Here is a 144,179-nt window from a genome sequence, read left to right on the forward strand (position 1 = left end):
TATTTCTTCTTTATACCTTTGTTTGTTGGACTTCCATGCAGCTCAATTTTCTGGAATTTCTGGTTGTCTCTAGTTTTGAGGTAGTTATATTCCTTCTTAGTTGTGGAGGGAGATGCAGCGTGTCTGTGTAGGCCTCCATCTTGGATGGAAGTCCTTCCTATTTTTTATTTTCTATTTTCTGTTATTAATATCTAGTTTCATTCTATTGTAGTGATAGAATTCACTCTATATATTTTTTATTTCTTTAAAAAATTTTGAGGTTCGTTTGAATACCTACAGTATAATATATCTTGGCATATGTTCTGAGGGCACTTGAAAAGAATGTATATTCTGTTTTTATTAGTGGAGTAATCTATACATGTTGATTAAATTTTGTTCGTTGATGGTATTATTGATTTTTTTTATATATTCTTGCTGATTTCTGTTGAGTTCAATCAACTGATGAGAGAAAGGGTGTTGAAATTTTCAATTGTAATTATGAATTTGTCTACTTTAAACTTTTTTTCTTGTTCCTTTATATATTCTGCAATTCTGTTCTTTGGTGTATACACGTTTAGGATTGCTTTCTCTTGATAGACTGACCTTTTTATTATTACATAATGTCCTTCCCTGTTTCTGGTCATTTTCTTTGTTCTGAAGTCTGCCTTCTGTAATGTTAACATAGCTTGCTGCTTTCCTTTTACTAATGCTTGCATGATATAACTTTTCTACCCTTTTATTACATTTTCAACCTGCTGGTATTATATTTGAAATGAGTTTATAGTATACAAGATATAGTTGGATGATGTTTTTTTAATACACCCTGCTCTTCCATTCTCTGCTTTTTTAAATTGATATATTTTGAACATTTTAAAAAATATTTTATTTATTTTTAGAGAGAGGGGAAGGATGGGAGAAAGAATGGGAGAGAAACACTCATATATCCCATATATATATCGTCGTCGTCGGCAGCCGTCCGTCTCGAGAGACGATGGTGTAGCTTCTCAAGAGTCTATCTGCACCGCCGAGAATGGTTGTGCAGTCCAACTCGGGAGTGACACGGTATCTGTCTCCTCCCGTGTTGAATCGACATCTTGTGATGATGCTGGAGTGTCCTCTCCAGTGAAGCTGAAGCTACAGAGCCTGGGCAGGGTGATATGGAGGGTCTGCTGTTGCCCATGCAGCAGATCCCCCCTCTCTTCGCAGCTGAAGGATCCAAGGGAAAGACGGAGTCAATACAGCTTGGCTTCAGGTGCTCTGCAGGAGTTGCCAGTGTTGACTACAACGTCAAACCGCCTTAGGGACTCCGGCTCCGGATTTTCTGTCGGGGTTTACTCCCTTAGCCTTTCCCCTGAAGAGGTATGCCGCAAGGCAGTGGAGGTTTTTTGGAGTCAGAGTTTTCCTTCTCTGATGTGTCCTGACTGGAAGATCGAACCAGCGACACTTAGCTCGCAGGCCGACGCTCAATCCACTGAGCCAAACCAGCCAGGGCCTCCCATATATATATATATATATATATATATAATGTCTTGACTTCCTCTTCATTCCTGAAGGATACTTTCACTGTGCATAAAGTCTGCATTATGGTTCTTGGCCATAGTGTGCCATACACTTCTGACCTCCATGGCTTCGAATGATAAATCTGCTTTAATAAAAATTGTTTTCTCTCCACAGGTAATGTATTTTTTTTCCTCTCTTTCTCTTTCCAAGATTTTCTCTTTAAGTTTTATAAGTTTGACTGTAATATATGGTACTGTGAATTTCCTTAGGTTTATACTGTTTAGAATTTGCTTAGCTTTTTGGAAGTTTTCAGGCATTATTTCTTTGAGTATTTTTTTACTTCTGCCCTTTTTTTCCTCTTTTCCAAAACTTCAATGGCACAGTTTTTAGATCCTTTGTTATATATGTGTATATATACATATATATATATATATATATATATATATATATATATATATATATTCCTGAGATTCTGTTAATTTTTTTCCATTCTGTTGTCTCTTAGTTGTTCTGACTGGGTAGTTTCTATTGTCCGCTGATTGTTTTTCCCTGTCCCCTTCAGTATATTGTTGAGCTTATCCACTGAGGTTTTTATGAGATACCATAGTCTTTAGTTCTAAGATATCCATTTGGTTTTGTGTCTTCTATTTCTTTGCTGAAACTTTCTGTATTTTCATTTTTTTTTTCAGGCATGTTTCTCATTGCTTGCTGAATCATTGTATGATGGCTACTTTTAATCTTGGTCAGATAATTCTAACATCTTTGTCATCTTAGTGTTTTCTTCTGTTGATTGTCTTCCCCCATTCAACCTGAGATCTTCTATGTTCTTGGCATGACATGTGAGTTTTGATGGAAACCTGGATATTTTGGACATTATATTATGGGAGACTGGATCTTATTTACATTTTGTGTTTTAACAGGCCTACTCTGACAAAGTCCAAGCAGGGAAATGGGGTGGATTATCATTACTGCCAGATGGTAGTGTCAGCCCAGGTTCTTGACTCAGCTTCTGTTGACACCTGAGCAGAGGGGCTCCTCATTACTGCCAGTTTGGGGTTGGAGTCCCAGCTTCTTGGTAGTATTTTGCTGATATCATACTGGCTGGGAGGGGCTGAAGTGCCTCATGACTGCTTCCTACACAGACTCCAGTGACACTGTGACAGGAGGGGTGGCCTAATTTCCATTGTGGTGAATATCCTGACTCTCCACTAGGCCTCCCTGACACCACCCTAGTGGAGAGGGCTACAGTTGCCTTGGTATTGCCTTGTGGGGACTCCACATAGTTTCCACTGATATTGCTGAGGGTGATGCTTCATGCTCTGTCAGCAGGGACGAAGGTTCTGCTGCCCTTCTCAGCCTCTCTGACACCACATTGGTGGGAAGTTTGGGATGAGGGTGGAAATGCAGGCTGCTGTGGATGGGGGCCACATGATCTTTTTCTGTGCATTTGGCTGAATTAGAGTGGTTATTGTCTAAAAGTTTTCTGCCTTGGTATGCTGCCTCTTTCCTCATCTTTTGTATAAAGAGGAGAAGTTTTGTTAGAGGCCTTTTTGTTTGCTCCCATTGCCATTTCAAGGTTTGTCTGCTTTTTCAGCTTCAAATCTGGGATATATGAGTGTATTAATTTGCTAGGGCTTCTGGAAAAAAGTATTACAAATTGGTTGGCTTAAATGGCAGACTCAAACTTTGAGGTGCCTTATATATCTAGCATAGTGTCTTCAATGAAATGAATGCATTTCTCCAAAACAAAGCTATATGTTTCATTATTTAATCCTGTATTTTTTAAATGCACATATTTTAATATTAAAACTAGTGACTGAACTATGTGTTTATTTTCCAAGCTCTGAAACTGTTTTTGACTCATGTATCTTTTTCTTTAAACCACTGTATTGTGATATGATTGACATAAAAAAGGTGGTACATATTTATATATATAACTTGATGAATTTGGAGATAAGTATACATTTGTGAAACTAGCACCACAATCTATGCCATAACACATCCATCACTTCCAAAAATTTTCTCCCTCTCTATCAGTTTTATTGATGGTTATTTCAGAGCTTCATGTGTGTTTATATATATGTGTATGTATGTGTGTATGTATATGTATATTTATTCTCTCAAAATTCTTAGGTGCAACTTTGTTAATCAAAAGCCTTTGGCTATAAACTAAACTTTGTATGTAGCAGACTTTATGCTTGAGGCTAAAGAGGTGTTTTAGTTTGGTTACTCATAATTGTGTGTATCAAAATCATTTGAGAATAAGTTATCAAATAATTTATCTCAGCCAAGAGATATAATTGACATTGAAAATGGTTTTAGCTTAAACAGTACCTACTTTTGGAAGATTTTTCTTCAGCTAATGAAAGTGAGAAATTTCAAAGTTGCAATATTCTTGTTTTCAAGAAATTATAACAGATGGGAAGAAGTTAGCTTGATTCTTTTCTGTTTTATCATTTTAATGTATAACATTTTCTGATGAAGAGAAGTCTGTTGTGCATACCTCAAGTACAACATAAAGTCTACTAATTGTGGGCCCTTTGACCTCATCTTACATAATAATTTTTCAGGCAGTTTGCCATAACTGATAAAAGACATATTGACCAAATAATTAAAAAGCCTAATTCATTATTTTGTGGGAAGCACACAGAGACAAATACATTTTTTTCTCTGATGGGTTCGTCCTGTTTGGGGAGCTGCCCTATCATTTCTATGTGAGTAAAAAATCTTTGGCAGACTGTACATCAGGTTCTTCTTATTCAGCAGAGGTCTGGGTGACCAGTCTTCAGCTGTCCATGTTAAAGCAAGTGTGGTTCATTCCAACCACTTAGGTCCTTGGGCATTTTGTCTCTTCCCTCCTTGGCAGGCAAGGGAGGAAAGGGTGTCTATTTAAATCGTTAAGTGTAGCCTATATCATTGGGTACCTTCCCAAGAGGATTTATCTGTGAACATCACACTGAGGTAGGGCAGCAATTCTTACTGGGGCTGTAAAGGAAGCAGAACCCTGGTCCATGGGCAGCATCCCTGCTCTCAGCAACTCGGACTCCAGGGAGGCACATGCTTTTGAGGGGCAAAAACAAAAACAAAACAAACAAACAAAAAAACAAACCTTGAATGGTTTGGGGCTTACAAAAGAAGGCTTTGTTTAGTGGTGACTCTTGGAGGGTGTGGGGGCTCACTTTCAGAAGCCCTATGTTTATTTAGAGGCAGTGTGGCCTAATGGAAGGAGCATGGACTTTGGAGCCCCACACTGTTTAATTTTCACATATCTGACCTTGAGCTAAATTATTCAGTCTTTTAGGTCTCAAAATAAATTGGGCCTAATTCTTACTTCGAAGGATTATTATAGATATAAATTGAATTTGAAAGTCACAAACCACTGAAACCTACTAAAGAAGAAATGGAGAATCTGAATAGGCTTATAACAAGGAAAGACATTGAATTAATAAATAAAATTTTGCCACAAAGAAAAGCCTAGGCCCAGACAGCTTCACTGGTGAATTCCACCAGACACTTGAAGAAATAATGCTAATTTTTTACCAACTCTCAGAAAATAGAGGAGTAGGGGAAAGTTTCTAGTTCATTCTATGAGGTGAGAATTAACCTTGCTATCAAAGCCAGACAAAGCATGACAAGAAAATTACAGACCACTATCCCTAATGAATATAGACACAAAAATGTTCAACAAAATATTAGTAAATCTATTGTGTCAGGTGGGTACTAGACTTATCGGGGGGATTACTTAATAAGTTATCTAAATGTCTAACTACTGTGCTGTATAGCTAAACCTAATATGATATTGAATGTCAACTGTAACTGAAAATAAAAATATTTTAAAGATAAAAAATATAGTGCAACTTTTATAAACAGCAAAAAAAGAAAAAGAGAAAAAAAAGAAAATAGTGAACTGAGTCCAGCAACATATAAAAAGGATTATACATCATGATCAAGTAGGATTTATTCCAAGAATGTAAGATCAGTTTATACTAAAAAATAAATTAATGTAATATACTATATTAATAAAGGATAAAAAGCCACATGATCATTTTAATAGATGAGATTTAAAAAAGCATTAGACAAAATCTAACATCCTATCATAAAAACTCTCATCAAACTAGGCATAATTATTGAGAACTTCCTCAATCTGATAAACAGCATCTACAGAAAACCTACAGCTAACATATTACTTAATGGTGAAAGACTGAAACCTTTCCCTTAAAAATCAGAAACATTGTAGCTGTCACTACTTCAATTTAACATTGTATTGGAGTTAACTAGTTCAATCAGGCAAGAAAAAGAAATAAAATAAACCCGGAATGGAAAGCAAGAAGTAAAAGCTGTCTTTATTTAATGACAACATGATCCTGTATGTAAAAATTTTAAGAAACACACACTACTAGAATAAATGAGCTCAATAAGGTCACAGAATAAAAGAACAATATACAAAAATCAATTGAATTTCTATTCATTAGCAATGAATAATACTATAATGAAATTAGGAAAACAATTTCATTCATAATAACATCAGATAGAATAAAATGCTTAGGAATAAATTTATCAAAAGAAATGCAAGACTTACATGTTGGAAACTGTACAGCATTTCTAAGAGCAACTAAAGAAGACCCAAATAAACAGGTACTTGACATTCACTGATTAATTGGAAGACTCAATATTATTAAGATGGTAATTTACCTCACATCTGGAGAGAATTACCATTTTAATTTCTATCAAATCCCAGCGGATGCTAAAACTTATGTGTAAACACAAAGGGCCCCCAAAAGCTAAAACAATTTTGTAAATTGGAGGATTTATACTTTATAATATCAAAACTTACTACAAAGCTACAGTAATTAAGACTCTGTGGTACTGGCATAAGGACAGACATACAGATTAATGGAACAGTATTAAGAGTTCAGAAATAAACCCTTATATTTATGGTCAGTTGATTTTTCAACAAAAGTACCAAAACAGTTCAATGGGAAAAGAATAGTCTTTTCAAGAAATGATGCTGTGACAATGGAATATCCATATGTAAAAAAATGATTCTAGGCCTTTATACCATACAAAAGGCTTAGCTCATTAACCTGATGTAAAACCTAAAACTCTGAAACTTTAAGAAGAAAATATAGGAGAAATTATTTGTGACCTTGATGAGTCAGGGAAAAATTTCTTACATATTATGCCAAAGGCATGATCCATAAAAGAAAAAAATGATGAATTGCACTACATCAAAATTAAAAATGTATGGCTTCAAAAGGGACCATTAAAAAATTGAAAAGATAAGCCACAGACTGGGATAAAATATATGCAAATCATATAACTGATAAAGGACTTATTTCAAAATGTATAAAGTATTCTTATAACTCAATAAGAAGAAAAATTATTATAAAATGGGCTAAATATTTGAATAGACATTTCACCAAAAAAGATATGTGAATGGTTAATAAGCACACAAAGAGATGCTCAACATGATTAGTCATTAGGGAAATGCAAATTAAAATTAAGATGAAATACCACTTCACACACACTGAAATGTTAAAATCAAAAGGATAGAAATAATAAGAATGGGAGAGGATATGGAGAAATTAGAATCCTTATACATTGCTGGTGGGAATGTAAATGGTATAGCTACTTAGGAATACAGTTTGACAGTTTCCTTTAAAAGTTAAACATAAATTTACTATGTAACTCAGAAATTCTACTCTTAGGAATCTACTAACAGAAACAAAAACATCCACACACAGACTTGAATGTGAATGTCTGTAACAACTTTATTCATAATAACTTCCACATTGGAAACAAAGGTCCATCAGCTGGTGAAATGGATAAATAAAATGTTATTTATTCATACAGCAGAATACTAGTCAGCAAGAAAAAAGAACAAAATATTTATACATGCTACAATATGAACCCAAAAACATACTAAATGGAAGAAGCCAGATACAAAACCCCACATATTATAGGAATCCATTTATATGAAACATCCAGATAAACCATAGAGACAGGAAGTAGTTTAGCAGCTACCTGGGGTGCTCATGGGAACGGGGAGTGACTGCAAATGGGCACTAGTGGTCTTTCTGGGTAATGGAAAGGTTCTAAAATTGAGCTGTGGCAATAGTTGCACAGCCTTGTAAATTTAGTAAAAATTATAGAATTATAACCTTGAAATGAGTGAATTTTATGGCATGTAAATATTTCTTGATAAAGTGTTAATGATTAAACATGTTTAATTTATAGTGGCTGGCACATGGTCCTCAGTAAGTGACAGTATTCTTTAAGGATGAGTTTCATCTTTTGAGCTCAGACCTGATGCCTCAGAGGGCAAGGGTGGCAAGGAGTGCTAACAGCTAGCACTTACTAAGTACTCACTGTGTTCCAGTCACCGTGCGGACCACTTTATGTACATTACCTCCTTCAGTCCTCACAACAGTTCTCTGACACAGGTAGTGTTATTTTCCCTGTTCTACAGATAAAGAAATGGAAGCTTTGTTAAGGTCATGGGGCCAAGGCATAGAGAACCTCTTGCCTCCAACTAATCTAACCTGTTCTCAGGCATTGAGAGCCTTTAAGAACTAAGAATTTTTAGCCAGGTCATAGGGCCAGCCAGGTGGCTCTGAGCATTTCTTCATTCTGTGCTTGGCCCTGCTGAATCTTTCCCCATTGAAAATCTTGATACGAGTATTAGAGATCAATCACCTGGCAGATCAGCTGTGTGTTGAGATTGTTGATCATCATAACAGTAATTATCTGCCTAGCTCAGACTCATGCTCACCCTGTTCTAAGACTGTGACCTCTCTTGCCCCATTTTGGAGGATGGTGATGTGTGCCACTTTTGAACACTGCCTGATTGGCTTCTGTGACTCGGGCCAAAGCCTTGCCTCTGCCATGGGAGGTCCCTGGAGGTTGGTCAGAAAAATGTCTCTCCAGGTGTTTCCTTCACCCAGAACTCAGTAGGCCCATGGTCCATTCATTTTTATCCTTGGGCCACAGTGCATCCTCACTGTAGGATGAAAGAGTTTGGAATGTTTCAGTGCTTAGGAGTTAGCGCCTGGTAATGCTCTAGTACATGGGGCTTGAGTTTCAGTTGCTAGTTGAGCTTGAAGTCCTTGGGTCCAAATTCTTATCACTCTTCTACTGCATTGCCCTAGTCCTGGAATTCTCATGGTTTCATTGGTTCTAACCATTAAGCACATGACTAATGTTCTATACTAGATTCCTATTAGACTCAAGTATGAGTGAAAAATCTCCCTCATACCCACCAGCATTCAGACAAATTCACAATTTGTGCACTTTTCTGCAGCCAACCATTTGATATATCCAGTATTTTGTCATTGTACCCTAAACTACCTCAAACTGCTTCTATTCTTTGCCTTTGCTAAAGGCATCCCCCATGTCTGGCTTCAATCTGCTCCTCAGTCACTACTTATCAAATAGCTTCCATGACCAGGACCTGGGCTGCGTGCACACAAAAGGCAATGAAGCCTGGGGATACTCCTCTCTTTTAGGGGATTTCAGACTGATTGGAGAGATAGGAGGCACATATATAAAGAGGAAATTCACATTAATTGAGATGATGAATGGGGAGGGCATAATTCCACAGCATTGTTAAAACTGCAATTGATTCTAAATTATCTAGGTAAACTTAATCATGGTTGAGGCATAGCAGGGACCTAGATGAACCCACCTCCAGGGCAGACTTCTATAAGCAGGCAGTGGAAGCTGCTTAGTTCTGACTGTTCTCCCAGAGTGGGAGCAGACAGTCAGGGGCTGGCTTGGGCTGAGTCTCAGAGCAGTTCTTTCGACAGATAATCAAGGCTTATCTATCATTTTGTTTTATTTGAACTTTGGGAGTTATCCGTGATTTTCCATCAGCCCTCCCTCCCCCAAATTTGCTTAATTGCCAGCCCAATTCATATGCTCCCGGATAATTGAGAAGTGAAAGTATATATTTAAGCCATTATGAGGTAAAAGTTAACTCAAAGCCCACTTCCTCCTTGAACTGACTTTCAGTGTTCAATGGCCTGACTGGGCTTTCTCCTGCTTCCCTCCTTCTACTCCTTCCATCATGTTTTAGCTAAATCATGTGCTAAATTGGCTTTTGTAGCATGGAGGTCATCGCCATTGACGTGGTTTCTGTAGGAAAATGTATTCTGTGCTAATGACAGAGCAAATACACTTCTCCTTCAGTCCCACCCACAACAACATCAGGGGCAACTGCTGCATGAAATCCCTTTGGTCCGTGGAGGGGAGGGGAGTGAGCAAGTGGACCTTAATCCTCTTCTCCTTTCAACATTCAACCAGAGCTACTTAATTTTTATCTTAAAAAAAAAAAAAGATTTTATTTATTTTATTTTTAGAGAGAGGGGGAGGGAGGGAGAAAGAGAGGGAGAGAAACATCAATGTATGGTTGCCTCTCACATGTCCCCAACTGAGGACCTGGCCCACAACCCAGGCATGTGCCCTGACTGGGAATTGAACCAGCGACCCTTTGGTTTGCAGGCCGGCACTCAATTCCCTGAGCCACACCAGCCAGGGCTGCTTAATTTTTATCTTGATCGCATGTTGGGCTTCAGAATATGATTTCTTTTGAATACCAAATCCTGTTGTTAAGCAAAACATTACTGCAAATCACTGAAATACGAAAGCTGGTATTAAGTGGTACCTCATAATCTAAGAGAAGTTTGCTTATGAACTTGAAATAACGATCTGGACGGGCAAATTTACTGTTAGTCCTGGACAGCCTCCCTGTGGATGCTTTCCTGACTCTGCTAAGTTCTAGGAACATTTTGTTTAGATCTTTATTTCACCACCCAACTTTCAATCCTGTCTTAATCTTGAAGAGAATGAAGTGGTATTCAGATTTGGGGAATTATAAAGTTATGTATGTATTTAAAATTTTGTACAAAGGTTTTAAACTTTGTTTATGGAATATCCTTTCCATAAACATACTCTTTCTTTCTATCTTCTTAAAGTAACACTGAAAATTATTTTATTTTCTTTGTGTCCAGGGGAGAAATTATTAAATAATTTAAAAGCATTGTGACTTTTATTATTTTCCTCTTGTGGGGTTTTTGGGGGCACTAAAGGCTTTGTGCTCCTCTGATGTTTTTGCCCTGAAACAGCTTCTGTAGATACGGTCCTGTTTGCCATCTGCTTGCTTCTCACAGCTGGAGCCAGGAATCAGAAGCCAGGCATTTCTGCCTCCCTTGCTTACCATGATTCTAGGAAGTTTCTTAACAGCTTGATTTCCAGGAATAAGAACACCAGCCTTGCTGACTTCACAGGCTTATTTTGAATTGAAATGAAGAATAATGCTACTTGAAGGCTTTTGGCAGAGATCTAGAGCTATACAAATCCACATGATTGAGGCACCTAAAGTGAACAAGAGGCCTCTGCATTTTTCACATGAAAATGATACCTGTCATCTAAAGACATCTTGACTTACTTTTTAGAATGTTGAGGTTTAATTTCTTTCAAGAGAAAAAGAAACTATAAAGACTATGGAACTTACCTTGAATAACTGTATAGGAATTTTTCATAATCTTTTTATAAATGTCATTTTTAAAGAAAGAATAATGGACTATCATGCATGTATATTTGTAACTTGAATTTTATTGTTTACTACCATGCTATTACTGTTCCATGCAGATATGGCATTTAAGTCTTAAGTCCAGAGAATTTTGCATTCTTTTATTAAAAAACAGAGGCATTACAAAGGAGAAATTAACAACAGCAGTCTTTTGTATTTTCTTTATCTTGTTCATGTCCATAAAGTAATTAGTATTAACAGGAAAGCATTAGTATTTTGCACATATATTTTAAGTGTGTAAACAGCACATTCCATTGTGTTAAAACAGAGAGACATTACAAAGATGAATACAGAAGCAGTAAAGCTAGATTTTTTTCCTAAAAGGGGTTTTAGAATGTTTACATAGCTCAAAATACTGAATATTTTTCATTTAAAAAAATCCTTGAGTTTTCAAACTAGTACAACTGAGACGTGCGTGAGTCATTAATATTTGGAATACAGTGCTCCCCTTTCCCTCATTTTGTGTTGTTATAGAGGAAATGGGTTTTCAGTATACATGATTCAAGTGGGAAAAAACTGCATATTTAATTCCAAAATATTCATAGACTGAAAAAAAGCTCTTTTGGAGTAGTGATGTTTATGTTATAGTATCTATATCCAAACAACTTATTATGTTAATGCAGAAATACAAACAGCTTTATCAAACAAAATATTATTTTCTAGCTGCCTTACAGAAATGATTTACTCAAGAAAACAGAACAAAGTTTCTCAGTTTCATTAATCAGCTTTGTAATTATTTTGCCAGAGTTTTTTTCTTGGGATGAGAGAAACAAATAAAAAAAGTTTAAAAAGCTCATATGTGTCTATTTTGTTTTAGCTTGGTGTATTTATTAAGAGTAAATTCTGTGTGTCTTTGCAGTTCATCAATGTGGGTATTGAGAAGTTTCTCAAGTTCTTTCGCTCGCCTTTCTTCCTCCAGAAGGAAATGCTGTGCAGCCAGGGAAGCCGGGAAGGACATGTCTGGGGGAGACTAAGCAAAGAAAGGGAAGTTAGGTGAGGAGCATAAAGTCTTTTTAAATCTTCATGTTTCCAGGCATTCATTTTTATTTTTAAAAAATAATGTATTTATTTATTTGTTTATTTATTTATTTATTTTTAGAGAGAGGGGAAAGGAGAAAAAGAGGGAGAGAAACATCACTGTGTGGTTGCCTCTCACTTGCGCCCCCAACTGGGGACCTGACATGCAACCTAGTAAAGTACCCTGACTGGGAACCGAACCAGTGACACTTGGCTCACAGGTCGATGCTCAATCCACTGAGCCACAGCAGCCAGGGCTTCCAGGTATTCTTCATCCCTGACATATTGTCAAACATTGGAACCCTTAAGGACATATCTTAAACTGAATTCCCTCTACTACTGAAAATCAGTCTAATGAAATCCTCAAGGAACTAAAACAACACAGCTCCATTTCATTAAAAAGCTCTAGAAATGACTATTCCAGTGTCCAACTGCAAATGCAGGCACAACGTAATTACCATGAAACCTACCTAAAACATACTCCACCAATTTGCAAAGCCAATGATTTTCATATGAAAATAGGCAACTCTAAAATGCTGAAGTAAAGATTATAGTAGAATGGGGCAAATAATGTTTATACAGAAAAAAAAAAAGATTGGCTTTAAAAGGGGGCTAATTGCTACTTGAGTTAGTTGGGTGAGGAGGGCTGGTAGAACGATCTATCTCAGGGGCAAGAGTGGCTTCTAAGGGAGGAGGACCATGTGCTGGGAGGGATCTGGTTTGTCCAATTAGAGCTGAGAAAGCCTCAGTGATGAGGCCAGTTCCCTCCTTCGCTTGATGAAGTGCTCCTTTAACTGTGACCTATTGAGTGCCTACTTACACACACACACACACACACACACACACACACACCATCTGTGGCTGAGGATTAAAGGGTAATATTAGATAATTTTATAGTGCTTCATTCAAAATTATTCTTAAGTTAATTAAAAAAATAAGCTGGGGAAATTTTTACTTACATTTTCTAGTTCTGTGGTCCCTAGACATTTCTTCAGCTTTTGTTTTGTTAGGAAGAATGGGACTTAATAAAGGGTTTGAAGAGTCGACAACTTGTACACAGGTGAACTTTGTTCCAGGGGGATTTAGTTCACAACTCTGGCCTCTGCCAAAAGTGTATGCATTGTGGCAGATGCTGGTGGAGTACTGCAAGTTTGCCTGAGAAGTAGCCCCAGCTGTAGCTGCTGTGCCAGATATAGCATCTTTACTAAAGTAGAACATCAGAGCTGTGGGTACGTGGAATGCTGCTGTTGATCTGGCAAAGGCATTCTTTTTAATACTCAGTAAGGAGCAGGGCCAGAAGCAATTAGCATTCACGGGTAGACAACAGCACATGTCCATATTTTTTTGCCCCACATTATGTCATGTTAAGGATGCTGTCACAATAAATTCTGAAGGAGCCTGGACTGTCTGGACACTCCAAGGACTCTAAACTATAAGACATCAATCATATATTAACATTAACATCACACAAAGACCTGATGAACAAGAAGTGGCAAGACATGTTCTCCAGAAAGTGAACGATAAAACTCATCAACAACAATCATCAACAATAAAACTCAACATAATGTTTTCAGGTGTCCAGTGATATGGATGATGTCAACATATCTCCTCTTAAGCACACACTAATGCACTTTGCATTTCTTAACACTATGAAAGAAGCATAAAGCTTGATAGGTCTTTTCAGGCTTCCGGTTTTGGAGGTAGTATATTCCACTTTAGGTGGAAAAATCTGACTCATTTATTGGGCGACATAGACTGCTGGTTTTTTGTTTGTTTGTTTTAGCAGAGCCCAGAGAAAGAAAGAGCTGGTTGGGAAAGGGGTACAAGTAGTCCTGCTACCTGGGCCAAATGACTTATCAGGATATGCCATGTGGAACCTCTAGCAAGTCTCAGTAGGAGAGTGGCATTGCAGACCCTTAAGCTTCTGGAGCAAGGCCATGCCATCTCAGAAGAAAACTGTATACTGTTTGCAAAACAGTTTCTGTCATGCCACTGAGCCCCAGGTAGGACGAAGCATCTCAGAAAGTAGACAGAGTGACTTGATCTAGCTTCTGTCCTGGGCCATGCCAGTGGAAATTATGCATGGGTCCAATATGCTAGTCTGCCTTTCACCAAAGTTAATCTAGCTACCATTGCCATTGAATAGGGTTTGATCTGCTTGCAGGAAAGACCAAAGCTGACCTGATATGGCACCATCTCTCAAGGGGACCAGCCAGTCTCTTGCTGGCCATTAGATTACATCAGGGCCCTTATATCTTGGAAAGGGCAATGCTTTATCACCACCAGAATTGACAGCTATTCTGCCTTTCCTGCGTTGGCCAACACCACTATTGCTCACAGAGTGACTAAGATACTAACATGAGACCCTGATTAATACTAAATAAAGGAACCTACTTTACAGCAGAGGTGTAGGGGGATGATCATGGTATCCACTGGTCCTACCACATAGAGCACCATCCAGAGGATACTACCCCGATAGGCTTCCTGAAAGCACAGCTGAGGCATCAGTTTGGAAATTATATCCTGTGAGGATGGCGTGCGATTATTCAGGATTTGGGAGAGGTTAATTACTGCTATCTTCTACAGTGTTTCTGACAGGTAGAATACATGGATCTGGGAACAAAAGGGAGAATGTAGGAATGACTCTACTCTCTACCACTTCTGTTGACCAGCTTAGAGAATTTGTGCCTTCTGTCTCTGTACATTTAGGCTCTATTGGTCTACAGGGCAAGGGTCTCATAGGGGGAATGCTTCCATGAGGAATGTCTAAGACTCTCAGTGAACTTAAAGCTTTGGCTGGCACCCACTTTGGGCTTCTCATGCTGACAGGTCAGAGGCACAGAAAAGAGGTTCTATACTGGTGGGGGTAACTGACCCTAATCATCGCTAAGAGGTAAGACTACTACTACATAACAGAGACAGTGAGAAATATGTTTGGTACTTGCATAATCCACTGAGGTGATCCTTTGGTACTCTAATGCCCAGTTTTAATTGTAAATGGCAAACCACATCCTGATAAGGGCATTAGAACCAAGGGCTCACCCCACAAGGCAAGCCACCTGGACCAACAGAAGTGCCAGCTGAAGGGGAAGGTAATCTAGAATGGATGAAGAGATGGTGAGTATCAGTTAAGCCCTTGAGACCAACTGCAGCATCACAGGATGTAGTTTGTCCCACTAACCCTCCTCTTATAAGTATTCCCAGAAATTATGATCAGCCAGAATCTTGGAGAAGCGATGCCTGAAAGGAATGAACAATATGAACATAGATCTGAGTGGTTCAAAAGGTGGATTGTAGTGGATACTGCTGGATCCCCTTCACCAGGCTGGTGCGACTATCCTGCAACAGCTGTGAGTGTTGACTGAATAGCTCACAGCTGGCCAGTTCTCTGGAGACCTGCCCTCCACTGAACTGAAGCCTCCTGCCTCATCTGGGAAGTTGCAATGCCTCCTCCAGCCCATTTCCTCTCAGAGGCAAGACTGACACAGGAGCACAAAACACCAGACTCCGTTGTGCAATCCATGCGCCAAGCTCCTGATGAGATGAGGTTGAATTAATCTCTAGCTCAGACCTCACCTTTATTTGACTTTCCTTTTCTACTCTCACCTCCTTCCCTCACTCTTCTGCTGAGAATACTCTCAATAAATCCTCTCACAAGAATCTCCATCTCACATCCTAGGGAACCTGACTGACCTCAGACAGATGACTTCCTAGATTCTTGCTTGAGTAACTGGGTGACATCAATACCAGTTATTGAGAAATAAAAACAGTAAAATGAGTATTAAGGGTAAGGTCTTTTTTATTTTTGATTCCCCAGGCCCTAGCACAGATTCTGAATGTTTAATTAATATCTGAACAAAAAAAATATATTCAATTTTGGATAAAGCTGAGCTAGAGGTGACTTGGGACTCAGACTGTCAAGTAGAGAGTGGGATCTATCAGTCCAGATTTCAGAAGATAGGTCTGGATCACAGGTACACATTTGGAAATTATAATGATTAAAGCCATAAGTCCATCTGAAATCATCCAAGATATGCAAATAAAAGAAGTTAAAAATAGAATCCTGGGGAACACTTCATTTCAGGCACCCACTCCATGGTCATGTTCTTGACATTGTCATCAATGATAACTTTGTTATTTACTAATCAGTATTTTAAGAAAACCACCTATTACCCTTCTGGCTTACTTAGTCTAGTCTATAGCAAATATCATACACAATGGTGAAATAATGAAAACTTTCCCCTTGCAATTGAGAATGAGAGAAGGATGATGGCAATACCAGTTTTTCTGCTCAACATTTACTTTAGGTCCTGGTCAGTACAATAATGCAAGAAAAAGAGAAAAGGTGTAAAGATTTGAAAGTAGAAAAGCAAACTGTCATTATTTTGATTCTGCATAAAGAAAAATTCAAAAGAATCTACAGGATTGGAATATATGCACAAGTTCAAGTGAGTATTTCCATTGGGAAAAGGATTGAGAATCCTACCTTATACCACATGCAAAAATTAATTCTAGATATAGATCTAAATATGAAAAGTAAACAGTCAAAGCTTCCAGAAGAAAATATAGGATAATATTTTTATAACTTTGGGAAAGGAAAAAGTTTTAAGTAGGACACCTAAAATATTAACCGTAAAGGAAAAGATTCATACGTTTGAATATATTAAAATTGAGAACTTTGGTCATCAAAAGAGACTATTAAGTGAAGAGGCAAGTAAGAGTAAAGGAAGATATCTGCAATACTTATAATCAATGAAACGTTTATATTCAGCATGTATAAAGAACCTGTACAAATTAATAAGAATAGAGACAATCCAATCCAACAGAAACTGAACAGACACTTTATAGTGAAAAATATCAAAATAGCCAATAAATATATGAAAAGTTGCTCAACTTCATTAATCACCAGAGAAATAAGAATTGAAACCATAATAAGATGTAACTAATCACTGACCATAAAAGCTAAATTTAAAAGACCAATCACTACCAAGAGTTGAAAAAGTATAGAACAAAGAAAACAAACAGTATCTGTTGGGGTGTTAACTGGCTCATATAGTTAAGAATGCAGCTTGGCAGAACCTCCTAATGTTGACCTTATGCATATTCTACTACCTAGCAATTATGCTCTTCGGTATATACCCAGTGGAAATTATACACATGAGCACCAAGAGACACATACAATGTTTTTAGAAGCATTATTGGTAATAGACTCAAACAGGATATAAATGTCCATCAATAGTAGAATGTTTAAATTGTAGTATCATTGCATGTAGTAATTATATACAATGGAACACTAAAGAAACAAAAATGGATAAACTATAGCTGTGTAAAACAATATGGATGATGAATCTCATAAACAGTGTTGAGCAAAAGCAGCGTGAAACAAAAGAACACATGGGGTATGATACCATTTATATAAAATTTACAAATGGCCACAACTCAATCATGATATTAAAAGTCAGGATAGTGGCTACCTTGGGAGAGAGTTGAAGAAGTAATTGGAAGAGTACGTGAGGGGAGTTCTGGAGTGCTACAGCTGTTCTATTTATTACCTAGGTGGTAGTTGCATTGAGGTGTTCCCTTCATGGTAATTCATTAAACTGTCCAGTTCTGATTTGTGCATGTCCTTGTATGCATGTCAGGGCAATAGAAAAGATTTTTTTAGAAGAGGCACAAAAAATCACCTGTAGCTCTTTAAAATATAGAGATCCTCGAGGGTTGATGGAATGTCTAGGAGTGAGTCCCAAGCACCTGCATTTTTAAAAACACCCCTGAAATTCTGGCCTGCACTAGAGGTGAATAACCATTGATTGAAATATTTCATGACACATTATGGATCTTTTTTCCTTCTGTAGGCAGGCATGGCCAAATGATTCAAGCAGCAATATTTTTTAACAACTATGTATACATCAGTATATCAGTATCGGTGTAAGAGTAATCATTTCTTAAAGACATAAAAAAAAAAAAAAAGAATCCAGCAACTCACCAGTGGGAATACTTCTTCATCACTAACCAGAGGACTTGTGATTTCTTTCATTTGAAGTGGCAAGGGTGGCAATGCAGGCGTTGCACTCTCATTTAGCTCACAGTCTTGGCTAAGCCTAAAAGACGAGAAATGGCTGTCACTGTTGCTGCCAAGGACAACTGTTGGTTTGTGTAGCTAAGGATTGTAACTCCTCTGATGTCTAACTGGGGGAAAATACACAAAATGTTTGGGCTTGTCATCTAGATATCTCTTTGATAAAAAAGGTGAAGGGATTAAGCAAAGAAAAAAGAAAAGAAATCTCTTACACACAGACAACAGTATGGTAGATTGAAGAGGGTAAAGGAGGGATAAATGGTGATGGAAGGAGACTTGACTTGGGTTGGTGGATACACAATACAATATACAGATGAGGTGTTGTAGAATTGTACACATGAAATCTATATAATTTTATTAACCAATGTCAACCCTCCCCCTCAAAAAAGGAAAGAAATCCCAACCTGAAACAGACGGAGACAAATAAGATATAAAGGGCTATGGAGGAAGTGTGAACTGGAGGAAGGGGGGCCAAAGACAGGGAAACAGACAGGGGAACATGTGTGAGCAATGACAGATGGAAGGGAGGGGGCTGCCAAGATGAGGGCCCAGTACAAATAAACAAACAATGAAGTGCAATAAAAAAATTTTAAGACAAATTAAAAGATATTTCTTTAAAAATAATTCTCCTGGTGAATAATTTCTACTCTATTTAAAAGACTTAGAATGATTCATAATAAAGCAGAGAACTTTGTACAGTAATTGTTAAAAATATTCTGCCATCCTTATGGCTTACATTGTTTCCCTCTCTGTTTTACTTTTGTATCTCTGCCACTTAATTAAATAACATGAAACTAGTTTGAGAAAAATCTCAAAACAGCTAACAATGCTGCCTTCACAGCTCTGAATAGATACTCATTTTCTATTTTCTATTTCACTTAACCTCATTGGTGTTCTTAGCGTAATTATGCTTTTTAAAAACTCTAGAACAAGTCTTTGTATAATAATAATAATTCTTGTTCCTACAGGAATTAATGATTTGTAATGTTTTCAATTTACATCATCTTCTAAGCGCCTCCACACTGTCTGTTGACCTTGAGCTTGTGATTTTATCTTTCTGTTACTTTATGCTTTCATGTATAAAAAGGTTGTTATGAGAATTGAACCCCACAATTTGGATGAAAGGCACAGTACAGAATTAGTTGTTTGTGCTAATATAAGGTAGAAAATGAGACTGAATAAAATACCAGTGAGAGTTTAAATTTTCATATGCTGCCTAAATAAATGAGTAATGAAACAAAGAAACAAACCAATGTACCCTAAAATTTTACTCCAAAAGTCCCAACAGTATGGGTTGTTTGGGACTAAATAAATATTTTTCTGAGCATTAAATCATGCAAATGGGGTTTAAATCTAATAAAAATCATCAGAGACCATGAAAACATAAAAATTTCTTCAATTTAAAATTATTTATTTTTATTACTAATTCAAACTCTGGAGGTATCAGTGAACTATTTTCAAAGCCTTCATATTTTAACTTCACACAATTCAAAAAATTTACATTATTTCTCTCTGGTCTTATCCAAAGACTATCTATCTATACTTGTTTCTTATTATGCAAACATTTTCAAAGCTATGCATACAAACAGCAATAAAAGTTAAGTAAGGCATCTGTAAATTAATCTATAAAAACAAATACATGTTCCATTTTTACTTATCTTGAAATATATCTTTTTTTGAATTCATTCTCCCAAACCATAATTACCATGGAAACAAAACAACAAATTAAACTGAAATAACATGGTTTATAATGGGCACAATCAGATGAGACACCCTTCAATCAAATAGAATTATCACAATTGCATAGAACATACATCTGCATAGAATCTTCTGTTGAACCTTTTAATTTTAGTGAGGCTACCATCTATACTTCAAAACACAGTGGTAAAAGTAAGATAACTATAGAAGTGATTCAAGAAATATATATCTTTCTTTAATCTTAAGTATACAGAGATTTCAGGAGAAGTATTACTTGTTCTAAATTATCTAAATAATTGTCTCAATTGTTCATTTTCTTTTGGATGTAGAGATAGTTTTATGGTGTTATTTACTAAATTTTATATAGGAACTTTCTTTTTATTGTAAGATCAATAAAACGTAGAGATTGAAAGGGAAGACTACATTATGAAGTAAAGTACTTTAGTTTTAAATCATCTTTATATCTGACACATCCTTCTAGGATACAGCTATTCAAATACTTCATAAAACTACCTTGCATAAAATGCTAAGTATATCAATTTAAAAGCCACCTTAAAAATTGTTTCAGAAGGCTTTTAATACCCCCTCATTAGCTAGTCTGTTCAGTTATCTTTTCCATGGGCCCTATTCCAAAGCCTCTGTCTATTTTTGCCAGGGGGCAGGATCTGGCTGCTCCGTTGGGACAACTATAGCCACTTGAGATTTCAGTCAACTCTTGGCAGTTTTCAGAGTTGCCTGACTGTATCCAGTCCCAACCCTCCATTACTTTTCCCCACGCTGTAGGATAATGTCCTCAGCATGGAACAGGATCCCTTCACAACTATGCTAATTTACCTGTTTCTAGCCTCACCTTCTATCACTCAACATAATGCTCCCAATCCTATGGACTACCAGTATTCCCTCACTTACCATGGGTATTACATTCTAGGCCCCCCGCCCCCACCCCCCCCGTGAAGTAGGAACCTTACATTTATTCTACACTCTTAAACCTACGTGACTTTTAACAACATACATACACAGTACTGCAAAATCCCGTGATATAGCAAAAAATCCACGGTAAATAATTAAATATAATATTTTTAAAAATCTTGCGATACAGTAAGGCCGCGATAAGTGAACGGCAATATAGAGAGGGACAACTGTACTTATTGTCTCCTGGCTAGAGTTGTTCAGCCTGCTGTTTTGCTCCTTATGAGTACAAAATTTTCTCAACTTATTTCACTTCTTAGGTGACTGTTCCTTGACAAGGGACCCTGCAAGAGTGATTATGACAAGCTTGCTGACTTTGTGTTTTTTTAACCATTTTTATTGTTATCTTATTACAGTTGTCTCAATTATTCTCCTTTGCCCTCCTCTACCCATTCTACTCCCCTGATCCCACAGTCAATTCCCAAACTGTTGTCCGTGTCTGTGGGTCATTTATACATGTTCTTTGTCTAGTCCCTTCCCTTTCCTTCCACCATTAGTTCCCTCCCCCAATGCCTCTGGTCACTTTTAGTATGTTGCCACGTTTCCTTGCCTGTGGTTCTATGTTTTCTTAAACAATTACCTTTCTTTTTTTTAAAAGATTTTATTTATTTTTAGAGAGAGGGGAAGGAGGAAAGAAAGAGAGGTAGAGAAACATCAATGTGTAGTTATCTCTTGTGCGCCCCCAACTGGGGACCTGGCCCAGAACCCAAGCATGTGCCCTGACTGGGAATCAAACTGATGATCTTCTGGCTCACAGACTGGCACTCAATCTACTGAGCCACAGCAGCCAGGGCTCCTGTGATTCTGTTTTGTTCGTTAGTTTATTTTGTTCATTAGGTTCCTGTTATAGGTGAGATCATATGCTACCTACCTTTCACCGACTGTCTTATTTCAGTTAGCATAATACTCTCCAGTCTACCCATGTTGTCACAAAAGGTAGGAGTTCCTTCTTTCTTTCTGCTGCATAGTACTCCACTGTATAAATGTACCAGTTTTATGATCCACTCATTTACTAATGGACACTTAGGTTGTTTCTAGCACTTGGCTATTGTAAATTGTGCTGCTATGAACATAGGGGTGCATAGGTTCTTTTGTATCAGTGACTTGGGATTCTTAGGGTATATTCCCAACAGTGGAATCACTGGGTCAAAAGGCAGTTCCATTTTTCGTTTTTTAAGAAAATTCTATACTGTTTTCCACAGTGGCTGCACCAGTCTGCAGTCCTATCAACAGTGCACTAGGATTCCCTTTTCATCCTCACTAGCGCTTGTTGTTCGTTGATTTGTTAATGATGGGCATTCTGACCAGTGTGAAGGGATATCTCAATGTGGTTTTAATTTGCATCTCTCTGATGGCTAGTGATGTTGAGCATCTTTTCATATGCCTATGGACATCTGTGTGTCCTCCTTGGAAAAGCATCTATTCAGATCCTTTGCCCATTTTTTACTTGGATTGTCTTCCTGGTCTTGAGTTGTACGAGTTCTTCATATATTTTTGAGATCAAACCCTTATCCAATGTATCATTGGCAAATATGTTTTCCCATAATGTTGGTTTCTTTTTCATTTTGCCAATGTTTTATTGAGCTGTGCAGAAGGTTTTTAGTTTGATGTAGTCCCATTTGTTTATTTTTTTCCTTTACTTCCATTGCCCTAGGAGATATATTGTCAAAAATATTGCTATGTAGGATATCTGAAATTTTATTGCCAATGTTTCTTCTAGGAATCTTATGGTGTCAGGGCTTATGCTTAAGTCTTTTATCCATTTTGAGTTTATTCTGGTACATGGTATAATTTGGTGGCCTAGTTTCATTTTTTAGCATGTACCAGTCCAGTTCTCCCAACACCATTTATTGAAGAGGCTACCTTTATTTACTCCATTGCATGTTCATGCCCTATTTGTCAAATATTAATTGACCATAGAGATGTGAGCTTTTTTTTAATATTAGAAACTTTTATTAATTAGACCTGAAGCAATTTTAATGGTTAATGTTTGTGATTACTAAAATTTTCCTGTATATAACTATTAAAACCATAAATTCACTTTTAAGTATGTATCTTAAATAGAGACAAAACTGCATTTATTATAACACTGATTTGTCACTAAAGTTAGTTATAGGACTTCTGGCCAAGATGGAGGCCTAGACAGATACACTGTGTCTCCCTCCACAACTAAGAAGGAATACAACTACCTCAAAACTAGAGACAACCAGAAGTTCCAAAAAACCGAGCTGCATGGAAGTTCAACAAATAAAGATATAAAGAAGAAATACTCATCCAGACAGGTAGGAGGGGCAGAACCCAGGCAGAGAGGACACGGTGTGGTGGTGGAAGCAGTGGTGGCAGCAGTGGCGGCAGCAGTGGCGGCAGCAGGCCATGGAAAGTGCAGCCACACGTCTTAAAAAGTTGGGAGGGACACCTGGGGAGCATTCTCAGCACCAGACCAGACCATGCAGCTCATGGTCCCAGCGTTGGGAAAAATAAAGCATCATTGCTTCTCACTGGGCAAACCAGTGGGGGTTGCAGAGGAGGAAGAAACTGCCAGTGTTTTAATAAAGTCCACTTGTTTAAAGGGCCCCCATGGCCATAGAATGTCCACAGACCCACCCACTCTGGAAACAATGGCCAGGGCAACAGCTAGAGAGGCGCCAGTCCCACATGGAAGTGGGAGAGGTGCCTGGAAAAGGGGTGGGTGCTGAGCAAGCAGCATTTTTCCCTCTCAGACCCCCCCCCCACCACAGCACCACAATGTGGTGAGACAGGTCACTCTGTACTGATGAATACCTCAGGTTCCGCCCCTTACAATGTAACAGGTTTGACGGCTCTACCTAAGACACAGAGGCAAACAAACACAGGAGCCTGTCAACATGAGGAGACAAAAGTGTGGCCCAAAAAGGGGAATGGATCAAGGTTCCAGTAGGAGAACTAAGTGACAAGGAGATAGCCAACTTAACAGATGAGGAGATAGACAACCTAACAAATGCAGAATTCAAAACCCTGGTGATAAAGATGCTCACAGGCTTGACAGATATGCTTAAGTATGGCAAATGCATAAGGGAAGAAGTGAGGCTATGATAAATGAAATGAAGAAAAATCCACACAAAACCAGTGGTGAAGGGAAGGGAACCAGGGTTCAAATCAATGATTTGGAATATAAGGAACAAAAACAGTCAACCAGTGCAGAATGAGGAAACAAGAATTGAAAAAACTGAGGAGATGGCCCATAGGCATATGAGGAGAGGCTTAGGAACTTCTGGGACAACTTTAAACGTGTCAACATCCAAACCATAGGGGTGCCAGAAGGAGAAGAGAAAGAAGAAGAAATCAAAAGCTTATGTAAGAAATAATGAAGGAAAACTCTCCAAATTTGGTGAAGGAAATAGACATACAAGTCCAGCAAGCACAGAAAGTCCCAAAGAAGCTAGACCCAAAGAGGACCACACCAAGACACATCATAATTAAAATGCCAAGTGTGAAAGGTAAGGAGAGAAGATTAAAAGCAGTAAGAGAAAAGCAGAGAGTTACCTACAAAGGTGTGCCTATAAGACTTCTAGCTGACTTCTCAAAAGAAACTTTGCAGGCAAGAAGGGGCTGTCAAGGAGAATTCAAGGTGATGAAAAGCAAGGACTTACAACCAAGATTACTCAATCCAGCAAAGCTATTGTTTAGAACGGAAGGGCAGATAAAGTGCTTCCCAGACAAGGTAAAGCTAAAGGAGTTCATCGTCACCAAGCTATTATTATATGAAATGTCAAAGGGACTTACTTAAGAAAAAGAAGATCAAAATTATGAACATTGAAATGACAACAAACTCACACCTATCAACAACTGAACCTAAAAATAAGAACAAAATCCAACAAAGCAAACCAGAATAGGAACAGAATCATAGGTATGGGGCTCATTCAGAGGGGTATCAGCTGGGAGGGGAAAAGGGGAGGAATAGGGAAATGGTACAGGAATTAAGAAGCATAATTGGTTGGTACAAAATAGACAGGGGCAAGTTAAGAATAATATAGAAAGGATGAAGCCAAAGAACTTATATGCATGACCCATAGACATGAACTAAGGGGGTGGGATCTCTGGAGGGAAGTGGGGTACTGGGCAGAGGGGAGAAAAGGGAAAAAAATTGGGACTACTGTAACAACATAACCAATAAAATATACTTTAAAAATTAGTTATATATTACTAGCTTTGGATACCACCATTCCAAATTAGTTTGTAAAATATCCTAAACTTCAAAACTCTTAAAAACTTTAAAAATATTCACTGCATCTTCATCCAATTCAATTACATTTCATTAATTTTTTAAAAAATGCAAAATTACTGTGTTATTGGAAAGCAAACCCTTTGAGGTATCCTAAAATTCTTCACAAGTGCAGAAGCATAAAAAAATAACAAACAAACAAAAAAAAAACATCACTTCTAACAGGAACGGGAAACAACAAAAATTGAGTTCCTTCTGAGGTCAAAGATTATCTTAAAATTGTATTATACAAATCACTTATTTTTTAATGCTTGATGGCTTATTTTTTTAAATTATATGTTATTGATTATGCTATTATAATTGCCCCAGTTTTTCCGCTCCTCCCCCCCCCCCAGCACTCCCCAGTTTGTCAGGCAATCCATGGGTCATGTGTATAAGTTCTCTGTCTACTTCATTTCCTGTACATCCTCCAGCTATCTTGTAATTACCAATTTGTACTTCTTAATCCCCTCATCTCTTCACAAATTCTCCCAACCCCCCCCAATCTGACAACCATCAAAACACTCCATATCCGTGATTCTGTCTCTGTTCTTCTTGCTTGTTTAGTTTTTGTTCTTTTTTTAGATTCAATTGTTGATCAATATGTAATTTTTGCTATTTTATTCATAATTTTTATCGTATTCTTTCTCTTAAATAAGTCCCTTTCATATTTCATATAGTAATAGTTTGGTGATGATGAACTCCTCTAGCTTTTTCCTTGTCTGGGGAGCTCTTTATCTGCCCTTTGATTTTAAATGATATCTTCACTGGGTAAAGCAGTCTTAGCTGTTGATGCCTGCTTTTCATGACTGAATATTTCTTGCCAATGCCTTTGAGCCTGCAAAGTTTCTTTTGAGGAATCAACTGAAAATCTTATGGGAACTCCCTTGTAGGGAACTAACTTCTTTTCCCTTGCTGCTTTTAAGATTCTCTCTTTATCTTTAACCTTTGGCATTTTAGTTATGATGTGTTTTGGGGGAGGCCTCTTTGCATCCGTTTAGTTTGGGACTCTGCTTCCTGGACTTGCATGTCTATTTCCTTCACCAAATTAAGGAAGTTTTCTTCATTATTTTTTTTCTCAACTAGATTTCCAATTCCTTGCTCTTTTTCCTCTCCTCCCAGCACCCCTGTGATGTGAATGTTGAAGCCCATGAAGTTGTCCCAGAGGCTGCTTACACTCCCTCATATTTTTTGGATTCATTTTTCTTGTTCTAATTGGTTGTTTTTTCCTTACTTATGTTTCAAGTAATTTATCTGATCCTCAGCAATAGTCTATTGTTGTTTCCCTGTAAATTATCCTTTATTTCAATTAGTTTTTCCTTTGTTTCTGACTGATTTTTTTTGGAGTTTTGATCTGTTCTTTCATTTGGGTCATGTTTCTTTGTCTCCTCATTTTGGCAGCCTTCCTGTCTGTTTCTATGTATTAGGTGGAGCTGCTATGACTCCCTGTCTTGGTAGTGTGGCCTAATGTAGTGAATGTCCTATGTGGTCCAGCCGCACAGCTGCCCCTATCACCCAAGCTGGGTACTTGAGGTGTGCCCTTTGTGTGGGCTGAGTACACCTTCCTCTTGTAGTTGAGCCTTGTTGGCAGGTCAATGGGAGGGATTCACCCAGGGCAGTCAGCTGCAAAGACTGGCTATGACCACTGACCACCAACCTCCGCCCTCCATGGAGGATCAGCTGTGCAGGTGCAGTGTTGTGATGCCTCAACATGGTCTGTAGTTGTCCACTGGGTCACAGGATCTGGGGATTACAGGCCATGTTCAGCCTCCACTTGTGTTCTGCTTGGGACCACCCTGCATGAGCTACAAAGCAATTTGCAGATGGCTGCTATTTATGCTGGGCTTGGGTGTTCCCAGGTGAAGCCAAACGATGATCCAAAGCTAGATAATGCCAGTATCATGCTTGGGGCCACTTAGCCAGAGGGATGGGGGCTGTGAGATCACTGAGATTGGCTGGTGCTTGAGAGAATTTAGGAAGGTGTGAAGCATGAGCCAAGACCAGCCATTCATATTGAAAAGTCACTGTTAATATCCTGGGTGAGCCCATAAGTTGGGTGGGGTAGAGCCTCAGAGGATCTCCCCAGCAGGGCAAATGGTGTTAGCCAGGTTGATAGAATCTCAGATATGGCATCCGCTTGCCAGCCTGTGGGTCTGTAGGGGAGGGCTCAGAAAAGGTATAATGGCCTTTGCTCACATTCATTTCTGTCTTGTAGAAAGCTGTTCCCCTGCTCTTGCTTTGATGCCAGACACTTCAGTTCCTCTCCATATGCCACTGGTGCCTTTAAAGCTGCTACCTTGGTGCTGGAGCTCAGAGGGAGTGAATCTGAGTATGTCCATGTGTGGGTTCTTTAAAAGTAACTGCTTGGGACTCCAGAAGTTTCTTCTACTGACTCAATCCCTGCTGATTTTTGCAACTAGAAGTTATAGGGACTTATCTTTCTGGCACTATAACTCTGGGCTGGACAAGCTGGTATGGGGCTAGGACTCCCTGCTCCCAAGATATCCCTCCCTAATTTTTATCCACCACACATGGGTGGGGGACCAACCAGTTCTGCATTCCATGTTTCTGTCCCTCCTGCCATCTGGATGGATGTGGTTTCTTTAATTCAGTAGTTGTCAGTCTTCCATTCAACTCAATTTCTGATGGTTCCGAGTGATGGTTGTTCTGTTGTTTAGTTGTAATTTTGACGTGGTTGAGCAAGGAGGCGAGCCGTGTTTATTTACGCCTCCATCTTGACCGTAAATGATACAAATCATGTTTAGTTAAAAGCAAGGCATGGTGAAAGATTAGACTACAAGCTTTAAAATTTTGTGAAACACTACCCTCCAATATATTTATCTAAAAGTGCTTTTCTTTCTCAAATAGTTTAATACGACCTCCTTGCATTAGCCATTGATATGTAAATGTAACATGTATTTTTGAATATTTTTATGTCTAACAAATATACATGTAGCTTTCACTATTTGACTTTGCTGAGCTGTGTTGTGAGAAAAAAAAGAATATTTCATGTTGCACTTGCTAAATTGAATGGCTATGTGCTTTAAAGCTCTCTGTTGGTGCACTCACAGCGCCCTTGCATCTCAGCAACTCTTTTCCATGCTGGCTTTTACACAGTAATAATTTATTCAGAACACTTGAAATGCTGTTTCTGTTAAAACCAGGCCACTGGAGAACACCAAAATCAGAAAAGGCATTAAAACAAATTTAATGAAGCTTTCAATAAACGAGAATGGCAGGGCCCAAGGCTTTGCAGCAGGAACGCTAGTCCACACTGCTTGTTAAGATAATCTCCTGCCGAGCATTTTACCTCTTAGGCTGCTTTCTGTGTCCCTGACTGCCTTGTTTTTGTTAGGCACTTTTAACACATTCTGTACTGCTCGGCAAAGAGAAAAGGGGGGGCAATCCAAACACTAAAACACTTTTAAAAATAATAAAAGGCAGAATAACTGTCTTTTTGTTTAAATAACAACACCTGGTTACCTTCATCTAAGGCTTTCAAAGTTATTTCCAACACACAAGGGACAGGAAATATGTTCTGAACCTAACGGGAGCTTGATCCAGACTGATGAGTAACCTACACAGGAAGCCCCTCTGTAGTATCTTTAGGGCCTGCCTTTCTGTTACAATGAGAACGCTGCAGACATGGTGTCATGATTTGACCCATGAAGAAATGAGTCCAGTGTAGGGAAGCACTTCATAAATGGTTTATTCTGTATTAGAAAATATATTATTACACCCAAATCAAGATTAGACGCCTTTAGACAGGTTTTCAGTTACGGTGGCCATTTAACATGGGCATAGTCACCAGAGAACTGCCCGTGACCGTCTAAATTACCTCTTCCATCCTCCCTCATTGCTTCCTCTGCCCCCCACCACAGCACCCCCACCACCAGTGCTTTATGGGGGTAGCAGCTAGTCTTCCCTTATTTCCTTCTTTAACCACTTGAAGAGGGTCTATTAATTTAGCATTTTTGAGTGGCTGCTGTTTCTTGCATCAGGTTGGGATATATCCCAAAACACACAGGGCTGAAGTGGTGAAAGCAGAAGAGAGCTGTAACTACAGCCACAAGAATGTTGAAAAGGCATATTTTTAAAGTATGTCCCTTGGATTTATGGATTTATGTACCTGAAAACTGGACATGCTTGTTACAATGATGAGCCTGGCATTGCCCCTCCCCAACAGGACCATTTCTGAATCTGAACAAAAATGTCAGACTCAGCCATTTATAAATCCATAAAAACATACTTTTTAGGCATGTGAACTGGGGAGAAGTATTAATATTATTACAAAAACTAACAATTTTGTTAATAATAATGGCTAAAATTTATGGAACTGCTATATTTGTTTCACATGAATATATATTTTTTCTCCTATAATCCTAACAAAAACCTTTAATTATTATCCCTATTTGTCAGATGGGAAACTGAGGGTTACAAAGGTTAGGTTAATTTCCCAAGAATGTAAATATTATTTTATATGGAAACAGTATTTTCATGCTAAGTAGGTTAAGCTTCTGAGCAAAAAGTTGTATTGAAGTTGGGCCTGGACCTAGTAATTCACCATTTCTCAGCACCATGGAATATGGATAAATCTGATATCAAGTAATTTTGGCAAATATTATACACCATTCTCCTCCTTGAAAACTCACAGTGTGTATTAGCATATTGATGATTTAGAGATCCTGTAGGAAAGGAACTTTTTCATTTCACTGAGCATTTTCCAAGTTTAGAAAAACAGTGAAAGCCTCCAGAGAAACTTTGACTCCATAAGTATTTTATTAAGGTAGAATAAATTAGTCTAATTTTATGGTTATGTTGATTTCGATTTGGACTAAGACATTTTCAAGAGCATGGGGATAATGTGGGTAGCACATGATTTCCCATATGCTTCTCTTCACTCAGAGAAAACCGTTCTTACAATCCATTCTGTCCCCATGAATAACCAGTGCTTTTTTTTGCTAAAGCTGGTATTGATATAAAGTATACTGAGGCTAAATCAAAAGTGATCACGAAATTCCTACATTTTATATTTTGTTCGTGTATGTAAGATTACAATCCTATGACATAAAAAGTAAGATTATATATTTGTATACTTTGTACACCATATTAGCTACTGTCTGAAGTGATTAAAATTTACTGTAACACTACCCATTTCACTGGTATATTTTGAAAGCTATTAACAGCACAGAATTTCATGGAAAACAATGTATATATACTACTGTATTATCACCATAAAATACAATTTAAACTGAAAAGAAAATGTGTAAGGTTATAATTTGAACTGTTTAAAAGTTAATTTCAATTAAGTGTTTATACATTTATATCCTTATGTAATGGAGTCAACATACCTATATTCATTTTTTTCCATTTTTATTTTGTTTTGGTAGGCATACTGTCCTGGTTCTTCGTAGGTATTGTGATTATGCCATGCTGATCTTCCATTAGCATGAAGTGTTGCAAGGTCCTTTCGGAGCCTTTCATTTTCATACTCCAATTTTTTCACAGATGTGGACCTTGAATGTTCCCTGTTAGTGTAGTCCATACACTGGAGAATAAAATAAACCATCACTGAACATTTGTTCCTCATAAGTGATGCATATTTCCTGTGCGTTTGGACTCATCTGAGTCAAGTGGCGTGGCTCTGTTTTGTGTACCTCCTCAGTGCTGTTTTCCCACCCTCACCCCCTCAGGACACCCATACTCAGTGACAGCTGCCGCGGAACATACTGCAATAAAAGCGATGCATACACTACCACCCATGTTCCAGTACAGAAAAAAAAACCACTGATGCCCAGCATTCTCTGTATCTAGAAGTAGTTGGCTAGATTTAAGAGTTTTTGGGTTTAAACAGCATGCCTTCTAGTGTTGATTAGTAACAGAATGAGAATTGACAGATTTCAATTTGAAATATTTTTTTCTGATTAAAATAATATACCATTATAGAAAATTCTACATTGATCCTCACTGTTGATGATGTGACAAATTATATACTAAATCCATATATTCTGGGCCATTCTAAACCAATGATCTAACAGTTGAGATTGTGCCAGTACCATACAGTTTTGGTAAACATATCTACATGACAAATTTTTAATTGGTATGGGCCACCCAATTTTAATATATCTTCAGAAGAGAATAAGAAATGTGTTTAAAGCACAAAATGAGAGGCTTAGAGCAAGAAGGAAAGATTTCTGATGCTTTTTGTGTTAAATGCTATAAGAAGTTTCCTAGGGGGAGTCTCAACTTTTCTCCTCACAAAGTTAAAAAACATATATTCTCACACAAAAATGCTTTAAGTGTCTCTCTACATAGTTCTTTGTAGTCCTATGATCTGAATATCTATGTATTGTGTAGTTGCTGACAACACTAGTGCTCTACTGTCAGAAGGGTAATATATGTATTTTAGCACAAAAAAGCATACTGGGTATGAAATATCTTTTTGAAGATCCAAATTTCTATGTTTAAAAGCCTGTAGGACTATAGGTGAGTATGGCCTAGAATGTTCATTTTGAAGTTTCTAAACTTAAGGCTTTCAGTGCCATTTAATGGCATTACATCTTAGGTATTAAAATTCAATACATAGAACACATTAAAAACATTTACTTATTTATTTTTTGTTTCAAAGGATAAGTCTTCGTACTGCATTTTTTGTTCACTGCTTACTGTATTATAGAAGTTTATAACTCTTTAGAAAGCTCTCACTTTTGAGTGAAAGGAAACATTCCAGGAGGGAAAACTTCCCCAAATTAATACAGAAAAGGTTATGTGCTTATATGTCTGACTACAATGCCCTTTGGAAAAGGAGGAACATTGAAGGTATTTCTCTGCTTGTTAAGCCCTTGCCTGTAGTATGTCTCAACAGTTGCTCATTTGAGATACACCAGTGCAGAAAGAGGAGTAATCTGAGTCTGCTTTCAGAGAGAAAAGATTGTTTGTTCTAAAATTACATTTGTGATGCATATAAAGGAGGCAGTCTTATAAAATTTTGCCCTTCTTAGGAAAATATTCATATGAGCCGATCTGGCTGGAAAAGGTCATGGGTTCATAATTTTACTCCTAAAAGGATATCTACTGTTCAAAATGTATAATTTTTGATTGTCTGCTGCTCAATTACATTTTATTAAAGCTTTTTCTTATAAAATTAGATTTTATCTGTGACTCTTTTTGGCCCAGTGTTAAAGTAATTAAGAATAATAGTAATGATTTACTTAAAAGCCTATACTTTTCTAAATCTACTATAATTAAATAAGTGTTGTGAGCATGACCTGAAAAAATTACACGGCTAATACATTTACATAATTTATATTTATAAGCATATTCCATTTTTCTTGACAACAAGGTTTTTTTAGTTCATTTCATGTTTTTTAAAAATACTTCTCAAGAAATTTCAGGTATATATCCTTTGCTAGATGGTTATCACATGAAAATAGACATTGATTAAATTTTACCTCTGTATTTCTGATGAGTTATTTTATAAGCCTGTTATCTCAATTTCTTTTCTTTTTCTTTAAAATTTTAAGGTTTCATAGTTTGAATCCACTTCTTTATTCTTGAAATGGCAAAACCTCTGGTGCCTATTTACCTGGACACACTAGCATTAGGCCAGTTGAAATAATGAAGTGTCTGAATAACAGTATTTTGTATGTAATTTACTCTTTTAAATTCATGTATATTCAACAATAATTTCTACAGGGCTGGCTTTAATCATGCCTTATGGTTAGTATGCTGATTTTCAGTGTGTAAATGGATGTTTTAGATACTTATGAGGGTACTAATTTTTTATGCTATTATTTTGTTTAGCAAACTTTATGGATAGTGAAAGGCAAATTAGTCTTAAAAATTAGCATAAATTCTAAGTTATAATTAAATCTGATTTTATGACACTTTCTTTAAATGAAAGAAAATTTAATAAATAGAAATACAGGTCTAAGTGAATGTGAAATTACACAAATTATCATGATAGACTGGATTCTTCATTAGCTACCCAGGAGCAGAATAAAGCTAAACCTTTCACTTTCTCCATCAGTTAAATTTTTGCACAAACCCCAGGAAAATATATTTTCCAGAGCCAAGCACTTCTTACTAGCACTGTTACTATTGTAAGACTCTCCCTGAGACCTGAAGAAAATTTACATACCAGGTGATCAGTCCCATTAGTGCCTCCTTTGGAGGACAATGGGAGCTGCCCTAGCGCCCCCATGCCATGGATGATTCTGTGTGCAGGGTTGCAGTGGCCGCCACTGGTTGGTGCCTTATGAACATTGTCTTTCCCTAAGTATCAGTCAGCAGAGAGCTCCACAGTTAGTCAAGCAGAAAAGTTATTAAAGCTCTAGCTATTTAGAAATAACCTACCTTAATATCAGTGACTTCACTTGTCTAGAAAGGAAAAAATATATAGTTATTTTAATATTATTTAAATACCACATATTTTAGAAGACCTAAAAACAATGATGTAAATTTTTTTTTCTTGTCTCAGGTAAACTTTTAGCACCAATGATTTAATTTTAGTTATCCAATTATTTCAGAAGGAAGTAACTAATTATCTAACTATGTAATTAATTTAACACATAACAGGTAGGAATTTTCTTCATTAAATCTTTAAACTGAGTCCTAAATAAGTGATATAATAGATTGTAAATTCTTAAAGAGCAAAGAATTATACTAAAGTCTTTTAAAAATTAAAAAAATAATTTATTTATTTGTTTGTTTGTTTATTTATTTTTAGAAAAGGGGAATGGAGAAAGAGAGGGAAACAAACATCACTGTGTAGTTGCCTCTCACTCGCGCCCCCAACTGGGGACCTGACATGCAACCTAGTCACGTGCCCTGACTGAGAATCGAACCAGCGACGCTTGGCTCGCAGGCCGATGCTCAATCCACTGAGCCACAGCAGCCAGGGCATTTTAAATTTAATAAATGTGAGATTTTTCTCTTTGGGGAGTGCCTTGACTATTTCAATGATCAAAGTCAATTCTAAATCTTCATATAAAAAAATAGAGAGCAGTTATACAGTAAACTTTTTATATGAATTATAATCATACATAAAATATATATGACTAAATACTATTTTAATAAGTATCACACTGAGGGCCATACATCAATGGTATTCCATGTTATGATATCCAATTAACCAATCTTTAAACAAATATATATTGTATATATATGTGTTAAGTGCTACAGAGGTTATCAAGTATGAAAAAGAGATCTTCCTTTCATGAAAATACAATAGAAAACTGAGTAGATTAAATTAACATGCATGAAAAAAAGTGATTATATAAAATATAACTGTGTGTTAAATTATGCTGCACCAAATAGGAGCTCAAATGCTTTCTAATCAATAATGGCAACAATTATTTGGACTGAGATCATGCAGGAAGTGAGATAAAACAGGCTTTGCTGATCTCTTTAATGATATTAATAATTGTTTCCATGGTAACTTATTCATACCTCTTAGACTACAGGTGAGATTCATAAATTTGCAACTATTTATTGAGCTCTACTCTATACCAAACCCTGTATGGAGAAAAAGTATAAAATATAATCACTTCTATAGAAGTCTATGACTGATGAGACAAAAATATATATACTTATATAAAAATTAAAAAATAAAAGAAGATAATTCAAAACTTAGTGCTAAAATTTTATGACTAAGAGTGCTAAAGAAAGTCAAAGAAAGGAGAAATAACTGGGGACTAGAATAGTTGGAGAAAAATTCATGGAGGAGATAAAATTTAATCTAGGTTTATAAATCCAAAAACCAATACTTGTAAATACTAATAAAATAAATAATCCCCTTGTGTATCGGACTTAAAAAAGGAGAATGAGACCTAAACTATACAATCTTAGGAATGAGAAAGGAAGATAAATACAGAATATAGAACAGATGAAAAGAATTGTTAGGTTTTTACTGCCTTTAATAATAAGGTGTTTCCTTATTATTGGAAATGGATAAAGATTTCCTAGAAAAATACAAATTACAAGGGGGGAAAAAACCCTAAGGAGGGAAATTTGAACATACTGAGGTAATGGAAAGGTTAATTGAAGATTTACTTCATTAAAACTTCATTGTCCAGGGGGTTTCACAGCTAAATTCTTTCTAACCTTTAAAGAACTAATATTTCCCATATTATTTGAACATTTTTAGTTCCTATTCATAAAAATAGAAAGCTCCTAATTTATATTATAAAGCCAGCATAACGTTAAAACAAGTAGAAAGAGAGAGAACTACATATAAATCTCATTTATACGTGCAGATTTTAATTTCTAAATAAAATATTATCACATAGAATCCAGTAATATACCAAAATTGTTAGAGTATGGCTGTTATGGGTTGAATTTTGCTCCCACCCCCCCCCCCAAATATGTAACATCCTAATTCCTAGTACCTCAGAATGTGATGACCTTATTTGGAAGTAGGATCTTTACAGAGAGAGAGAGAGAGAGAGAGAGAGAGATGTATTCAAGTGAAAATGATGTCATTAGTGTAAGCAGTGCCAAAGGTTGCTGACAAGTCACCAGAAGGTGTAGCAAGGCAAGGATAAATCCTCCCCTACAGGTTTCAGAAGAAGCGTGGCCCTGTTGGCACCTCTGGACTTCTAGCTCCCAGAACTGCACAATAAATTGGTTGTTCAAAGTCACCCAGTTTGTGGTACTTTGTCACGGCAGCCCTAGCTACTGAACACAATGACCAAGAACAATTAGTCCAGGAATTCAAAGGTGGATGAATAGTAGAAAATATCTACCAGCCAGTCTATTACATACCAACAAAGTAAAGAACAAAGAACAAAACCCACATGATGTCACATATACTAAAAAGACATTTAATAAAAACCAGCAGCAAATCTTAACTCTAAGTAAATTAGGGATATAAAGCTATAAGAGGGGTGGGAGAGGGGGACTGGATGAAAGAAAGTGAAGAGATTAGCCAAAGAACATATATGCATAACCCATAGACAGAGACAATAGTGTGGCGATGGCCTGAGGGAAGGGGAGGGTAGCTGGGAGGTAGGCAAAGGGGGAAAAAATGGGGACATTAATAATAGTGTCAACAATACAAATAAAAAAGAAAGATTTAATAAAGACCATAAATCAAGAACAAATATCCTAAACAGCAAAGCACTAAAACAATTCCATCTAAAATCATGAATTAGATAAATTAGTCAGTAATCTCTATTATTTAATATTCTCTTGAAATATGACAGAAATAACTGATATGAACAATAGAAAAGAGATCAAACTTTTTGTTGGTAAACAAGTTTATATCTCAAAAAACTGAAGCATCTAAAGTAAAATGCCTACTAGAACTAACAGATAATTTGGCTTTTTTTTCAATATCAACAGTAAGTTCTTACATATGGAAACAAGAAAATGTTCCACTTACAAAATGACAAGAATTATAAAATACTCGGGAATAAATTAAAAATAAAGGCACAGAATCTATACAAAGAAAATTGCAAAATCTCATTGAAGAGCATAAAATAAGAAATGAAGAAATGGAAAATCATGTCATACTTTTGGATGGGAAAATATACTATCATAAAAATAACAGTTCTTTCAAAATTAATATATAAACTTAATTCCAAACAGAATCCAAAAGAAAATTACCAGGAGAAACTAGATAAATTGAGCTTCACATTGATATAAAAATTTAAATTGGGTTCCTGTTTTCTATCACATGCAAATATCACAATTCAAATGGATTAAAAACTTAGATGAAAAATGTAAAAATTTAAGAGAAACACTAAAAATTATACATACTGTCTAGGCTTTGGAAAAACCTTGTTATTCAAGAAAGGAAATCCAGAAGCTATAAACAAAAAGATATACATGTTTGACAAATAAGAGCTGAAAACTTTTTGTATGGCAAAAGAATTTGTAAATAAAATTACAAACAATAAATTTAGAAAAGTCCTGTTATAAATTGACAAGGAAAAGACAGCCCAACAGAAGAATGAGCAAAGACTAAAACTAATTCATAGTACATTGCCAAATAAATATTAAAAAATGTGTACACTGTAGTCAGGGAAATGCAAATTAAAGTACTATTAAGAAATCACTTTATACATATCAGACTGACAAAATTTTTAAAGAGCTATAATATATACTGCTGGTAAGGATGGAAGAAAAATGTAGAACTATAATTTGAAAACAAATGTTTTAAAATTAAAATATAGTCTTTGAACCAGCAGTTCCATTCTTATGGAGTTATTCTAAGATATACGTATAAGTATGTTTTTTGACAGTATTGTTTATTTGTGTAAAAACCTAGAAACAAAGTTAAATTAATTATGAATTAATTAATTCTGAAAAATAGTTGAATAAATTCTGATACATTCACATCACGGGATATTATTAAGCCATTATACAGAACAACATAGTCCTAAACCAGTTGACTTACAATGATTTGTAAAACATATTGTTGAGTGAACAAAAACAAGACACAGAAGAGTGTGTATGTAGAATGAGATCCATTTTTTCAAAAAAGTTAAAAGCCTTAGCCATATATGACTACCTACATATATATGTATGTATGTGTATATATGTATATGTATATATATTCACATGCATATATGAATTCATATAAATGAAAAAGTACAAATTGATACATACTGAATAATTAACATGTATTATCTGGTAGATGGGGTATGAGGTGGCATAGAGAAATAGCAGAAGGAGAAAGGGAGAAGCAAGAAAAGGCTGCATTAAAATCACAAGTATGTAAGTTATGATTCACTATTAAAAATTATATTTATTTTATATATGTATTTTTTCCTAAGAAATTAGAAACAATCAAAAGATGTTTTTCTACTGACTTGTAGAGATATTTATGATATATAGTCAAAAGGCAGTTAATAATGTATAGTATACATTTATTTCTATAAAGGAAAACTTGACCCATCCCCTGTATATGTGTGCATGAGCCAAGAAAATATGATAGAATGCTACACTGGGTAGCTCAGGAATCCAAATTAGGACTGGAGATAGAAATAGGGATAATTAGCTTTTTCTTTACACATCTTTATTTGTTTTATTTCTTGAAAAAACAAAAAATGAACAAAGCTAAATGCCTACAGAGTGAAGCAGGCTCAGTGGGGGTTGTAAAAATGCAGAATAAACACCTAAAAATATTTTTAAAAATAATACAAAACCATTTTATGAAAGAAAAAATAACACTCATGGGAGCAGGATCCAATTTATTTTTTTGGGTGTCCCGTGTTCAGAAACAGAAGTCCTAGGTGCCACGAAGATTTTATGTAACAGATGGGGAAACCACACATACTTTACTTTTTATCCATCCATAGGATTCCAATCACAGGCCCAGAGAAGAGGGCAAAGTGCTTCGAAAATGCTTCTACTCTTTGATGCTATAATATGGACTATTATGAGAACAAGAACATACTATTACAGAAATATAGTGGGGTGAGGGGAGGAGGTAGAAGAGGGTATAGGGGGATAAATGGTAATGGAAAATAAAATTAAATTAAAAAGAAATACAATATCATGGTTTAAGAAAGGACCAGGGAGAATGCCCAATCCAACTTCCTCATTTCATAGCTGAGGAAACTGAAGCCAGGTCAAGCAATTGCCTTACTCATCTCTTATCCTCTCCATATCCCAAGTAGTAGAAAAATTATTTTACTTCAGAATTTTCATTCAGAGCAAATAAATGGTAAACTAATAAGAACAATGTTTCATTAGTTCAATAAATAAGTGTTATCCTAGTTACATATAAAAACCAGCCCTCAACTGTGATATTAAACAGTTGAAGTGAAAGGCACAGAGCCTGTTTAATTGCCTTGTGTAAGCCTGTAGAGTCACTGGTTAAAACCACAAGGTAAATTCTCGATATTTCTCCTACTCACCCTTTTTATTCAACCAACATTCACTGAACACTTTCTACACCCCTGATGCCGTGAGGTGCAGGTGACACAAACATTAGTAAGACATGGCCCTTGCTCACCATTCAGTGGGGAAGTGAGAAGTTGCAAAACAAGTCAGAGCAAAACACAAACCAAGTGTGGATGGAACAATGCATTCTCACTGGAGTGTCAGGGGCAGCTTCCTGGAGGGGAAGGGTGACCCTTGAGTCACACCATGTAGGATGTAGGATTTCAGAGGCAACAGCAAGAGCAACAGCAAGGAAATAGCATGTTTGAGGAAATGATCAGAATTGAGCCCAATCCAAGAAAAGAACAAGGGGGAAAACCAGAAATTTAAATGTTTTAGCCTGAAGATAAAAGTAAATTCAATCCATGTATAAGATAATTTCCACCCCATAGAAGTGCTTGGTAAATGTCTGAGTAAATCCCAACCAATTAAGTAATCTGTTCAATTTACTGAATGATTTCAGCATATTACCATGTACTGTCCAGGGTCTAAATCTCCCATCATTCCTTTTAAGTGCGCGTTTTCAGTTCTGACAACTTTGTATCTCATATCTGAGACCTGAAAGGAGATGAGCAGGTAAAAGTGAATGTAAAATTCATCATAAAAGCTCATAATTCTATTACAATTATTTTTATTTTGTTAGTATAAATATTTTCTCAACCAAACTTTTTCTCTCACTTCTATTTTCTATTGTATGCAAACTATACCAGAAAAATCACAATTTTAAAAACATGTTTGAATAACACTATCCATTAAATTTCTTTATTACCTATTTCATTTTGACAATATGCAAATATGACTTTCATGTTTAATTTTGTTCTGACATTTCTGCCAAATTTCCTTTTTTTGTGTATGTGACTACTTCATTTTGTCTCCTAATTTATTTTTCCCCTGATTTCTTCTACTTGACAGTACTTAGAGAACACAATATCTACCCTTTTATTTATCTAGGGCTCATTTCTATATAAAACTTTTCTTAAAAACGCTTACTTTAGTAAATTACAAAATCTGTTCTCCTAGAAAAAACCTAAAAATATATAAGAATATGATGGTGAAAATAAAAATTCATAATTCAACTACCCAGGTTATTTAATAAATGTAAAATAACCTTTCCTATACAGGTACAACCAATGCCACTATCCCTTCTATGCTGTTTTCCTGTGTGTTGTACAAATTAGTCAGTTTAAGACTTATAATTGGGCAAAGGTCAAAACTTTTCTTGTTTTTATAATACATAGATTTAAATGGCCATGTTATTTCTGAAGTGACACTCAAATGCCTTGAAAGTTATTGAATGGTGCTTTCAAATCCTCTAGATTTGGGGTAAGAGAAGATAAATCCTAATGCTTTGAATAGCAGGTCATCATCAATAAGGGATTGAAGGAATTTCAAAATAAATAGGAAGGAAGGGAGGGATCTAAGAAGGGTAAAAGGGAGGACTTAGGACTTACTTGAAGTATTTTATCAGTAGAATGTTATAAATGCTGTTTTCCCCCCATGAACCATGCTGTGCATTGAGTCAATGTTTAGTAAATATGAACCGTTTTTTATGTTTCAACATCCATTTTTTAAAACCCCAAAATAAACATATAAAATGGGGGAAGAAAGAATGGAATAGAGGCTTTTTAGAAAAGTAAAAATGCTAATAGAAGGAAACTACAGAAAACAAATTCAGAAAGAAATCTTTAACTAGAGCATAATGTAGGAGGTGATCAAAACTATGGGTCACAAGAAAGTTTTAGGGTGAGAGTTAATGAAATTATGTTGCCCTGTCACTTGTTTTCCTGGTTCTTTTTTGGATGACACTGTGCATTATCTCACAAAGGTTCTATGTAACTCCACAAAACATTTCTGTGATGCTAGATTCCGAGACAACACCGAGAAAGGCAGTGCTTTTATTGATCAATAATGAAGGCTACTGTCTGCACTGAGCAAGAGAGTGACCTGGGCAGAGGCTGTCCTGCCTGCTTCCATACCTGTTGTTTTGCTAACATTTTTTCTTTTATTTCTAATTCCATTTTTAACTGTCTCTCCAAAAGGGCAGCTCTCCTCATGATTGTTGCTATGGTGATCTCCTTCTGATGGAGCTCTTCTGTGAGGCCAGAGATTTCACTCCTCATTCTTTCCTGCTCAGAGCTGTGGTCCTCTTCCTCCTGATACAGATGGCTTCTTATCTGCAGCAGATATTTTCCAGAAGATATTAACAAATTCTTTTATTTATAAAGTGGTTTAAAGCTTTTATTGGTCACGTTCAGTCTTCTTATCCTATTTTAGAACTTAGGCAGGCCCCATCTACCCTCCTTTGGTGATCAATACTAAATTAAACAGATACTTAAAATAATGGTTCATTTACTCTTTTTTCTTGCACAAAGATTTTATTTTATACCGGTGTCCCCATTTTCTCCCACTTTGCCTACCTTCACACAGACCCCACACTCATCTCCTTCTGGCCCAATTCATTTACTTTTTCCCCTCCAATTTCAAATTTTCATTTCTCACTTCTATAATATTTTTATTGTGCATAAATAATCACCTACTACTGACTCTAATAGCTACTTTGACAGGAAGGTGAAGAAAGTATTGTAACGGGGTGCAGAGCATATCCCCCACAACCCTTGATTGGGGTGGATGGGCGGTAGTGGATGATACACTGTTTGAGATACATTGCATAGCAATGACAAGTTAATAGCTGTGCCTTCCTGAAGGGAAGTGGGTTGCAGCCCAGGGTGAATTGTGTACGTGACTAAAAATGTTCAGGGGCTCCTGACATAGCTGAGAGTGAGGGGAACTCATATAGCACCTGCACGAGAGGCAGGGGGCAGATGCCCACCCTGGATGTCCGTCACTGGGAACTTTTACCCTGACTAAAGATAGCAGCCAAAAGAAGGTAAAAGATACAGGGAACTGGCAAAACTGGAAGACACTAACACATCTTAGGAGGGACCAGATATGAGGTTACAGGAAATTCTTGGCCAATCATTTAAATGAGGGTGGGATGAAAGAGAAAACAAAAACAAAAACCCACATCATCTGGAGGAAGGGAGAGGACTTAAAGCCAGAAGTCTAGTGAGTGCCCAGAGTTGGCGGTGCAGTGGGGGACCAGCCCAGCCCCCAGATTTGAGTTTGCCTGGAGAAGACTGCGGCAGAGCTAATGGAGCTGTGGGGACCTGCCTGGCCATCCTGATTCTTGGGGGATGCTTGGAGCTGAACTGTGACTGGGACTGCTGAGTTGCAGGCTTCTGCTTTTCTGAAAGATGATACCTCTGATAGGCGTATTCTGAAATGGGCCTGGTTTGACAAAGGGAGGCAGGACTATGTGTTTTTGGGGTGTTTTTAAAGGGAGTGGGACTAAATGGCAGAAATCTCCCATTATTCTAAATTTGTATAACCTGTAAATAAACAACCCCTTTCCTTTTTCACCACTCTTGCACTGGGAGCCATGCTTCTTGTCAGTGGGCAACTAAACCCCACAGCTGTTCCAGAACAGCACTGGTGGGGTTCTGAAATAGTATTCAATGATTTTCCTCCAGCTTTATTGACATATGCATGTAATTGGCATACAAAAAAACTGCACAGAATGTACAAGTTCTGTGACTTTAGACCTACACTTGTGCTATTACCACAATCAAGACGATAATCACATCCATTACCTCCAAAAGTTTCCCCGTGTCCCTTTGTTGTTTAATGTGTGTGTGTGTGGTTAGAACAGTTAATATGAGAACTAACCCTCTTAAATTTTAAAGTGCACAACCCCTTTCTGTTAACTATAGGCACAGTGTTGTGCAGCAGATTCTGGAACTTACTCATGTTGTTTGACTTGATTCTATATCCATTGAATAAGCACTCCAGAGTGGTATGGTGGAGAAGCACTACACCCACAACCCAGAGCAAGCATGTTTTAGGGGCAAAATTGGTTTAGAGAGGGTAAATGACTTTATCAAAGTCATAAAGCTATTAACTGGCAGAGCTAGGACTAGAACCTAGGACTCTCAGCTTTAAATTCAGTGCTTTTTTTTTCTTTTGACTAAATTGTGCTGTACTTTTTGAGACTAAATACTAGTTTTTTTCAGAATCATGTTATAATCAATTTCAAATTTAATGTGTCCATGAAAACATATAACCTCCTCTCCATAGCCTATGGAGTCTCATCTTAACCTCAGCCCAGCATTCCCTGTTAGAAACCTGTGGACCACCTTGGACTCCTCCCTACCCTCATCCTCCCAAATCCAATTGGATGGCAGATTCTGTGTCTTCTGTTTCAATCTCTCTTAAATCTCACTTCTACTCTCCATTCCTACTCCTACTATCTTAGTTTAGCCTCTTAGCATCTTTTGTAAAATCATTCACTGTCTCTGATTTTGAGGTTTGGAGATAAATTACACAATCACTGATCTAAAAACAAAAGTCATAATTCATTGGAGGAAATAGAAAAATTAACAGTTACAAGACTGTGTGGCAATCGATGTCAGCGGTATGTAGTGGAGAGGTACCTAATCCAGCCTGGGAATGCCAGACCAAATATTGAAGAATAAGTGAAAGCCAATGGAAAATAGAGATGGAGAAGGGCTCCTAGGCAAGGAATGCAGCCAAGGCATAGGGGCGAATGCCACTCAGTGAACCAAAAGGAGTTTGGAGTGGCTGGGACTTAGCATGTTGTGAGAAATAAGGCTGGAAAGTTACTTAGAGGCCATCTGCAAAGAGAAACATATAAATTTACCCAGGACACCTAACTTTTAAAATGGACTTTTTTTTTTTTTCATTTGAGGATATATCTCAAAAATAATAAGGGCATCCTCTCTTTCTTTTTTGAACATAACCAGAGTATTATGCCGTTATAATATCTTAAAAATATTAACATTGATTCCTCACTTCCATCAAATAGCCAGGAAGTATTAAAATTTAAAATTCTATCAGAATAAAAATTTCAAAGTTTACTTGAATTAAGATCTAATTATGAGCCATGCATTGCAACTGGGTTGTATCTTTTTAAAGCACCTCTCTTTTATGTATTCGTGTGTGTTCTAAGTACTCTTCATACATCATCTTCATTTAATCCCCACACATCTCTCTGTTTTGCCGATTAGAAAATTGAGTTCACATAACTGCTCATAGTCAATTCCTGGTGACAGGCAGTCAGATTCCAGGAATTACACATTGTGCTATACAGCCTTTGTGAGCAGAGCCCTAAAAGATGGTTCACACATTGGGAATAGCTAGAGTGGGCTCACCTGACATGGAAATTACGCATGTCCAGTAGGAAAACTCAATCCACCTTCAGGTGATATACTACCTCATCTGACTGTATTCTTATTACTAACACTTTTAGAATTTCAGAGTTGGACGTGACATTACAAATCACATGGTCTAACCCCAACAGTTAATAGATAGAAAAAAATAAAGACAGAGCAGGGAACTGATTGAGTCTAAGTTATCCAGTTCCTAATAGCAAGAGAGGAGACTAGGAAAATGAGGTACAAATATCCTCACCCTGAGTACAATATTATAAGTCTCCTTTCATATCCAATCTTCTCTATCCAGTTTTTTTTCTTCTAATCTGATGAAACAGCTGGCTTGCTCTGTAGTTGGTTTCAGGTTGAATTTTGCTGTTTGTATCCCTGAGGTATAATTTACATGTTTTCTTAAAATAGAACTTATAAAATGTTAGAAAAGAAATATGCTATTGTGAAAATGGAGTAAACTCTTTGTTATTTTCACAACATTTAGTTATTAAGACAATATGCTATATATTGCAAGACTTCCTTCTAAATGAGATTAATTTGCCTGGCTGCAAATGACTTGTGGCTTCATTAAAAATGTCAGTTTTATCACAAATAAATGGCTTAAAATAATTCTATGTTGAAAAAAGAAGATACCTAATACATGGCTCTTGTTGGTTTTATTACAAGAATGAAAATGCTCTTCACAAACACTTCCTGGAAGATATCGCTATTTATACACAATTCATTTGTTACCTTTTTCTGCACAGCAATGCATTATCTACAGGTCTTTAAGAGCATATAAAGAGATTTGTGCCTTGTAGTCTCTCCTTTCATATAAAAACTGTGCAAAATGAGTATATTCTTGGGATTACTCAAAGTTTTATTACTCTTTCTAAATCTATGATGTTAACACGTTGTGTACTGGGGAATTTAAATGCCTTTTAGATACGATGAGAATTCTCACCACTCGTAAGCAATGTGTTAAGAACAGTGTAACTACATTTTAGGTGACTTTAATAAACATTTTATCATAATGCATTAACTAGTGACACCAGTAAAGAACAGTGTTTTAAAGTTATATTTTTAACTATCATTAAAATTAGTTTATGAGATTATGTGAAAAATATGAGGAAAACATTCATTAATTCACATCACCTTTTCTATACTTAATAGTTGCCTGACAGTGAACTCTTTGGGAGTCAGGATTTATCTTTCATATAATCGTATTTCCTACAGAAATAAGCAAAGAGATCCAAGATGGCAGAGGGGTAAATGGAAGCTACACTAACCTCCTCCCAGGACCAAGCTGGAATTACAATTTACCTGTGGAGAAATCATCTGGAATAACCAACAGAACACTAACTGGAGAGAAGCTTTATAACCACGGACAGACAGAAAAGGCCACTTTCTCACAATGTGACTGGTAGGAAGTACAGAGACATGAAAGGGCTGGCTGGGCTCCCACGGGTGGCAGCTGAAGGGACTGAGTAAATCTCAGCAGTCAGGGGTTCCCCCTGAGAAGGGCAGGGTCTAAACCCCCAACTGGGCTCCCCAGCCTACAGCAACAGAACAGAAAGTAAGATAGCATCCAGCTTTAAAAAGTGAAAAGCTGCAGCATTGTTTTATTTTATTTTTTTGCTGGCCAGAAAGATACAGCTGGAGACAAATAACTCTTAAAGGGAACAATATGAAAATATTTTGGCACCTACTTACCCTGGGCTCAGGCACAGGGAAGGCAGAGAGGATAAAAGACGCTTAAGGAGAGTTTGGGGCAATGGCTTTGAGGCGAACTGAGTGAGCAGCTGACAGGGTCCCAGTGCAAACTCATTCCCTATACTGCAGGCAGACCACTCCCCTCTAAGAGGTGTCAGCCTGAGGAGAAGCAAGAGCCCCACCTACAGGAATTAATCTGCCCCACCCTTGGTGCTTAAACCTGACAGCTGATCACAGACTGAACAGATTAACAACTAAAGGACACAAACAAAGGAAGTAGATCTCTGTAGTCTCCAACAGGCTGCCTAGGCCCAGACTGGTACACGATCTGACACACCCAGGGGCAGATCCAGGAACTGCAGATCAATCTAGGAAGCAGCAACAAATAAGAAGAGTCACAAAAATGGGAAGACAGAGAAACAATCCCCTATCGAAAGGAAAGGAGGAATCCCCAGAAAGAGTGTTAAATGAAATAGAGGAAATCAAACTATCAGATATGGAATTCAAAACATGGATTATGGAGAAGCTCAATGAGATCAGCGAGCTTAAAGAAAACTACAAAGAACTCCAGGGAAACTACAAGAAATATACTGAGAATTACACCAGCATGAAAAAGGACATATAAGCTATCAATAAGAGCCAGGAGGAAATAAAACATACAAGTTCTGAATTAAAGAACACTGTAAAAGGAATTAAAAGCAGGCTAGAGGAAGCAGAAGATTGGATCAGAGAGTTGGAGGACAACATAGAAAAAGAATTCCCAGACAGTGCAACAAAAAGAAAAAAAAAAACTGAAAAAGAATGAAGAGGTTTTAAGAGATTTGCAGGACATGAAATGTAATAATATCCATATCATAGGAATACCAGAAGCAGAAGAAGAGGCGCAAGGGATAGAAAACCTGTTTGAAGAACTAATGACAGAAAACTTCCCTAATTTGATGAGAGAAAAAGTCACACAAGTCCAGGAAGCACAGAGAGTCCCAAGGAAGATGAACCTCAACAGACCCACTTCAAGACACATCATAATTAAAATGGCAACATTCAAAGACAAAGAGAGAATCCGAAAAGCAGAAAGAGAGAAACAACTAATAGCACACAAGGGAGCTCCAATAAGGCTATCAGCATATTTCTCAACAGAAATACTACAAGCCAGAAGGGAATGGCAAAAATATTCCAAGCAATGCAAAACAAAGGCCTACAACCAAGAATACTCTATCCAGCAAGGCTCTCATTCAAAATGGAAGGTGAAATAAGGAATTTCCCAGACAAAAGAAGACTAAAAGGAATGCTTTAAGAAGATAAAGAAACAGAGAAACACAGAGAGGAACACAGGTTCAAAGGGGAAAAATGACAATGAATGAGTACCTATCAATAATAATCTTAAATGTAAATGGATTAAATGCACCAATCAAAAGACATAGGGTAGCTGAATGGATTAGAAAGCATGACCCACATATATGCTGTCTACGAGACCCACCTCAGAAGAAAGATCTACACAGGCTGAAAGTGAAGGGATGGAAAAAAGTATTCCAAGCAAATGGACATGAAAGAAAAGCTAGGATAGCAATACTTACATCAGACAAAACATTTTGACAGCAAAGACCATAAAAAGACAAAGAAGAGCATTTCATAATACTTAAGGGAAAAATCCATCAAGATGATATAATCCTTGTAAACATATATGCATCCAACATAGGAACACCCAAATACATAAGAAAAATCTTGAAGGACTTCAAAAAGGATATTGACAGCAACACACTCATAGTAGGGGATTTTAACACTCCACTGTCAACAATGGACAGATCTTTGAAGCAAAGAAACACCAAGGCTATTGAGGCATTGAACGGCACTCTAGATCAAATGGAATTAGTTGATATATATAGAACTTTCACCCCCAAAAAGCAAAATATACATTCTTTCCAAGTGCACATGGAATATTTTCAAAGATAGACCACTTGGTAGGACACAAAACAAGCCTCAACAAATTCAAGAAAATTGAAATTATATCAAGCATTTCAGATCACAAAGCCTTGAAACTGGAAATCAACCTCAAGGAAAAAACTCAAAAACATTCAAACTCATGGAGAATGAATAACATGCTATTAAATAATGAATGGGTTAACAATGACATCAAGGAAGAAATCAAAAGTTTCTGGAAACTAATAATAATAAACACACAACAGCCCAAAACTTATGGGACACAGCGAAAACATCACTGAGAGGAAATTTCGTAGCAATACAGGCCTATCTAAAAGGATAGAAGAATCTCAAATAAAAAATCTAACCCTACAGCTAAAACAGACAAAGCCCAGAGCGAGTAGAAGGAAGGAAATAATCAAGATCAGAGCAGAATTTAATGTTGTAAAGACTAAACAAACAATTCAAAAGATCAATAAAACTAGTAGCTGATTCTTTGAAAAGATAAACAATATTGACAAGCCTTTAGCCAGGCTCGTCAAGAAAAACAGAGAGAGGACCCAAATAAAGAAAATCAGAAATGAAAGAGGAGAGCTCACAACCGATACCACAAAAATACAAAGGTTTGTAAGAAATTACTAGGAACAACTGTATCATAAGAAATTCGACAACCTAGATGAAATGGATAAATTTCTGGAGACATAAAATCTTCCAAAACTGAATTAAAAAGATGCAGAAAGCCTGAACAGACAGATAACAACCAGTGAAATTGAAGCAGTAATAAAAATACTCTCAGCACACAAAAGCCCTGAACCCGGTGGTTTCACAGGTGAATTTTACAAAACATTTAGAAAAGAACTAACTTCTACCCTTCTCAAACTATTTCAAAAAATCCAAGAAGAGGGAAGACTCCCAAACTCTTTCTATGAAGGCAGTATTACCCTAATTCCAAAACAAGGTCAAAACACAACAAAGAAAGAAAACTACAGGCCAATATCACAGATAAACATAGATGTTAAATCCTCAACAAAATATTGGCAAACTATGTCGAGCAACACATTAAAAGGATCATACACCATGATGAAGTGGAATTCATCCCAGGGATGCAAGGACGGTTTATTATTCATAAATCTGTAAACGTAATAAGCCACATAAACAAAAGACAGAAATGATATGATCATATCAATAGATGCAGAAAAAGCATTTGATAAAGTACAACATCCATTTATGATGAAAACACTTAGTAAAATGGGACTAGAGGGAGCATACCTCAACATAATAAGGCCATATATTACAAACCTGAAGCCAACATTATACCCAATGGACAAAAACAGAGCATTCCCCCTGAGATCAGGAACAAGACAAGGATGTCCACTCTTTCCACCCCTACTGAACATAGTATTGGAAGTTCCAGCCACAGTAATCAAAAAAGAAAAGAAATAAAAGGCATCCAAATTGGAAAAGAGGAAGTAAAATTGTTGTTATTTGCAGATGACATGATAGTGTACATAGAAAACCCTATAGATTCCACTAAAAAAACTACTTGATATAATAAGTGAATTCAGCAAAACAGTAGGATACAAAGTCAATATTCAGAAATCGAAGGCATTTCTGTACACCAACAATAAAATATCAGAGATAGAAACTAGAAAAAAAATCCCATTTACTATAGCAACAAGAAAAATAATGTACCTAGGAATAAACTTAACCAAAGAGATAAAAGACTTGTACTTGGAAAACTACATAACACTGAAGAAAGAAATTAAGGGAGATACAAATAAATGGAAGCACATACCATGTTCACGGATGGGAAGAATCAACATCATTAAAATGTCCATACTACCCAAAGCAATTTATAGATTCAATGCAATCCCTACTAAAACACCAGTGACATATTTCACAGACCTAGAACAAATACTTCAAAATTTATATGAAACCAAAAAAGACCCCGAATAGCCATAGCAATCTTGAGGAAGAAGAAGACAATAGGAGGAATCACAATACCTGATATCAAACTATACTACAAGGCCATTATAATCAAAACAGTCTGGTACTGGCATAAGAACAGACATATAGATCAATGGAACAGAATAGAGAGCCCAGAAATAAACCCAGGTCTCTATCATCAACTAATATTTGATAAAGGGGGAAGGAACATAAAATGGAGTGAGAAGAGCCTCTTCAACAAATGATGCTGGGAGAACTGGACAGGGACATGAAAAATAATAAAATCAGATGACCAGCTTACACCATATACCAGATTAAACTGAAGATGGATCAAAGATTTAAATGTAAGTCATGACACCATGAAAGTCCTAGAGGAAAACATAGGCAGGAAAATTTCAGATATCCTACGTAGCAATATTTTTACTGATACATCTCCTTAGGCAAGGGAAATAAAGGAAAGAATAAACAAATGGGACTACATCAAACCAGAGTTTCTTCTCAGCAAAAGAAAACATCAGCAAGATGAAAAGGGAACCGACTTCTGGCCAAGATGGAGGCCTAGACAGACACACTGGTCTCCCTCCACAACTAAGAAGGAATACAATTACCTCAAAACTAGAGACAACCAGAAGTTCCAGAAAATCAAGCTGCATCAAAGTCCAGCAAACAAAGACATAAAGAAGAAATACTCATCCAAACAGGTAGGAGGGACGGAGCCCAGGCGGAGAGGATGCAGTGTGGTCGTGGCGGTGGCAACTGGCAGCCAGTGAAAAGCACAGTCACGTTTTAAAAACTAGGGACATCTGGGGAGCGTTTCCAGCTCCAGACTATGAAGCTCATGGTCCCAGCGTTGGGTAAAATAAAGCCTCATTGCTTTTGGTGTGCAAACCAGTGGGGGTTGGGGTGGAGGAAGAAACTGTCTGGCTCTCAGCATAGTCGGCTTGTTTAAAGGGCCCCCATGGTCCTAGAACATCCACAGACCCACCTACTCGGGGAACAATGGCCAGGGCAACAACTAGAGAGGCTCCAGTCCCATATGAAAGTGGGAGAAGTTCCTGGAGAAGGGGCAAGTGCTGAGCAAGCAGCATTGTTCCCTCTTGGATCCCTCCCAGACACACTGCGCCACAATGTGGTGAAACAGGTAGCCCTGCACTGATGAATACCTAAGACTCCACCCCTTACAACGCAACATGTGAGACAGCTTTACCTAAGACATAGAGGCAAACAAACACAGGAGCCTGTGAAGAAGAGGAGACAAAGAAGTATGGTACCAAAGGGGAATGGATCAAGGTTCCAGTGGGACAACTAAGCAATGAGGAGATAGACAAGCTAACAGATGCAGGATTCAAAACAGTGGTGATAAAGGTGCTCGAACACTTGACAGATATGTTTGAGTATGGCAAACACATAAGGGAAGAAGTGAAGGCCATGCTAAGTGAAACGAAGGAAAATCCACACAAAACCAATGGTGAAGGGAAACCGGGGTTTAGATCAATGATTTGGAACATAAGGAAGAAAAAAATAGTTAACCAGTATAGAATGAGGAAACAAGAATTTTAAAAAATGAGGAGAGGCTTAGGAACCTCTGGGACAACTTTAAATATGCCAACATCCAAATCATAGGGGTGCCAGAAGGAGAAGAGGAAGATCAAGAAATTTAAACCTTATGTGAAAAAATAATGAAGGAAAACTTCCCAAATTTGGCAAAGGAAATAGACATACAAGTTCAGGAAGCACAGAATTCCAAACAAGCTAAACCCAAGGAGGACCACACCAAGACACATCATAATTAAAATGCCAAAGGTGAAAGATAAAGACAGAATCTTAAAAGCAGCAAGAGAAATGCAGAGAGTTGCCTACAAAGCGGCACCTTTAAGACTATCAGCTGATTTCTCAAAAGAAACTTTGAAGGCAAGAAGGGACTGGTATGAAGTATTCAATGTGATGAGAAGCAAGGACCTACAACCAAGATTAATCTATCTAGCAAAGTTGTAATTTAGAATGGAAGGGCAGATAAAGTGCTTCTCAGACAAGGTAAAGCTAAAAGAATTCATCATCACCAAGCTATTATTATATGAAATGTCAAAGGGACTTACTTAAGAAAAAGAAGATTAAAACTATGAACACTAAAATGACAACAAACTCACAACTATCAACAACTGAATCTAAAAAATAAAAACAAAATCCAACTAAGCAAACAAGAATAGGGACAGAATTATAGGTATGGGGATCATTTGGAGGGTTATCGGCTGGGAAAGGGGAGGGGTAGAAATGGGTAAATGGTGCAGGGACAAAGAAGCATAATCGGTTTGTATGAAATAGACAGGGCTAAGTATAATATAGGAAAGGGTGAAGCCAAAGAACTTATATGCATGGCCCACGGACAGAAACTAAGGGGGGTGGGACTGTTGGGGGAAGAGGGATACTAGGTAGAGGGGAGCGAAGGGGAAAAAATTGGGACTACTGTAACAACATAATCAATAAAATATACTTAGAGACTTTCGGCCAAGATGGAGGCGTAGACAGACAAACTGCGTCTCCTCCACAACTAAGAAGGAATACAACTACCTCAAAACTAGAAACAACCAGAAGATCCAGAAAATCAAACTGCATGAAAGTCCAGCAAGCAAAGATATAAAGAAAAAATATTCATCCAGACAGGTAGGAGGGGCGGAGCTGGGGCAGAGAGGACTCGGTGTGGTGGTGGCAGCAGCGGCAGGCAGAAAGCACAGTCACATGTTTTAAGAAGTCAGGAGGGACACATGGGGAGTGTTCCCAGCTCCTCACCGGACCTCCAAGCCCACAATCTCAGCACCAGGGAAAATCAAACCTTATTGCCTCTGACTGTGCAGACCAGTGGGGGTTGGAGTGGAGGCAGAAACTGCCAGTCTCTCAGCAGAGTCCGCTTGTTTAAAGGGCCCCTACAGTCCTAGAACATCCAGACACCCACCCACTCTGGGAGGGATGGCTAGGGCAACAGCTATAGGGGCACCAGACCGATGTGGAAGTGGGAAAGGTGCCTGGAAAAGGGTCGAGTGCTGGGTAGGCAGCATTGTTCCCTCTTGGACCCCTCCCCCACATACAGAGCCACAATGTGGTGAAACAGGTCACCCTGTACTGACAAATTCCTAAGGCTCCGCCCCTTACAATGTAACAGGAGCGATAGCTCTACCTGGGACTTGGAGGCAAACAAACACATTAGCCTGTCAGAATGAAGAGACAGAGAACTATGGCCCCAAAGGGGGAAGGGATCAAGGTTCCAGTGGGAGAACTTAGTGATAAGGAGATAGCTAACGTCACAGATGAGGAGATAGACAACCTAACAGATGCAGAAATCAAAATGCTGGTGATAAAGATTCTCACATGGTTGACAGATATGCTTGAGTATGGCAAACGCATAAGAGAAGAAGTGAAGGCTATGCTAAGTGAAACGAAGGAAAATCCACACAAAATCAATGATGAAGGGAAGGAAACCAGGGTTCAAATCAATGATTTGGAACATAAGGAAGAAAAAAACCGTCTACCAGTACAAAATGAGGAAGAAAGAATTGAAAAAAATGAGGGAAACTTCCCAAATTTTGTGAAGGAGGTGGACATACAGGTCCATGAAGCATGGAGGGTCCTGGGCAAGCTGGACCCAGAGGGGACCACACCAGGACGCATCATGACTGAGATGCTGAAGGTGAAAGATAAAGACAAAGTTCTGAGGGCAGCAAGAGAGAGTCGGAGAGTTGCTTACAGGGGGGTGCCTATAGGACTATCAGCTGATTTCTCAGAAGATACTTTGCAGGCAGGAAGGGACTGGGAAGCAGTGTTCAATGTGATGAAAAGCAACCTACAACCAAGATTACTCTATCCAGCAAAGCTATTGTTTAGAATGGAAGGGCAGATGCAGTGCTTCCCTGACAAGGTGATGCTAAAGGAGCTCATCATCACCAAGCCATTATTATATGAAACATCAAAGGGACTTACTTAAGAAAAAGAAGATCAACACTATGAACACTAAAATGACAACAAACTCACAACTATCAACAACTGAATCAAAAAAATAAAAACAAAATCCAACTAAGCAAACCAGAATAGGAACAGAGTCATAGGTATGGGAATCCTTTGGAGGGTTATCAACTGGGAGCAGGGAGGGGTAGAAATGGGTAAATGGTACAGGGACTAAGAAGTATAATTGGTTGGTACAAAATAGACAGGGGGATAAGATTAGTATAAGAAAGGGTGAAGCCAAAGAACTTATATGCACGACCCATGGACACGAATTAAGGAGGGTGGGATTGCTGGAGTGAAGGGTGGTACTGGGGAAAGGAGAAAAAAATTGGAACTACTGTAACAACATAACCAATAAAATATACTTTAAAAAAAAGATGAAAAGGGAACCAAGAGAATGGGAAAACATATTTGCCAATGATACCTCAGTCAAGGGATTGATCTCCAAAATGTATAAAGAACTTATACATCTCATCACCAAGAAGACAGACAACTCAATTACAAATGGGCAAAGGACCTGAACAGACACTCGTCCAAAGAGGATATACAAAGGGCCAATAGGCATATGAAAGGATGCTCAACATCACTAGCCGTCAGAGAGATGCAAATTAAAACCAAGAGATACCACTTTATGCCGGTCAGAATGGCCCTTATCAACAAATCAACAAACAACAAGTGTTGGTGAGTATATGGAGAAAAGGGAACCCTAGTGCACTGTTGGTGGGAATGCAGACTGGTGCAGCCACTATGGAATACAGTATGGAATTTCCCCAAAAACCTAAAAATGGAGCTGCCTTTTGAACCAGTGATTCCATTGCCAGAATTATACCTGAAGAATCCTGAAACACCAATTCAGAAGAACCTATGCACCCCTATGTTTATAGCAGCGCTATTTATAATAGCCAAGTGCTGGAAACAACCTAAGTGTCCATCTGTAGACGAGTGGATTACAATGGAGTACTATGTAGCAGAAAGTGAGAACTCCTACCATTTGCAACGATATGGATGGAACTAGAGAGAATTATGCTTAGTGAAGTAAGCGAAGCAACAAAGGACAAATACCCTATGATATCACCTAATACAGGAAACTAATGAACAACAGAAACAAATGAGCAAAATTAAACCAGAGGCATGTAAACAAGGAGCAAACTAACAGTTACCAGGGGAAGGAGGAAGGGTGAGAAGGGGGATAAGAAGGGGAAGGTTCTAGTCAAGGAACATGTATAAATGGCCCATGGACATGGACAATGGGGTGGGGATTGACTGTGGGAGAAGGGGTGGATGGGGTGGGAGGAAGCAATGGGGTAAAAAGTGGGACAATGGTAATAGAAAAACAATAATAAAAAAAGGAATAGAATAGCCAGTATTTCTACTAGATACTCAATAAACGTTTGTTGAATTTATACAAACAATAACTGAAGTTATGACCCCATAAAATTGTGGGAGACCTTAGCCTTAATATTAATTCATTTTCTAAATATTTATTTTCACTTATCATATGTCAGGTGCTGTACCTAGCACTAGAAGGTAATTCAAAGGTATGCCCCTCAAAAGTAGGCTTTTCCTACTTTTAACAATTGTTTACATTATATAGCATTGAATATTCTGTGCGATCATCAGACCTAAAGAACCAGAGAAGGGTTTAGTAGCCTCACAAACTTATGGAAAGAAAGTTACTACTGGATTTTCCTAGAGAGGAAAAAGAATATATTTTTTGTAGCAGCTGAGAACCACAGTGACCAGGTCTTATTCATCCTTGTATTTCTAGCTCCTGGAAGAGCATTAGGCACATGTTACGTGCTCAGTGACAAAATGTGGTTGTAACCCATAATAATAGCAGCCAATGTTTTAGGAACTTCCTCGGAGCCAGGTAGGCCCTGTTCTAAGTACTTTACATGCATTATTTTATGGATTTTAACTTATGGGAAGAGTATGAACTTTGGAAGCAGATTGCCTAGATTAAAATCTGACTTCTGCTAGACTAGCTGTATGATATTGGGAAAAAAGCTACCTAAATTTTCTGTGTCTTAATTTCCTCAAATATTAAAAGAGGATACTATTAATACCTCCCTTATAAGATGGTTGTGAGGAATAAATGAATTAGGATTTGTTAAACCTTCAGAAGAGCTCCTTGTCACATGGTAAGTGCTATTTAATAGCAGCTCTTACTCCTCATTTAATCCTCATCACAACCTTATGAAGAAGGTACTAATTATCCCATCCCCATCCTGGAAAGAGGGACCCTGAGCAACTTGCACGCACAACTTTCCTAGCTTATGCACCTACATGTGGTGGAGCCCAAGTCTGTGCTCTCATGCTTCTTGCAAGAAGCTTCTTTCCAAGGAGCCCCAGCCCTGCACAGCCACACACTCTCCCCATGGCAGAGCGATGTGCTAAAGTGTGTGGTTTCTATAGCATCGCATAGAAGAATGTCAGTTTTAGCAGCCTGAAGAAAGTATAGAAGGAAAAAGAAGGGAGTGAGAAGAATGATGTTTTCCCCCTTGTATTTAAAGACTTCAGGTCTGCCTGGAAGAATGGAGCTCATTGTTTTCCATACCTTATTGAATTCTTTTTCATGATTTGGTTGGTCTGGGGTCACTGAAAACAGTTCTTTCCTTTTCTTTTCTGGTTCTTTAATACAAAGCGAATAAGATGATTCAAATCTACAAATTAAAATGAGTAAAAATTTAGCTTAACTTGATAAATTGTTAGGATTATATTGTTAATTTAGACAACTGTAAGTTACAGAGATAGATGATTGGTTTGTTGGAAACACATAGGTACAGAAATTGCAAGTTACAATGCATTCAGATCCTTTAACTAATTACCTATTAAACTGAGTGCAAATGGCTTTAACAAAAAACCAAAACAAAAAACCCAGGTATCAATTAATATGGAATTTTAATTATACAGTAAAAATTGGCAGATACTGGATTTGCATATGGAGGTATGATTTTTGTATAAGAAGAAATAACTGTCACCTATAATAAAGTAGCTTGGGAACCCATTCAAAAAAGGAAATACACCCGAGTTGCTTCTGCATAATGGAAAGAAAACTATGTCAGGAAAAGTCCATGGAAGGAGAAACCATAAAAGTATTCCAAAAATTATTGAATACAACAGTCTACCCAGAGAGAGCTCAACTATATCTATTACTTGGTTGTTCAACTTATAAAATGAAATTGCAATCACATATGGATACTAGAGAGGAAAAAAGAGAGAATTAATATAAAAAGCATAATTTTCATAGGAAGCTTGAAGAAGTATAAGCAGGTAATGTTTACACCAGGGAAATTGATAAAATAAAAATTATTAAAACAGAAAGAATAAGTTAACTAAGCAAGGAAAGCAGCACGCTTCCTATTGACTGACTGATAGGTAGAGTCCAGAGCTTTGAATAAGGTACACACCTGTAGGTATGCACAATTTTAGAGTTCCAAAGAACTTTTTAAACAGTTCCATAAATCAAAACCTTAAATCGTATTAAAAAAAAAACCCCAAATCTGAGTAATGATAGAAAAATAATGAATGACGAGATTAAAAATAAAGGAATCTTTTAAAAGGTATAAATTAATAATAATATTATTTTTTAACAAATATATTTATCAAATATATATGTTAAGTGTAGAAAACAGAGTATATAAGAATTTATACTTCTATAATGTTCTCCAGGAAAAACCACTGTCAGCATTTTTGTATATATTGTCTTTTTTTCCTGTAAATGTATATAAATACATAAACATTTCCCATATGGTTAGAATGTACTGCACATATTATTTTCCAGTCTTCTTTTGTGTTTCACTCAGTAATATATGTGAACACTTTACCCAGTATTCTCCTTCAACATTATTTTAAGATCAATCTTAAAATTTTCTTATTTGCTATGATTTGGAAGAGGTGAAAATGAAATTTCCTTTTTTTCTTCTTCAATTTTTCCTAAGCAATTTTAGGGAGTAGAATGCTGAACTGAATGGTTATAAACTTCATTATGATCTTGTAAATTTAAGTGACTGAATAGAACAAATATCAAACTTCACTGTGGGCAAGTTCATATAAAAGAACAATAGTTGTGCTAATTTGTAAGATGCTAATATAAATATATCAAGGAACTATCATTTGTCACATAGGAAAGGAGTGTTGGAGTTATTTTTAATAACTCAGAACATATCAGCCCAAGGAGTTTCTACAACTTAAATAAAAAGAAAGAAAAAGCTTAGCATTATGGAGGGAAGTTCTGATAATGAATAAAAACATTACAATGCTACTTTTATAAAACTATGGTATATCTACACTCAGTAGTCTGGGCTGCTTCACCTTAATGCAATTATAAAGAATAAACAGATCCAAATAAAAGAAACCAAAACAATATAAAGGGCAGAACCACATTCGCTTGAAAACGAAATAGGATTAGGAACTTTCTTTTTTTTTTTTTTAATTTTTTTATTTTGGTTTTTCAATTACAGTTGTCCCCTTTTCCCCCAATTTCTCTCCCCCACCCAACCCACCCCCTCTCCCACAATCATATCCCTCCCCGTTGTCCATGTCCATGAGTCTTTCATACAGGCTCTTTAATTAAACCCTTCCCTTACTTATCCCCCTTCTCTCCCTCTCCCCTCCCCCCTATTGACTGCTATTCTGCTCTTTGTTCTATTTAGTTCCTTTGTTTGTGTTGTTCTTTAGTTTCCTGTATTAGGTGATATCATATGTTATTTTTCTTTCTTTGCCTGGCTTATTTCACTAAGCATAATTCTCTCTAGTTCCATCCATGTTGTTGCAAATGGCAGAAGTTCCTTCTTTCTTTCTGCTACATAGTATTCCATTGTGTAAGTGTACCACAGTTTTTTGATCCACTCATCTACAGATGGGCACTTAGGTTGTTTCCAGCACTTAGCTATTGTAAACAGTGCTGCAAAGAACATAGGGGTGCATAAGTTCTTTTGAATTGGGGTTTCAAGATTCTTCGGGTATAATCCTAGTAGTGGAGTCATTGGTTCAAAAGGCAGTTCCATTTTTAATCTTTTGAGGTAATTCCATACTGTTCTCCATAGTGGCTGCACCAGTCTGCATTCCCACCAACAGTGCAGTAGGGTTCCCGTTTCTCCACATCCTCGCCAGCACTTGTTGCTTGTTGATTTGTTGATGATGGCCATTCTGACAGGTGTAAAATAGTATCTCATTGTGGTTTTTATTTGCATCTCCCTGATGGCTAATGATGTTGAGCATTTTTTTCATGTGTCTATGGACCTTCTGTATGTCCTCTTCGGAGAAGTGTTTGTTCAGGTCCCTTGCCCATTTTTTAATTGGGTTGTTTGTTTTCTTGATGTTGAGTCGAATCAGCTCTTTATATATTTTGGAAATCAGTCCCCTGTCTGTGATGTCATTGGCAAATATGTTTTCCCATATGGTTGGTTTCCTTTTCATCTTGCTGATGTTTACTTTTGCTGAGCAGAAACTCTTCAGTTTGATGTAATCCCATTTATTTATTTTTTCCTTTATTTCTCTTGCTTTAGGAGATGTATCCGTGAAGAGATTGTTACGTGAGATATCTGATATTTTCTTGCCTATGTTTTCCTCTAGGACTTTTATGGTGTCACGGCTTACATTTAAGTCTTTGATCCATCTTGAGTTTATTCTTGTGTGTGGTGTAAGTTGGTGGTCTAGTTTCATTTTTTTGCAGGTCCCTATCCAATTCTCCCAGCACCATTTGTTAAAGAGGCTCTTCTCACTCCATTTTATGTTCCTTCCTCCTTTATCAAAGATTAGTTGACCATAGAGGCCTGGGTTTATTTCTGGACTCTCTATTCTGTTCCACTGATCTATATGTCTGTTCTTATGCCAGTACCATACTGTTTTGATTACAGTGGCTTTGTAGTATTGTTTGATATCTGGTGTTGTGATTCCTCCTGCTGTGTTCTTCTGTCTCAAGATTGCTTTTGCTATTCAGGGTCTTTTTTGGTTCCATATGAATTTATGGAGTATTTGTTCTAGGTCTGTGAAATATGTCATTGGTATTTTAATAGGGATTGCATTGAATTTGTAAATTGCTTTGGGTAGTATGGCCATTTTGATGATGTTGATTCTTCCCATCCAAGAACATGGTATTTGCTTCCATTTATTTGTTTCTTCCTTAATTTCTTTCTTCAATGTTATGTAATTTTCAGAGTACAGGTCTTTTATCTCTTTGGTTAAGTTTACTCCTAGGTACTTTATTTTTCTTGTTGCTATAGTAAATGTTATTTTCTTTTTTGTCTCTGTCTCTGCTATTTTATTGTTAGTGTACAGAAATGCCTTAGATTTCTGTATATTTATCTTGTACCCTGCGATTTTGCCAAATTCACTTATTATATTGAGTAGTCTTTTAGTGGAGTTTATAGGATTTTCTAGGTATACTATCATGTCATCTGCATATAATGAAAGTTTCACTTCCTCTTTCCCAATTTGGATGCCTTTTATTTCTTTTTCTTGTCTGATTGCTGTGGCTAGGACTTCCAACACTATGTTGAAAAGGAGTGGAGAGAGTGGACAACCTTGTCTAGTTCCTGAGTTCAGGGGGAATGCTTTCAGTTTTTGTCCATTGAGTATGATGTTGGCCTCAGGCTTCTCATATATAGCCTTAATTATGTTAAGATATGCTCCCTTTATTCCCATTTTGCTGAGTGTTTTCATCATAAATGGGTGTTGTACTTTATCAAATGCTTTTTCTGCATCTATTGATATGATCATGTGATTTTCGTCTTTCATTCTGTTTAGGTGATGTATTATATTTATTGATTTGCGAATATTAAACCATCCTTGCATCCCTGGAATGAAGCCCACTTGATCATGATGTATGATCTTTTTGATGTATTGCTGGATCCTGTTTGCCAATATTTTATTGAGGATTTTAGCATCGATGTTCATCAGTGATATTGGCCTGTAGTTTTCTTTCTTTGTTGTGTCTTGACCTGGTTTGGGGATTAGGATAATACTGGCTTCATAGAAAGAGTTTGGGATTTTCCCCTCTTCTTGGATTTTTTGGAACAGTTTGAGGAGGATAGGAGTTAGTTCTTCCCTGAATGTTTTGTAGAATTCGCCTGTGAAGCCATCCGGTCCAGGGCTTTTGTGTGCCGGGAGATTTTGGATTACTGTTTCAATTTCCTTTTTTGTTATTGGTTTGTTGAGACTTTCCACTTCTTCTGGATTTAGTTTTGGAAGGTTGTATGTTTCTAGAAATTTGTCCATTTCTTCTAGATTGTCAAATTTCTTGTCATACAGTTGTCTGAAGTAATTTCTAACTATCATTTGTATTTCTGAGGTATCAGTCGTGATTTCTCCTCTTTCATTTCTGATTTTGTTTATTTGTGTCTTCTCTCTTTTTTTCTTGATTAGACTGGCTAGAGGCTTGTCGATTTTGTTGATTTTTTCGAAGAACCAGCTCCTAGTTTTGTTGATCTTTTGGATTGTTTGTTTAGTCTCTATGTCATTTAGTTCTGCTCTGATCTTGATGATTTCATTCCTTCTTCTTGCCCTAGGCTTTGTTTGTTGTTGTTGTTCTAGTTCTTGTAGCATTGTGGTTAGGTTTTTTATTTGAGATTCTTCTAGCCTTTTCAGATATGCCTGTATTGCTATAAACTTCCCTCTCAGGACTGCTTTTGCTGTGTCCCACAGGTTTTGGGTTGTTGTGTGCTCATTATCATTAGTTTCTAGAAATTTCTTGATTTCTTCTTTGATGTCATTGTTAACCCATTCATTATTTAATAGCATGTTATTCAATCTCCATGAGTTTGGGTGTCTTTGATTTTTTTCTCTGAGGTTGATTTCTAGTTTCAGGGCATTGTGATCTGAAAAGATGCTTGATATGATTTCAATTTTCTTGAATTTGTTGAGGCTTGTTTTGTGACCTATCATGTGGTCTATTTTTGAAAATGTCCCATGTGCACTTGAAAAGAATGTATATTTTGCTTCTTTGGGGTGAAAAGTTCTATATATATCAGTTAGATCCATGTGGTTTAGTGTGTTGTTCAATGCCTGTATATCCTTGGTGTTTCTTTGCTTTGATGATCTGTCTATTGTTGATAATGGAGTGTTGAAGTCCCCTACTATGAGTGTGTTGTTGTTGATATCCTTTTTGTGGTCTTCTAGTATTTGCTTTATGTATTTGGGTGCTCCTATGTTGGGTGCATATATGTTTATCAAAGTCATATCTTCTTGATGGATTGTTCCTTTAAGTATTATGAAGTGTCCTTCTTTGTCTCTTTTTATTGTCCTTGCTTTGAAATCCATTTTGTCTGATATGAGAACTGCTACCCCGGCTTTTTTTTCCGGTCCGTTTGCTTGGAATATTTTTTTATATCCCTTTACTTTCAGTCTGTGTAAATCTTTTGTTTTGAGGTGTGTTTCTTGTAGACAGCAAATATGTGGGTCCTGTTTTCTTATCCATTCCGTTACCTTATGTCTTTTAATTGGAGCATTTAATCCATTTACATTTAAGGTTATTATTGACGTGTATTTATTCATTTCCCTTTGTACCTCTGTTCCCCTCCTCTCTTGTTTTTTTCTTCTTTTTTTCTTAGAACAGTCCCTTTAGCATCTCTTGCAATGCTGGTTTGGTGGAGATGTATTCTTTCAGTCTTCCTTTGTCTGAGAAACTCCTTATTTCACCTTCTATTTTGAATGAGAGCCTTGCTGGGTAGAGTATTCTTGGTTGTAGGCCTTTGTTTTTCATTGCTTGAAATATTTTTGACCATTCCCTTCTGGCTTGTAATGTTTCTGTTGAGAAATCAGTTGATAGCCTTATCGGAGCTCCCTTGTATGTTATTTGCTGCTTTTCTCTTGCTGCTTTTAGGATTCTCTCTTTGTCTTGGAATGTTGCCATTTTAACTATGATGTGCCTTGGAGTGGGTTTTTGGGGGTTCCTCTTGATTGGAACTCTCAGTGCTTCTTGGACTTGCATAGCTTTTCCTCTCATCAGGTTCGGAAAGTTTTCTGTCACTATTTCTCCTATCAGATTTTCAATTCCATGTTCCTTTTCTTCTCCCTCTCGTATTCCGATGATCCTTAAATTATTTTTCCTAATGCTATCCTGTAATTCCATTACATCTTGTTCATATTTTTTCAATCGTTTTTCATTTTGCTGTATTGTCTGGGAGTTTTTCTCTACATTATCTTCTAACTCACTAATCCGATCCTCTGCTTCGTTAAGTCTGCTTTTGACTGATTCTACTGTGTTTTTCAGTTCAGAGATTGTATTCTTAAGTTCTTCCTGGTTCTTGTTAACAATTTCTATGTCTTTTTTTATGCTGGTGTAGTTCTCTGCCAGTTCCCTGTAATTTTCTTGGAGCTGCTGGTAACTTCCTTGAAGGTTGTCATAGTTGATTTTAAGGATGTCGAGTATATTGAGCTTCTTTACCACCATTATTTTGAATTCCATGTCTGACATTTGGGCTATGTCTATTTCGTCTATCTCTCTTTCTGAGGATTCCTCTTTTCTTTTCATTGAGGGGTTATTTTTGCATCTTACCATGTTGGATTCTTTTTGTTTTTATTTATTTATTTATCTATCTATCTATTTATTTATTTATTTATTTTTTGGGGGGTAGTCTGCTTTGACTTCCCTCCTTTGTGGTGTAATATTCTTTATCGAAGGTCTGGGAGTTTCAGTGGTGCAGTCTCTTTGATATCCTGAGCCTGATGGTCTTGAGTTACCCTTTATGTCGTTTGTTTATGCTGTTCGGTTATATTTCAGATGTTCTTTGATAGGATCTTCCTTCTGGCTACTTGGTTGAGAGTCACTCTATCTGCTTTGTCTTGAGTTCTTTTGTGGATATGCTGTTAAAGACATAAACACACAGCCCAGGCAGGAGACCCACACCCTCAGAAAGTATCCCCCACTCTATCCTGCTATCGTTAGCCAACTAGCCCGTATTAATATAAATGTAAAGAGATTTGAGCTTTTATACTATAAGAAGAATAGATAAGAGTTGTTTTGGGGGAGGAAAAATATAATTTTTGATAGAGGGGTTGATAGATTAATAATAGTTGAGACTGTGCAAGCCAGTTAGTAATATTTACATTGTATGTTAATAAAAATAGAAGAAAAGGATAGAAAAATACATAGTATAGTAAGAAAGTGGGATTGTATTGTATTTGGGTTTATATAGTAATTATATTATTTAGAGTGATAGGGGGGCTAAGCTAGACACACAAACGAATAAACCACGATTAAAGAGAAAGGATGAGAAGGAGAGGTTATATGCAACACGTTAGAGATAAAGTTTGTTATTATTGGAAGAGGTGAAGGAAAAACACCCCCCCAAAAAATCCCCAAGAAAATAGAAGAAAGAAAAGAAGAGAGAAAGAGAAGAAAATAAAAAATTTACCACAACCCCCCCCTAAAAAAAACCCCAAAAGGGAAGAAAGAAAGGAACAAAGAAAGATAGAAAAGAAAGAATAAAGAAGAAAGAAAGAAAGAAAGAAAGAAAAAAGAGAGAAAAAAAAATTAAAAAAATATATATATATACCCCCCAAAAACCCCCCAAAAAAACCCCAGGAAAAGAATAAAGAAAGAAGGAAAGAAAAGAAATAATTAAGAAGAAAGAAAGAACAAGGGAGAAAAAATTTGGGAGAAAAAATTTGGAAAAAAAAAATCGATGTTTTTACTCCGTTTTAGCCTTGGTGTGTTGCCTTCTTTTTCTGGGTCCGCAGCTGGTCTAGTGTGGCAGGTCAGAGGTTCTTGTTTTTTGCAGGACTGGTGTGCGCCCCCGGTTGCCGCTATGGTGCGCGCCCGCGGTTGCCGGCACGGCGCGCTCCCTTGCTGCTTGCTGGAGCCACTTGAGGTGCCCTTGCACGCAAGCCCCTGCGCTCTCGGGCGGCCCGAGAGTTTGCCCCGCGGTTGGAGCCCACTGCTGCCGGGCCGCGGCGGTTCCCAGTTCGCGCCGAGGTGTCCCTGCCCGCGCGGGCGGCCCGAGCTCTTTCCCCGGGATTGGCTCCTGCTTTCGCTGGGCCGCGGCGGTTCCCCATTCGCGCCGAGGTGTCCCTGCCCGCGCGGGCGGCCCGAGCGCTTTCCCCGGGATTGGCTCCTGCCTTCGCTGGGCCGCGGCGGTTCCGCGTTCGTGCCGAGGTGTCCCTGCCCGCGCGGGCGGCCCGAGAGCTTTCTCCGAGATTGGCGCCAACTGACCCCGGGCTGAGGTGCTTTTGCGCTCGCGCGCCACCCCGTGCCCTCAGTCCCGCTGAGCCGAGCTCCGGGAGTTGGTCTCTCGCCTCTTAGGGCAGGGCCAGGGACACTTGTGCTCAGTGGAATCGAGCGTCCGTGGGTCGCCGCCTCCCGCTGTTCCCGTGCTGCAGTTGCCCACCTTCCCTCACCCGTCTGGGCGGGCACAAACAGAGCCTGCGCTAGTGGTCTGCTTTCCGGCCTGGGGCCCTGCGCCCACGGGAGCTGTCTAGGGGTGTCTGTGCACAGTCCTCTGCGTGTTCAGTGGGCCCTCCCTGTGCCCGTTGGGGCACTGATCTTATGTCTGTTGGGGAGTGTCCGAGGGATGCCTGGACTCACAGCCCCGCGCACCTGGGCCAGTGAATGAGAGCACTTCCCTATGTGCGCCCCCGCGACCCAATGGTAGGGTTGAGGAGTGGATGAGCGGGCCTCTGCGCCTGGGCTCCTCCAGAACGGCCTACCACCCCCAAACTTTCCTCCCCTCTCCACCGTCCACTAGAGAAAAATATAAAGGAGAATTATGTTCTCACTTGCCCGGCAGCACGCTGTCTCCTGTCCTTCAGCGCCAATGCCACTTGGTCGAGTCCCGTCTCTGCCAGCGGGCAGAGATCCGCTCTCCGCCTGACTCCTCTCTGGGGTAGCCTGTGGTCGCCAAAAATCCTTTGTGTGCTTCCCGCCACAGCTCGGGCAGCTGCCCCAGTCAGGAATCCCGTTTCGTCCCCTTTTTCTCCGCTATCCTCACTAAACAGGTTGTTCCCAGATGGATTTTCTCTAATCCAGCAGTGCCTTGGCTCAACTCCCGCCAATGTCCAGCTGCTCACTGAGATGTTCTGTCTGCAATTAGACCAAACTGCAGACGGGTCTCCGGAGCCTAAAACCGCAACCTCTCCTCACTCCTCCGCCATCTTACCTCCCCCCAGATTAGGAACTTTCAATGGGAAAGAGGAAGACTGAGAAGACTATGCCCAAAGTCTAAAATACAATAGGATCTGTGAAGAGTTAAATACCTCTTCATTAAATCTCAGAACACTAGAACCGAGTAATACCCTCCAAATGAGAAAGATGTAGTCTGGAGACCAAGATAAATACCAACTTAAACAGAGGATGGCAACTAGGCATAACAAATGAATTGTATTGACCAAATATGTGAATAACTGTGAGACTTAAAATTAAGTCATGTATTGAAGGAAAGTTGGTAACATTTGGAATTGGCCATTGGCCTTGTAAGATAGCTCCACAGAAAATACCCATAACACTCTTCACAAAAACACAGAGACATAGTTGAACGGTTTGCTCCTCTAGAAAATTTATGCTTTTAGGCACATACGTTCTTTGTGTAAAGACTTTCACCAACTCACTACACTGGAACAGTCCCTTACACATAATATATTTCCAATAGATTTATTAACGATTGGTGTTAATGGTATATAGCCTATATACAGAGCACTCATTAATGCTGACTCTCTAGGCATTCTACCATCCTTGGTGAGGCATACGATAGATCACTTTTTTTCACGAGGCTTAGTAATTTTTAAGAATCTTAATTTGCCATTTGTTGTAAAGGGTAAACCTTAAGGAAATTCTAGCAAGAACACAATTTGAAGAGATAATTATTACCTTGAAAACAATGCAATCATCTTTCAGTAAAATATCCCTCACCATTTGGCCATTCGGTTTTAAAAATCCTATCATTGGTCTGTCATTGGCTTGCAGATTTGAAAAGAATTCAAGTTCTCATGAGAATTAGAACATCAATGAATGGTTGGAATAGTCACACCATTTATCCACAAGCATAAACATTTAATAATTCTCAGCAGTCCATTTCCTTTGTGGTTATGGAATATGCAACAACTATCTGATTTTAAAAGAGGGAAAAATATGTTCTAGCAAAACCCATAATGGAACTGACAAGGTGGTGAGTGTGGAGACCAAAATGAGTACATTTATAAGTGAAAAAGTTAACAGGTTTACAGGCAATCAAAATAAAAGCACTTTAAAAATATGGAATAAATCTTATTTAGTTAAATATCAGCTCTATAGTATTGTTTTAACAGTATCCTAAAGAATAGGAGTTCTAAGAAAATTTTTGACTCAGTATAACACGTACGTGTCCATAAATCAGAACATGATATAATTTTCTAGGTGATTAAAAATATTAATTTTGAAGATAACATAATCATTACTTTTATTTTTAATATACAATATCTAATAATTAAGAGCATGCTAATACAAAACAAAGATACTTTTAATTCTAATATAAAACTCTTAAAAAGTCAAAAATTGGCCCTGGCTGCTGTGGCTTAGTGGATTGAGCGTTGGCCTGTGAGCCAAGCGTCGCTGGTTCAGTTCCCAGTCAGGGCACATTACTAGGTTGCACACCAGGTCCCCAGTTGGGGGTGCAAGTTAGAGGCAACCACACAGTGATGTTTCTCTCCCTCTCTTTCTCCTTTCCCCTCTCTCTAAAAATAAAATAAACAAACAAACAAATAAATAAATTATATTTAAAAAAAAAAGAACCACTTTCTCCCAATAAAAACCTAACCAGTGCTCTGGAATCTGGTGCCTGAAGGTAGGAAAAACAAAACAAAAACGTAAAAAGTCATGTTTTGAGCAGTTTCTCCCAGGCTGCTGAATATAAATAACATACCTTTTTTTATTTTCCTGAGCATTTTGGCACTCTCCTATTTTTAATAATTCTCTGTGCAATTGCAATCGTTCCGTTTCTATAATTCTCAAGAGATCATCACGTGACTGTAACTCACTTTTCACCTCTGAGAGTCCTGCTTCCATGGCCTAAATAAGCACAAAATTTTCATATGCTCATATTTGGATATTATGATGTATAATAATACATTTAAAAATGTTTTACATCTATGCACCTGCCTAATTTCAAATGAACTGATAGTCCTTTGCTGACTCTGTCATAGAATTTCATTACTTCATTCATTCAACAAATATTTACTGAGCTCTTATTATATGCTCAACACTGAGGATAGAGGCAGAATCTGTCCTCAATGAGCTGACAATCTAGTGATAATGACAAAGAATAATCAAATCAAAGTATGAATAAAATATTTATCCTTAAAATTTGAATTAGTGCAAATAATTCCCAATTTAAATGTGATAATAGCCAAGAAAAATCTAATTTAAAAACTGGTGAACAAAGTAAATTATAAATCATGGTTCCACTGTTGTCCAATAGTAGCCCTACTGAAGCTGATAACTAGAAACACCAACAATCCTGTGAGTTTAGTTTTTTTTAAAGTATATTTTATTGATTATGTTTTTATAGTAGTCTCGATTTCTTTTCCCTCTGCTCCCCTCTACGCAGTGCCCCCTTCCCTCCAGCAATCCCACCCCCCTTAGTTTATGTCCATGGGTCATGCATATAAGTTCTTTGGCTTCAACCTTTCCTATATTATTCTTACCTTCTCCCTGTCTATTTTGTACCTACCAATTATGCTTCTTAATCCCTGCACCATTTACCCATTTCTCTCCCTCCCCCCTCCTAGCTGATAACCCTGCAAATAATCCCCACACCTATGATTCTGTTCCTGTTCTGGCTGTTTTCTTAGTTTGTCTTTGTTTTTATTTTTAGATTCAGTTGTTGATAGTTGTGATTTTGTTGTCAATTTAATGTTCATAGTTTCGATCTTCTTTTTCTTAAATAAGTCCCTTTAACATTTCATATAATAATGGCTTGGTGATGATGAACTCCTTTAGCTTTGCCTTGTCTGGGAAGCGCTTTATCTGTCCTTCCATTCTAAATGATAGCTTTGCTGGATAGAGTAGTCTTGGTTATAGGTCTTTGCTTTTCATCACATTGAATACTTCTTGCCTGCAAAATTTCTTTTGAGAAATCAGCTAATAGTGTTATAGGCACCCCTTTGTAGGCAACTCTTTGCTTTTCTCTCGCTGCTTTCAAGATTCTCTCTTTCTCTTTCATCTTTGGCATTTTAATTATGATGTGTCTTGGTGAGGTCCTCCTAGGGTCTGGCTTGTTTGGGACTCTCTGTCCTTCATGGACTTGTATGTCTATTTCCTTCACCAAACTTGGAAAAAATTCCTTCATTATTTTTCACATAAGCTTGATTTCTTGCTCTTCCTCTTCTCCTTCTGGCACCCCTATGATTGGGAAGTTGGCATGTATAATGTTGTCACAGAGGTTCCTAAGCCTCTCCTCATTTTTTTCAATTCTTGTTTCCTCATTTTGTACTGGTTGACTATTTTTTTTCTTCCTTATGTTCCAAATCATTGATTTGAACCCCAGTTTCCTTCTCTTCACCATTGGTTTTGTGTCTATTTTCCTTCATTTTATTTAGCATAGCCTTCAGTTCTTCCCTTATGCATGTACCATACTTAAGCATATCTGTCAAGCCTGTGAGCACCTTTATCACCAGCGTTTTGAACTCTGCATCTGTTGGGTTGGCTATCTCTTCATCAATTAGTTCTCCCACTGGAACCTTGATTTGTTCCCTCTTTTGGGCCATACTTCTCTGTCTCCTCATCTTGAGAGGCTCCTGTGTTTGTTTGCCTCTGTGTCTTAGGTAGAGCTGTTGCATCTGTTTTGTTGTAAGGTGTGGAGCTGTATGTATTCATCAGTACAGGGTGACCCATTTCACCACGTTTTAGTGCTGTGTGGGGGGAGGGGTCTGAGAGGGAACAATGCCACTTGCCCAGCACTCACCCCTTTTCCAGGCATCTCTCCCACTTTTGTATGGGCCTGGTGCCTCTCTAGAGGTTGCCCTGGCTGTCGTTCCCAGAGTGGGTGGGTCTGCAGACATTCTAGGACCATGATAGCCCTTTAAACACTCAGACTCTGCTGAGAGACCAGCAGTTTCTGCCCCCACCCCAACCCCTACTGGTGTGCACAGTCTGAAGCAATGAGGCTTTATTGTGCCTGGTCCTGGAACTGTGAGCTGTGCAGTCTGGTCTAGTGCTAGGAGCAATCCCCAGGTGTCCCTCCTGACTTTTTAAAATGTTTGACTGCGCTTTCTGCCAGCCTGCCACTGCCGCCACTGGTGCCGCCACCATACCGCATCCTCTCCACCTGTCTGAATGAGTATTTCTTCTTTATATCTTTGTTTGTTGGACTTCCATGCAGTTAGATTTTCTGGAACTTCTGGTTGTCTCTAGTTTTGAGGTAGTTGTATTTCTTCTTATTTGTGGAGGAAGATGCAGCGTGTCTGTCTAGGCCTCCACCTTGGCCAGAAGTCTAGCATTTTATTTTGTTAATAGAAGAGATTTGGGCAAGTTTAAAAGCTGTTAGGAGACAGAAGGTAATACAGAGTGACCTGATTAAGATCACTGGGGAGAAGTAGGAGGAGTTCGCTGAGGCAAGGGAAAGTCATCTAGGATGGGGTTGGCTGAGAAGCTGAATGCCTCCAGAGCCAATGGAAATTAAAAGGGGGCTGGCTCTTTGGCTCAAGAGCTTTCTGGCTCCTGACCCGACTCTCTCTCTCTCAGACTCTGACTTAGGTTCTCAGGCTCTTCTTCCTCGAGGATGCTTGGATGACAGTGTTGCAACTGCCTGTATTTCCCAAGAGATGGTATTTTAGATGGGAAGGAACTCTGGAAACAGCCTAGGATCTGACTCAGCTGACCTGGCAGAGGGTGGCCAATTTGTTCTTTGGGTGTTCTAGAGAGAACAGGTTCTGAGGCAGAAGCCTGCCGTTCTTTCAGTTCTGTGTAGCTTTTGCGTATTATGTTGTTTTAGTTTGTAAACTAACCCTATAGAAACTAACAGGGGAAAAGATGGGTGCACCCAGGTGTTAGGAGTTTAGCCTCAATTGATAGGCTTAAGTAACTGCTTTAGAATAAAGGTTCCTTTCCTTTACCGCCAAACCTTTGCCTCTGGAATTTTGCCTAGAGGGCGGTGGTGGGCAGTGGGACCCCAGCTTGCTGTTTGGTAACAAAGGGGTAATAGTAATGGTGTCAGAATCCTGAGAAAGTGGGTGGGATGGGTCAGAAATGACAAGTGGAAGTATTGCCTAAAGCAAAAGAGAGGCCCTCCTTTTTTGCAATAGGAAAGAAGAAAGATGGAACCTAGACAAGGTCATGAGTTTGGACATGGGAAGGTGGTAAGACCGTGTCTACCAGTTGGTTTCTATTTTTCTTGTGAAGAAATAAGGCAATGATAGAAGGTGTTGATGATAGAAGGTGTTAGTGATAGAAGGAGAGGTGGAGGTGGTGGTTTGGGAGTAATTTTTAGAGTGAAAAAAGTTTGAAATGGCCTGCTTTGGGAAGGGGAGAGTTAGCTGACTGGAGCAACACAAGATTCCTGGAAGTGTTGAGTTCTCACATGACGTTTGTGAACATGATCTATTCAGTGATTTTCTCCAGCAGAACTTGGCTGTTCTCTGGGACAGAGGAAGGGCAGAGTCCTTCCACATCATCATGCCTCTTCCACTCAATTATACAGGGAGACTAATATTTAGTAAGTGTGCCTGACCCTGTTCATTAAATCCATTGTCATTTTTATAGATGAGGAACTTGAGGGCCAGACTTGATCCAAAGTTACAAGCTCATAAGTGGCAGACTTTGGAATAGAAATTCAGATCTTGCTCAGTAGTCCAGCTAGAACATTTAAGATGCAAAAGTAATTTGTTTCATGCCAAGTAAGTGAAATAGACCTGCAGCTTATTGGTAAAGACAGGGTTGGGTGTTTGGAGGGTAGGAGGTTTTTCTGATAATAAAGGCTTTAGAAAACCCTATTGATATTTTTAAGTCACTTGTCCAATAATTCTTAATATATATTCAATAAAAGATTTATTTAAATATAATCTACATATTTATAATTCATTTAAAATGGTCAGTGGATTTTAGTATATTCACAAATTTGTGCAATCATCACTACTATCTAATTCCACTACATTTTTATTACTCCCAAAATAAACCTAATACCCATTGCTTCCCACAGCCCCTGGTAATCACTAAGGTATGTTCTATCTCTATGAAGTGTATTCTGGACACTTCATACAAATTAAATCATACACTATGGAGCCTTTTATGACTGGATTCTTTCATTAAGCATAATGTTTTCAAGTTTTATCCACATTGTAGCATGCATCAGCACTTCTTTTTATTTATTTATAAAGTTTTAATTCTCCCCCAGGATATGTTTATTGATTTTTAGAGAGAGAGGATAGGGTGTGTGTGGGGAGTGGGGGGAGAGAGAGATCAGCTGCTTCCTGTATGTGCCCCTACCAGGGATCAAACCTGCAACCTAGATATGTGCCCTGGCCAAGAATTGAACCTGCAAACTTTTGGTGTACAGGACAATGCTCCAACCAAATAAGCAACCTGGCCAGAGCGATTTTCTTTTATTGATAAATAATATTAAATTGTATGGATATACCACATTTTATGTATTTTTCAGTTGATGGACATTTGGGTGTTTATTCTTCTTAACTATCATGAAATAATACTGCTTTGAAAATACATGTACAAGCTTTTATATCTGAATACATTTCCTTATTCATTAATTCTTATCCAAAAATTCACAAAGCCTAGAAATTTAATGATGGAGACAGTATGGAACATATGAGTTCCCAGATACACTTTTTCATGAAAGCCTTAAAATACACATTATTTTATTTTCCAGTAGACCTAGGGACCTAGGCTCAGTGGGGTACCTAGTTGCAATATTTTAGCCCCCAAAGTTCCTGGCTGACTTTGAGGTAAGTGTAAAGGTAAATGCAAATAGGTAATTTAATAGACTTGTTTGGATAAAGATTTATTTGGATGAAGAGCCTGTTTTAAACAATGGGATTTTTTACATAAGGCTAAAATTTCAAAATAAACCAAAAAAAAAAAAAAAAAAAAGTGAAATAATAGATTAGCAAGTAGTAACAGAAATTAATTTGATGTGAATGTCATCCATTATTTTGCCCTATCAGGGCTCCTTGTTTGCAAATTTGCGACCAGGGAGCCATCTAATATGAAGCTGCATGTATAAAAGTGGACCTTCCTTCACTTGCAGTGGGACCAAAAGGTCTCTAATTCCAATCCAATGAAATGTAGCATCACCATGGGCTAGAGTTAACTGAAATTCTGTAAAGTATAATAATAATGGGTTCTCTTTGCTTACTGTTAATGAAAATAATACCTGTAAGAATGACACCTGAAGATATCATTAAGAGAAAAAAACTTATTTGTGATCTAGCTATCCAAGTAGGAGGATTTATGTTGAAATTGAAAATCTTCATAATACAAACCAATAGTAATGATTTGATACATTTTTATATGAATAAATAAGCAAAGTTTTAATTATAATTGACAGCAGTATGTAAATAATCTAAAAGAGGCTGTGTTGATATTGATAAAGTGAGAGTTGTTAATAACATTGAGTTGATTTAAGAATTAGTGAATTTAACTTAGATCTAGTTTTAAAACTGGCATGCTTTTGCATCAAAGTTAAATCAATTATTTTCAATGTGGATGCAAATATTCAGGAAAATGTTTCTTTGGTATGTGTTTCAGCTATTGAGATGCTTTCAAATTTATTTGGAACAACGTGGGTATATAAATCTACTTTTTTAACTGTAAATTTTATGATATCTTAAGTGTAGATGAAGTATTCCTGATGAATGCTTAGCATCTAAATTGAGATATGTTTTAAGTGTAAAATACACACCAGATCATTTACCAAAGAGTAAATAATTGCTATCTTGTCACTTAATATTTGTTCTAAAGCAAAAGTATGAAACACAAGTAAAATTTGGCAATAAAACAGAAAAAGTCCAAATGAAAGCATTATTTTTAGCATTTTTTCTAAATGTATCAAAAATCATGTTTTCCTGGGAGTAGAGATCTTATCTTGAATTTTTTGAACCAAATTACTTCTCAAAAATATTTTCATTAGAATTAAATTATGTGTGTGTGTACGTGTGTGTGTGTAACATACTCCAGAATAATTTGGTTTATTTTTTTTATACATACAATTCTTCTGTAAAATATAAAATGAAAATTCTCATTTTAATTTTAATAATGTTCCTATATCTAAGGTTAACTAAATTATTTTTTTAATGAACAAATATTTGTAAAAATAACTTTGGTAACTTTCTCATAGAAATTAGTGGACAATAAATCAGTAACAGTTACATTAAAGTTTGACATTAACTATGGAAAGCATCAAAAACTAAAGTTATAGAATCACTGGTGAATAATATGAGAAAACTAACATTTAAACATCTAAAGCAAAGTTTCTCACCCTGGCACTATTTACATTTTGGTCTGGATAAGTCTTTGTTATGGGGTTGCCTTGTGCATTGTAGGATGCAACATCCCTGACCTCTACCTACTTTCCCTTGTAGTGACAACCAAAAATTACCCAGGTATTGTCAAGTGACACCTGGGAGCAAAATCACCCCAGTAGAGAGCCATACCATATGCTCTCACCTAATGCAGGAACCTAATGAACAAAACAAACAAATGAGCAAAATAAAACCAGAGGCATGAAAACAAGGGACAAATTGACAGTGACCAGAGGAGAACCACTGATTTAAAGGAAAATTATAACAATTAGATAATTGTTATTTTATAACCTTTAGTATAAGAATCAATAAAAATATATTTCACAATTATATTGACTTCTATGAATAGCTGGGTCTTTATTTTGTTAGTGTCTATTCAGAGACATTTAATCAATTATTAAGTACATTAATATATATGTATACATAAGGAAAAGTCAAAGTATGTAACATGGATTTTCCTTGGCCCAGACAGCCCACAGAGCATTCTTGGGAGTACGTGTAAGGCCCTGGAAGTTTGTATAACTCTTGGGTTGAGGATGGTAAGTCAATTAAATTATATTGCTAAAGGACAGGGTAGCCTTGGCCATCTGGTGGTTAGAATTCTCTAACTTCCTGCTACATGTTCAGACTTGCAGGTTGCACATTCTCTCTTCTTGTCAATAGGGGTGCATCAGTGTGGTAGGTGTGAGAAGCACAGATTTAAGACATTTACTTGCAGAGAGAGTAAAGATTATACTCTAAACTGGGAATGTTAATTTATTAATGTTTCCAATGCACACTCTTCCTCTGTTTGTAACATTCTTCTTTTAACGAGATTCTCCAAATTGTTTTCTGGAGAAATATAAATGATCCAGTTCTGAGGTGTAGAAAGGTGAGGTTGCTCAAGGAAAGCGTTACAGAGAGGAAGTCTGTCATGCTTCCCAGAAAGGGCAACAGGGGCTCTTTCTAGAATATGGGGTAAGAACAGTGATTTCTATTCTACACATGAGCCAAGTCCCAAAAGCTGAAACTTAGCCTATAAGAGAATATTCTTGGATGTTGTAACAGGTGCAAACAATTCTTTTAGGGGTGTTTAAGAGGAACTATGTTAATGGAGAAGCTGAACCTCACTGAAGGGTAGAACCAGACTTAATGAAATATGTTTCAGGCAAACTAAAGATTTCCAGGAACCAGAGCCCAAAAGTCTTCGAAAGGAGACAGAAAGAACTCCTCTGTGCAGGACCTGAAACCTAGGGGAGAATATTCAGAAAGCACCCAGAAAAATAATCTCTTTATTTATTGATTGTGCTCCTGGTGCAGACTCCAGTAGTATAAAGACAGCTGTGTAATGTAAATTTAAGTTGTCTTTAAATCAGGTCAGAGGCATGAGCAGTTGTCCCATGCCCTGGGAGATGAATGGGAAGCAGTGTCCAAGAGGGAGGGAATCCCATCAGAACACCAGCAATCATGAACACCCAGCTTCAACAGGACTGGGTAGGCTGACTGGTCAGCTCAACACTAGAAACCACTAGACAGCCTCATTTACGAGATTATCATAGCAAAGCCAGAGAAAACACCATCAATACCTTTTCTATGTCTAGAAAATGTATGGCTTCCTTGGTGTTTAGTATTTGTGGTTTAGCTTTGTTTGTTTACCTCTCTGTTCTAATTTGTGTTAGAATAAAAACCCCTCCCAATCAAAGCTGGGATTTTGGGTGGGGGTGATGTACTTAGAAATGCCAAGGAACAGTCTCGAGAAGCTGGGAGCCTTGTGTTCTGTCCCTTGGCAAACTTGGGGAAGGGGAATACAGAAGAGTAGATGCTAGCAGAGAAAAAAGTTAAAAGATGAATCCCATTATATAGTCCCATATGTAATGTAGCAGGATGTGGGGATGATGACTTGGTCCAAGACTAATACAATAGATGATCCTGGGAGTTTAAGTGGCAGAAGATCCTGAGGTGGGATATCTTAGAGAAGTAAGCAAAAGTCTGCTCAGATAGTGACCTAAAAAAGTACACCTCAGTGTGGGGAGGGAATAAAGTGAGCAAAATGAGGAAACAAGCCAAATATTTGCAATGGGAGATATAACCATAGAATATCTCAAGTACCTGGGATAGCCATGAATAAGAAATACATATTTAGTAAAGAAATTATAATGACCAATTTTGATGAAGGCTGTTTAACTTGAGTGGTTGCAAGTAGTGGAAAGAAAAGACATGACATTTTCCAGTTAAGGAAATTAGTGCTTGGAAAAACCATCAATCACACCTGCCAATGTGGAAATGAACAAAACACTAACAAAGAAACAAGCAAACTCAAGGCTACTGTTTGATAAATGATTATGGTTAAGATTAAAAATGATAAATCACAGGGAGTGACCCCGACACTTCTCACTGAAGTTATCAGATTGTTGAACCCTTAATGATTTCCTGGATCTCCAACCCAGGATTCCTGCAAGTCAAAGAGGCACAGGGTCAGAGAAGGAACAGCGAGGACAGAGTGTGGTGTGTGACTAAAGGGCAATGGTTTTTAGGTCTAAAGGTCCGTTAAGTGATCTCTGTTATACTGCACTGGTAATACATTATTATTATGCCACTGCAAAGCCATAGTACACTCTAGTGGGGTAAAGTACCTATGGGTTTAAAGAATTTACTCATCAAATGAGAATTAGTTACTAAGAAAAAATATAAGCTGAATTTATACACATAATATAGAATTGTCTTTCTAATCCATATACCTGTTATCACTTATATACAAATCATGGCCAATATTAGTTGAAAAATAAATATATATTCACCTGGCACTGTCTTTGGTATATTTTCAGTTCCTGTAAGAGCTTCTGATTTTCATCTTGTAACTTATTCCGGCTTAATGCCATTTCACTCACAGCTGATTTTAATTTTTCGATAATGAACTCATCTCTTTCACTGGTTTCACAACTAGGCTCTAATTCACATATCGACTGAGGAATTTCAGAGCTGCTGTCTTCTTCTATGCACTGTTTTTTACCACTTAGTTGAGTTTGGTAACTTTGTGCCTGTTTCTGAGAAATAGGAAAATTGTGTCAATTAATGGAGAATATCATGTTTAAGCTTACATATAGTTCACAAATAATAGAAAACAATTAGAAAAACATTTTAAAATACATTATTAGTTACTGAAGCATTACCATTTGTAATTCAGTCTTGTGTTTATTCTAAAACCTCAAATTAAGATGGCATAAAAAGAAAGTCTATAAACTAGGTCTGTGACATCATCAAAGATGCTTAATTTACAGGCAAGAAGAATGTCAAATGCCTTGCAACTGGATGTCTTCCCGATAAGACAGTCTCACAGATTTAGAGACTGGTTTGTGGGTTATGTTGTGCAAATTAACATGTGTTTTCTGTTTTCATAGGGCATAAGCCTATGATCTCATTACCTGAGTGATTGTCTGTACATATAGTTCTCACTTAATCCTGTCTGCATCCCTGCCTCCTAAGACTCAATGGTTTGGCTGAACCAAGTGGCTGGGTTGGTGAACTTTGGGGTGGTCTGTGGGCTTCACTTTAAAACTGGTTTCTCTTTTCTATCCCAATGGCTTGGACAGAAAGGGCCCAGAGGTCTGAGGGGGTAGGGGGACCTAAAATATTACCATTAGCCCAAACTAAGTATAATGGGCAAAAGGGTTTTGGACAGGTGTGACATGCCTTGCACACCTTCCTCCAAAGAAGCTTTTTTTTTTTATCATAATGTGGGACATTGAAAAATTAATCCCTGCCTTTTGTCATCTAGTGGTTATGGATTGAATGATGCCTTTTAACCCTGTTTCCAAATCTGTTGCCCCCAGAAAACAACAAGGATGCCAGCCTGTTAAACCAAGCATGCCGTTGTCCAGAGACAGCCAACCAACCTGGAGTCTGCACGATCCTTCCCCATGTGGGAAGGCCACCCTCCCCTCCACACCCCCACTATTAATAGGGATTTCTGGACCCAAGGGTAGGTAGGACGACGACCATGTCCAGCTTGAAGCAGCCAGAGGAGCACGAGACCTTCGCCCATTGTCCTTTATAAGATTATAAAGGGTCTTAAGTCTGGGGGCGGGATTGTTACAGAGCAGAGGTTCCCCCCCCCCCAAAAAAAGTAAATAAATAAATAAATTTAAAAAGAAAAAAAAATGAAGTCTATATGTACAACCACAGAGCAAAGATGTAGAGTAGGGCAGAGTACTTGGGATAGGAAATTCTTATCCACAAGAAATAAATTCTTGATTATATAAAAGAGGAAAATTAGATATTCAATTACACAGTAGTTGAAAATGTCTCTATAACCAAAAATAAAGAAAATGACACAAAGCAATTGGATTATAGAAAAAAAGTTGTCAACACAAATAATTTCTGATGTACAGAAAATTCTACACATCAATATGAAAAAGACAAACAACATAAAAGAAAAATGGGCAAAGTTTATGAACAGGCAATTCACAGATGAGGAAATGAAAAAGGGTAGGAAGCATATAGAAAGGTGCTCAGTCTTATAAACAGAATACAAAGTAAATCAAGCCAATTTTAATATTAGTCCACCAAGTTGGTAAAAAAGACTAATATTCCATGCTGGTGAGGGCATGGGTATTCCTGCCACCCACTTATGAATTGTAAATTACTATAACCTTTTCAGAAGTAATCTGCTAGTATTTATTAAAACTTTGAATGGACATATCCTATGGCTCAACTATTATTTCTAGCATTTTTATTTAACAATAGAAAAGTATTAGTATTTAAACATGCAGATACAATGATATTTGTTATGATATTGTAATAGCATAAAAATGGAAACAACCTGATGTACATCAATAAGGAAATGATTGAAAGAATTACAGTATATCTATTCTATACTGTGATATATATGGTACTTACTATGTACTATGAAATACTATGCAGAATTAAGCAGAATTTTATGTAGTAACTCAAAAAGATATCCATGGCTTATTATTAAATAAAAACATTTTTAAAAGAAAAAATATGCAACTTCACACAAATACATATTTTTACATGTTTGTATGACCAAAAGAAATAGTAGTAAAGATAAACACCTCATTTTTAACAAATTTTATATTAAATGAGTAAAAATGGAGTAAGGGAATGAGGCAATTAATTTTACATTAAATTATTTTGTATTGTTGAATTCAGGGACATGTATAACATATAATTCAAGTAACTTAAAGAATGAAAAGTGTATCAACCAAACAATAGTTACTTATCGGCTTTAATGAATATTCAAAATTCTTTAGCCAAGAATTAAAGGCTTATTACAATCTGTATCCAACTCTCTACTCTTACAACCTATCCTTCCCCAGCTGCCACATGGACTACTAGCCAATTGACCCATTTCCCATTTCTAGAATTTGTCTTTTGCTCTCTTGCTCAGTGACTCTGCCCATGTTATTTCCACCACCTAGAATACATTCTCTCTTGTCTCACAACATATCCATTCTTCAAGGTCAGGTTCAGTCCCACCCCTGCTAGAGGATGTTTCTTGGTTGAGTCCAAATTTTTCTCTTAACTCCTTTGACTTCAAAAAGGATTTGGATTTTTTTCATTGACTTGTCATTATTGTCTGTAAATCAGGACATGTATTATTTCAGTGTCTAGGCTGTATACATCTTGAGGGCAGGGACCAAGCAACCTTAGAATTTCTAAGTGACCTGCCCAGAGGCATGCAAAAACATATGCTGTTAACAATGGATACTTTTAATGACACTATCCATTGAGACATGTAGACTACACTCACCATTACAGATATTTCATGCACTTATGACTTTAAAACCAATGCTGGACCTACTCTGCTTATTTTCTATTAGTTAGCATTTCTATTTGTAAAAAGGTTTTATGCTGAATGGCAAAGATAGTAATAGTTAACCTTTAATTTCTTCTAATTTAGGAGATAGAATTAGATAATGTACCTGAAATTGATTACACTTCTCAGACAATATTTTTTGTTGAGCATCTGAAGAAACCAGATGAGTCTGATATAGTATCTCTTGCTTGTCCCATTCTCTGGACTTTGCTCTAAATTCCTTTAAAAAAAGTGTAGGGACAAACATAAATTGGAGAAAATTATTCATTTTAAAGCACAATGAACAGCGCTTCTTTTATTTGTATGTCTTCATTATGAGAAAAAAAATTAAGTGCATTTTTTCCCCATTAAGAAAACAAAAAGGTATCAAACCACTCATCTTGGGTTTATTGTTAGATATATCTTAATTTTTATTAGGAAAATATGGAGTTTGTAACTTATTCCTTGTATTAAAATTAAGCCTTTTTATTTGTTAAAAATGATTTCTCATAACAAATGCTGATTACTAATAAGTAAGTTTCAAATAACTTTTTGCATCCAATACATCCTTTTTATTTCCTGAGCTAGCACCAGAAGTGTTTTTGCCTTCTTTCATTCTCTATACTCAGTCACCAAACCTGTTCCCTTGTTTTTTTATTGGATGGGGCTTGGACTGATTTATTGACTGTCCCTGTGGTTTTCAAAGCTACCTTCCAAGGTGAAGCCAAGATCAACTCATTCTTGGGAACAGAATCTCAGACCTCATTTAGGCAATACTAACTGGGCTAACCTGGGGAAGAAGTGGTAGAAATAGCTGTTACAATGTGCTCATTTCTACAAGTTTTTGCTTAAGGAATATATTCAGGGAGCATGATTATCTGTTCACAGCTTAACTCAAGGACAGCATATAGCTTTGGGAATGTGAAAGAAAACTTCACTACACCTTTATTTTGCCTATGGCTGGCCATTTTTATCATTCCTTCTTGTCCAGGCTGTAAGCAACTTAAGGGTAAGTACTATGCATTTCATTACTTTTGTATTCCTCACCAGTGCCTAACAAAGTGCCAGACACCACTTATATTCCATGAATGTACACACAAAAGCATAGTATTAATACTTCCCAGAATTTAAACATTTCTCCCTAAATTTTGTCAAGAAAACAAAATGGTTTGAAACAAACTCTATCGCTAAAGCCTTTGATCACCTATCATTGCATATAGATACATGGCATGACTGTGTTGATGTTTTCAATTATCAATTCAGTAATTTTTATTAAGCCCCTAGTGCCCACCAGGTACTGTGGAGAGAAGAGAGTTTGGAAATATTTCATGACTTAACATTTTTTTGAAAGAAAAAATCAAGGAATATATAGTAAAGTAGGGAAATGTACATATAAATAAATAATTTTACAGCACAAGTGCAATATTAGTAGTCACATAAAAGCCATGCAGATGATGTCATGATTATTTCAGCCCTCTCTAATAATGTGTCATATTGGAATAGCTCATTTGGCCAGAGTGACTGGTGTTGTTTTGGAAGATGGCTAAAATGACTGGGTTGGTTATGCTGGAAAATAAGTATATTTATTTAGAGAATGAATGCTACACCTTGCTTAATATGAGAATATAGAATTTCATACTTTGAGAATATAGAATTTCATACTTTCTCTAGAGGTCTGATTTTAAAGGATATTTGGAAAGACTTTTATTCTATAAATCTACAGGTTCCAAAACATCAGTGAAGAAAGGCTATAAAGTAGGAGGCTTTTATAGTAACTAAAGGTGCCCTGAACTTGAGTGGTGGTAATAAGATTGGAGAAATATGGATAGGTCCCCCTTTATAATATATAATAATACTTTATGATAAATAGACTACAAGTGATCCTTGAACAACATGGGTTTGAACTGCATGGGTCCACTTACACGTAGTTTTTTTTTCTTTTTTAAATAAATACTGTAAATGTATTTTCCCCTTTTTATGGTTTCCTTAATAACATTTTCTTTTCTCTAGTTTGTATTGTCATCGTCGGCAGCCGTCCGTCTCGAGAGACGATGGTGTAGCTTCTTAAGAGTCTATCTGCATCGCCGAGAATGGTTGTGCAGTCCAACTCGAGAGTGACACGGTATCTGTTTCCTCCCGTGTTGAATCGACATCTTGCGATGACGCTGGAGTGTCCTCTCCAGTGAAGCTGAAGCTACAGAGCCTGGGCAGGGTGATATGGAGGGTCTGCTGTTGCCCATGCAGCAGACACCCCCTCTCTTCGCAGCTGAAGGGTCCAAGGGAAAGACGGAGTCAATACAGCTTGGCTTCAGGTGCGCCGCAGGAGTTGCCGGTGTTGACTACAATGTCAAACCGCCTTAGGGACTCCGGCTCCGGATTTTCTGTCGGGGTTTACTCCCTTAGCCTTTCCCCTGAAGAGGTATGCCGCAAGGCAGCAGAGGTTTTTTGGAGTCAGAGTTTTCCTTCTCTGATGTGCCCTGACTAGAAGATCGAACCAGCGACACTTAGCTCGCAGGCCGACGCTCAATCCATTGAGCCAAACCAGCCAGGGCTAAGTTTGTATTGTAGAACTACAGTATTTAATACATATAACATAAAGAGTATGTGTTAATCAACTATGCTATTAATAAGGCTTCTGGTCACTAGCAGGCTATTGTTTTGGGGGAGTCAAAAGTCATACATGAATTTTTGGCTGCATGGGGTTGGGGGTTGGCACTTCTAACCCCCTCATTTGAGGGTCAACCATATATTAAGATAAACAGAGCTATTTGTTTCAAGTTACTGACTTTGATTCTGACATTCAACAATGTAAAATTAGGTATATAAAAACAGTGTCTTTAGTAATAGTGACAAATGCGTAAGACTCAGTTCTAATAGAAAATAGGTAATGTTTCACATCAATACATAAAAATTGCTGTTTATTTTTAATCTAGAAAGGCATTTGGAATCAGAAATCAAAATGTGGGCAAGGCTGACTTACTTTATATCTTTCAGATAATGCTATATTTAGCATCACCCACCCAACAACCTCATTTTGGAAAATAAGTATTTCCCCATATGCTTTAGGACCATTAGTCTCAATCACTTCTGACTTCTACAACAGATAGAAATGAGGCCAAGCAAGTCTAGAAATGTGTTGGGTTGGCCAAAAAGTCCATTACATTTTTCCACAAAATAAAAGACATAGTTTTCATTTTCACAATAACTTTATGGATTTGGATATTTTGAGTATGTAGGCTATCTCCCGCTATTGACTTCTAGTGGGTAGAGGCCAGGGGGCTGCTAAACATCTTCCAATGCATGAGACAGCCCCACAGCAAAGAATTATTTGGCCAAAATGTCAGTAGTACCAAGAAATTTTGCAAACCACTTTTGACACGTTCAATCAGTCACAGCACCTTTTCCATACACTGTACAAACCTTTATTTTAATTTTTTGCATTTCAGTTGTGTTTTTACCTTTCTTGAAATAATAAAGCATAATATGCCCAAAATGTTGCATATCTTCTTCCATCTTCAATATTAAAATAGCTGCACACAAATTCACCAATTTTGATGTTTTCTTTTAAATGCACACCGATATGACAGCTGTCACAATACAATCTAACAAAATTGTTTCAAGTGAAGTTCAAGACAACTAAGCACTACTAGAGCCATTGTATGGAAAAAACATAATGGACTTTTTGGCCAACCCAATATATATCAGCAGGTCCTTAAGAGTCCTGCATTCCTTGGTCTTACAGAAATATTGGTTTCAAGATTAGCAAGTGAGCACAAAATATCCATTATTTATGGGACCCATAAGAGACCCAGAGAGCTTTATAAGAAGTTTTATAGAGAATGGAGGTGTCAGTCCAGGTTCCAGATGGTCTGTAGACTTGCTTAATCTCCAGAGTAAGTTCTCCATGGCTCCAGAAAGCTTTTTCTGGGTCTTTAAAGTTGAGAGTGGGTAAGGGTTATTAAAATTAGAGTTTCTAGTGGAAGCTACATTATTTTATTTATACATTATTTTACATATTTATTTTCATACATATATTTTAATTCCTCTACTAAACATTGAGAAATAAAACAAACACTTCCTTAGTAATTACTGCATGTCAGGAACTCTACAAATCTCAACCTATATGATAGTTTTAACTTTTTATTATGAAAATCTTCACACTTACATAAAAGTAGAGTATAACAAACTTCCATGTACCCTTCACTAGTTTAACTACTATTGACTTAGCCCATTTAAAAAAATATATATGCTTTATTGATTATGTTGTTACAGCTGTCCCGATTTCTTTTCCCCCTGTTCCCCTCCACCCAGTGACATACATCCTCCCTCCAGTTGTCTGCCCCCTCTTAGTCCATGGCCATTGGCTGTGCATATAGTTCCTCTCAACCTCTTCCTGTCTACTCCACTCCCTCCTACCATGCTTCCTAATTCCTGCACCATCTCCCTCCCTTTCCTCCTCCCCCTCCCTGCTAACCTTCCCCCAGAATGTTCCCCATACCTATAATTCTTTTCACACTCTCATTGCCTACTTAATTTGCCTTTGTTTTGGTTCCCTAGCTTCTGTTGTTGGTTGTTGTGATACAGCTTTCATCTTAATGTTCATAGTTTTGATCCTTTCTCCTAAATAAGTCCCTTTAACATCTCATATAACAGTGGTTTGGATCTAATGAACTCCTTCGGTTTTACTTTGTCCTGGAAGCACTTTCTCTGCCCTTCTATTCTGAATGACAGCTTCACTGGATAGAGTAATCATGGTTGTATGTTTTTGCTTTGCATTACTTTGAATATTTCTTGCCAGTCCCTTCTTGCCTGAAGAGTTTCTTTTGAGAAATCAGCTGACAGTCTTATTGGGACACCTTTGTATGTAATTCTCTTCTTCTCTCTTGCTGCTTTTAAGATTCTCTCTTTATCCTTAATTTTTGACATTTTGATTATAATGTCTCTAGGTGGTTCTCCCTGGGTCCAGTTGTTTTGGAACTTTCTGTGCTTCCTGGACCTGTAAGTCTATTTCCTTCCCCAAGTTAGGGAAGTTTTGCTTCATTATTTTTTCACATAATTTTTTCATTTCTAGTTCTTCTTCTTTACCTTCTGGCAACCCTGTTATTTGGATGTTGGCCTGCTTATCGCTGTCCGAAAAGTTTCTGAGCCTCTCCTCATTTTCCTCACTTCTCGTTTCCTCTTTCTGCACTGGTTGACTGTTTGTTCCTTCCCTATATTCTGATTTGTTGATTTGATCCCTGGTTTTCTTGCCCTCACCACTAGTTTTGTATGTGTTTTTGTTCACTTCAGCAGGACTAGCCTTCATCCCTTCCCTGTCTTGTTTAAGATCTGCTGTTAGGTCTGTAAGCGCTTTTATAAGCAAAGCTCTGAACTGTGCCTCAGAAAGATTTTCTATCTGCTGCTTCATTAGATTAGAAATTTGCTGTCTGGTCAGCTGCATCACTGGGATCTCTATCATGATCTGTGCCATCCTGAACAGTTCTGTGTTTACCGTTGCTTCCTGGGCAGGGCTGTCGCACCTCTTACACTCTTGGGGGGGGGGGGGAGCCCTGTGCACTCATCACAACCGGGTGTTTTCTGCGGGGGTGGGAGTCCAAGATGAATTCCTGCCATTCAATCTCCACTGAGAGACTGGAAGCCTCCTCCTCTGTCCCCACACCTACCAGGCGTCACAGTCCAAGGCAATGGAGGTCTGCCTTCTGCATCTTTGGAATTGCAAGCTGACAGGTTTGGTCTGCAGCTGGGGGTGCTCCCCAGACGCTTTTCGCCTCCCCTTAAATACGGGTGTCTGTGCTTACCGCCGTCCTGCCTCTGTTGCTGTTGCTGCTGCAGACAGCACAGCTTGACCTCTCCTCCCCGGCTTTGCCCCTCCTACCTGTCCGATGAGCACCACTTCTTTACAACTTCATACATTGGACTTCCATTTATTTTCTGGAAATTCTGGTTATTGCTAGTTTTATGGTAGTTGTATTCCTTCTTAGTTGTGGAGGGAGACGGGACATGTCAGTCTAGGCCTCAATCTTGGCCAGAAATCTCGGAAGTCTCCTGTGTCTGTTTGCTTCCATGTCCCAGGGAGAGCTGTTGCTCCTACTACACTGTAAGGGGTGGAGCCTTAGGGATTCGTCAGTAACAGGAAACCTGTTTCACCACGTTGTGGCGCTGTATTTGGGGAAGGGGTCCAAGAGGGAACAATGCCACCTGCCCAGCACTCACCCCTTTTCCAGGAACTTCTCCCACTTCCGCACCGGACTGGCATCCCTCTAGCTGCTGCCCTGGCCCTTGTTTCCAGAGTGGGTGGGTCTGCGGACGTCCTAGGACAGTGGGGGCCCTTTAAACAAGCAGACTCTGCTGAGACCGGCAATTTCTGCCTCTGTCTCAACCCCCATTGGTCTTCACAGTCAGAAGCAATGAGGCTTGATTTTCCCCAGAGCTGGGACCGTGAGCTGCAAGGTCTGGTGAGGAGTTGGGAACGCTGCCCAGGTGTCCCTCCTGACTTTTTAAAATGTGTAACTGCACTTTCCGCTGGTCTGCTGCTGTTGCCACTGCTGCCACCACCATGCCATGTCCTCTCTGCCTGGGCTCCGCCCCTCCTACCTGTCTGGATGAGTATTTCTCCTTTATATCCTTGTTTGCTGGACTTCCATGCACTTTGATTTTTCTGGAACTTCTGGTTGTTTCTAGTTTTGAGGTAGTTGTATTCCTTCTTAGTTGTGGAGAGAGATGCAGCACGTCTGTATACGCCTTCATCTTGGCCGGAAGTCGACATAGCCCATTTTTATTTCACCTCTCTTTTAACCCTTATTTGTTGGTAATATTTTAAGGTGACTTCCAGACCTCATGTATTTTTACTCTTAAATGTTTCAGTGTGCATCTAAATTAGTATATATGTATATTATTTTTTTCTCTCATAACAACAATGTCACCTAGAAATTTTTAGCCCCATTCATTGATGATAAAATGGAATCTCGGTGAGGTTAACAACTGGCACAAAGGTCACAGGGAAAATCAATGAGTTGGTCAGGACCTGTTTTAAGTTATAAATTGTCCTGTTCTTCCACTATAGCATGCTGCTTCCCCTTGCTCTGTTGTTATAGCAGTGTATGAATGTTTGTCCCAGAGGAAAAAAGCTTAGATACAGACTAAAACTGGAACAGTCCATCTCTTACATATTAATTTTCAAATGGCTATAAGTAAAAACAGGTACGTGAAGTGTTTCCATAATTATACCTATTAAACTGTATCTACCGAGTATGCTTAACAATTTTTGTACAAACACATAGTCCTATTTTGTGACTTATCTCCACTATAATCTTATGATATATTTTATGTAAATATTTAGTTTTTAAATGTAAAATGTATCATACAAAGTAGTTAATATTAATTTAAAGCTTTTCTTTGTCTGAAAAATCCATATGAATGTGGTTCTCTCACTAACCCCCCTGAGAGTCAATCAAATGGATAATCAGTGGCTTAGCTTCTGCATTCTCAATGAAAGGAAATGTTTAACAGTGCACATCTTTAGCCATCATCTGTGAGGCCAGTATATTTCTAAAGCCAGTCTAGTTATACCACTGCAAGAGCCAGGGGCTTCTGTATGTTACATTTAATCAGAGGGTTAACCTTACTTAGCAGTAGTGATTTTGTATTAAAAAGTGTATATTTATTATTCAATAGAATATAAAATTTACAATGAAAATTACATAGGAGAAAGAAGAAGATAAGAGGCACTGGACAAAGGAAAGAGGAAAACCTGGGCTGGAGTATGAGGAATGAGAAAAAAGAACAGACCCGAGATTCCTAAGAGGTTCCTACCTGGATGATGGGAGGTATAGAACAACATCAACAAAGCAGAAGAAACTGAAATCACTAGCTGGGTGTTGGTAGGAGCTGGGCTTGAGAACAGTGAAAAAAATTGAGTAAGATAACATGATAAGGGTTCACTGAGGTCAATTACACAACTGAGCAGCACTGGAAACTCATCTACTGTTAGAGAATAGGAATTTATAGTAGAATCTGTATCTGCTGTTACATAACATGTAGGAGCAATGCTCAAGAACATGGGAAGAAAAATAGCTGGTTTGTTTTTTCCAAGGTTGGAAAATTAAGGGGATAAGACCAATCCGATCTGTGACATAGTAAACCCTTGTTGGGATGGAAATTTTCAAAGTTCTAGGTGATATGGGGTGCTTATATTGGAGTGACACTATCTCTTTAAAGAAAATACCCTGACACTTCAAGCTCTGTTCTGAAAACGGTTACAAGGCTTCACTGGGATCTAAGTACCTAATAGTTAAATAGGCATTAAAAGATTTATTAGATATTTGCTCTCACAGAACCCAGGGATGTCCTTCAATATCACTCAACATCTGCAGTTTCTTTGAACTTTTTTTTTTTTTTGATCTCCAAAAGTGCTGATATGTGTAAAAGATGTATAAATCAAAATGATGTTTTAATTCACTAAGTGCCTGAAGTGAAGGTGCACTGTGAAAATATATTCAATGAGAAGTTGATCTGTCATGGTGTTCGTTACCACAGCTGCGCATGCCATTGTGTGCGCTAGAGACAAAGAGCCCCCACAACAATGAAAATCAATCTTCCACACACATGAAGAAATTAAGAGAATAGAGCTCACCTCCAGTTTCTGGTTTAAATTACTCGCTTCAAAGGGTATTTCTTCTTTGAGGTGTGGTAACTCTTTTTGCCGAAATTTATTTTGTTTCATCTGGTGTACCCTCAGTTTCTCAAAGCTATTAGTCAGTTTGGAAAACTGTAAATAATAGAGAATGCTAACATTTTACTATTACTGCTCATTTCACACTTGATTTCATTATAGTTCTTGTGTATATCTTTGAAAATTTAAGTCATGATTAGAAAGTGCAGTAAAGCTTAAATGTTCCAATCAGTGAAGACAGAACCTGTTATTAAAACTAAATTATTGAAGCTGAACAAAATTCAGCTTTCACATAAATTTGGGACTTTGTTAACTGCACCGTTAAATAATGATTAACTTGATAAATGTTTCGTTCAATTTTGTTTTAACTATATGTAGCAAGGCTCATAGTTTTAAAAATAACAAGTTTTTTCTTATTTTTATTTAGTGCCATCTTGTGTTGACAATGTAAATTTCAGGATCTCAATCTATAAAATTAGCAGCTTATACTTTATTCAAGAAAACTGAATACTTAATTTAAAAGACAGAAACAACAAAAGTGAGTTTACTCATGTTGATATAAGTTTAAATAAACTGAAATATCAAAATTGATATATTTTTCTTACCAATAATTATTTTTATAATTTAGACTGTATTATTTTTTTCTGCTTCTTTTCCCACTGCCAAATTATAGACTAAAAGCAACATGGCCTATCAACATCTGTGAGGAAATTTTTATGTAACTGTTTACAAAAGATTTTTGTTTTTAGTTTTTATTTGCAAATAATTATAGATTCACAGGAAGTTACAAGGATATTACAGAAAGGTTCTGAATCCTCTTCACTCAGTTTCTCCCAATACTTACTCCTTAATGAACAATATCAAACCCAGGAGATTGACATCAGTACAATCTATGTGTATAGCTCTATGACATTTTAAAAATCACATGTACATGTGTGTGACCACAACCACAATCATAATAGAGCAATTCCATCACCACCAGGATGTCCCTGGTGCTTGTGTAGTGATACCCCTCATATTCCCTACCTCTAACCCTGGGCAACCATCAGTTGTTTTCCATCTCTATATCTTGTCACTTTGATAATGTTATAAAAGAGAATCAAACAATATGACCTTCTGAGATTGGCTTTTTTAACTCAGCATCATGCTCTTGAGATGCATGTGTGTACCAATAGTTCATTTCTTGTAATTGCTCAGTATAATTCTATGGCATAGATGTAACCAGTTTATTTAACCATTCACATATTGAGACATTTTGGTTATTTTCAGTTTTAGGCTGTTACAAATAAAGCTACAGACAATTGTGTCTACTTTATCAGATATTAAATAGTCATTCTAGTTTTTTTCTTTCTCATATAATTTAAAAAATGAGATATAATTCACCTACCATAAAATTCACTCTTTAAACTATACAATTTATTGGCCTTTAGTCTATTCATCAAGTTGTGCAACCACTATCTAATTTCAGAATATTTTCATCACCACAAAAAGAAATGCCATACCAGACAATAATGACTACACATTTTCTCCCTCCCCAAGCCCCGGGTTACTACTAAAATCCATTTTCTGCCTCTATTGATTTGCCCATTATGACCATTTCATATTAATGGAGTCATCCAATATGTGGTCTTTTGTGTTTGGCTACTTTCTTTTAACATAATGCTTTAAAGGTTCGTCCATTTTTATAACATGGACCAATAAATACTTCCTTTTTATAACTGAATAAGAGTCCATTGTTTGGATATACCACTTTTTGTTAATCAATTCATCAATTTATGGACATTTGGGTTATTTCCACTTTTTTGGCTGTTGTGAAAAATGTTGTTATGAACACTTGCAAAAGTTTTTGTGTGGATATATGTTTTTATTTCTCTTGGGTATATACCTAGGAGTAGAATTGCCAAGTCATATGGAAACTCTTAAGTTTAACTTTTTAAAGAACTGCCAAATTATTTTCAAAAGTGGCTGAATCATTTTCACTCCCACTGGCAATGTATAGGGTTCCAATTTCTCTATATCCTCATTGATACTTGCTATGGCCAATCTTTTTTTTATAGCCATCCTATTGAGTATGAAGGGATATCTCATGGTTTAAATTTACATTTGCCCAATGATTAATGATGTCGAGCATTTTCATATGTTTATTGGCCATTTATATATCTCTTTTGCAGAAATTCTTATTTATATCTTATCCCATTTTTAAATTTGGTCATTTGTCATTTTATTGTTGAAAGTCATTTTTTCATTTTAGAAACTGGTCACTTATCAGAAATACAACTTGCAAATATTTTCTCCCATTTTGTATTTTGTCTTTTGACTTTCTTGATGGTGTCCTTTGAAACACTAAGGTTTCTCAATTTGATAAAGTCAAGTTTTTCTTGTGGTTTTGGTGCCAAATCTAAGAAATCATTGCCTAGTGAAAAGTTAGAAATATTTGCTCCTAATGTTTTTTTCTAAGAGTTCTAGAGATTTAATTTTTACAGTTAGGTCTTCGATCCATTTTAAGTTAATTTTTGCCTATGGTTTAGGTAAAGGTCCAACTTAATTCTTTTGTTTGTGGATATTAAGTTGTCCCTTTACTGTTTGTTGAAAAGACAATAGTCTTTTTCCACTGAATTATCTTGGCATCACTTTTGCTTTCTTTTGATTAATATTTGGGTTTATCATGTTTGAGTTTCACTAAGCTTCTTGAATCTCTAAGTTTACATCTTTTGCCAAGTTTTTAAACTTTTCAGCCATTACTTCATTGAATACTTTTTCATTCCCACCATTTTTTCCTCTTCTTCTGGGACTCTTATGACACAAATTTTCAATCCATGTCCCTGAGGTTAATTTTCTGTTAGTCTATTTTCTTTTTCCATCTTCATCTAAGGATTTTTAAAATTGATTTTAGAGAGAAAGGGAGAGTGAGATGAGGGGAGAGAGAGAGAGAGAGAGAAACATGATGTAAGAGAGAAACATCGATTGGTTGCCTCCTGTGTACCCCTGACTGGGGATGGAACCTGCAACCTAGGTATGTGCCCTGACTGGGAATTGAACCCACAACCTTTAGGTGTACAGGACAACACCCCAACCAACTGAGCCACTGGCCAGGACCTATTAGTCTACTTTCTCTCTGCTATTCAGATAGGGTAATCTCTATTTTGCTATCTTCAATTTCATTGATTGTTTTCTTTATCCTCTCTATTCTGTTTTTAAGCCCCTCCATTGATTTCTTTGTGTGTGTGTGTGTGTGTGTGTGTGTGTGTGTGTGTGGTTGTTGTATTTTTCAGTTCTAAAATTTCTAACTGGTTGTTCCTTATAGTTTTACTTCTTTGCTAAAACGTTTTAATTTTTCATTCGTTTCAAGAATGTATGTAAATTGCTCATCGAAGAATTTTTATGCCAGCTGCTTTGAGATCCTTGTTGGATGATTCTAACATCTGTATCAACTTGGAGTTGGCATCACTTCATTATCTTTTCTCATTTACAGTGAGATCTTTCTGGATCTTGGTATAATGAGTGATTTTTTATTGCAACATTTTGGGATGTTTTGTTATGACACACTGGATTTTACGTAAATGTTGTGTTTTAGCAGTCCTCTTCTGATAACATTCCAAAGGGAAAATGGCATGCTATCTCATTACCTCCAGCTGGCAGTGTGAGTCCAGGTCTTGGCCTTAGTTGATAACCTGGGAAAGGTGTTCCCGATTACTGTTGAGTGGGAGTGGGACTTCAAGCTCCCCACTAGTCTTTTACTGACACCACCTTGATTAGAGAGGCATAGGTGCCTTGTTACTGCTTTACACATGGCCTTCAGTGATACTGTAGTGAGGGTAGGTAGCCTTGTTACTACTGAGGGGTGGTGAATGTTCTGATTCCTCATTGTGCTTCCTGATACCAGTCCAGAGAGGAGGAGGAGACATGCTTCACCATCAGCAGATGGACATACAAATCTAGGCTCTTCATGATACGGATAGGCCTGGACAGACCTGGCCAGGGACGGTAACCTGGCTGGTGCCCCAAGTGCGAGCAGTGTGAGCAGGAGCAAAGCGGAGGGGCTGCAAGGGGCTGGCCGGCCGCACGACGATGGATTCCCCACCCCTGGGCAAAGATGCGGCAGGAGGAAATCATTGCGCACAAAGCTAAACATCCTCCTACTCCCTGGGTCAATCCCTGGGTGGGGGGTCGGACCAGGAGACATGGCTGCAGAGGACTGTAGAGGTCAACAGGAAGGCGCGGAGAGATGCTGTCCTGACATCTAGACTGGGAAAAGGATGGGATTGCCTGAGGGCGCCAGACGCTCCTCAGAGCGCAGAAGTTTGGGCCGGGAGATTTAAATTGAGGGAAGGGAGAAACGTGCTTTTCCCCTTGGACCCACCTGCAGACAGGTTTGCTGGGGTTTGTGGGAGCACCTAGTCCTGGAAACTGTGTGGTGAATGGTGGCTCCAACACATACAGGCTCCAGGAGGACGCCTGAAGCTGGAGAGACGCGTGCTTAGCCAGCCTGGGCTCCAAAGGACAGGCAAGGACGGAGTGGCAATTCTGAGCATTGTTTGGGGCTTTTGTCTTTCTGGGAACAGCTGGGTTTTTACTTGTGTTTTGTGGAAGAGATGAGTCTGGAGGCGGGGAGTCCGCCATCCTCCCAAATTGTCCAACATTTTAATAAAGACCTCTTTCCTTCCTTGCCAACTTCTGTCTCCAGAATTTGCCTGTGGGTGGTGATGGGCAGCCGACCCCACTTTTGTTCAGTAACATTTATATGGTCTCCACTGACACCATGGCTTGGGGAGGGCTTTGTTAAAGTCCAGTAGTAATAAAATTCCTGGCTCTTCACTCAGTCTTCTCTGATACCTCCCAGGCAGGGAAGCAGGGGCTGGCCTACCCTGTTAAAGCCTGGTGAGGGTGGAAACCTAGGCTGTCCACCTTACAGGGGTGAGTTTGGGGTTGTAGTCTTTTTCTGCAGTTTTTGGCTAGAATAATCATGTTTAATCTTGCTAGGTTATCTTTTTGCTGGTCTTTTGGCTACAGAGAGAAGGCTTTTTCTGGGACTTTTTGTTTGTTTGTTTGCTCCCACTGGCGTGTCTGCATTGCCTGCTTCTTTGTTACCCAGTCTAGGACATAAGAGGCAAATAGAAATCCCAGGGAACTCACTATCATGCCATTCCTTGGGTCCCAAGGCCCTAATTGGTCTGTTTCTTCTCTCCACCTCTTAAGAGTCTTATAATACTATTTTATAAATAATGTCCAAAGTTTCTAATTGCATTTAGCAAGAGGAATAGGGAAAATTAAATCTTCATCTTTTTAGAAGTGGAAATCTGAAATACACACAAACACACACACCACACACACATACTTTGTACAGTTTTATAATGGTTAGAAGGAAAAGAAAATACCACTCTTTTTAAAAGAAATTGATTTCTACATGAAAGCTTTTGAGAAAGTTGCATTAAACGCAGAGTGTGATAAAGTGTATCCTTAGGATATTTCAGGAAAATGAAATTGTAAATAAACAGGGAATTTCAAAGAAGGAAGCAGTAGAGTAAGCTACCAGCTACAAAAGCAGGCTTGCCACAAGACAGCATTTTCTCTGATTAGAAAAATGACATATTACTAGCTATTATGCAAACCAAGTCAAGTATATAGTACTTTTTTCTCTTTGTCTTTTTATCTCCTCCCCCTCTTTCTTTTTCTTCTGCTTTCCCTAATTCTCATCTTTCCTATCTTGTAACCAGAGAAGAAAAGAGAAGCAGAAAATGGCAGTGGAAACAGATGTCCTCTCTCAATAATAATGTAGTGTTTCCAAAGTGTATCCTGTGAAACACCTGTTTACAGCATTTACATGGTAACACTGTACTACAGTATTAGTAGGTTTTGATTTAAAAAATAAAAAGGGTTCCATGATCAAATATGTTTGGAAAATGATGGATTAAAAAGGCTATATGCATTTGTTTAAAGCAGTACTTCTCACTGCCTCTAATATGCTAATATTTACTGTGAATATCCAGGGGCAGAAGAGTAAACATTTTCGACACTCTCAGTATTTGCTGGTGAGCCAGCAGCCATGCAAAGCATCAGCTGGCAAGGATTCATATAGTACATGACTGTTCAACACCTTCCAACAAGGCCCCAAACTTTTTAACAACAGGCATAAAAAATATGGCCAGACTGAAGATTTGGTAAGCATGACTAAACTAGTTAAATATAATTTAGAGATCATATTTAATCTGTATTTATCTGTATTTAGATTTCTATATATTTTCTAACTTATTCCAGATCATAATCTTTTTGTTTATACTGAATGATTATAGTGATTTAATATTTACATTGCAACTTTAGAGCTTAATCTTCATAGAAAATGCAAGGTTGATTGAATTAAGTGTTAAATGCTAAAGGTCTTACCAAGAAAAAACTATATGAAGTTTCATAATTCAAGCTACCAACTAGTCGTAGCTATTTAAATTGCAGGCAGAATGTCTTAAGACAAAAAAGATCATACCTATTATGTGGCATCAAATGTTGCATATTCCAATATTAATGGATGGTAATCTCCCTCAAAAGGTACTTAAGGAGGAGGCATTAACTACTTTGGGCTCCTTTAACTATATTACCATTTATGAAATGTTTGTACTCCAAAGAAAGTTGGTTGTAAAGTACAATTTCATATCAAACCATATTTTATGTCGGTTCATTTACTAAGTTAAGCAAGGGTGTGTTATCTACTATACCTGAGATGCTCAGATGATTATTGCCCTGTGTGTTATCTATGTAAGGGAGAGAAGATTTTGCTTTCCAGCACAGTGGCGAAATATAGCAGTAAATAAGAAAAAAAATCAGTATCCTTCTCATCACATATGTAGAGTCCTATCATTTCTGAAACAGCCTACCAGCAACAAAGTAATAAAGCCCAGCTTCGTTCTTTCAATTATCTATTTTATAATAGCAAATGTGTACATTTTAAATTGCCATAGAAAAATGGACTTCCCTATTAGAGAGTGACGACTACAGAATACTAATTTTGTTTCTTTTGTTGCTGTTTTTCATAGAGCTACTTATTATATAATTAATAAGTCACTTGATAAACAGAAAGCTATTAGTCTAGCACTGTGCTAACAGTTAAAGAGATACAATCTAGTAAAAGACAAAATCAATACATATAAAATAGTGAAAGACAGGACCAGACATATAACCTGTAGATAAAATATAAGAACTTTTGCTTGTATTAAAAACAACCCATTTTAATAAAATTAACACAATTTTATAGGTCAAAACATATATTAGAAGGTGTGATATTTAATAAGTCTCCTTACTTGAGCTTTTAGGGTTTGTAGTTGTCCTTCATAATTCTGAGTCATCGCTAAGTTACATTTTTCCAGACTGTCCAACCTCTGTCTAAGTAATCCCACCTGTATTAAGAATAAAATTTAATTTTCATTTTACTAAAGTTTGCCTGACAAAGTAAAAAATGTACAAAAGAGGGGTACAATTCAAAAAAACTGCACCAGACCAAGAATAAATATTTGTACTACAGTGCTTAAAATACCTATTAACAATTAAATTTATAAAATTCAAACATTGCTGGCACTGTCCCACTGGGTACACACTAGGACAGTTTGGCATGGATGTTTGACAAAAGATCCGTATCACCATCACATTTAAATCAAGGTTTAAACTTTACTTTGCATTATCTTTTTGGCAGGCTTATGTTATTGTTACTTAAGCAGAACCTCTCCCGACAAACTTCAGTTCTTATTTTAAGCCCCACTGCCTTCAATGAGAACTTTGCTTTGGTGGGACAGAGGACAAACTGTTACATTTTTATAAGAATTAACTTATTAAAAAAGAAAAAGGAAGATGTCTAATAGGAGTTCTTGGGCTTACAGAATTTGTCTGCTTAAAAACCAGGTGAGGCACATCTGTCATTACAGGTATGGAAGTGAGAGAATAGTCCCTTGCATATGTTTCGTGAAGGGAAACCATGAGCCAATAACACAGTTAACTGTGCAAAAACTAAGTTCCAATGAGAGGCCAATAAAGGTTAAAAAATGGCTTCTGACCACATTGACTGATGATATTTCAGTATATGATTAATAAACATTTCTGCCTTGCCCAAAAGAAAATTCATGGACACAGAAGTCCACCTTAGGTAAAGCATATGGTTTTTCTGAACTCCTCTGCAGGCCTGAGAGCTCTCATATGTTCTGCTACAACCCAGGCAGCTGCGCCAGGGCCAAGGGCGCGCCTCTTGAGTGGGTGCCCCGGTACACACACACATCCTTCACCAAACTCTTGACATTTCACTTCTTTCAGGAATCGTTTTCCTAGTAGAAAGTGCAAATGCTCTTGAACTCTGTTTTGTCCAAGGACCCAGCTTTGACAACTACAGACTTGTTTCTACAGCAGCAAAAGCACTAACATCTTTCTTGCCAACAATATTTATTGCACATACATATTGAATGTTTGTTTACTCTTCTAGACAGCATTGATACTCTATTTCTGTCTGTATCAGTAAATTTTTATAGGTTTAGGATCTGCCACTTACTTTCATGGAACACATTTAGCACACTATGAGAATTTCAAATAAAAATTGTTATTGCTGATGCCTCATAAAAACTATGTGGGATGAAAAACAGTCTGATAGACTAAATACTATTTATAACAGTCTGAGGAATTAACAGTTTATTAACACATATGTTCAGTACCTCTTGACCCTTCTGATCCAAACAAGTTTGTGCATTTGCCAACTCTTGATCTCGAAGGTCTAATCTTGTTTCCAAAGCCCGCATCTTCTTTTCCCAGTCCAATTTTTTGTTGTTTACCATGATGTCAATTTGTTCCATCAGTTCCTGAAGCTCGGCCTCACAAGGAGAAGCTCTGCCAATTATAGAAAAGTAGGATATATTTTTTAAAAGTTAAGTGTGAGGACAAAAAAATTATTACATTGCTCTGCATAAGTCATTAGTTCCTCAAATTGTCCAATTATGTAAACAGCAAAAAGTCCAAAAGATAGAGGTTAATTTTTAAAATTAAAACTAAAAGCTAATTTCAGATCTGACTGTATATAAATTAATTTTTAATGACATTTGCTAAAATATAGCTACTGTCATAATATAATACATTGATAAAATCACTGTCTGCATTCTCCAGTTCATGCAGGTGGTAGCACATGGGGCTGCCCGAACCAAAAGTTTCAACTTACACAAGTGAGTTATAAAATGAAAACACATTGTGTGGATTATTTCAGAGATAAGTTTGCACTAAAAGCTAGCGAAATAAGTGAAATAAGATTTTCAGAACATACAGATTCTAAGGAAAATTCTAATTATGAAAAATGCTTCAATATCCTTACATGTGAATATCCATGTACTATCATGAGGAGGTTTGAGGGCAGACAAACTGGAACTTCAGTTGTGCCTGTCAGGGACAAAAAGTTCGTGTTTTGGATACGAACTTGCTTGAAATATATAATACAAATTAGTTCCATTGCAATAGGGTTAGAGACAGGTATTGGAATCCAAAGAACTGAGAATTCCAGAATCACTTTTCTAAAACAACCAGAGTCAACTTGATTAAGCCCAGTCAGAGTAGGACAAGATTCAAGGGTGCTAACTGGGTTACAGAGCTGCTCCTCCGGGAGGGGAACTTGGTGTGATCTGACAAGTACTTGTTTGGAAGGAATCTGCTGGGGCAGGTGTCGGAAATGAATGTAAGTCTTTAGACAGTAGGGATACTATTAGTCAGAGGTGGCAGCATCTTGGGTCTCTGAGGGTCTGTTGTGTTTGAAACAAAACTCTTGGTAATAACTAGAATTACAGAGACCGAGAGAGGGGTGAGAAAAGGGGTTGCTGGGTGCTTCCAGGGCAGGGTGCTCCTTCAGAAAAGCTGAATCATTCCCCAGGGCCTGGCAAAGCGAAATCATTCTGACTGGATGAAGCAGGTAGATATTGAAGCCTCAGACTTCAGCCTAAAGAACAAACACATGCCCATATTAGAAAAGCAAGTTATTTCAGTATCCATTCAATGGTGGTAATGGGGCTTTTGATATATTTGTGTAGCCGAGGAAGGCAAGAGGAGAGGCAGGTGCAAAATGATATTTCCTCTATTTAGTTTCACCAAATCAGAATTTTAGGGCTAATTAAAGATCATTTAGCATTTTGAAAAAACTGAAGCCCAGTGAGGTTAAAGTCACACATTAATTAGTGGAAGAGCCAGAACTAGATTGCAGGCAGCTGCTTCCCATCTTAAGCTCCTTCCTGTGTACCACACAGGAAAACACATGGTGTTTTGAATACGAACTTGCTTGAAATGTATAATACAAATTAGTTCCATTGCAATAGGGTTAGAAACAGGTATTAGAACCCAAAGAACAGAATTCCAGAATCACTTTCTAAAACAATCAGAGTCAACCCAAACCAGAGATTTCCCTGTGAATGGTTTATTCAACCGCAGAGAGGTTTTAAATACAAAGTGCCATTCTGAAGTCTCCTGGCATTCCTGGGATAAGGGCCAAAGACTCTCAAGTTATACTTAAAACCTAAACAAATTTGAAGAAAGGAAGTACTAATTCCTCTATAAACAATCTGATTAAATTTTAATTGGAGTTATAATGTGGGGGAAAAACAACAGAACAAAAGGAAGGGTTTTCACACCATTTTCCTTTTCATAACAACATGTATCACCCTTTACTGTAAATACATTTCGTGTTGGTTTTTTTTTTCTGCTAGTATAAGGTCTGAAAAAAAAGGACTATATCAGTTTTGTTCATCACTATCTCACTGGAGCTCAGCACGGTGCACTAGTATATAACGGATGCTCAATAAATATTTGAAAAATGAACAAATGGGTTCTTTTCATCACTATCTTGGCATGTAGGAATGCACCATGCTAATGGAATTAAAGTACAGCCCTAAAGTAAAGTGTGGCATAATGTAAGCTACTCAATCAATCTTGTTAAATAAATGAATAAATTGTTTATTTCTGGGTTATGACGATGTTATGCAAAAGTTAGGCTATTGTACTCTTGGGGTGGAAGGACTTTTGCAAGTCATCTAGTCCAACTACCCATACAGCACCTGCATATCTTCCACAAATGTTCTTAAGAGAGAATCATCCATCATATCCCACTGATCAGATACAGCAGGACTAGGATAGAGCCCAAGATTCTGTATTGGTGAAAAAGATATCAAGTAATTCTGGTGCATGTCAAGATTTGTGATCTGTTTCGCAATATCACTGCCAAAAGGTTATCCTGCCTACGTCTGAATTCCTCCTTTAGCAGGTAACCACTGACTGAGATTGTATCTAGTTTGAGTGTTTAAAAGTTCTTTCTTATACTGAAGAACTTTTTCATCCACTGGTCTCAATTTAATCTATTGGTTCTTGTCAAGACAAATGCTTTTTCAATATAGTCAGCCTTAAAGTTATCAACATGATGAAACAGTTACCAATGTTCCTCCGTATTCTTCTGTCTTCCCTTCTCAATGTTCAATCTTAGAGACTGAATACACTAATAGCCAGAACACATGATAATAGACTCTGACCCATAACCTCTACAACACTAGTCCTAGAACGGTTAATGACTGATAACTTCCTTAAATTTTTGCCTCCAATTCCAAATCAGGACCAATTGGAGAAAGACAAATATGCTTCCCAAATCAATCACATAGGATGCCCCACTTCTAACATCCTGCCTTCAGCTTCTCTGTGCCAACAGCCTCCAATTAGAGCATACCTGAAACCTTTTGTTCACTATAGACCTTTTCTACTCCCCTGCCTACCTTTGAGTCTCTGCCAAATGCAAATGATGCTTGCTGTCCCCCTTGCTCCAGCAAGTTCTGAATTAAATAGGCTTCATTTGTTCTCATTTGGCTGGTCTTTGTTTACTTCCACAAGTATCTTTATTTCCTTCAATTGATCATGGAAAATTTTTTTTCTACCACTCACTACCTAACATACTGCCTGGAAAATACTGGATGCTTAATACACATGTGTTGAATAAATGGAAGCATGAATGACTAAGATTTTCAGACCCTTCATAATCCAGGTGGCTCTACTCTAAACATGATCCTGTTTGTCAATTTCCCCCTTGAAATATACCACTCAGAACTTTAACATAAAATAATACCCTAGGTATGACCTAATCATCTTGAAGGAAGACTTACATTCTTTGTTTTAGGTGCTATATACACTTTTATTCAAGCAGATGAAGATGAGCTTTGAGTCAGGGAGGAGGAAGGGCAAAGCAGTGCTATCATACCATCTTAAAGTGCTTTTATTCTAAACACCTTATTTCTTTTTCATACATGCTATGAATAAAACCACCTAGCCACTATCTTGTGCTTGTGTAGTTCTTTTTTTTGGGGGGGGGGGGGCGGTGCACCAAGGGCAGGGCTTTATATTTACCCTTATTAGATTTTACCTTGTTTCAGCCTTTCAATGTGGCTCATCATGATTCATTCTATAATGAAGCAAGCATGCATTAAGTGGCTGCTGTCCACTGTGTGAGGAACTGGGAAGATAGAGACACAAGACCAAATGCCTGAGGACAGAGAGAGACTTACTAGGCAGCCAGGTATAATAAGAGACTGATGAATACATGCTGCTCTATTGGGAATAGAAAGGCAGGGCACTGGATAGAGACTTGGACAGGGTGGGCTATCACAGAAACCTTCCTAAATGAGGTAACATCTGAGCTTATATTTTGGAATCCTGTCTCTGTCGGATTATATCCACTATACTTCCCAGTTTTGTGTCAGCTGAAAATTTGATACATAGTCCTTGTTTTATATATACATGAGTTTTTTCATACAAGTGGTTGTAAAATTTCATGAAGGGCAGGATGGAGAACAGAGCCTTATGGCCTTCTACTACCAAGCCGGGCAGGATGACAGTGATCCATTGATTATTTCTTTCTTATAATCAGATGCTAATCCACTTAATTACCCTTACAATTTTTTTCTTTCTTTCCCCAACAAAAATGTCATGAAAAGCCCTGCAAAATATCATGCCAAAGCCCAAATACAACTCTTTCTGTATATTCCCTGGTATATCAGCTTATTAACTGGTGCAACACGCAGTGGTCAGATGCATCCAGGCTGCATCCCAGAGGCCACTACTTCCTCTTCTGGGTGCTCACAAACCACCAGTAATCTGTTTTACAGTGTTACCTAGGATTTAGTTAAATTTATATTTACATCAAACTTATCTTTTGTCAAATTTAGTATCCCCTTTAAAAATTCAATTGTTCCATCTTCTTATACACCTTTCCTTCCTCAGTTTTTTTAGAGAAAAGTAATAGTAGCAACTGTCGCAGCAGCATCAGTATTTGCTCCTATGCACTTTAAAATAAAATACAAAGGGCTTAGTTTAGCCCCTTTTTCAGATCTGGGCACTAACATTATATTTTCATTTCTTCCTTTAGTCAAATGCTAACACTATGCTAATTACTTTTCTACACTTCCTCTCATGAATCCTCACAACATCCCATCAAGTAGGTTATTATTACAATTTTAGAAAAGTTGATTGAGGAGCTAAAAAAGAAAAAAAAAAAATCCTCTGAGTCTTCCAGCTTTGGAGACTGGGTGAATTGTGTCTACACAATACACTAAGATTTACAAAACATGGTCCTTACTATTTATTGGGTTTATCCTTGGGAGCAATTCACAAGAGAAGAATCCTGGGGTCAGCCAGAGGTCTAAATGCCTTAAAGCAGAGGGGAGAGGGCTGACTTGCAGTCTGATCTACCAGTCTGGTGAGCCAAGAGTCAAAATATTAGTATATGAAATTTGGAGACAAAGAGGGAGCAAAATAGAAAGCTGATGATTAAAAATGGAGATAGTTGCTGTGCGTATGTTGGGAGGGGGCAGGGGAATGGAATGTGGAGAGTCAGAGTAAATAGAGGTGGGGTAAGATACATGGACTTTTGTGCCACTCCAGAGTTTTTTGTTTTTGTTTTTAACATAATGGGCTTACATGCAGCTTCTTAAAAGGGAAAACCTTCATCACACAGATAGCTATGTCAGGCTATGTAATCTGTTATCAAAACCAGGACAATTTTGAAATTGAAAAGGGCTCTAATAATAATTATACAGGAAAACAGGTGATTGTTCTGGGAAAACCAGGATGTAGGGTCAGCCTACCCATCACCAATCAGGAAAACAGAAGTGGATAAACAGCTCTGTAAAAAAGAAAAAGCTCAGTTTGGGACACGAGAGAGATCTGAATACAAATGGATCTTCAGCTCAGGAAAGAGAAGAGGAGGTTTAAATGACAAATATGGAAGTCATTATGGAGAAGGGGGGTAGAGAGAGGAAGGGAAGCACAGAGAAAAGTAAGAGGAGGTTATTTCACAACAGGGAATAGTCTAAGGCAGTGAGTTTCCAAAAGGCTGATGAACAATCATATTAAGTCTTAACTTTTTCAAAATAGTTTAATGTAATTCATTCTAAAATGTATGAATGTATATTTGTATTAGTTATATTATTATATATTTAGCTATACTAAATATTACTTTTCTGTGGTGACTCACAGACCCTATTCTGCCCATCACACACAGTATCACACCAGAAACATGAAAAGAACCAAATGGGAGAGACTCTAAGAGAAGTCCTACAACCGCTTTTGAGACTTGTCTGTGAGGCCAGCTTGTCCTTTAGTCAGTTGTCTTTTAAAACAGTAAAATGAAAAAATGTATTACTTTGACTTTTAGGTCATAGTTTCATGGTTGCCTTTGTTCAAAATGAATTAGTGAATTATAGCTAAAAGTAGCTTTGCCTCAAGGACTTTTGCTATTGCCCCCCAAAATGTTATTTGCATCATTAGTGCTTGCTAATTTAGCAACATTACAAGTCCTATTTTTACTACATATTTGAGATGGTGGCTTATATTCAGTCCATTCTTCTCTCTTATTTTCATTAAGCTTAATGTTGGGGCGTGAAGGAGGTATAAATCCCCCTGTCCTATGAAAGCATGCTTAAATGTATTGTACTTATTTCAAAGCCTTCATTATAATCATCAAAGGAAGACTTTTATGGAAACAAAAATCAATGTGATAGCTTCCAAGTCTCTATCAGTGTTTCATCAGAATTCTAGGTATGTAGAAATTTAAAATTTCCTTTTTGGGGCTCTAAAGAGAATAGAAGATCTTTTAAAATACCTACATTACAGATAAACTTTTTCTATAACTATTTACATTCTGAATAACATTTGGCTCAGATTAGATGAGGTTAAAAAGACAGTGAAATATTAGCAGGCACAAACCTTCTTTCTTCAGGGTAATTTTTATAATTAGAAGGATAAGTAACTTCACTATCCTCATAAACATATATTTGAAATATTTCATATTAATATATATAAAGATACACAATTATTAATAACTGTTTATCTGAACATGCATTAGCTTGGACTCTTTAAGCCAATTACTAGAACGATGAATAGACTTTCCCAAAAGGTCTATTTGATGAGAAACTTCAACGTTAGTGCAAGTGAGGATAGTAATTTTACCATTTTCTATTTAAAACTAGAGCCAGCTATTTCACTAAAGCCTAGCAGTGAAAAATTAGGCAAACATTGATAAAATCTGTTTTTCCAATGCTACAAAACTAAGAAATACACTGTTTCCCAAATGTTGGAAATTTCCAATGAACCTTCTAATGCCAGCTTGTTCTTATAACTTCCAAATCTGTATCTTACTCTTATTTCCTACATGGCTAGCTGCCTACCCAACACACATCCTTCCTTCTGTACTAATGGAGCTCTGATGTTATTCAGAGTGGAAATGTGTCCCGCTTAAAACACAGCTACATGTCCCGGTCTACCCTAGGGCTAGGCATGGCGCTGGAACAAAATCTGGCCTGTGAAATGTAACGGGAGTTGCCAGGGAGCTTGCAAACAGGGCCACAGCAGTTGTTCTTGGTGTCCTGCACATTCTTCACACTTACTTCTTTAAGTCACTTGGCCTGATGTCTAGTGGGCAGCTTAACTAGTCTCTCAAAGCAATCTTCCCCCTCCCTTCCTCCCTCCTTTCCCTTTTCCCTCTTTTCCTTCCTTCTTGCCTTCCTCTCTCTCTCCTTCCCTTTTTCATCTCTGCATCTTCTTTCCTTCTTAGTTTCCTCCCTCCTTTCAAAAATCACTCATTGAATTCCTACAATCACTAAGCACTGTGCTAACATTTCAGGATCTACCTTTAATATTTGACAAATCAGGATTTTACTCCAGGTCTACTTTGATTTTCTTCTTTAGAGAAACAAGAAAGTAGAACTTGTCAAATTTGATTACTATGGTGAAGAGTATGTGTGGGTGTGTGGGGACAAAATATGATGGACAGAGAAGAATAGGGTATTGTCTGGGCCACTTAGAAGGCAAGAGAATCGGTCAAATTAAAAAGAATTTTTAGACTTCCGGCCAAGATGGAGGCTTAGACGGACACGCTAAGTCTCCCTCTACAACTAGAGAGGAATACAACTACTTCAAAACAAAGGATAACTAGAAATTCCAGAAAATAAAACTACACGGAAGCCCAACATATGAAGTTATAAACCAGCGGTGCCATTTGGGCAGGTAAGAGTTAAAGAGGGCAGCGCTGTTTGCGGTTGCACCTGGGACAGCGGGGGGCAGCGAAAAATCCCGGCTGCAGTCAAGCCCCTGGCAGTGCGCGACCCCAGCGCTGGGGAAAGCAGCCACCGCATCGCCTTGAACAGTGAGGCCCAGGGGGGCGGGAGGACGGATCCCGGTCTCCTAGCTGAATAACTGTGTGAATCCATCTTGGACCCCCGCCCCCAAAGAAAGCACCACAGGGCTGCGAAATAGGTCGCGGACAGGCGCCGGTCGCTGGGTCATTACGAGTACACAGGCACTGCCCCCTACAGCCGGCCCAAGAAAACAAAACGCATCTGTCAAAATGAGGCAGACAACTATAGAAATCCCGGTGGCACAGCTCACCAGGCAACAGATAGAGAACCTGACAGATGAACAGATAAGAAACCTGTCAGAGGCTCAGTTCTGGGCCATTGTTATCAGGTGGCTTACAGAATTCACAAAAGAGCAGGAAAAAGATAAGAAAGAAGCGAAAAACATTCATAACGAAAGGAACAAAACCACATACGAGACAGATGGTGAGGAAAAAAAATCCAGAGTTCATTTCAACAAACTGGAATATGGAGAAGGAACAAGCAGTCAACCAATGCAGAGAGAGGAAACGGGAAGCAACAATGAGAGGATCAGAAACCTCTGGGACAGCTATAAAAGGCCTAACATAAGAATCATTGGTTTGCCAGAGAGTGAGGAAGATGAACTAGAACTTGAAAAATTGAGTGAAAATATACTAAAGGAGAACTTCCCAGACTTGGGGAAGGGAATAGACTTGCAGGTCCAGGAAGCAAGGGGAGTTCCCAAGAGACTGGACCCAGGGAGAACCACTCCAAGACACATTATAATCAAAATGTCAAAAATTAAAGATAAAGAGAGAATCTTAAAAGCAGCAAGAGAGAAGAAAAGAATTATGTACAAAGGGGTCCCAATTAGACTATCAGCTGACTTCTCAAGGGAGATCCTACAGGCAAGAAGGGACTGGCAAGAAATATTCAAAGTAATGAAAATCCAAAACCTACAACCACGAATACTCTATCCAGCAAAACTGTCATTCAGAATAGAAGGACAGAGAAAGTGTTTCCAGGACAAAATAAAACTGAAAGAGTTCATTAGATCCAAACCACTGTTATATGAGATGTTAAAGGGACTGGTTTAAAAAACAGAAGCTAGGGAGATGAAACAAAGGCAAACTAAACAGGCAACGAGAGTGGAAAAGGAACTGTGGGTATGGGAAGCATATTGGGGGGAGGTCAACAGGGAGGGGGAGTGGGGAGAGGGAGGGAGATGATATAGGAATTGGGGATCATGGTAGGAGGGAATGGAATAGACGGAGAGAGGTTGGGAGGAACTGTATGCACAACTAATGGACATAATCTAAAAGGGGGGGACAACTGGAGGGAGGGGGGCCACCGGGTGGAGGGGAGCAGAGGGAAGGGAAATTGGCACAAATGTAATATTTTAATCAATAAAACACATTAAATCTGAAAAAAAAACCCTCTATTAACAAAAAAAAAAAAGAATTTTTAGTGTGCAAAAAGAATACATTACTAAATTCATTAAATTACCAGTATAATGACTTATATTAGAATTCTTTTACAAACTACAATTAAAACTGTATTTAACTCATAAGACACTGAGAAGTAAAGTTGTGATTATTAACTAATATACTTCACAGTTGGAAAGGACACTTTAAAGGTTAGAAATGATGCATACATAGAAGAGTAGTGCTTTAAGGGAATTTTCTGAATTCAGATGTGAAAAGTTATGCTTTAATATTCATCTGCTTTGGGTCTTTGAAAATATGACTTTCACAGCAGATAAAAAATTTGGCAGATCATGTAGTATTACCTAGATTTTTTTAAAGGATAAAAAGTAAATGATTCAGTAAAGAAAAATGAGACTTCTGGTTGAAGATGGATGAATATACACATTTTTCTCCCTACCAAAACCTCATTAAAATAAAGCAAAGAGATATTTTTAACCTATAAAGTTAAACCTACGTGGGCAAACATAATGGGAGCTGGCAGTAGAGAAAGCCCAGAAGCAATCCAAGTAGGCATTTCTGGAAGCAGGGGGTAAATGCTGGCAGCCCAACTTATACCCTCCCATCAGGAGACTTTAGAAGTGTTTTCTGGCTCTGATCAGCCTGAAACAGATCACTGAAAGAGACTAGATGGATGACCATACAGTGAAAAGCCCTGTCAATGAGCACCACCATGTACACTGAAACTTTCTGTCAGCTTTTGACTCTACCACTCTTAAATAGGAGGAAGCAGGTAGGGATCACAGCCATTTGGAGAAAGAAGTTCACACACCTAGGTCAAATACAAAGACATTTTTTAATAAAATTATGCAGAAAGAAGGAAACTTCAAAACATTTATAATTAAGGTACCAGAGTTATTAACTCGCATAAAAACATAAAGTTTTACAGGAAGGAAGAAGCAATCACTCCGAGATGAAGATCACTTATAAAGTTATTAAAAGGCAAACACAATATTGACCCAACAAAGATCCTGATGTACTGGGAGAGTGGAAGAATTGTAAGTGTGACTGTGACTGTGTCTGTGTGTGTGTGTGTGTGTGTGTGTATAGCATGAAAAAATAACCATTGTGGACATCAATAGATAATGTTTAAAACTGAAAAATCAAGAAGGAGCTATATAAGCATGTTATTTAGATATATGGAGTTAAATGTTAAAAGAATTAGCCAAAAGAAAGTGCCTCTGGGGAGGGAACAGGAGACTGCTGTGTTTTGGTAACTGATAAAGAACCAAATGACTTTTTCAACCCTGTACATGTATAACTAAGTAAAGAAAGAACTGAATATATGTCCTTTTTTCAGTTAGAAATGATATTTTAAAGAAGTAATCCATTATATATGCATCCACTTATATAAGGAAATTGACATTTTTAAAAAACAACACTCTAGAATCTGTACATTTTGGGACTCTATGTATGTGTTTCATTGACCTTAGGATTGCTCAATGCATTTATGGAATTGCCATTTAGAAATGACCTTCAGAGATAAGTTTATTAAATATAAGCTTCAATAATCTTAAATATATTAGACTGCATAACACCTTCACCAGTGGCTATGCCTGAACCCTTGGGGAGTTGCAGCTGCACTGCAGTTGGCTGATGGATTTCTCTGGAAAACCTAACTGAATTCTCTTTTAGAGCAGCAGAGGCTGGGAGAAAGGTGGAGCTGTGGAGAAATTGTTAGGGTTTTGGGAGAGGCACAAATTGAAGGATGTGGAGAAATACACCAGAGCCATATCCACAGAATAACTTATTGTAAAGATGTTGCTCTAAGAATCAAAAGATAATTTCTAACACTGTTATTCATAATTTCAAACAATAAGTCAAGGGTATATTGCATTGGTTAAAAAAAAGCAATTTAGAATGTAAAGGAATGACAAATCAAACATACAAAAAGGAAGTTCTTGGAAATAAAAACATGGTTGTCAATACTAAAGATCTCAGTAGATGCAGAGAAAAAAGTGTAATTATTGCTGAAATAAAAATGAGAAAACACAAGAAATTCCTCTATAACACAGAACAAAAAAGACAATGGTGGAAATTATGATAGAAAAGATATACTGAGCTGTCCAAGGAGATGAGAATGGAAGAAGATAGTGGACTTAGTAATTAAATGAATAGAAGCAAATTTCACTGAGCCAAAGAGATTTGACTCTTAGAATAAAAGTGTTTATCAAATGCTATGAAGGATTATTAAAAAAGGATCTATACCTACAAAGTTATCCTGGTAAATTTTTTAATTCCAAGAATAAAAATAAACTACATAAGCCTCTAGACATTAAAAAGAAAGAAGGAAAGAAAAAACTTGAAACAAGGAGAGAGAGTGAGATTATCATTGGTCTTTCCATCTGCAACTCTCAATTCTTCAAAATAAGGGAAGCAATGTCACAGAGTTTGTGTTTAAAAGTAAAAATAAGACATTTGGACATGTAAAAAGTTAAAAAGTATACCACTCATGTTCACTTTTAAGATTACATAAGAATATACTTTAGTCAAGTTAAAAATGAATTCCAGGGGACTTCCAGTCAAGATGATGTCACAGGCAGACATGGCTCCCCTCTTTGCAAAACCACATTAAAATTACAACTAAAATATAGAACAAACATCATTCAGAATCATCAGAAATCAAGCTGAATGGAAGTCTGACAACTACAGAATTAGAGAAACCATCCATCTTAACTGGTAGGAGGGGTACAGACGTGGAACAGGCTGGCCCCACACCCATATGTGATTGATAAAAATTCGGGAGGAAAATCTTAGGAGTGAGGAGTTCCAGCCCCACACCAGGATCCCAGCCCAGGGGTCCAGAGCCAGGAAGATAAGTACACACAACTTCTAGCTGCAAAAAACAGCAAGGATTGAATCAGTGGAAGGAACTTCTGGAATCCCAAGCAGTTCCTCTTAAAGAACTCACACAGACTCACCAACTCAGACTCACTCCCTCTGAGCTCCAGGAGTTGGGTAGCAGCTTGAAAGGTACCAGTGGAATATAGAGAGAAATAGAAGTCTCTGTCATCAAGGGGAGCAGAGGCCATTGTCTTTTCTCTAAACTTCTCGCCAACAGCTGGCAAGCTGGTGCCATATTTGAGACTCCATCAACTTGGCTAACACTGACCCACCTTGGAGATCCCCAGAGACTCCACCCCACCCAATTTACTTGTCCACCCAAGCTGTTTTTCCATATGAATGAATGGCTTTGGCTCATGCTTTACAACTTTCTAAATCCTATCAAATAAGCAACAGCTGGCCTCAGTGAGCCCGAGGGCTGGCACTAGCAGCAGCCAGCTTAGATTCACAACCTGGTTTCACCTGTGAATCTCTAAGCACAACTGAAGTAGCATCATCTCAGTTTGCTTTATAGTTCAGGCAGGGTGGCCCCAAGAAAAACACAAGTGGGGGCTGACCTTGGCCTGCACCACCCAGGAAACTCCAGGGCCCGTGCACCCAGTGGACAGCTACAGGCCACATCAGAGCACCACCACCCTGCTCTTGCACAGCTGATCCTCCACGGAGGGCAGAGGCTGCTGGTCCATGGTCACAGCCTATCCTTGTAGCTGACTGGCCTGGGTATATCTCTCCCATTGACCTGCCAACAGTAACCAAGTCTCAACTACAAGAGAAGGGAGTACTCAACCCATATGAAGGTTGCATCTCGAGTACCCAGCTTGGGTGACAGGGAGAGCTGTGCCATTGGATGCTATAGGACACCTACTACATTACCAAGACACAAGGTCAAAGCAGCTCTACCTAATACATAGAAACAAACACAGGGCGGCTACCAAAATGAGGAGACAAAGAAACATGACCCAAACAAAAGAACAGATCAAAACTCCAGAAAAAGAGCTAAATGAAATGGAGATAAGCTATCTATCAGATGCAGAGTTAAAAACACTGGTTATAAGGATGCTCAAGGAACTTAGTGAGAACCTCAGCAGCATAAAAAAGATCCAGTCATAAAAAAGGATACACTAATTGAAATAAAGAACAATTTACAGGGAAACAAGAGTAGAGTGGATGAAGCAGAGATTCAAATCAATGATAGAGAACATAAGGAAGCAAAAAACAATCAATCAGAATAAGAATTAAAAAGTATCCAAAAATACAAGGATACTATAAGTGGTCTCTAGGATAACTTCGAGAGGTACAACATTTGCATCTATGGGTTGCCAGAGGAGAAGAGAAAAAACAAGAAATTGGAAACTATTTGAAAAAATAATGAAAGAAAACTTCCCTAATTTGGTGAAGGAAATAAATATGCAAGTCCACGAAGCACAGGAAGTCCCAAGCAAGATAGATGCAAAGAGGCCCACTCCAAGACACATCATAATCAAAATGCCAAAGGTTAAAGATAAAAAGAGAATCTTAAAAGCATCAGGAGAAAAGCAGTTGGTTACCTATAGGTGCATTCCCATACAACTGTCGCTGATTTCTCAAAAGAAACTTTGCAGGCTAGAAGGGATTGGAAAGAAATATTCAAAGTCATGAAAAGCAGAGACCTACAGCCAAGATTGCTCTACCAGCAAAGATATCATTTAGAAGCAAAGGGCAGATAAAGTGCTTCCCAGACAAGAAAAAAACTAAGGAGTTCATCATCAACAAACCATTATTATATGAAGGGACTTATTTAAGAAAAAAGGAAGATCAAAACTATGAACAATAAAATGGCAAAAAATACAAACTATCAACTATTGAATCTAAAAAGCAAACTAAGCAAACAAGAACAGAGACAGAATCATGGATACAGAGAGCATTTTGTTGGTTGCCACATGGGAGGGGTCGTGGGGGAATGGGTGAAGAGATGAGGGGATTAAGAGGTAGAAATAGGTAGTTACAGAATAGCCATGGGGATGTGAAGTACAGTACAGGAAACAGAGTAGCCAAAGAATTTATACGCATGACCCATGGACATGAGCAATGGTGGGGGGATTGCCTGAGAGAGTGTTGGGTACTGGCTGGGATGGGGGCATAGGGGAAAAAATCAGGACAACTGTAATAGCATAATCAATAAAATATAATAATAAATAAAAATGAATTCAAAAATGTCTAAAAATTAAGAATAAGAACAGGGAATATTTTGTATATAAATAATAGTAATAAACAATGCAACCAAACTTATAGCTGTTAAAGAAGGATTCTTAAAAGAGGAAAAACTAAGAATTTACATTATCCTATATGTAATAATTTATATATAAATTAGTAGCAACCAGTATCTGTAACCAGATTATTTCTTGGAGGTGGGAGAAGGGAATAGGAGAGCAAAGGCATTACTAAAGGTAAGTCTTGTAAGGGTTGAGTGAGGTCGAAGTTACAGTTAAAATTCATATTGCCAAAGAGAAATCCAATTTTAAAATGTTTTGTAAAAAAATCTAATCATAGGCTATTTACAAGAGACTCAATATGATATAAAAAAAGTAGGAAAACGGGGATGAACAAGGATACTACAGACTAAAGTAAATTAAAAAGAAAGTGGAGTTGGCAATATCAGTACCAGGCAAAGTAGAACACAAACAAAACAACATTAACTTCTACTTGTGAGATACATTATAAAGCTAAATCATATAATATACCAGGAAGGTATAAAATCCATGAACCTCAATACATTAAACAGAACACTGAAATACGTAAAACAAAAACTGCTTGAAATCCAAGAAAATTGGACAAAAACACAATTATGGTAAAGATCTTAGAATTTTTGACAGATCAAATAGACAAAAGTAAAGTAATAATGGATTTTTAAAACATAATTTAAATATAATAATAACAATGAAAAAGTTTGATTATATATGTATAACCCTTTTTAATCTTTTTACTTAACCAATAGAGAATATATATTTGTTTTTAAATGCCTGAAGAACATTTAGAGAAGTCAATTATCCAATAGATCACAGGAATAATCTTAATGAAAATGAAATATCATCTAGGTCATAGTCTATGACCGTGGTGATAGGGAGATTAGAAAGGAATAACAAAAAGATAATTATCCCCCCACCAAAAGTTATATCTCCTAAATATCTCTTAAGCTGAATTGGGAATCAAAATTGAAATAATGGCTCTTTAGAAAATACAAAGGCTATTTAGAAAATAACAGTGGGAACACTAATCCTGTGGTCCCCAGTAAGGCTGTGCTAAGGAGGAACTTTAGCTATAATGCTTTTATTATTTAAAGAAATCATGACACCCAGTAATCATGAAAATAACTGAATCATATTTTTCAACTCAAAAATTAGAAAAACAAGATAAGTAAAATAAAAAAGAGAATTAATGAGTAGAAATCCATGAATAACAAAAACAAAGCAATATCTACACATGGTTCTTTCTCTCTCCCCAACCCCTCCTGCCCCTTCCCCAAGGAAATGTTTTGTTTATTGATTGAGAAGACACCAACCAAGAGGATGGGAGACTTAGTGGTGCTTCAAATCCATGTTAAGAAAGTACATAGTGCAGGCTTCTTTCATGTCGAGGAAAGGGGGAAACAGGATTGGCAAGAGGTGATTGGCTACAGAAGACATCTGGCTGCCAGCAGATGTCCAAGGAAGGTTGTGCTTAGTCTGTTGACCCTAGATGATGTGAGTCCAGTCACGAAGTTCCTGCAAGTCTTTGTTAAACAATACATACTTCCCTTATCTCCAGAGAAAGTATGTATCGTTTTGTGAAACTCAAGCCAAAAGCAGAATTCCTCTAATGATTAGCAAATCTATATGCAAGAGGAAGAAGAAGCTATTGAACAAAGACTTGGAGTCAGAGAGGCGTTGAGGAAAATAGGGCAACAGGGTCCAGGTTCAATTAAGAGGGAGGATTAGCTTTAGGATGGAGTAAGATCTGCCCACTCATTGAGCCCTTATCTGGCTCTTACTATCTCATGCGCCTACCTCTCGCACAATGGTCCCTGCACCTTGGAGAGGGAATTCTGGATGTTTAAGACAAAAAAATAAAGAGTAACTTTTATTACTGTGTTCCCCAGGGCCCAAACCATGATGAGCTGGCCACTGCACAAACACTTCTTTGTTTAGATAACAAGTAACCTAAAGCGATCCTATTGTCTAAGGACCCACATGCCAAGAACTCATATGATTTGCTCAGTGAGGTGGGTGCCCCAATCACTAGAGATTATGGAAGGTATACCCTACGTGGGAGACACATTTTCTAACAGTTTCTTTGAAATTATGAAGGCATCAGTCTTGTGGGAGGGAAAGGTTTCAACTTATCCAGAAAGTATAAGCACAAAAACAAAAACACCCAAGCCAAGTGACAACTGAATGAAGTCCAGCTTAAATATACCATGGTGGATGGAGCTGGGTTAACCAAGAAGCCATCTTGGGATTCACTTAGCCCTGACTATTCATTTAATTTACAGTCATTGTTTACCCTCTTAGTTTTTCTCATTAGGAACAGGCTATTGCATGTTATAAGAACATTAGGTTGTCAAAAGTATGGCAATGAGGGGTCATTTTACAAAAACAGGGTGGATTTCATGCACATGTGCTACACTCTAATACTCAGGTTCAGTCATTTTAGTGTATCACTCAGTTTTGATGATGACAGACATCTTATATTTCCAGCAATTTCACATACATTTCTGGAAGATTGATAACATACTATACAAGATAAAGAACATTCTATTTTATTTGACAATGCTTGCCATTATTTTCAACAGACCAAAATTATCCTAATTAGTTTAATCTTTGTCTTTTGTAAGGACAGAAACCAAACAAGGCCCTTCTTGAATAACTCAGTTACTCCCAAGTCAAGACTCTATTTCTTTTTTATTTTTTTTAAATTAATTAATTTATTTATTTGTTGTTTTGTTTATTCATTTTTGGAGAGAGGGGAGAGAAACATCACTGTGTGGTTGCCTCTCACTTGCGCCCCCAACTGAGGACCTGACGTGCAACCTAGTCATGTGCCCTGACTGGGAATCGAACCAGCAACACTTGGCTCGCAGGCCGACCCTCAATCCACTGAGCCACAGCAGCCAGGGCAAGACTCTATTTCTAATTTAAATTTGGCAAAGTTTTAAATTTGGGGAAGTTTTTCAAAATATATTAAAAAGCATGGATGTGATCCTTTTTTAAATGCCACTAAAGTAGATCATTTATTCATTCTACAATTAGTTATGTTCTGGGCACACACTCTAAGAACAAATACAAAGGACAAATTCACTTAAGCATGACTGTTTCAATTAGGACTTTAGATTATTACGGCACAAATACAAACCCGTATAGTGGAGAGAAATCATGGATAAATTAAAATCAAACCCTGTTATAACCCAGAGAATAATGATTCACCTGCATTATAAGTGTTCTGTGTAAAAGCTACCACCTTAGGCCTTCACACTTTCTATTCCTGCTGTCTGGAACTCTCTTTGCCTGGACATAATCTCTGCTCAAATGCTTCCTTACCAGGAATCATAGGTTGACTACCCCATTCACACTCTATTCCTCTCCTCCTTAGCTTACTTTATTTTGTTTATACTACTGTATAAAACATGTTTATTTCTCCTACCATCTCTCCCACTGAAGTAGAAGCCCCTTGGAACAGTGGTCTCTATTGTGTTCACTGCTATCTTCCTGGTGCTTCTACCAATGACAGGCTCATAGTAGACTCTAGATAAATATTTGTTAAATGAAGTTTGCTCCACAACACATTACTGTGCATGTAGGTGACATGGTGCAATAAGCACATAACAAATCTCAGATGGATGATGTTTGATTTTTACGTATTTCTTGATAGTATGTGAGACAGAGAAAGCTGACCTGGCTCTCTATGCTTTGGAGAGCATGGTGGACAATGTCTGGTTCCATGTCTGCTGTGAGAGTGGAGCACTTCCTCATGGAAACTTCCAGTAATTCTCATTCACTCTGGTTTGTAATTATGTTGTACCCAAACAAACTCTATGGTTTCCTACCAAACTCTAAGTTTTTTTGTTTGTTTGTTTTTCTATTAGTTTTCCCATTTTTCCCCCATTGCTCTTCCCTCCTCCGCCCCCTGCCCCCCAGTCAGTCCCCACTCTGTTGTCCATGCCCACAGGTCATTTATACTAGTTCCTTGACTAGACCCTAAATTCGAAGTTCTTTAAGTCTGTTTTTTAATGATCTTTGTATGAACCACAGTGCTTAATGTTGTGCCTGGCATATATTCAGTACTTTATACTTTCTTTCAAAAGAATGAATGAAGAGGAATAGCAGTAAGGTGATATCTGGTACCCAACCTTAGATTTCAGACCATCAATCTGCATCTTAGTTTTCCGTGCCTGTGCCAAGGACCTAACACCTACTCAATCCAGAATCCTAACCTTGCTCTGCTGTGGATACTAGGCAGGCTGCTCCTCACATCTCACTGCCATCCAATTCCAACATAGCAGAGAATGCAGGAATTGGAGCCAGACATATCTGAATCCTACCTCCTCCACTAACCAGTTATGTATTAAGGGCAAGTTCCTGCTTAATTTCTCTTTTTTCCTATCTTTCTGAGCTCAGCGTGGCAGAGGCTACTCATTGTGCACCACCAATATCCATTCTTCTTCCTTGTATTATAGAACTTCTAAGCTCTAGCTGGCCATATGGCTGCCTAGTTAGAGACAACATTTCCCAGCCTTCCTCAGAGTGCCATAGTTCTGGCACTCAGTTTTGACCAATGGGAAGAGAACTGAAATGAGGCCTGCCACTTCAAGGTCATAGGCCTAACAGGAATGGTCTTACTCTCTCCTCTTGTCCTTCCCCCCTTTTCTCTAGCAGCAGTACAGGTCATGATGATGGGAGATGAAGCAATCACTTTGGGCCCAGAGATGTAAATCATATAGTGTGGATGGCAGAAGAACTACTCTACCAGTCTTGGTCTGCTTATATCTGGACTTGTACGTGAAACAGAGATGCACTTCAATTTTATTTAAACCACTGCATTTTGGGGTCTCTTTGTTACACGAGTTTAGACTATATTCTAACTAACATGCCCAATTTCTTAGCTATGAAATGACAATAATGCTTAGCAGTATGGGAGGAGTTTGCTGTAGGACTTTAAAAAGTGATAGCTACAGTTATCCAGACTTGTGCAGCTTTCTTTTGGCCTGATGTCAAAGTCATGGTCTGAGCAGAAAAACTGAAAGTGAGATACCTGAAGTGGTTTGACTAATACAAAATCAGTCACAGTCAAAATAGGCACTATAGTACCTCCCCTCCCCATGGTACCTCCACCCCACATTTAGCTCTGGGGTCAGCCAGAGGCCAGTAAGCTAATGAAGCAACAGGAAGAGAAACCTTTGTGGTGCTGGTGGCAGAGGAAGGGGGGAGGGGACAGATATTTGTGAAAAGGAATTTTCATTTTTTATGATGGTAAATCCTATATAAATTATATTTCTTATCTCTTCATGAAACTTTTGGTAAAATATCCAGTTCTTTTTGCTGTTTGGCAGAGTTAAATCTGTTTTGAGGCTAAGCTTGTGTTGAGTTCAGCCTTAAGGACAAGTGTGGGGGTGCTTGGACACTTGGTGCAACAAAAAAGGAGCAAGATGGCTCTGGGGGTGTGGCTCAGTTGGTTGGAGCACCCTCCTATAGACTTAAAAGGTCGCAGATTCTATTCCTGCTCAGGGTACATATCTAGGCTGTGGGTTTTACCCCAGTTGGGGTGCGTGCCGGAGGTAACCAGTCAATGTTTCTCTCTCTCAAATCAGTGAACATATCTGCAGGTGAGGATGAAGAGAAAAGAAAAAAAAAGAAAGAAAGAAAGAAAGAAAGAAAGAAAAGAAGAGACGAGAAAAGAAAAGAAAATGAAAGAAGAGAAAAGAAAAGAAATTGAAAGAAAATAAAAGAAAAGAGAAGAAAAGAAAAAAATAAAAGAAAAGAGAAGAAAAGGAGCAAGCTGGCCAGGAGCTGCTGCACTGTGGAAACCCAAGAGCACCTGGGGCCTGTGTGTGCATCCTTCACCCTAAAACGGTAAAAAAAAAAAAAAAACAAACCTCACTAACAGTTGGAAAATGGTGCTTTTTCAACTGTAGATCCATAGTCAAAATTGGAGACTCAAACTATAGATTCTTAAAATTACTTGGAATTCTCCCCACCCTCCTCACCAGAAATAACTGGCATATTCTTCTATTAATACTAAATTTTAAAATTCATATATCATCAGGGAGATGTTGGTGTAGTTAAGAACCAATTTATTAACTAGAAATTTCTCAGCACTTACCCCACTGTATTATGAGTTTGGTTCTCCATGTTGAGAGAATGCTGCATCTGGTTTATATTTCTTGATTTTTAACCTGTAAGGGGGAAAAATGGTCTAGATTCCTAAAATGCTAACATTTATTAGCATATAAAACAAGAAAATTTTGCTTCAGGCAAACCATTTAGTATGAGTTTTTCTGAGTGAAGTACTTTCTGGTTCTACAAAATGTAGAAACGGTGTGTGTGTGTGTGTGTGTGTGTGTGTGTGTGTGTGTGTGTGTGTGTGTCTCCCATGCATTTGACCTTGGCTGAGTGGTGGGGATATATGCCCATTACTCACTGTATACAGAACAACAGCTAGATGCCAGGTACACAAGATAAGTTAGATAGAGTTCCTATTCAAGAGGAGTTCCAGTAAATGCTCTCAAACTTTTCTTTCTTGTGGATTCTCTAAAAGTTTGCCTTTGTTTGAGTAAATTCTTTATTCGGCTCTTTATGGGTTTTGTTAAGAGATTTAGGAGAAAAAGACTAAAAATAGAAATTTTACAATTCCTCAAAGGCTCCATGGGCACCAGCTCACCCTTTGACAAAATGCGGGTGTATTTGCCTCAGTAAACAAACAAAAAACCGCACACCTTTCCCCAGCAACAAAGTTTTAATTGAAAAGCAATCTGTGATGATAAATGGGCAAAGTATTGAAAAGGACTTCAACCTCTTTGAATTAATGAATAAAAGTCAATTAAATAGCATTCAAGATGGTATAGAAAGAGGAAGATGACCCCTGGGCTCCTGTCGCCCTTAAATGAAAGGATCTAAGAGGGACCCTGGAATAGTGTGTGTTGTGGAGGGGCAGGAAGCAAGGGTGCGGAACGATGGACAGATGAATAAATTCATTTTGTAAGCCCTCAATTCTTCACTTAAACATCAGGGAAACTGAGGCACATAGAAGCTAGGTGATTTGCCGAAGTCCACCAAACTAGAACCTCTGCTGTGGATTCTGCAAGGACCATCCCGGCATCCCCGGCTCTCTCCACCCTCCGCGCGCCCCAGCCGCGACCCCGGCCTGCTGCCCAGACCCACGCAGGATTCAAGGCCAGCCTCCAAAGGGCAGTCGGCCAGTTGGGGTCCCCCACCCCTCTTGAGCAAGTCTGGTCGTTGGGGCTAGGGTTTGGGGGTGAGGCGGGCCGGGGAGGCCAGAGCGGGTTACCTGCGCTGCACCGCGCCGCACTCTCCCAAGAAGTCTGAGGCCCCGAGACCAGGAACGCCGGGGTCACCGGCCTTCTAGCCATTGGTTGCCATGGGGACGAGGACGCGGAGTGCGCTGTAGGGTGGAGGTTGGGTGGACCGGCGCGAAGCGGCGCGCGAGTGGCTGAGCGGTTGCTTCCGGGCTGCGGAAACTTCACCTCCGCGAGTTTCGCGTCTAATGTCGGCTCGCTAGACTAGACAAAGGGCTCCGTGAGTCTACATTCTGAGCCCTTTCCTTTTTGTGGCTCCCACTGCCTATCACGGTGTTCCGCACCCAACAAGGTTCCCAGATATATTTGTTGAATGAACGAAAGAAATAAGAAACAAAATGTAAATAGCGCGAGGTGGGTGTCGGCGGAATCTGCACCAAGTTTCTGAAACAACCCCTGACCCTCCTTCCTCTCACCCGTGTTTGAAATGATATGAAAAAGAAAGAGACTTGGAGTAAAGAGAACTGCCTTTCTATTCACCGAAGTGTCTTCCACTTGGGAAGAGCTGGATTTCTTTAACAGCATCGCTCAGTGCACAGCTATTCTCTGGTCGCGATAGCAGCAACTGTACTTTTCTTTCCCGTACAACGGTACCTGTCTTTCCCGTACAGCACATTGGGTCCTTAGAACAACTCTGCGAGTCAGGCGCCTTGGGTGGAGCAGTCTTGCCTCCCTTTTAGGGAGAAGAAAATAGCTCCTGAGTGGGATGGAACCCAGAGTGACTGATTCCAAATTCTTTCCATTTTTCATCAAATTCCAAGAATAATTGATGACAGAAGCTGTCTCACAGTCCAGATTTCAAAGAAATGATAGGAAAGAACTATGTACATGTATGTGTGTGTATTACATATATTGAGTGATATTTTTAAGCACTGAAATTTTGTATAATATTTGGAAAATAGTCTTAACATCTATTTTAGGAACAGAATTCCTTCCCAATACAAACAAAAGATTAATTTCTAATTCATAAAATCTTTTATTTGCATTCCACTCTCATACCATTAACAGTTTGCTGCATAATATGACATCAATTTAAAACCAACACCAATCTCTCCATTCAGGTTCCACCTGAATTGCAAAAAACCATTTGCTGTTTCTTGACAAATTAAGATTCATAGAGGAATTGTGTAAAAGCAACTCAGGTTATTAGTTCTAATAAGTGTTTCACAGATCTCATATTATGACTAAATGAAGAGAGTAATCATTTTATCTTAACTTGAAACTTTCCATTATTCTGAAAACCTTAATCTTATTCTTTATTCTTGTCTAAACTGAATAGCTCAATATATTTATTCTGACCTGAGGAAAGGAAAATGGAACTAGGAATAAAATTTAATGAAGTTTCAGGATCCCCGATATCATTCACACTGTTTAGCTCTTTACCATTGGTCAGTACTTTCATGTTCATTAGTTCCTTAGAGGCTCACAAGTACCATATGACACTACTGTAACAGGTGTTATAGCTCTTTTTAGCAGATTAGGAACCTAAGGTTTAGAGAGAATAAAGGATTTGTCAAAGATAACACATGTGGTTCAAGTGCAGCTAAGAACCTAGATCATCTTACTCCAAGTCCAGTACTCTTCAAACTATCTCCAATTTAATGCTGAGTAGGTTTCTTTAGCAGTCAGAATCTTGTAGGTAACTACAGATGTATTTAAAGGCACATTTTCACAAGAAAGAATGGGTGTGTGGTCTGGGCTTTTAAAGCTTAAGTATGTCAGAGAACACATATGGTGATGGATTTTAAGAAAATTTGAATATAGAGTAGAACCCACCCTTCCCGGCACCTTGCCTTAGATTTAATAGAAATAAAGGCTTTCACTTAAGGCTTAAAATGCAAAGGTTTACCTATACCCTCATCCCCCCCCCCGCCCCCCGCAGTAACTGCAAAGAGGAATTTAGCCTGAGATTTTTGGGGGTGAAATTAATGAAGAGAGCAGTAAGTCCCTGAGTTTAAAGGAGGGGAAGAGTATAACCAGGGTGCTGGTGAGAGCTCTAGCCTGAAAGAGAATTGGAGAACACAGTGAAGTCAGAATAAGATATAAGATATAATCAGAAATGGCCAAAAAAAAAAAAAAGTGTATGAGGCATATATGGCTGAGGAATGAAGAAAACCAGTAGAAACAGACAACAGAAGCTTCAGATATTGGATTGGACAAAGATTATAAAAACATATGGATAGCATATCTAAAGCAATAAAACACAAGATTGAAAAAATCTGCAGGGAGCACTAAATATAAAAGCTAACCTAGCACATTTTTTTTAAAAAAAGTGGAAATTTTAAAACTAAAAAAATTTACTAATAACCAAAATAAAGAGCACAACAGTTATGTGTAACAACAGACTCGATATAGGTGCAGAGAGAATTTGTGGACTGGAAAACAGGTCAAAAGAAAGTTTCCAGATAGAGAAAGACAAAATAATGAAATAATGAAAATATTTTAATATGAAGGTTTTACATTGCTAGTATTATTTAATAGAATTATTTGTAGTTAATGAAATAAAAATAGATGATATAGATGAAATTAGTACATGCCCTGGCATAGAGAGAGTACTCAAGAAATATTTGTCCAATTTGAAATTTTTAAAAAATATGTGGCTATTTTGCAAATCATCTTTGTCACTTTTTATACTTTTCATTTCTCTGTCAAAATGTTTAAGTTTTTCTTTTAATTTTTGAAAATATTTTGATTTATTTTTAGAGAGGGGGGAAGGAAGGGAGAAAGAGAGGGAGAGAAACATCAATGTGTGGTTGCCTCTCATGCGCAACCAGTGACCCTTTGGTTCGAACCAGTGACCCTTTGGTTCGCAGGCCAGCACTCAGTCCACTGAGCCACACCAGCCAGGGCTCTTTTAATTTTTTAAACATATTTATTTACCATAGTCATTTTCTATTTTGTGTCTTGTAGTTCCAGTCTCTGAAATGTTTGGGCTCTATTGCCACTAGTTCTTATTCACGTCATGTTGTCTTGTTTCCTTGTATTTTACAATTTTTGCATATGAGATAATGGGGGTGGGGCATAATTTTATTTCTGACATATTTAGGGCTAGGGTTGAAGTTGGAGCCTTCCAGAGAAATTTACACTTGTTTTTGAGGGTTGCCTCAGAGCATGACCAACCCCAAACCACTTTACATGAAATTCTTCACAGGATATATATTTTTTTCATACAGTGCTGGTAATATAAATGAATGAAAAATAAATGTTAGGGTCAGCTTATGGTACAAATTTCAGAGAAGGGACTTTTCTTCACCCAGTGCCAAAGTCAAGATGGGCATGTTTTTTGCTATTTCATTTTTGTGACTTTAAAAAAAATACGCTTTTTATTTTAGAACAGTTTTAGATTTATAGAAACATTGTGAAGATAATATAGAGAGTTCCCATATACCCCACATCTAGTAGCCCTTATTATCAACATCTTACATTATTACGATGGTCCTTCATCAGAATTAATAAACTAATGCTGACATATTGTCAGTAACTAAAGTCCATTCTTTAGTCAGGTTTTCTTATTGTTGTTATTGCTGCTGCTGCTGCTGCTGCTACAGGATCCCGTTCAGGATACATTACACTTAGTTATCATGTCTTCTTAGCCATGTCTTGGCTGTGACATTTCTAAGACTTTTTGGTTTTGAGGATCTTGACAATTTTGAGAGGTGCTGGTCAGATATTTTGTAGAATGTTTCCTAATTGGACTTTGGTGTTTTTCTCATGATTAGGCTGATTATGGGTTTGACAGAAGATGACAAAAATAAACTTGTATTTTTATCACATTCTATCAAGTGTACATCCTACCAACATGATTTATGACTGTTGATCTTGGTCCCCTGGCTGAGAGAGTGCTTGTCAGGTCTCTCCACTGTCAAGTTTCTCCCCCTTCCCTTTCCATCATGTACCTTCAGATGGAGGTCATTATGTGCATCCCACACTTACCCAGTGGGGTGTTAAGCTCCATCACTGTCTTAAAGGTAGAGCAGCTGTTTAAGTTACTTTGAGTTATTTTGCATGAAAGACTTGTCTCTTCTCTCCCATTTATTTACATCACTGTGGATTCATGGATATTTGTTACTTTGAATTATAATTGAAAGTTACTTTATTTTGTTTCTCAGATTGTTCCAGCTTTGGCCACTGGGAGCTCTGTCAGTTAACTACTGTTTCTCTTTGCCATCCATACTCTCATAATTGTGGATTTTAGTTTAGCTTAGTTTTGGGGTTTTTTTTTGCACTTTATTACTTTCTGGTGTTATAAGATGTCCCAGGCTCATCTTGTATACGTATAATTTTTGCTATAGTCCTAGAATCAGCTATTTCTCCAAGGAGCTGTGGTTTCTTTTTAGAAACTAAGATCTGAGGATTAGATGTGTTCATTACTACTGTGCGTCATTGATTCCAAACCCTCCTAGCTTACAAAGCAAGGAAATATATGTGTCTATACTAATCCATTCATATTTTGATTAGTTAAATATGAGTTCCCACTGTAACCTCCACCTCTAATCTATTATGCAGATAAATTATTCTAGCTTCCTTCCCTTGTAAACTCCTATTCCAACAGTAAAAAACTGGCTCCCACGAGTCAGTTTTATTTATTTATTTAATTATCCAATTGCAGTATATAAGTATAGCAGTATTAGGATTGTTAATCTGTGCCCTCTGGAAAACAACTTTATCGGAGTACAGTTCTTATGTGCAGTTAATATTGCCTTTGTTATACAGATTCTACTCATTTCCAAAGTTATTTAGGTCAGCACTTTTTCTCCCCATATCATTCAGTAAGGTTATTTCATATATTTGTACTATAGTTAGATTATTTTGTCACAACCCACCTTCCATCCTGGGATCCTCCAACCTCCTAAGTAATTTTTTAAAATGTGAATACCTTAAGGCTCACTCTTTGTGCCTCATTTCCTTTTATAGTGAGGGCAGCCTTTTGGGATTCCAGTTTTATGCAAAGGATTCTGTTGGAATCCTCACCTGAGCTGGTCTTGGGCTTTCTATCCTATTGCTTTTCTGCATGTAGCCATCACAGTCTAAGCAGAAACACTCAAGGCAAAGCTACTTTTAGCATTCACTCCGTTGTTAGAGTTCTTGCTTTCACTGGGTTTTGAAATCTATTGGTTCCATTCTTTCATTCCAACTCAGCAAATATTTATATTATAACTTTTTGTTTAATGAGTGTTGTTCAGGGTATCTAATCAAACGTCATCAGAAATGGAACTCCTTTCTATATTATTAATTTTTTCATATTCCATTATATATAAATGTCTTTTAAGTTACTCAGCTCTTTATTTTTGGCAACATAAAAAGTGAAAATTATGAATGGGTTAAATAAATAATGCTTCCAGATTAGACTCCCATCTGCTATATATTGTGATATTACTGAAAAACTAATATAACTATTGATAAAATAAGAGAATATGGCTTTAAAAATATATAACACAGAATTTTATATTAGAAAATTATGTTATTTTTGTTATTTAATTTTATTGAAATGATTTCTATAACTCAAGAATGACTTCCTGTGTATCTCTGAGTGTCATGCATTCGGATTATCCTATAAACAATGGTTAATGTGCAGTTGGCTGAATAAAAACTGAGCTAGAGATATATGAAACAGTACTTTAAATAGATATTAATGAATAAACATTCTGTCATCACCATGAGAGACTTCAGCACCTGTTTTAGAGAGATACCAGTATTTTATCCATTTTAGTGTCACCCTTCAATGACCATGTGGAACAACACGCAGTTGAGAAAAATGACTCGCAGTACCCTCATTACTTAGGTTTGTGTTGCGAGATTACTCATCATGTCACCACCATTATGCCTCTTTTCGTTCCTAGTACAAAGCATTTTAACATTGTTGCTGGTGCTACTGAGTGTGAGTTGTTATGCCCCAAATAAAACATTATTCTAGAAGGCATCAGAGTTCAGCATTGAGGGGACAAGAGGTTGCCCCATTCAACAGGTAAAAAGAAAACTCAAACATTTTTTTCTATTTATTTCCTTGGACTCAAATTATGAAAACTCTTAGATATGTCTCAGAAAATAAAACAGTGAAATGTGTACCATGAACCTAAGTTCACAGTGCCTTCATTACAGTGTTGTTAACCCTCTTCTGGTTGCATTCTACAGTGTGATGATTCTGTGTAAGGCTTGTTAGAAAACAACTTTTGACAATTTAAGGGAGTTATTGTCTCTTAAAAATAAATTTACATCATTCTGATGGAACATTTTGGAATGTCGCCTGAAAAGTATACTCACCTTCAGTCTATGGTGACCTCAATATCCAGAAACCCAGATTATCTCTGAAAGTTTTTAAATTGCTTTGTGAGGAAGGCATCAATCTCATTATTCTGGTGTGTTAAAATTCATTATGCACTCTTATTTCTGAACTGACTGAGAGAATTTTCTCAGCTTGACATAAATCCTTAGATGGTAGAGACTAATAATCATTGTGAGAAGAAACCACATTTCCTTTTATTTTTCTTTTCATAGTTAAACGTTTCAATTGCATTTTCTCATTTTAATTGGGTATATGTCACTCATTGATCACTGTAAACCATGAAGGAAAGGAAAATGTTCATTCTTACGAAAAAAGAATCAATAGTACTATGTAATGCTTTCCAGGCAGGAAAAACATATAACCTCAATGCTCATTATTTTAAATTGTGAAATTCTTTTCTTGAACCCTCCTTTTTCTTTCAGCATACAATATGAGAAAACAGCTATACAAATTATTTATATCCAGGAAAGTCAGTTGAGCATTATAGAAAGAATATGAGCTTTGAATAGAGAAGAGTATGAATCCCAACTATACTATTTGATAACTATATGACTGTGGCTAGCTTATTTAATCTTATTAAATATTAGTTTTCTCATTTCTATAGTGGGGAATAATGAGGTGGAGGTGCCTCACACACCCTAGGGCTCGCTTGGAAGTTGCTCTGTCCAGCAGAGGTTTCATGACTAAGTGGAACAAATTTATTGTTCCAGGACATTTTATTATGTCTGGGGGGAGGAAGGTGGCTCTCTCTCTAGTGGAGAAGAGCAATCAGACCTCCGTCCCTCATGCCTTTTACTCAGGAGAATACACATGGAAGATACAAGGTCAAAACTCATGAATCATCAATAGCTTTTAGGCGCCTGAATTACAGTTGACAGTTACAGATTACAAGTATCAATATAGAGAACACAGTGACCAGTCTGTGTCAGGGTCTATCAAACACCCTGACGCCACACTGGCATTATGTGCAAGGTTTCATACATTCCTTGCTAGAGATTGTTTATGTTATATTAAAAGATAAGCAGAGCAAGTTCTAATGCATAATAAGCATTCTTTAAATCCAATTCCCACGGAAACCCTCTGAGTGGTCTTCAGTTATGTTCCACACGCAGCCTTATGTTGAGACTTAAAGACAAGCACAGCCAGAATGCTGGCAGCAGGTCATGCTCAGGCTGGGGCTACAATTCCCTAAACCACAGGAGTGGTTCCCTACAAAATAACAATACTTACAAGGCTGTAGCAAATATTACATTAAGTCAGTTATTTATATAATGCACTTGTCACGTAGTAAGTACCAAGAATAATTGGAATTAGCATCATTATATTGTTGTTACTAGTATTATCATTGTAATTATTATTTGTTATGTAACTATCATGCTATGTTGAAAATATCAGACAGAAAAAATATATGGCCACTTTCAGAAACAGACTCTCCTGAAGAAATTATAAGATAGAGCTCAGACATCAAACACTTGAATGATAAATAGTTATAAAGGGGGAGGAAAAAAATAATTAAATTCATTGGTTGCTAAGAATTTTCCCCCCTCAATTAATAGTCAACCCCACTTACAGGAATATATCCTAGGAATCCCGAGACACCAATTGGAAAGAATATATGCCCCTCTATGTTCATAGTAATATTATTTATAATAGCCAAGATCTGGAAACAACCCAAGTGCCCATCAGTATATATGAGTGGATAAAAAAGCTTTGGTACATTTACACAATGGAATACTATACAGCAGTAAAACAGAAGGAACTCTTACCTTTTGCAACAGCATAGATGGATCTGGAAATTATTATGGTAAGTAAAATAACCCAGTCAGTGAAAGGCAAGTACCATGTGGTCTCACTTATATGTGGAATCTAATGAACAAAATAAACTGATGCACAAAATAAAAACAGAGGCATGGATACATGAAACAGACTGACAGCTGTCAGAGGGGAGCGATGAGGGTAGGACTGGATGAAAAAAGGTGAGGGGATCAGTCAAAGAATATATATGCATAACCCATAGACACAGGCAACAGCATGATGAAGGCCAAAGGGAAGGTGGGTGAGGGCTGGGTGGAGGTGGGCAAAGTGGGGGAAATGGGAACATTTGTAATAGTGTAAACAGTAAAAATAAAGAAAAAAATGTGTCACATGGTAAAAAGAAAAGTCAATCCCAGGGGTTAAATAAAGACTTTCGGTGTATCTGAATTTTATTTATTACATCATTCATTAATTCAAAAACCATATGTTTATGTAGTGTGAACTATATGCTAGGCATTGTAGGAGTGGAAAGACCAAGGGATAGGAGATTGCAAAGAAATTTTTATCTGAAGTAAACATGATGCTTTTTGAAACCATTAAACAAAAAACAAAAAAGTCCACCCTCACCAAAAGTTAAGAACTATGAATTAATAAAAATATCGGGTACTTTCTCTCATAGGATTGGAAAAAATTAGAAAGACATTTCAAATTGGCAAAGATACATAGACACTCTCATCCACTGTTTGGGAGAACATTAATTGTTACATTATCTGGGAGAGGTAATTTGACAATATATAAATTTAGAATGTGTGCAGCCAGAAAATCCAATTTTACAAATTTATCCTATACAAATAATATGTTGAGAACATAAAGATATACATACAAAGAAGCTTGTTGCAACATTATTCATAACTGTAAAAATGGAATGGGGAGAACAACAGAATAGTACATTAGTTATGTATTGCTGTGTAACAAATTATCCCCAAAATTGGTGTTCAAAACAACAAACATTTATTATCTTGACAGGTTTTATGGATCATGAATTTGCTTGTGACATATCTGGGTGATTCTGGCTTAGGGTCTCTCATGTGGTTATAGTCAAGATATATTTGTCCTATTTGTTTACTTTTTCTTTTGTTTTTCTTGCCAGAGGCAACATATGGGAAAAAATATTGCTACAAGAAATGTCCAACATGTTACTGCCAATGTTTTCATCTAGGATTTTTGTGGTTTTGAGTCTAATATTTAAGTTCTTAATCTATTTTGAGTTTATTCATGTGTATGGTATAAGAAGGTGGTCTAGCTAGTTCTTTTTTTTTTTTTTTTTTTTTTTTTTGCATGTAACTGTCCAATTCTCCCAATGCCATTTATTGAGTAGAATATCTTTACTGTATTGTTTGTTCTTGGCTCCTTTGTCAACTATTAATTGACCATAAAGGTGTGGATTTATTTCTGGGCTCTCATTCTGTTCAGTTGATCTATATGTCTGTTTTTGTGCCAGTACCAGACTGTTTTGATTACAGTGGCATTGTTGTATAGTTTGATATCAGGTAGCATGATACTTTTAACTTTATTCTTCTTTCTCAAGATTGTTTTGCCTCTTCTGGATCTTTTGTGGTTCCATATAAATTTTTGGAATATTTATTCTAGTTCTGTGAAATAAGCCAACAACAACATATGATTTCACTTATATGTGGAATCTAATTAACAAAATATACTAACAAAATAGAAACAGACTTATAGATACAGAGAAAAGACTGACTGCTATCAGAGGGGAGGGGTTGGGTGACAAGGTGAAGGTATTTAACAAAAAATAAAATAAAATAAAATTCATAGACACAGACAACAGTATGATGATTACTGGAGGGAAAGTGGGGTGCAGGAGATAGAAAAGGGTAAAAGTGCTATAAATGAAGATGAAGGGAGACTTGACTTGGGGAGATGATCACACAATACAATTACAGATGATGTATTATAGAATTGTACACCTGAAACATATATAATTAACCAATATCACTCCAATAAATTCAATTAAAAATGTAAGTTAAAAAAATGTCAACTTAGAAAAAGAAATTCAGGGTTGGAAGAAGTTGATCACCACTTATTCATTATAAGCCTTTATATTGGGCTTTTTAATTATACAAACATATATGCATATATGTTTCATAAAAATTAGAATTGAAACTAAAAGAAAGAAAACAAAGAAACAATGAAAACTTTTGGAGAGTATATTTTGGAGAGTATAAATGCATCCCATAGATACTACCTCTTCCTTCTTTGTGGGAAACATTAATAATTGTTAACAGCTCTCTTTCCCTCCAGAGCTTAGAAATAGATTCATAACCATTTCCAGTATCTAGTTCTAGGTTTATCAGAGTTGGTCTTTAGATGAAAACTGTTTACCATTTTTGGCCTAAGAGGAAATGCTCAGCCTCTTATAGGCCTGGCTCTGGATTTTTGGATTTAAGTGAAAGCAAGCCTAGAATCTGTTTTGTGGTATACAGAATTAGAACATGTATCTCAGTATACCTAATTCTGAGACATGACTTAATTAAAGGATGTAAGTAAGTCCTTACTATAAAACTCTATTATTCCTGTAAAATTGCTACAGTTGAAAAATACCATTTAGGTTTCTGAACACTAACATAAGCTATACTTTCAAACTTTATAGTACTATGATTAATAGCATTTAATTACTTGAGAGTTTTCTTTTTTTAATTATGTTTTGTTGATTATGCTATTACAGTTGTCCCAATTTTTCACCCTTTGCCCCCCTCCACCCAACACCTCCTACTCCCTCATGCAATCCCCGCACCATTGTTCATATCCATGGGTCATGCATACAGATTCTTTGGCTACTCCATTTCCTATACTGTACTTTACACCTTCATGGCTATTATGTAACTACCTATTTGTACTTCTTAATCCCCTCACCTCTTCCCCTTTCACCTACACGCCCTCTGATCTGGCAACCATCAAAATACTATTCATGATTCTGTCTCTGTTCTTGTTTGCTTAGTTTGTTTTTTAGATTTAATTGTTGATAGATATGTATTTATTGCCATTTTATTGTTCATAGTTTTGATCTTCTTTTTCTTAAGTACTGGTAAGTCCCTTTAAAATTTCATATAATAATGGTTTGGTGGTGATGAACTCTTTTAGTTTTTTTATTGTCTAGGAAGCTGTTTATCTGCCATTCAATTCTAAATTATATCTTTGCTGGTAGAGCAACCTTGGCTGTAGGTTCCCACTTTTCACAACTTCGAATATTTCTTGCCAATCCCTTCTAGCCTGCAAAGTTTCTTTTGAGAAATCAGCTGACAGTCTAATGAAAATTCCCCTGTAGGTAACTAACTGCTTTTCTCTTGCTGCTTTTAAGATTCTTTCTTTATCTTTAACCACTGGCATTTTAATTATGATGTGTCTTGGAGTGGGCCTCTTTGCATCTATCTTCTTTGGGACTCTCTATGATTCCTGGACTCACGTGTCTATTTCCTTCACCAAATTATAGAAGTTTTCTTTCATTATTTTTTCAAATAGGTTTTCAATTTCTTGTTCTTCCTCTTCTCCTTCTGGCACCTCTGTGATGTAAATGTTGGAGCTCTTGAAGTTGTCCCAGAGGCTGCTTATACTATCCTTGTATTTTTAGATATATTTTTCTTCTTGTTGTACTGAATAGTTGTTTTTTGCTTCCTTATGTTCCAAATCATTGATTTGATTCTTGGCTTCATCCACTCTACTGTTGTTTCCCTGTAAATTGTTCTGTATTTCAGTTAGTGTATCCTTTGTTTCTGACTAGATATTTTTTAGCTGCTGAGGTCCTCACTGAGTTCCTTGAGCATCCTTATAACCAGTGTTTTGAACTCTGCTTCTAATAGATTGTTTATCTCCATTTTGTTTAGTTCTTTTTCTGGAGTTTTGATCTGTTCTTTTGTTTGGGTCATGTTTCTTTGTTTCCTCATTTTGGGAACCATCCTGTGTTTGCTTTTATGTATTAGGAAGAGCTGCGTTGACTCTATGTCTTGGTAGCATGGCCTAATGTAGTAAGTATCCTGTAGGTTCTTGTGGCACAGCCTCTCCTGTCATCTAAGGTGGGTAATTGAGGTATGCTCTTTATGTGGGCTGAGTATACCATCCTCTTGTAGTTGAACTTGATTGCTGTTAGCCGGTCAATGGAAGGGATTTACCCAGGCCAGTCAGCACAAGATCTGGGTGTCACCATTGACGACCAACCTCTGCCCTCCATGGAGGATCAGCTGTGGGGTGATAGGGTGGTGGTTAACAACGTGGTCTGTAGCTGTCCACTGACTGCACAGGCTCTGGGGTTTCCTTGGTGGTGCAGACCAAGATCCACCCTCCAGATGTGTTTTGCCTGGGGCCACCCTGCCTAAGTTATAAAGCAATCTGAGATGACTGCTACTTGTGCTGGACTTGGAGATTCCCAGGCAAAGCCAAGCTGTGAATCTAGGCTGGCTATTGCTAGCCTGGAGCCCCTTAGCAGGGGGTATAGAGTCTGGGTAGTCACTGAGGCTGGCTGTTGGTTGTTTGAAAGGATTTCGGAAGTTGTGAAGCATGAACCAAGACCAGCAATTCATATGGAAAAGCAGCTTGGGTGAGCCCGTAAGTTGGGTGGGACGAAGTCTCTGGGGATCTCCAGGGTGGGGCAGACAGTGCTAGCCAAGTTGTTGGAGTTTCAAATATGGCACAAGCCTGCCAGCTCTTTGGCTCTGTGGTGGAGAGGGTTGAGAAAAGGGACAATGGCTTCTGCCCACCTTTCTATCTGGGAGAAAGCTGTCCTCCAGCTCTTGCCTTGATGTCAGACACTTCAGTTCTTTCCTGTATGCCACTGGTGTCTTTCAAGCTGCTACCCTGGTGTTAGACCTCAGATGGAATGCGTCTGTGTAAGTCTGAGTGTGGGTGCTTTAACGGGAACAGCTTGGGACTCCAGAAGTTTCTTCCAAGAACTCAATCCTCACTGGTTTTTGCAGACGGAGTTATAGGGACTTATCTTCCTGGCACTAGAATCTTGGGCTGGAGGACCTGGTGTGAGGCTGGGACTCCTCACTCCTGGGATATCCCTTCTGAATTTCTATTCAACACATGTGGATGTGGGACCAGTTCATTCTGTATCTGCCCCTCTTACCAGTTGGAATGAATATAATTTCTTTAATTCTGTAGTTGTCAGACTTCCATTCGACCTGATTTCTGACAGTTCTGAGTAATGGTTCTATACTTTAGTTATAATTCTGATGTGGTTGTGTGAGGAGGCAAGCCATGTTTACCTATGCCACTATCTTGACTGAAAGTCCTTGAGAGTTTTCAAAGTAGCACAGGTAACTCCCCTAGTGATATTGGCAGAACACTTTTATAAGAAAATCATGTTCCTTGAATCAACATATAGTTAATTCACATTTGAAGATGAGGCTACCATGACAACATGACAACTTAATGGGGTTTGAATAGCTTTATAAAAGGGATTATTAAAAGGAAAAGAAAAGAAATGTTTTGTGATAGAAAAATAGAATTCTAGATTTATCTGGACAACTTTTAACAGTCATTTGTGAGGACTTCTTGTAACTCTTTTATCATAGTTTACATTCTTCATTTTGGTTTCATTTCTATTACTACAGGAGTGGGATTATTTGTTCTATGATGAAAATGAGTTTTGTACAGATTCAAGGAGCATACTTAAATCTATCAAGCACAGCAACTTTAAAATGTTCTGGCATTTTTCAGTGGCATTTTTATATTCCTTAGAATTTGATTGTCTCTACCTCATCTTTATATTAACCACACGGCTAGTGTTCAAGGGCAAAATTTATAGCTTACATTTTCTGGCCCACAAAATCTCAGAGGGCACTGTGACACAGGTCCCTGGAGAGGAAGATCTAATGGTGACTGGTAAATGAGATATGGGCCAATGTGGGCTATGGTACAATGTTAGACAAAGCATCAGAAAATCCAGGACCCCAAATTCTGTCAAGCCAGTGGAGTAATTTTCAGCAAGCCCCTTACCTTCCAAATATCATCTCTCTCATCTATAAAATGAGATGATTGGGTTTAATGATCTCTGAGATCCTTTCTTACATTCAAATCCCTTAATATTGATGTGGCACACTTTACTATTCCAGGATTTCTATGGATGAGTGTTTAAACATAGAAAGTATATAGGTAGGGTAACCTATGTTCTCTTAGAGAAACCAAAAAAGGCATGACTATTATTAAGATCAATACCAGGGCAAGTTCAGTGTACATACAAATCCATTTGGGTAGTTTAATGTTGCTATGATGATATGTCTTCTGAAAAAGGTATTAAAAAGCCGAGGATCATTTAGAAAATATTTCAGTAGGAACTATCTATGTCAAGAACAAAGCTTCAAGGAAAGTGAAACAACAAAATCCTTAAAGACATGAACTGGCTCATGTATGTTTTCATTTGTTTGTTTATGGGCAATGTATGAAAAGGAATACTATAGTTTTTTGGTAAGGAGATGTAACTTGGTTGGGTAGGATATGGGGAAGCAATTCAGATCACAGCTTTAGTCCTACCTCATAAATTTGGGCAAATTAATTAATGTTTCTTTATTTCTGGTTCATCATCAGTTAAACTTTGAAGATTTAGTGTTTACCTTTCAGTACTTTATAAAGGAAGATAATTGAGCGGAGTGATTAGGGGACCAAGACTCTAGAGTCAAACAGAAGTGGATTTGAATCCCAGCTACATGGCTCACCTCTTGTGTGTTCTTGGGAAAATGAAATAATCTCTCTAAGCTCAGTTTCCTTATCTGAAAGGAGAGAGTATATCTGTGGTAGAAAATATTCATTTTTGCCTGCCTGACATTTTTCACTTTCTTTTGGAACCCCTCTTTCCTGTAGGGACACTCCTTTCATGTGACTACTTCAGGTAGGAGCTGAAACAGTCTGCTCTATTCACTGGTTGGGTATTACATGGACCTAGCCAAACACATTACCCTTCTCCCTAATCAAGCTCAAGTTCATGGATAAGTATATGACCCAAGGAAGCCAAACAGACAGTTCTCTGAGATTTTACTCCCAGAGCTATGGGGAAGATGCTTCCTTTCTGTCTGAGTTAATAAGGGGGTAGAATAGAAGTTTGAGTCTAATGAGAAGATTTTTGGAGAGATAGAGGTTGGGATATGATAGGAATAAAAATGGAGATTGAGATAGAAGTGAGGACAGAGATAGAGATGGGGAAAAGAACAGAGTTTGGGAGATGGATATGAGTACAGTTAGAGACAGGGATGGAGATGGAATTGAGGTAGGGACAGGAATACGATACAGTTAGAGATAGTGCTACAGGCATGTAAAGAGTTAGAGGTGGGACTAGAGACAAAGATAGAGTTAGAGGTAGGCATATGGACAAGGGCAGAATTGGAGGTAGGCATAAGGACAAGGGCAGATATGGAGGTAGGCATAGGGACAAGGATAGAGTTAGAGGTAGAGTTAGGGATAGCACCCTAACAGCATGGTTTGAGCCCTGGATCCAGATGAACCACTACCCTCAAATATTTTGGCTCATGAGGCAATAACCTTCTTTTGCTTAAACTAGCTTGACTTGAGGTCCCATCACGTACAACTGAAAGAGTCAGAACACAATACTTGCCTCATAGGGTTAAGGCAAAAAGTAAATTAAATAAAACATGTAAAGCACTTAGCACAGTGCTTGGCAAGGCCAAGCTGCCACTGTAAGATGGCATTAAGTACACAATAGCCATTATTAAAACTAATTAAATATAAAAACACTTGTTTATACTTCTTTGATTTTTTTACTCTAAAAAAGATTTAAGATGAAGAAAATAAAACAAAAATTAAGAGTATACTATAAAGTTCTAGTATGGTTTAAAAACATCATTGAAGCTTTTTGTCACCTACGCAACTAGGAGTTGAAGCTAGTTATTTAAAGCAGGAGGAGTGCTTGCTAATGGAATGGGTCCCTAGCTGAATCATTCATTCATTCATTTATTCTTTTCCACTTAGCATATGTACATTGAGAGACTCTAATGTGCTTGTTAAAGATATTCAAGTAAGAAATATCTGAGTTATTGTTTTTCAGAAGCTTATATTTTGATATGGAGTCAGCCATGGAAAGTTTTTCAATCCAGTTAGTTAACCCAGTGCAGGGACATATAAGAGAAAGGACATGTGAGTTTGCTCTATATGGAGGAGTCATGGAAGATTTTAAAGAGAGGGGTGAGCATTTGAGTTGAGAGTTGAGTTTCTCAAGTTGTTGAACTCAGGAAGACTTTCTAGACAGAACAACCATGACTCTGTGGTGTGAGGAAGCCTGGCAATATTACTGAAACATGGAGTTTGGAGGTTAGGAGCAATGGCAGATGCAAGGTTGAACAGAAAGGCAGTCATCATCAGATTTTAGCAGGCTTCATGTGTCAAGGAAAGTAGACAGTCGAGAAATGACTCCTGGAGCATAGCACATGCCTGGATGGCAGGACTCAGAGCAGGGGACAGATGGCATCAAGGGCAGGTGTGAGAGAAATGGCCAGGACAGTTTTATCAGTTAGGATTTAGTTTTGTCTGCACACATGACAGCAGGGAAAACAATGTGTGGAACAGGATAGAGGTTCATTTTTTTCTTACATAAAATAGCTGAAGATAGGCAGCCTGGGACTGACGAGGTCCCCCAAGTGGTCAGAGCACAAGACTCTTTCCAGGTCACAGTGTGAACCTCACTCAACATTGCACAAGATGGCTGCTGAAAATGAAGTCATCAAGCTGGTGTTCCAGGCAGAAGTTTGATGGAAGTAGCCCAAGAGTTCACGTATGTCTTATTGTCTAAAATGAGGTCTTTTTCCCACACCTAGCTGGAAGGAAAACTAGAATGTGTGTATTTGGGTGGGCAGCAATATATCCAGCTAACACTCAGCATTATATCACTATAAAGGGTGAAAACGGATATTAGGAAGAAATTAGCCATCCCTGTGATGAAGCAGCATGACAAGGATGAGACTAAGAGAAAAGCAGTCTTTAGTTTCTCAAACAGAGGAAGCAAGAACAACTTCTTTTGCACAGGCAATAGTGATTACAAAGACAAATCATATTCATGCATTCAATCGTGTATTTGCTGTGTTCCAGAAAGATCTGTGTGTGTATGCACATACACACAGACACACACTTATGTGCATACACTACACAATGGGTCAAAAATATTGTCCTACAGTTCTAACTAGTTTGGTCATAGAGATTAATAATAACCTCTTAGTTTAGAATTAGGTAGACTTAATTCTAAAATGCAGATGATTCAGCTTTCTCTTTAATAATAATAAAACTAGAAACATTCTTATAAACATTTTTAAACATAAATGCCTTTGCTATGCTCCCTACAGAAATTTTCAAACTCAAGGGAACTGAATATTCTTTTTTAAAAGTATATTTTATTGATTATGTTGTTACAGTAGTCCCAATTTTTTTTCCTTTGCTCCCCTCCACCCAGTGCCCTCCTTCCCTTCAGCAACCCCACCCCCTTTAGTTCATGTCCATGGGTAGTGAATATAAGTTCTTTGGTTTCACCTTTTCCTGTATTATTCTTAACTTCCCCCTGTCTATTTGTACCAACAAATTACGCTTCTTAGTCCCTGCATCATTTACCCATTTCTCCCCACCCCCACAACTGATAACCCTCCAAATGATAACCATACCTATGATTCTGTTCCTATTATGGTTTGCTTAGTTGGATTTTGTTTTTACTTTTTAGATCCAGTTGTTGATAGTTGTGAGTTTGTTGGCATTTTAATGTTCATAGTTTTGATCTTCGTTTTCTTAAGTAAGTCCCTTTGACATTTCATATAATAATAGCTTGGTGATAATGAACTCCTTTAGCTTTGCCTTGTCTGGGAAGCACGTCATCTGCTCTTCCATTCTAAATGATAGCTTTGCTGGATAGAGTAGTCTTGGTTGTGGGTCCTTGCTTTTCATCACATTGTATACTTCTTGCCAATCCCTTCTAGCCTGCAAAGTTTCTTTTGAGAAATCAGCGGATAGTCTTATAGGCACCCCTTTTAGGTAACTCTCTGCTTTCCTCTTGCTGTTCTTAAGATTCTCTCTTTATCTTGAACTTTTGGCATTTTAATTATAATGTGTCTTGGTGAGGTCCTCCTTGAGTCTAGCTTGTTTGGGACTCTCTGTGCTTCCTGGACTTGCATGTCTATTTCCTTTGGCAAATTTGGGAAGTTTTCCTTCATAACTTTTTCACATAAGCTTTTGATTTCTTGCTCTTCCTCTTCTCCTTCTGGCACCTCTATGATTCAAATGTTGGCATGTTCAAAGTTGTCTCAGAGGTTCCTATGCCTCTCTTCATATTATTTTTTCAATTCTTGTTACCTCATTCGGTACTGGTTGACTGTTTTTTTCTTCCTTATGTTCCAAATCATTGATTTGAACCCCAGTTTCCTTCCCTTCATCATTCGTTTTGCGTGGATTTTCCTTTGTTTCATTTAGCATAGCCTTCGCTTCTTCCCTTATGTGTTTGCCATACTTAAGCATATCTGTCAAGCCTGTGGGTATCTTTATCACCAGTGTTTTGAACTCTACATTTGTGAGGTTGGCTATCTCCTTGTTGCTTAGTTCTCCCACTGGAACCTTGATCTGTTCCCTCTTTGGGGCCATAGTTCTCTGTCTCCCCATCTTGACAGGCTTCTGTGTTTGTTTGCCTGTATGTCTTAGGTAGAGCTGTTGTATGTGTTACGTTTAAGGAATGGAACCTTGAGGTATTTGTCAGTACAGGGCGACCTCGTTGTGGTGCCACATGGGGGTAGGGGTCTGAAAGTAAGCAATGCTGTTTGCTCAGCACTCGCCCCTTTTCCAGGTACTTCTCCAACTTCTGTATGGAACTGGTGCTTCTCTAGCTGTTGCCCTGGTTGTTGTTCACAAAGTGGGTGATCTGCAGACATTCTAGAACCATGGGGGCCCTTTAAACAAGTGGACTGTGCTGAGAACTGGCAGTTTCTTCCTTTACCCCAACCCCCACTGGTTTGTATAGTCAGAAGCAATGAGGCTTTATTTTCCCTGGCACTGGGACTGTGAGCTGTGTAGTCTGGTCTGCTGCTGAGAGCGCTCCCCAGGTGTCCCTCTCTAGTTTTTAAATTGTGAGACCACACTTTCTGCAGGCCTGCTACTGCTGACACTGCTGCTGCCACTACACCTCATTCCCTCTGCCCCGATTTTGCCCCTCCTAACTGTCTGGATGAGTATTTCGTTTTTATTTCTTTGTTTGTTGGACTTCCATGCAGTGGATTTTCTGGAACTTCTGGTTGTCTCTAGTTTTTTTTTTTTTAATGTATTTTATTGATTATATTGTTACAATAGTTCCAATTTTTTTCCCTTTGCTCCCCTCCACCGAGCACCGTCCCTCCCCCAGCAATACCCTGCCCCCAACTCCATGCCCACGGATCATACATACAAGCTCTCACGCTTCACCCTTTCATATATTCTTCTTTTTTTAAATAAATAAATTATTAATTAATTATTTTAACAATAAAAAATAACAATTCCTCCCTCTCAGACTTAAGACCCTTTATAATCTTATAAAGGACAATGGGCGAAGGTCTCGAGCTCCTCTAGCTGCTTCGAGCTGGACATGGTCATCGTCCTACCTACCCTTGGGTCTAGAAATCCCTAATAAGAGCGGGGGTGTTGAGGCGGGGGTGGCCTTCCCACATGGGGAAGGATCATGCAGATTCCAGGTCGGTTGGCTGTCCCCGGACAATGGCATGCTTGATTTAACAGGCTGGCATACTTGTATTCTGGAGGCAACAGATTTGGCAACAGGGTTAAAAGACATTATTCAATCCATAACCAGTAGATGACGAAAGGCGGGATTAATTTTTCAATGTCCCACATTAGGGAAAGAAGGGTCTTCTTTGGAGGAAGGTGTGCCAGGCACATCTCACCTGTCCAAAACCCTTTTGCCCAATATACTTAGTTTGGGCTGAGGAAAATATTTTAGGTTTCCCCTCTCTCAGACCTCTGGGCCCTTTCTGTCCAAGCCATTAGGATAAAAAAGAGAAACCAGTTTTAAAGTGAAGCCCACAGACCACCCCATTCTTCACCAACCCAGCCACTTAGTTCAGCCAAACCATTGAATCTCAGGAGGCAGCAATGCAGACATGATTAAGTGAGGCCTATATGTACAGACAATCACTCAGGTAATGAGATCATAGGCTTATGCCCTTTGAAAACAGAAAACACATGTTAATTTATGTAACATAACCCACATACAAGTCTCTAAATCTGTAAGACTGTCTTATTGGAAAGACATCAGTTGCAAGTCATTTGACATTCTTCTTGACTGTAAATTGAACATCTTTGATAATACCACAGACATAGTTTAACTTTCAAATGAAAAGAAACTTTAAAGATGGTTAGCTGCACTACTTTATAGTCTGCCATTGACCATTGTGATTTTCCTTGAATAATAATTTTTCTCCCTAAGATTACCCTCCTTGTCATTAAAGGGACTGCATTAAGTTTATTTTTAATTTATCCTGTTCATTTGCATAAACACAACAAGAGCAACAAATGATCACTTATGATCTTTAGTTCTGCTTTGCTGGAACTTACGCAAGGAACATTCAGGGTGACCTTCAGTGTGCCCTTCAGGGCACAGAAGCTGAGCCACATACCTGGCATTCAGCCTTGCCTGTACACACCTGTCTTTTCCAAGTCCTTCTGGTTTTCCATTGTGCCTTAAGGTCCCTTCTAGCCATCTTTCAGGAAAACAACCTTCATTCCTTCCCTGGAAAGATTGCTGTGGACCGCACAACCAACCACAGTACCAGGGCTTTTATCTCGTGGGCTTTTATTACCTTTGAAAGTCATTCCCAGTTCCTCAGGGCTTTTTGGTAGCACTGGTTGTCTCTAGTTTTGAGGTAGCTATATTCCTTCTTAGTGTGGAGGGAGATGCAGTGTGTCTGTCTAGGTCTCCATCTTGGTCGGAAGTTGGGACTGAATATTCTATGATGCCAAAGGATTTTAGAGACTTGGAAATTTTTAAGAACTAAGATTTAAATATCTGAGGTGAGAGTCAAAATAAATATAGCCATTAAATTACTGTTTTGGACATTGTGTATATCTGTCAGTCAGAGACTGCTTTTCAGATTCCCAGGAGATCAGGTAAATAAAAATAAACATTTTAGAGGGTTTTAGCATCAGCAAAGGACAAACTTAAGACATCTATGACACTGTTAGATTTTCATTCATTCCAGGACCCATTGACAATACATGTGGGGTTATACAGGCACTACGTCAAAATGAGGTGTAGGGACTGTTAATTATCTGCAGACTCATTATGTGAGGAGGACATGTGCCAGATGTGGTTCAGCAGATGTAGTCCCCCAATTTAACAGAATTACATCACAATTCATTCACATTATGGCAGCCTAGTGTTCAAAATCTGCTCAAAACTAGACAAACGTATGCTGGATGGCTGTTAGGTAAGCATGTTTCTCAGGGTAATGTATTATACCTAGCAGATTGCTGGAAAATTAATTTATTTCTGATCTGTAAGAATCATTTGGAGTTGTCTCTGGGCATCCATGTCAAAGCCTTGAAGTGCTAGAGAATAGACTGGGATGAAACTCATGGCTTGTGATTGACAGAGCATTCTATGTTTGGTGCTAATATATTGTAAAGTATGTGGTAATGAATTACAAATGGTGTCACACAGTCTTTGTGCCTTGTCATATTAATTTAATATTTCAGAATTCCAAAAACGCATTTTCAATATGATTCAAGTGTATAAATATTAAGGAGGCATTAACCATTATCAAAATGACTTTTTCTTGTGTTAAAATGTTCAAAATTTAACATAACAGGGCACAGAGTTTGACTTTGCTATAAAGTGGTTGATGAGAACAGTATTCGCCCCCAAAATTATTCATGTAAAAACTGTGAAACCTTTCACTTACATTTCTTTGGTAATGGGAGGAGTAGGGATAGGAGTTGGGGGAGAAAGAGGAATATTGCAAGTACTGAGAAAAGAGTAAACTGAAAGATGTCAGTTCTTTAATTAACATGCTGCTTGTCATCTGTGAACACAGAGTATAACAAAAACCTGTATGCACTAAATAAAATGAGCCTTTGAGAGTTTTCTCAGCCTTGATAACCTACAGAGTTTTTGTCAATTTGAAGTCACTGATGCAAACATTTTGTTCAAATACTTTATTTGTCTCCTAGCTATATGGCACCAAGAAGAATGTTTCAAGGTCAAATGAATATTTTGATAAATCAGAATGTGAGTTTCCATGAACCGGCCTCCTTGGGGCTGATTGGGAACCTTGGTGAATCAAATTGGAGCTTAGCTCAAGTCCTCAGACCAGTGATATGCTTACATAGCCATCAATTCCCGTTAAAAAAGCCCTTTTCTCTCCAGCGTGATTCCTAACTGAAGTCAATCCATTTCAGCCTCAGGAGAGCCCAGACAGCAGAAAATAAAAGAAGTAAAACTACTTATTTTTGTCTTTTGTTGTCAGAATCTTTGATTGGGGGCCGGCTTTATGACTACTGCATCAGCCCCCACACCATTAGGGCAGCAATTACATGAACTCATTCCCTGCCATGTCCCCATTTCCTGACCCAGTGCTTACTTAGCTCACAGCAGGCACTCAATAAGAATCTGTTGAACAAAAACATAGATATCAAGGATTACTATTAAAACTACCTATTTGAATTAACTTTGAAAAATATCAGGGAATATTAAGCAGTAATTAAAATCTTATGTTATGACTCATGTCCCAGAAACTTCTTAAGGGACTTGTGAATTTGTAATATGCTAAGCTCTGATTTTGTAAAGAATTTCTATGCTTTTGGATTTACATATGAACAAATAATTTAGGGATATTTATTAACTCTGGACTGTAGAAAATTAATCCAAGTTGTAGTGTTAACAAGCAAAAGGAGGTTCAATCATGTGGCACCTTGGTATAAGACCCAACAATCAGTGTTGAGAAAAACAGGTCTTTATTTACAATATTCCAATCTGGGGGTGGGAAGAGGTGCTGGGAGCTCTCCTGCTCAGAGCCCTCTTCTCTCATGAAATCCAGCACTTCCCTTGCTCCCCAAAATGCTATAAGCCAAAAACATGCCCAGAAGCTCCCCATTCCTTATCTGTCAGCTCTCTCCTTCAGGATCTGGGGTACGATGTCATCAGCCAACGTATAATAATCCAGAAAGGCATAGCGAAGTCCCAGAAGGGCACAAGTCCTGAGAGTGTCCTCTCAGCATGTTCTGAGTTCCAAGAGTCCAGGTAGAGTCCAGGTCTGCAAGGCGGTGTCCTCAGTGGCTTCCGAGTCAGCCGGAGCTGGCACAGCCAAAGCAGCAGCAGGTTGGCTTTCTTACTAGCCTAGGCCGCACGGCCCTCTCCCGTAGCAAACTGGCTCTTCTACAAAGTTGTTTAGCTGCTACATCATGGCTCTCTTTCTACACACCAGACCTCATTGAGGACTAGTGCGGTGCCATCAGTCTTTTCTAACTGCATGGCCCAGCGCGCCAAATGGCTGCCGCCTTTCGTTCTGTCTGGCTCCTTTCCTTCCTTCAGACCACATAGCTATCTTCTCTACCTCCTTTCAAACCACATTGCTCTCAGTGAAAATGGCTGCCTCCTTATTTTAAACCCCTGACCACGGCCTGTGATGTACTGGGTATGGTGACCACTCATGGCCACCCGCGGGAAATCTCGTGAAGGCCCCTTAAGCTTTTCATCATCATCTATTGTCAAAACTCCTCCCATCTCCCCTGTGCCAGGTAGCACCACAGTCATTTGCATAACTAAGAAACCAGCGACCAGCCATAGGTATGCAAAGCACCTTAAAGGCTGCACTGTCCCCTTCCTCCCATTCCCAAAGCCACGGGTTGTGGGGACTTTTGGAAATGGCATCCTTCTATCCTGTAACAGTCGGTGCTTCCTATATTAAAAAATATGTGCTCTGAGGGGGAATGATATAAATTGTGGGACACTTTAATTGTGATTACATAAACAATTTTAGTGGTATAGCACCCCATGGAAAAATAATACATTTTATCCAAGATTTTCACTTTCTCCATTTGGAAGGGAAGTACTTTCATGAGAAAACCTACAGAGCAGTCATGAATGGGCACCATTTGTGCGATTATAACACCAAGGGCTTTTGTCCTCATTACACTGGACAACATTCAGCTTGGGCATCAACTCCAATTAGCATTCTCATGTATTTATTTGGGAGAAAAGGGGAAGAATGAGTGATGATTTTACCTCTAAATAAAACATAGTAGAAAATGAAGGCTGACTTTTTATATCTTTATTTGAGCCAACAATTGCCTCCCCATCCTCCATTTCAAAGTACTGCCATCAGCAGTCAAATTGTTTTTGTTCTTTCCTAGTTTATAATTGTATACAATGTCTTGTTCTTTGCTGGAGTAGTTCCTATATTATGAATGTGTTTTTTTTTTGTTTTGTTTTTTAAAATTTTATTTATTTTTAGAGAGAGGGGAAGGGAAGGAGAAAGAGAGGGAGAGAAACATCAGTGTGTGGTTGCCTCTTGTGCATCTCCAACTGAGAACCTGGCCCTCAACCTAGGCATGTGCCCTGATTGGGAATCAAACCGGTGACCCTTTGGTTCAAAGGCCAGTGCTCAATCCACTGAGCCACACCAGCCAGGGCAATACTGTGAACGTTTAATACTTCATACAATTTGTAAACAGTTGCTGTGGCATTGACTGCTAGTTCTCACCCATTGTGTTATATAAATGAGCCTAAGGTGGTCTCTGGGCATTAACCCCTAGGTTTTTATTACTTCACCGAAGGTTGAATCTATTAGTTCAAAAGCCTACCAGATCAATTCAAAACTTGACACATCCAATTATTTTAAAAATAGCCTAAACAAGCATATTTTTTAGCCATTTAGAGACTACCTGCTTTGCATACCCTATGAAACTTAACCCTCTATCTGCTGGTCACTGGTAAGAGAGAGTTTGT

General features: G+C 37.8%; 1 protein-coding gene across 1 annotated transcript; it reads right to left on the bottom strand.

Moving 5' to 3' along the window:
• Positions 1–11,861: 11,861 nt before the first annotated feature.
• On the bottom strand, positions 11,862–118,002 carry DEUP1 (deuterosome assembly protein 1). The gene is made up of 13 exons (XM_090267852.1): positions 117,945–118,002; positions 97,342–97,513; positions 95,950–96,045; positions 88,622–88,756; positions 76,973–77,218; positions 67,589–67,734; positions 56,311–56,416; positions 40,938–41,135; positions 39,433–39,519; positions 33,427–33,450; positions 30,423–30,619; positions 18,072–18,186; positions 11,862–12,038 (listed from the first exon to the last, which is right to left on the bottom strand). Exons 1-13 carry the CDS (start codon positions 117,989–117,991, stop codon positions 11,862–11,864), a joined length of 1,746 nt encoding a protein of 581 aa, XP_090123978.1. The 5' UTR covers positions 117,992–118,002.
• Positions 118,003–144,179: the final 26,177 nt, after the last annotated feature.

Source organism: Furipterus horrens, unplaced genomic scaffold, assembly GCF_987537825.1.
Source record: "Furipterus horrens unplaced genomic scaffold, mFurHor1.1.pri manual_scaffold_2, whole genome shotgun sequence".
NCBI classification, from domain to species: Eukaryota; Metazoa; Chordata; class Mammalia; order Chiroptera; family Furipteridae; genus Furipterus; species Furipterus horrens.

Coding starts and splice junctions, on each gene's coding strand:
- DEUP1 (XM_090267852.1), bottom strand. CDS start 117,991: ATGCAGCATTCTCTCAACATGGAGAACCAAACTCATAATACAGTGGG. Junction 88,757..95,949: donor TACAAACCCTAAAAGCTCAA/GTAAGGAGACTT, acceptor TATTATTTACAG/TTTTCCAAACTGACTAATAG. Junction 18,187..30,422: donor ATGGAAAAAAATGAATATAG/GTATGTTGACTC, acceptor CTCGTCTTTTAG/GCTTAGCCAAGACTGTGAGC.